The sequence below is a fragment of the Papio anubis genome, chromosome 5 (genome assembly GCF_008728515.1).
Source record: "Papio anubis isolate 15944 chromosome 5, Panubis1.0, whole genome shotgun sequence".
Lineage (NCBI taxonomy): Eukaryota > Metazoa > Chordata > Mammalia > Primates > Cercopithecidae > Papio > Papio anubis.
The window spans coordinates 154,571,651-154,715,829 of NC_044980.1; the positions used below are offsets into that span (position 1 = coordinate 154,571,651).

Below are 144,179 nucleotides of genomic sequence, written 5' to 3' on the forward strand. Positions count from 1 at the left end.
GAATGCAGTGAATGATGACTATTTTGGCTATCAAACCAAATTCATGTCAAGGCTCACCACATAATTATCAAAGAAATAACAATAAGAAAGGGCTTGGCATTATTGCTGACCATCTGTTTGAAATTCATTGTACTAGTTATAACCTTCTGTTGGAGTTTACTGATATCTATCCAGCTCTTATGACCAGCAATAATAAACATCTAACTTGACTATATTATACTCACAATTCAGCAAAATAGTTTAACTTCAAACGTTGATTTAATTTAATTTAACTAAATTCTACTAACACTTACTGAGTATTTTCCCTAGACTAAATACTGTACTTGATGATGGGGATGTAGATGTAAATATGGCCATTTTCCTTGCAAAAATAATGGTTATGTTGGGGAAGGAAAACAATCGAAGATAATAAAATAAGTATTATGATAAAGTAGAAGATGCTAACCAGTATGTAAAAGAAGTGCCTCGCCACTTTTCATAAGGCTAACAAACTGGATTTGTAGAAACTAATGATGTTCAAGTTAAAACTTGAAGTATAAGAGGAATTGAAGCCATCCTGTACCTGGACTATGAATGAGTGGACTTTGGATCTAATGCCAATTTTGTGAGTCGTTAGCCATTAAACCACAAACTAAACATTTGAAACCTCTAAGATCCCTCTAGCTACTGGGACAGATACTGAGTTTGCAGAGATGAAGATGACAATATAATCTTGGAAAGCTCAAAAGTTCATAGAGATTCAGAATGAATCTAAAATTAGAATACTTCCTGTATTACATATAATTACTGAAAAATGTGCAAGTATAGGAGACTTACCCAGGGAGTAGTATGAGGGAAGACTTCAAATGAAAGTGTTAGTCCAGCTAGCTTTTGTTTTGCTTTAGCAATATAAACTTTATTTTTTCAATACAAGCTCCTTCAATTCAAGACACCTCTGTAAGCAGTGATACCAGCCATTCAGTCCATCCCTAAATAACTGAGGCTCCTGGGAATATAACCATGTAAATGCAGTATTTTTTACATTAGTTGAAGACAATGAGTGTCCTTTAATAATTGTTAAGACCAGAAAACAAAAAATGTCAGAAAGAGACAAATCAGTACTGTAATGATTTCCGATCAAAACTCTTGCAAAATTGCCCTAGTTTGATGAGAGACCTGAGCAGCATTGTTGGGGTGGAGAAGGACTCTCTGGTGAAGCTTTCTTGGCATTTTTCTGCAAAAGTTTTGGCTAACTTTTTCAAAATACTCCCATATAAGCAGATGTTATCATTCCTTGGCCTTCCAGAAAATCAACAAACACATTGCTTTGAGTGTTGCAAAAAACTGTTGTCATGACCTTTGCCCTTGACCAGTCCACTTTTGCTTTGATTGGACCACTTTGATATCTTGGTAGCATTGTTTTCAGGATTGTACTGGTAGAGTCCATTCCATCTTCTGTTACAATTTCTAGAAGAAATGCTTCAGGATCTTGGTCACATTTATTTAAATTCCGCTGAAAGGTTTGCTCTTGTCTGCAACTGATCTGCGCATAATAGTTTTGGTACCTATTAAGTGGAAACTTTGCTCAACTTTAATTTTCGGTAAAATTGTGTAAGTTGAACCAGTAGAAATGTCTATGGTGTTGGCTCTTTGTTCTGCTGTTGATTGTTAGTTGTCTTCAGAGTATGAACAAGATTAAAAATTTTATATTTGCAAATTGATGGAGATGGTCTGCTGCTATGACCTTCATCTTCAACATTATCTTGGCCCTTCTTAAAAATAGTGATCCATTTGTGAAGTGTCTGTTCATATCTTTTGACCACTTTTTGATGGGCTTGTGTGTTTTTTTCTTGTAAATTTGTTTAAGTTCTTTGTAGATTCTGGATATTAGCCCTTTGTCAGATGGGTAGATTGCAAAAATTTTCTCCCATTCTGTATGTTGCCTATTCACACTGATGGTAGTTTCTTTTGCTGTGCAGAAGCTATTTATTTTAATTAGATCCCATTGGTCTATTTTGGCTTTTGTTGCCATTGCTTTTGGTGTTTTAGTCATGAAGTCTTTGCCCATGCCTATGTCCTGAATGGTATTGCCTAGGTTTTCTTTAGTTTTTATGGTTTTAGGTCTTATGTTAAGTCTTTAATCCATCTTGAGTTAATGTTTGCATAAGGTATAAGGAAGGGATCCAGTTTCAGTTTTCTACAGATGGCTAGCCAGTTTTCCCAGCACCATTTATTAAATAGGGAATCCTTCCCACATTGCTTGTCTTTGTCAGGTTTGTCAAAGGTCAGATGGTTGTAGATGTGTGATGTTATTTCTGAGGCCTCTGTTCTGTTCCATTGGTCTATATATCTGTTTTGGCACCAGTACCACGCTATTTTGGTTACTGTAGCCTTATTCTATAGTCTGAAGTCAGGTAGTGTGATGCCTCCAGCTTTGTTCTTTTTGCTTAGGACTATCTTAGCTATGCAGGCTCTTTTTTGGTTCCATATGAACTTTAAAGTTTTTTTTTTTCCAATTCTGTGAAGAAAGTCATTGGTAGCTTGATGGGGATAGCATTGAATCTACAAATTACCTTGGGCAGTATGGCCATTTTCACAATACTGATTCTTCCTATCCATGAGCATGGAATATTCTTCCATTTGTTTAAGTCCTCTTTTATTTTGTTGAGCAGAGGTTTGTAGTTCTCCTTGAAGAGGTCCTTCACATCCCTTGTATGTTGGATTCCTAGGTATTTTATTCTCTTTGTAGCAATTGTGAATGGGAGTTCACTCATGTTTGGGCCCTCTGTCTGTTATTGGTGTATAGGAATGCTTGTGATTTTTGCACACTGATTTTGTATCTTGATACTTTGCTGAAGTTGCTTATCAGCTTAAGGAGATTTTGGGCTGAGACGATGGGATTTTCTAAATATACAATCATGTCATCTGCGAACAGAGACAATTTGACTTCTTCTTTTCCTGACTTAATACCCTTTATTTCCTTCTCTTGCCTGATTTCCCTGGCCAGAACTTCCAACACTATGTTGAATAGGAGTAGTGAGAGAGGGCATCCTTGACTTCTGCTGGTTTGCAAAGGGAATGCTTCCAGTTTTTGCCCATTCAGTATGACATTGGATGTGGGTTTGTCGTAAGTAGCTCTTATTATTTTGAGATACATTCCATCAATACTTAGTTTATTGAGAGTTTTTAGAACGAAGGGCTGTTGAATTTTGTCTAAGGCCTTTTCTGCATCTATTGAGACAATCATGTGGCTTTTGTCCTTGGTTCTGTTTATGTGATGGATTACATTTACTGATTTGTGTATATTGAACCAACCTTGTATCCCAGGGATGAACCCGACTTGATCGTGGTGGATAAGTTTTTTGATGTGCTGCTGGATTCGATTTGCCAGTATTTTACTGAGGATTTTTGCATCTATGTTCATCAGGGATATTGGTCTAAAATTTTCTTTTTCTGTTGTGTCTCTGCCAGGCTTTGGTATCAAGATTATGCTGGCCTCATAAAATGAGTTAGGGAGAAGTCCCTCTTTTTCTATTAATTGCAATAGTTTCAGAAGGAATGGTACCAGCTCCTCTTTGTACCTCTGTTCGAATTAGGCTGTGAATCCATCTGATCCTGGACTTTTTTTCGTTGGTAGGCTATTAATTATTGCCTCAATTTCAGAGCCTGTTATTGGCCTATTCAGAGATTCGACTTTTTCCTGGTTTAGTCTTGGGGGTGTTTATGTGTCCAGGAATGTATCCATTTCTTCTAGATTTGATTCTTCTCTCTTTTCTCTTTATTAGTCTTGCTAGCGGTCTATCAATTTCGTTGATCTTTTCAAAAAAACCAGCTCCTGGATTCATTGATATTTTTTTTTGAAGTGTTTGTGTGTGTGTGTGTGTGTGTGTGTGTGTCTATCTCCTTCAGTTCTGCTTTGGTCTTAGTTATTTCTTGTCTTCTGTTAGCTTTTGAATTTGTTTGCTCTTGCTTCTCTAATTATTTTAATTGTGATGTTAGGGTGTCGATTTTAGATCTTTCCTGCTTTCTCTTGTAGGCATTTAGTGCTATAAATTTCCTTCTACACACTGCTTTGAATGTGTCCCAGAGATTCTGGTACGTTGTGTCTTTGTTTGCATTGGTTTCAAAGAACATCTTTATATCTACATTTATGCAGACAACAGACACATGAAAAGATGCTTATCAGAGAAATGCAAATCAAAACCACGATGAGATACCATCTCTTGCTCGATAGAATGGCGATCATTAAAAAGTCAGGAAACAACAGATGCTGAAGAGGATGTGGGGAAATAGGAATGCTTTTACACTGTTGGTGGGAGTGTAAATTAGTTCAACCATTGTGGAAGACAGTGTGGCGATTCCTTAAGGATCTAGGACCAGAAATACCATTTTCCCCAGTGATCCCATTACTGGGTATATACCCAAAGGATTTTAAATCATGTATCTATAAAGACACATGCACATGAATGTTTACTGTGGCACTATTCACAATAGCAAAGACTTGGAACCAACCCAAATGTTCCATCAGTGTTAGACTGGATTACGAAAATGTGGCACATATACACCATGGCATACTATGCAGCCATAAAATAGGATGAGTTCATGTCCTGTGCAGGAACATGGATGAAGCTGGAAACCATCATTCTCAGCAAACTATCACCAGGACAGAAAACCAAACACTGCATGTTCTCACTCATAGGTGGGAACTGAACAGTGAGAACACTTGGGCACAGGGCGGGGAACATCATACACTGGGGCCTGTCGGGGTGTGGGGGGCTGGAGGAGGGATAACATTAGGAGAAATACCTAATGTAAATAATGAATTGATGGGTGCAGCAAACCACCAAGGCACATGTATACCTATGTAACAAACCTGCACGTTGTGCACATGTACCCTAGAACTTAAAGTATAATAATAATTAAAAAAATAGTTATCCATTTGTAGAGTGCTACTGATTTCTTTGGGATATTGTCCCCATAAAATTTCTGTAACATATCAGTGATTTCGCCATTCTTCCACACAAGCTTCTCCATAAATCTGATGTTTGATGTTTGTTCTTGCTTCAATTTTAGCACAATTGATGCTATCCTTAGTGCCTCAAACTAGATCCAGAAACAGAATTTTCAACATAGATTTCAGATCCAGATTTTAAAAACTGGAACAGCTTGCTTAATTTTCCCACAAAATCAGTCTTATTCTCAGTAATACATTGGGATATTTATCACTGAGATGTCCCGTTTCCTTCAGCAAAAGGTTTTTAATTTTTAAATTTTTTTTTAAATTTAAATTTTATTTGACTTTCCATTAAAGTACTCTACTACCAAGTTCCAACAGATGACTCAACTGGTTCTTTATAAACAAAAGACAACCCAACAAGAACATAGACTTACATTTTTCAAAGGAAGTAAGAATGTATCTTCTTTCCTTGAAGAAGGATGGGGGCTGACAAAGATTCTTTGCTTGACTAAATTGTCATCAGGTTCATGAGCCTTCCTCTAGGCCCATCAGTGCACTTTCTTGTAAGAACTAGGTTTAACAAAGAACACTGCGAAATCAGTTTATTAACAAAGAACTCTGCTAAGTAAATTTAAAGAACTCCAATCCTTGACATATCTTATCAGGTTTCTAAACCTCCACCATCTCCCACGTCTGATCACCCTGGCCTGTATTCAGCAGTAATCCAGTCCGGTTGGCTTAGCAAGACCTCCCCTTTCTCCCAATACTTCCTTTTAGCAATTTCCATCCTCTGACCCCATCCAGCTTCTTGGCTGCAAACCCTCATTGATCCATGCTATGTTTAGAGTTGAGCCCAGCCTCTCACTCCCACTGCAAGACTCCAAGACAGTGGTCCCTACAACTGTCGTGATAGTGTTGAATAAAGTCTGCCTTACCATGCTTCAAGCTAGGATTTGAAGGATGATTAGACACTTATCAGACACTTTGGTGATGGAGATGGCAGCTGGTGATAAAAAATAGATCCTTTATTAAAAGACAATGTTAACCAACCTAGGTGTACAGCAAAAAGTGAGTTGATAAAGAAAATGTGACATAAATACAACATCAGAATAGTATTTTATTTTTTCTTAAAAGGAAATTTTTTCCTTTATGAAAACATAAATGATCCCAGAGAACATTGTGTTACATGAAGTAAGCCAGGCACAGAAAGACGAATACCTCATGATCTCACTTGTATGTGAAACCTACAAAAGTTGAACTCATCAAAGTAGAGGGTAAATGATGGTTACCAGGAGCTGGGGGGTGGGTGTGGTTGGGGAGATGTTGGCCAAGTGAATATAAAATTTCCGTTAGTTACAAAAAATAAATTCAAGAGATTTATTGTACAATGTGGTGACAACAGTTAATTAATACTGTATTGTATTCTTGAAAAAATGCTAAGAGAGGAGTTTTAAATATTCTTACCACAAAAAATGATATGTGAGGTAACACCTATGTTAATTAGCTCAATTTAGCCATTGTATACATATCCATAATATATACGTATTACAAAAAACAACATACTGTACGTAAGTATATACAATTTTATTTCTATTAAACATAATTTTTAAAAAGGATATAACTTAAAATATTAAATACAAAACAAATAAAAACAATGAAACAAGAAAACATCAAAGGAATTAAAAGTAGTACACTAGAAAAATTCTACTTAACCCACAAGAAATAATAAAATAAGACTAGAAGACTACAAAAGAATTAGACACACAGAAAGCTAATAGACTGTCACCTTGCAGCATATACAAAAATAAGTCAAATTAAATCATAGATCTAAATGTAAGCACCCAAACTATAAACTTTTCAGAAGAAAACATGAGGGGAAATCTTCATGATTTGAGGTGAGCCAACAGTTTCTGGACACACTAAAATCAAAATCTATAAAAGAATGGTCATGGTTAAATTATACTTCATCAAAATTAAAAACACTGGTGCTTCTAAGGACCACGTTGGAAAATTAAAAAAAAACAATCTGATAGAAAATATTTGTAAAAATTATGTCTGATAGTGAACATTTATTCAGACTGTATAAATAACTTATAGAACTATATAATAAGATAATCAACAACCAATTCTAAAAATGGGTTAAATATTTAAGTAAGTATAAGCAAATGACTAATGAGCCTATGAAATGTTAATTACCATTAATCATTAGTAAAATGCAAATTAAAGCCACTGTGATAACTTTATATCCATAGAATGGCTATAATCAAATGATAGACTATAAAAAGTGTTGAAGACCATGTGGAGAAATTGAAACATGTATACATTGCTGGTGAGAATGTACAGCCACCTTGGAAAATGGTTTGGCAGTTTCTTATGAAGTTAGACATGAACTTACCATATATTGCAATAGTTCTACTACTCAAAAAAATTTAAAATATGCATTCTTACAGAATTTCATGCAAATATTCATAGAGACATTATTCATAAGAACCTAAAACTGAAAATATCACTAATGCCCATACATTAATTAATGGATAAACAAAATGTTATTCAACAAAATTAGAAGGAACAAAAGGTTGATACAAGCTACATGGATAAACTTCAAAAAACATAAGTGAAAGAAGCCAGACACAAAGACCACATATTATATAATTGTATTTACATTAAATGTCCTGAAATGTAGAGACAGCAGATTGTCATGTCTGATACTGGGGGTGGCAGTGGGAACTGGTTGGAATTGAACATGAGGGATCTTTTTGGCACAATGGAAATGTGTTAAAATTGCACTGTGGTCATGGCTTCACAACTTTATTAATTTACTGAAAATTTTTGAGTTGTACATTTTAAGTAGATGGCTTTTATACTGAGTAAGTTTTAATGCATTAAAGCTACAAAAATAATGATAGTTAATGTGAAGAACTGTTTTGAGGCATCACTGATACCAAATGTATGTAAAAGAATCAGGCATACTTCCTATCCCATAGTATTATCTTGCAAAATTAGATTAACTATTAAGATAAGGCCCCCAAATTTAGATTGCAACAAATAATTAAAATTGAGTCTGAGAAAAAAAATCACCAATGGGCCAAACACAACACATAATAAAATAGGGTAGGAATTTCTTATCTGTAAATCAGAGGTAGGGGTAAGGGTCAGTACGGATCCAAATATCTAAATAATCTAGTCAAAATATATGAGGCAGGTGACTTATTTAAAATATTTGTAGAAAGATTCAACCCACCTCTTTACACACTGTGTGCATACTTCCACACTTGAACAAAGATGTTCCCTGTAGGGAATAAGATAATACAGCACCTGAGTGTCCTGGAAAGCCACAGACCAGTGGTTCTCAAGCTTTAGCATGCATTAGAGTTGCCCAGAATGGCTTGTTGAAAGACAGATTGCTAAACCGTACCTATAGACTTTTTGTTTCAATAGGCCTGGGGTGGGGTAGTTCCCATAAATTTGCAAATTTTATTTCATTTTATTTTAATTATTTTTTTAAGACAGAGTCTCGCTCTATTGCCCAGGCTGGAGTGCAGTGGCATGATCTCGGTCACTCCAATCTCCACCTCCCAGGTTCAAGCGATTCTCCTGCCTCAGCCTCCTGAGTAGCTGGGACTACAGGCACATGCCACCTCATAAGTCCCCAGCTAATGCTGATGCTATTGGGTCCACGAAATACCACTGAGAAATTTACACGTAATATCAACATTACCCACCGTCCATGTTTATGGATTAATTGGTTTTATTTTAGAATTTAAATTAACAATCCATGTGCTTGAGCAAAGAGGAAAAACAAGTTTTAAATAATAAAGTATGGCCTTATTAGAGAAAGCATATACATTTTATTAGTAATGACAAGGAATTTAAAGTTTTATTAAAATAAATCTATGAGATTTTTGTTTCATTCAGTATATAATTGGCAATTATAATAAATTCCACCCACAAATGGAAAAGTGAATACAAACACAATAAAGAAATACAATTCAATAAGCCGGTTAAAACAGAGACTTTTTTACACAGAATAATATTCAAATATTTTTGAAAATTACTTTGTCCTTTAAAGAGGAAACTCAATTTCAGACACTATAAGTGAGACTATATTTTCCTCTCTACATTATTGCATAGCTATTTGTAGGTCAGCCAGAAACATTTGCTCCCACTGTTTGTAGCTGTATCTACTTTGTCTATTAGCTCTAGTGATTTGAGAGCAGGGAAATGTCCGTGAATAGTATGATTATTATAAATGTTTATAATCTTGAATGATGAAGAATATAATTTATGCTTAGAATAATCTCATTTTAGCAGATGGCAAATGTGCAAACAATAAATACTGCCTAGATGTTTATAATATTCAAAGTTGAAAAACCATATTGTTGAATATAAATTTGAATTTCTGGCATCACAATTATCTCCAGGTAAGGAGTATAATAAGAGTCTCTTCATAGTATTCTTGAGTACGTCTCTTTAACAAAGCTATTCAAATACAAAAAGATAAACACTTAAAATTGCTTTTTATGAATAATGGTGATTTTCTGTTCTCCAGTAGCCATATCTCTTCAGACTACCAGTGGGAGTTGGTAAATTGACATACGGAAACTGAATCCACATATTGGGAGGTCAGTTGTCCTCATCAATTCCCTTTATGGCCCCTGCAAAAATAGAAATAATAAAACATAATATACCAGAACTGTTTTCCAATTCAAACTGTTAAAGAAAGCTAAATATGGCATGAGAAGGACTCCGTTCTTCCATATTTGAGTCCTTGAGGATGAACTGTAACCTAGCTTAATAGACAAGATTGAAAACCTAATTTAGGAATAGGTATCCGTAACAATACCTGAGTTTTGGGCAATCCCAACGGCCATGGTTCAACCATTCATAGACTGTTAGGTGTTCAAACTGTGTTCAAATAAGGCAAATGTCAACCTGTAACCAATCCACCTGTTTCTGTACCTCACTGCTGATTTCTGTACTTCATTTCCCTTTGTCTATAAATCTTCCACCATGTGACTGTGCTGGAGTCTCTGTGAATCTGCTGTGATTCTGGGGGCTGCCCGATTCACAGATCATTCATTTCTCAATTAAACTCCTTTAAATTTAGTTCGGATGAAGTTTTTCTTTTATGAAATCTTAGGTAATAATCATTAAAGAATCAAGAATGTACTTTGATTCAAAAGCTATTTTCTTGAAGAAGGCACTATATGAAGGTAAGATTGGGGGGTGAGGAACATGGGGAGATGTTGGTCAAAGGGAACAATCTTTAAGTGTAAGATGAACACGTTCAGCGGATCTAATGAACAGCATAGGTAATTAATTTGATATGCGTCATTACACAAAGTATATCAAATCATCACATTGCATACCTTAAATCTATACAATCTCTATTTTTTCAATTAAATACTTCAAAATTAATTTAAATAAAGTTTTGATATGTGGTCCAAAAAAGGGGTCTTTATTTCCTTAACAAATTTTAGCTAATGACCAGAAAGAAGTTAAATATTGATGTACAATTATATCTCTGAACTCCATGTATCCTAAATATAAGTTGCTATCAGAAAATAAACTATTGTATGACAGGGATAACAATCACTATTAAAAGCTCACAATAATGTGTTGCTTTCTTAGTGTCAGGAATTACGCTACATATTATATATATATATTATTTAATTCTTATATTCCTATAAAGTAGGGATGACAATCTGCATTTTATGGATGAGAAAACTGAGGCTTAAAAATGTTATAAAACTTGCCCATTGTTATGTAGATATAAAGTGTCAAACCAGGCTTAGAAACAGAATTGAAACTAGGTCATTTTTTATGAGCTTAAATGGATTGAAAAGGTTATCTAGATTAATTCTTTTATTTTATAAATAAAATAAGAAGCCACAATAGATAAGCCCCCAGCTAAAGACAGATTCAGGATTATAATATACTAATACACATTTCTCAAATTCTAACAAGAAATAAAAGTGTGAATTGGCTCCTTTACATTAAACTTTTCACTGTGCTGTCTTAATTATTACACTTTATAGACAGAGAGAGGAACGGGGTGGGGTCAGGGGGAAGAGAGAGAGAGATTTAACCCAAGATGTAACTTTCAGGCTATAGGTACTGTAATAAATTAATTCATTGAATAGATACATGTCATGAATTGCTTATGTGTCAGGAAATGTTTTAGACACTAGGAATACAAATATGATTATAATTTGGGCTCTGTCTCTCAGAATACCTCTCCCCTTAAGAAAACACAGGTAGCATAATAGGCCAAAGAAGGTTCTTTGGGACACATATGAGCAGAACTATAGTGGGTTGAATGGTAGCCCCTCAAAATATATGTCCATGTTCTAATCTCGTAACCTGCAATGTGACCTTATTTGGAAAAAGGATGTTTGCAGATGTAATGAAGTTGAGGATTTTGAGATGAGATCATCCTGAATTATCTGGCCCTAAATTAAATGGCAAACCCTTAAAAGTCATTATCAGAAGGAAGAGAAAGATAACACAGACCGGAGACATCATACACAGAGGAGAAGGCCCTGAAGAGTGGAGTGATACAGCCATAGGAGATTCCTGATGCCACTAGAAGATGGAAGAAACAAGCAAGGCCCTCCCCATGGAGACTTCAGAGGGAGGCTTAACTGAGGGAGGCTTAACTTTTGACCAACACCTTACCTTTTGACCATTGGCCCCCAGAAAATTGAGAAAATAAATTTCTGTTGTTTTAAGCCAGGAAGTTGTGATAATTTGATACGACAGCCCTAAAAACAAATATAGGAACATATATGGATTTTCCTAGCCCTAGAAGAAAAGGTGTTCTAAGCAACAATTTTTGAAATAGATCTGTCATTAAGCTTCCTCTAATGTGGCAGTGACCTAAATAGCAACGGATATTTATGCTAAATGTCTGTATCAAGGAAGTTTCCTACAATAAGCAATTAAGATTTAAAACTTTGGGTCTGGCGTTGTGGCTCATGCCTGTAATCCCAGCATTTTGGGAGGCGGAGGTGGGTGGATCACTTGAGGTCAGGAGTTCAAGACCAGCCTTGCCAACATAGTGAAATCCCGCCTCTACTAAAATTCAAAAATTATCCAGGTGTGGTGGCAGGCATCTGTAATCACAGCTACTTGGGAGGGAGGCATAACAATCGCTTGAACCTGGGTGGAGAATGTTGCAGTGAGCCAAGATCATGCCACTGCACTCCAGCCTGGGCAACAGAGTGAGACTCCGTCTCAAAATAAATAAATAAATAAATAAATAAATAAATAAATAAATAAATATAAAACAACTTTGAATTTAAGAAATTTACTAATTATCTTATTTATTAAATAAGAGACTCTGAGTCTTGAAATACTAAAGTCTGTGACTATAAAACATGGTATATTTCTAAGATTTTCCCACTGTACTATATAATGGTTTAGCAATCTATTTAATGGTATTCAACAGCTCTTCCACATTTGGAACAAAATAATTAATTCTCACAAGTTTGAAAACATAAGGAAGTATTATTTATTAGAAGTTTAAACATTTAACAAGGGTGCAGCAGAAATAAAAGCACTATTTTCTTTATAAAACTGCATCTCACTGGGATAAAATATAATCTTTGGACCAAACTAGCACCATCATCATCCTACTCAACTTCATCATCCAAAAAGCCTACATTTACTAAAATACTAGGTCATGAATGGTGTTATATAAAAATACCAAAATACAAAAGTACTGTTTACTTGAAAGGAAAAAAGATGAAGGTTTAAAATGAACCCAAATGGATCATTTGTAAACATTTAAATACTAGGAATCAGAATCACTTATTTTCTGAATGAAAATTCGGGTTATGGAACTTGAAAAGTATACCCAGGCAAGTAACTTCACATCATAGATGAGGTCACTACATCACAGAGAAGTGAATTACCCAATTTGCACAGTCTATGGCAAAGGTGATGTCCGAAGTGTGATCTCAATTCTCTAGCCAATGCTATTTCCAAGATTCCTGCTTCACATGTTTATATCTAAAGAATGCATTACTATCAATGTTACCAAGACAAGTGAAGGATTTTTTGTAGGCGCTGGATTAGTGAGAAGAAGCAGCTTGAGATGGTCATTCTATTGTATGAACATCAATAAATTTCATATAATTATACTTCCCACACAAAGAGTAACCCAACTTAGATTTAATGATCACAAATTTTTTTTGTTGGCTTAAAAAATATGTTGTCTGAATAAGTAATATATTCTAACAGGTGGCATTAAGATATTACTAGATTCCTACCTCTACCCATTGAAAGCTTTTAGAAGGGTTTCGACTCAAAAGCCCTAGTCCTCCAATGCGCACCAGGCTATTATGAGATTATTTATTTAAACTGAACAGCTTTTCAAGTCGTACAGAGGCTTATAATTCTTTTATGCACTCTGGCAAAAGTAAAAGTTGCTATTCTAACAATAACCTTAACATTTAACCAAACTATACTTAAACTACACTTGTTATATTATAAATATTACACTCATCCATAGACACGATTAGGCTATTTTCCTCATGTAAGGTCAATTTACTAGAGCAGGTGGTAGGATGGACAGACTAAATTAAAAGAAATAAATTGCTCTTCCTTATTCTACTTATGTGTGGTGTTGAAAACAGTCAAACTCACAGAAGCAGAGGATAGAATGATGGTTGCCCAAGACTTGGTGTGAGGGTTGATGGAAATGAAGAATTGCTCCTCAATGGGTATAAAGTCTCTGTTTTGCAAGATGCATTCGTTCTAGAGACCTGCTGTACAACATAGTACCTATAGATAACAACACAATATTGCACACTGTAATATGTCTTAAAAGGATAGATCTCATGTAAAGTGTTCTTACAAAAACAATGCATGGAAATATTTTGGAGCTGATGAATATATTTAGTATCTTGGTTGTGGTGATGGTATCACTGGTATATGCATATGACTTAATTCATCAAGATATGTATGTTAAATGTGTACAATTTTATTTATTTATTTGTTTGTTTATTTATTTTGAGATGGAGTTTGGCTCTTGTCCCACAGGCTGGAGTGCACTGATGTGATCTTGGCTCACTGCCACCTCCGCCTCCCAGGTTCAAGGGATTATCCTGCCCCCATCTCCCAAGTAGCTGGGATTACAGGCACATGCCACAATGTCTGGCTAATTTTTGTATTTTTAGTAGAGACAAGGTTTTGCCACGTTGGCCAGGCTGGTCTCGAACTCCTGACCTCAAGTGATCTGCCTTCCTTGACCTCTGAAAGTGCTAGGATTATAGGCCTGAGCCACCATGCCCGGCCAAATGTGTACAATTTTTGTATATCAGTTATACTTTAACAAAGCTAGAACAGAATAAATGCCTTTTTTTTTTCTTTTGGGTAAAGGGATGGTTTCCGGTAATAATTTGAAATAGACTGTGCAAACAGTTAAGTCTCATGTAACTAATACCTACTTTATTTTCTTCTCCCGTTATCTTTGCCAGTGAGTCGTTAGTCATGAGCTTGTGACATAATTTAGAAGATGAGGTGAAGGTGAAGTTTCCTATTGGGCTATGGAAAAGATTTCTTATTTCCTTGAAGAGGCACAGAGGAAAAAGCAGGTTTTTTTCTCCTTGGATATGGTTGTGTAAGACTGTGTTTCCTAGAATTGCAGCAGCTATCTTGGGTCCCTGATAAGAAACTCACCTCAGGAGAAAACTGACAATGCAGATGTAGAAAGGGGTGATGGAAAGAACCTTAAGACCTTAATAACATAGATGATCTGCTGAATTAACCAACTGCATAGCTCTTCTACTCCTGGGTTTCTTGTTGGGTAAGATAACATATGCCCTTATTATTTAAGCCATTTTGATGTAAAAGATTTTTGGTAAAGCCAAAAGCTTTCTAAAAGATATCCAGAAGCAGATTACTGGGGCAATCAAGCAAAAAGGCAACCTTACCTAACAGATGAATGCTTTTAACACCCTTTTCTACTGCCTAACCTATTCCAGGTGTCTCTCATTCTCTAGACTCAGCGTCTCCCTCATGATTTTACATTAAGTTAGAGTTACTCATTGAAGATTATTTGCTTTTGTTTGATCAGGGCAGGATGTGTTTACAGCTGAAAATACAGAGATAATAAGTATTAAGTGTAAATGACTCCTGAAAAAAAAATCATAAAGAAGCAGGTTTTTCCACTCCAATCAGACAATACAGAGAATGCCACCTAGTATTGCTATTTGCATAGCAATATTCAGGCGACAGTTTATTGTCTAAATAGTTCAGACTCTCACGATTCAAGAACTCTGGTTTTTTTTTTTTGTATTGGCAAACTGTTTTCTCCAATTATTATACACCTCAAACATTTTAAAATGATGTTTATATATATAGGTGAATATTTATTTTGACATACTGTAGAATTTATATTTGAAATTTACATTCATTTTTGCAATGAGCAAGTGACCTAGATTTCTTTTTTAACTTGTACGAATTCAGTGACCCAATCTTCACTCACATTTACCTTTGCCTGCAGGGTCTTGTTTCACTCGTTTGATTGTAAGTTGAGAAACTGAGATAAGAAATTTTTATGGTTTCATAACATGATTAAAAATTGTTTCGAGAACACTGTTTTTCATGTGAATTATGTAGAAGATGATGTTCCCTTTTGCAGAGATGGGTGGCATGAACGTCTCAGTATAGCCATAAATGTAAGTTTAGGCATAAAATATTAAACATTCACATCCAGCATTCCAGAATCAAGATACTTTATTACCTCAAAATTTTAGGTAGTTAATATGGTAGATAGTGTTGAAGAACTACTTGTTAACTTTCTTCAATATGGCCCAGTTGAATTAATAAAGTGACATTTTATTTGAAAGGTAAGCCGAATTTAGATACGATTATTCTTGCTTCTTTCGTATTATAATTTTATGTATTCCAATGGGAAATCGAGCTTTGTTTGAATGAGTAAAAATGAACTGAGGATTAAGCTATCTGTCTGGATAAGTGTTCAAATGCTTGGCAATAATGTAATGTGCTACACAGACCTCTTGTGTCCTTGTGATCTTTATAGGGGATCCATATGGTCAAGTCTATTTTTTTCTAAGGATACTAAGACCTTTTGTTTTGTTTCACTCAATTGACATTTGCATGGATGGGACAATAGCATTGTGGGTAAAACGTCTTGAACGTTAAAATAAACCAAGACACTCAAACCCAAAATTACAGTAATCATTATGTTATTTACCACCCAGCCATCACGGGAAAACAAAAACAAAAACAAAAACAAGTCAGTTGTACTTAACAGTATAGGCGATAAAGAGGTAAAACTATTGATTTTATTGAATCTCAACCATTTAGTCCACAACTCCTTGGTGTTCTGTATGATGAAATGGAAAGTATTGATAAAACACTTTTGCTGAAAGCTGAATGACTGTGTTATTTTAAGGAGAAGTTCTTAAATAATTGTATGAATTCTTATCTGGAGGCTTGTTTCACGGAATACCATCTTTACTTAAAAAACCACTGGCACTATCAAATTTGGGTATTGGCCAGACATTTTCTCAAAATGAATGAAGTCATCTGATCACTTTGAAAAAACAATGAATAGTATTTTTTGCCAGTAATAGGATTTGAGTAAAGATTTATATAACTCAGTGACTGAAACAACATTTTCTAAATGACTAGTGAATAATTTTTTAAATGTGTTTGGGTAAAATATCCATTCATGTCTCAGATGGACTATTGGATTTTATTGTAACACAGTAAGAAAATTTTATAAATAGAATTTCAGCTTCTATATCAACACTATCCTTTAAGAAACAATCATTTGTCAAATTTTTATGTAATATCAGATAATATTCATGATTATCTTAAAATAATATTTAACTATTTCTCTACTTTCAGGTACATATTTATTTGAGACCAGCTTTTATTCATATACTCAAACCAAAACAATGTATTGCAGCAGAATGAACAAGAATTAAATATAAGAATCTAGCTTTCTTCTATTAAGCTGGACATTAAGGAAATTTGCAAAAATATAAATCAATATCGCTCTTCTTACTTTTTTTTGTAAAAATAATTTTCATTAAAATATTATTTATTTTTGTATTTAATCACTTTATGTTTAAATAAAATGCATGTTTACCTTTTAAGTGTGTGTGTGTGTGTGTGTGAGTGACAGAGTCTCACTCTGTTGCCTAGGCTGGATGGAGTGCAGTGTTGTGATATCTTGGCTTACTGCAACCTCTGCTGCCTGAGTTCAAGTGATTCTCCTGCCTCAGTCTCCCAAGTAGCTGGGATTACACACGCGTGCCACCACGCCTGACTACTTTTTGTATTTTTAGTAGAGATGGGGTTTCACCATGTTGGCCAAGCTGATCTTGAACTCCTGACCTCAGGTGATCACCCAGCTCAGCCTCCCAAAATTATCTTTCAATTTTTAAAACAGCAAATACTGATAGGTACAAAAAATATACAAAAGTCTTTGAGGTCCTCAATAATTTATTATACTGCAAAAGGGCCTTGAAAATAAAATATTTGAGAACTAGTGGTATAAGGTAACAAATACCAGTTACTTAGATTATATGTTGTATTAGAGACATGCCCAGTACAAAAATAGACTATGGGGACTCCAGAGGGGGAAAGATGGAAAAAGGGGTAAGAGTTTAAAAATTACCCATTGGGTACAATATCTAGTATTTGAGTGATGGATACACTAGAAGCCCAACTCCCACAATTATGCATGTAATGCCCATGTAACAAACAAGCACATGTACATCGCTGAATGTAAAATAAAGTTCTAAAAAGACTGAAAAACAAAAAAAGATGAAAAACAAAAATGCTGAATACTGTCTCCAAAGTCTAAGAATGAGAAACTCTGTTTTCTTCCTTAGAATTTGCTACATGTTCCTATAGGTTTTATATAGGTTTTAAAGACATTGACCGGAAATTTTCTGGAGGTCTTTCATTCATATCTTTGGCAGCAGGGTGAAAATAACTCCAGCAGCTATTACTTATTTACCTAATGCACTGCCAGACACTCTGGTAAGTACTTCACATGCATGACCTCACTAACTCTTACAACTTTATGAGTTTAGAATTATTTAGGTTTGTTAGGAATATTTTGAAAAAAGAAAAAGGCAGAATTATTTTATCAGTTTTCATGTATCTTATATGAGAGAGAGAGACAAAGAGAACATTTTTCTCTAACTGTCAGACACTGTCTTAAGCACTGGAAATGTCAAAGTGAACAAGACAATACAGGTTCCTGATCTCATAGATGTTACATTCCGGTGGTTTAGACAAATGATAGAAATGTAATTAAATCATTAAGATAAGTACAACGAATAATATAAACCTATGTATAAATAGCACCTATGATGGTCAAGGATGATTTCGGTGGGAAATCAACATAAGTTCTGAGATATGAAAGCCAGCAACTGATAATATACATGAGCCGGAGAGAAAAGTGAGAGCAAAGGACCTGTGGCTGGGATACATTTGTTAAAATTCTAGAAGGGAAATGAAGTACACATAGCTGAAGTGTTGCGACTGAGATAGAGAACTGCAGGAGATGCTGGATATATACGCAGGGGCTATATGCTGGAGGGTGTTTTAGACCACAGCTGAAAGATTGGATTTAACGCTAAGTTTTATTAGAAGCCCTTATGCTAGTGAATAGGATGCTCTGCTGCTGTTTAAACATGAATTAAAAATTCATGTTCTTTCAACTCTGCCAATAACTGTAACAGCATAACTGTTTCAAAAGAGAGACAGAAAAAAAAAAAAAAAAAAAACCTAGAGTTGATTTTAAAATACGTAAGAATTGCTTTGTAGGAACAAAAATATTTGTACATCCTAGGTGGTTTTTAGAAGAAGGAAAGTAAAACCTATTTCTCTAAAGGGTAAGAGAAGTTAGAAAACCCAACAATGATCCTAGTGAGTCAATCAAGTGAAATTTCATTTTCGGGAACCAAAACAGTATACCTTCTCTTTGGGTATGTATTCACATGTGAGTTTTATTCATTTCCTATTGATTGACTAATGCCTGGGGGGAAATGGAAAAAATGTAGAAAATTGCAAGTAAAAATTTGGAATTTGCTGTGAACTTGTAATGGATATATAAAGAAAAACTGCAACCCAAATATTAGAAAGGGCCAATTGAATGAGAAATAGATAAAGCTGATGCTGGGCTTGGAAAATTAGACAACCATATATTTTTTTTAAGTTTAAACAAATAGTATTCTCCCACTCCCCAAGATAGGCTGAAAACTATAAATTGCAATACCTAAAACAGAGATTGCATAAAAATGGAATGAACTTTGTAAGGGGAATGTCAGAGAGTTGGCATACCAATTTTTTTTTACCAAGGAGCTTTAGCTGAACCCCCAAAAAAGGGAAAATTTTGTTTATAACAGATGAAGAAGATAGTTAAACCTCAGTAAATAGGTTTTGGCATTATAAGAGAGAAAACCCAGATTCACAGTTGATGAATACATAAACACTCTACTATACACACTTTAAAGAGACAATGAATAAAAAATATTCTTCCATCACAGAGAGTAATTATCACTCCAAAATATATTTTATAAATGTATTGACCCTTGAATTGAGGGAAAATGTATAAACACTCATATCTTTTAATGTTATGCTTGCTTTAATCTATCTCTATACTAAAGTAATAACTGAGGCATATTAAAAATAATTACTATTTTAAAATTTTAGAGATACATACTGTAGAAAATAAATGGAAAAGAGTTAGAGTCACTTGAACAATTTGACCATAAAGGCACAGGCTCTAATAAGAACCATTGGCAAGCTTCAGCCTTCTGGTGTGTTTTTGTTAAAAACAAAATAGAATCACTATTTCTAACTCAGGAGAAATTGTGTACACTCTGGTTTGTGGGCTTCCTTGGAATCAAAAGAAAAGCTGGCAACATTAGACCAACATTCTGCAGTAAAATAGGGTCTACTTCCCCTTCCAGATTGGGCATGAATGTCTCTGCTCTTTACGGTTCTTTCCCAACACCCCTGATGAGCCCCAACACCCTTGTTGGGCCCCAACACCCAGCACCCAGGTCTGGCTTCATTCATTGATACAATCTTTCTGAACCTTGCCGGCATTTGGAGCCCCTGAGTCTATAACGTTGGACAGATCTCAGTAGAAACTAAACACTTAGGATTTCTTATGCAGTGCCTTCTTCATATATCTGAGTATTTGACTCTTTATCTTTCTTATACTTGAGGAAATAACTACACATGTATATATGTATGTATGTTTGTATGTATGTATGTGTGTGTGTATTTGTCTCTCTCTCTCAGTACTTACAGCAGGAGAGAGAGAGAAAGAGAAACATAACTCACACATACTTATGTAGTTATCTCCTCAAATATTTAAATGTTCCCTTCTACACTCAGAACCTGGTGAAGACAGAGTAAAAAGCATAACAAAAAACAGCAACCACGTCCTTTGGTGCAGAAAAATTACAAGCCCATAGGTGATCTTGATTTTAAATGAAACTTCTCAATAACTTCTTATGGTACGGATGACATAATTTTTTAAAATAAGGGACAATTTCTCTATCTTGGAATCCCTCAGCCTTTTGGTACCTGTTTGCTTTTGCTGTTGCCAAAGGTTATTGGGACACAGCAGAAATGACAGATTGTCTGTAGACCGTAAGGCTGCTAGCAGCCCAAGGCAGTCCAGGCAACACCAGGGAGCAAACTTCTACAGACTGCCAGGCCCTGTGCTCTTTAATCAGGACTGCTAAATGATCCAGGTGGCATGAAGTTTGGGCACCTTAGAATAATGCAGAAAAAAATAAGCGAATATTCCCTTCCCAACTGTTCCATTTTGCTCTTCTTCACTCAATATAAAATATTTTGGGGCAAAGGAGACCTGTTTTTAAGGAGGAGTCAATTATCCTCTGTTCATCTATAAGAATACAAAGTAATTACAAACCTAAGAAAAAGCAAAACAAAACAACAACAACAACACAAGAAGAATCTGTTTATTAGACACAGAAAAGGGCAGAAATAGCCACAAGGCTAAAGATTTCTAAAGGCACTTCAAATAGAACATATGATTTTAACCTCTTATTGTACTTCAGATGATTGTTCCCTGCATGAACTAGGTCAAGTCTCTGGACTAATACTTGGCTCCCTCCGAATGCCTGCCTTAGGGGTACACTTCAGTCACCCCAATGTCTTTTGCAAACTCTAGAATTCCCATTTTAGGTTTATTTTTAATTCTTAGTACCTCCATTAAATTGAAGGTTTATCTTTCCTTATCCCCCTTACTCTCTTCACTGGCAACCAGGCTTTCATTTGCCTTGCCTGGTACCCACAGTCTTAGGTCCTATCTGCCCCTTACCACACCTGTCACTGGCTCTCAAGACTCTCTCTGGTCAAGTGGTTCACCAGAGAGATACGTATCAAACATAAAATGAACATCACATTAGAGGCAATGTTAATATGGCGTTGAGTCACTTTCAAACCAAGCTCTGATCAACAAGGACTATACTCTTAGTAGCAACAAAATTTTACTAAAACCATAAGAAAGGGAGTGAATAGAAGGGACAGAATGCACTGGTCAGTTCAGAGGCGAATGCACCCTCATGAGCTTGAAAATCAAGAAAAAATGCTCCTCCATCTACCCCAAATGGACAGGTAAAGCTTGAATAAGCAGTCCAGAAGTAGTGAGTATCCTGGGATGGAGAACAAAAAGACAAAGGTGCCAATTTAGAATCTACTGGGGCACATTGTGAGAACAATGAGGAAATGGTCTATTGAAGCCATTTTTTTCCAATAGGAGAGCAGTTGTGGAAACTAAGACCATGTTCTAAAATCACATGTCTTAATATATGCATTATTCCCATTCACAAAAAGATCTACTAAAGTGCAGTGCTTAGGAGTATGAATTGTACTTTAAAGAGACAAATTTGAAACATCCACTGACATTAGCTATTTGTGTGAACAAGGTTAAATCCTATGTCATGTCTATGCTTTATTTTCCTACTTTTTAGAATAGGAATTTATTATTTAGTTTCTAGACAGATTGGGTAAATTGAATGAGGTAATTCATGGAAAAATTAAATTAAATATCTTGCATATAGAATTATTCAATAATTATATCATTAATTACGCAATCATTTGATGTTTCTGAATCATCCATTTGGTTATATTTGCTGTGTTTGACACGAGTACTAGAAGTATGAGTAATATTGAGTTCCTGGACTCATCATCTCATCATCTGTGAAGAAAGAGAGAAGTTAATCAATAGTTTTAATACCACATCATATGTAATGTATTGAAGGTAAATACAAAAGGCCTCACCCTGATGCAGTGGAGTGAGTAACACCTGAGGCCAAAGGGTTTGCAGTGCTGAGGAGCAATACCTGATTCAGGACTAGGAGGTTAGATGGGTTTTCCACAACACGGAAGTAGGAACTGACAAAACAGAAAGGATCTTCCAAGAAGAAGGAATCATAAGTACCAAGGTCTCCCAAATAGTTCAAATTGACTTAGCCAAATGGTTCACCTGGAGCACACCTGGCCAGGACAGGAGATAAGGTTGGAGAGTTTCCCAAGGACCTGACATTCGTTCAAGACCGGTTTAAGTAGTGACGGTGGAGGTTGTTACTTTCTGCGTGAAAATCACAAGAAAAAAAGAAGGAAGGCAAGTGACTTCATAGAGTCTGTTATGATGATTAAAAGCATTGGCTTTGGAGAAAGGGAGACTTTGCATTTTAAACACGGTTGTTACCTTCATAGTTTCAGGTAAGTTAACTGGTGCAAATCTCATCTTCCTTATTTGTGAAATGGGGACATTTTCCTCATGGAATTACAATGGTGATTGAATAAGGTAATGTTAACAAAGCAATTAGCTCAGTGCCTGGCCTATAACACAGATTCTATATTTGCTAGCCCCACTTACCACTGATTATTTTATTAATGGAAAAGGCTTTGTTAGAGAAGTCACAATGAAAGGGGTGGCCCTTTATAACATGTGGCCCTACTCCTGTAAACATAGCTGGTTTTACCAAAGCTTCAAAACTAACACAAAATTCTTTTAAGTAATTTGAAAGTTGAGTGGCTTAAACGTTATGCTTGAACTAAGATATCACAAAGGAAATATGAGATAACACTTATTAGTTTCTCACTATGTGTCAGGTATGTAGTTACTATGTTATCCAATTATCAACCATACTTTACAAAGTTAAAAAGAGAAGAATTAAGTAAATTAGGCAAGTCATCATAAATAATCAGTAATTTATTAATTCAGTGTTTGATTTAAAAGGAAAATCTGAATTGCATTATGTAAGCTGAAAGCTCTTATCTAGAAAATCAGAAAAAAATGTAAATTTTAGTGTTGATTGATTAGTGGTAATATTGGACAAGCTCTTTTACCCTCTCCAGCCCTTGACTTCCACATCTGTAAAGTGAATAGATATGTTTGAGGCATGCTAAAAATTTTATGTTTCTATAATTTTATATTAGCTTTCTATAGATGTATCAGTCAAGCTGGCCTTTTCTACAACTTCTTGGGAAATTTCTGAAACAATTTAATTCAAAAAGCTACTAGGAGTTAATGCATTATCCCATCATAGAATGAAAAATTCCTACCGTTCTTATTCGTACTCCTGACTTCTTTTCCCAGGCAGGCATTACAAATCAATCACCACACTCATTCATGCCAAGACTGGATGAGGCCTGATTATCCCAGTGAAGTCAGAAATGACAGATGAAGTGAAACTTATTTGTCAAGACATCTGCATAGTGATGAAAATCTAGCAAGAAAAAAAAAAAAACTCTAGATTTCACAAGAACCATTTTGAATACAAAGTTTGCTATGCTGAGGTCAAAATACTCTCGTTATTTTTTTTACAACTCCTTGAATTCTGCCTGCCATCAATGAAATCAAGCACCATGTAATTCCTACAGCCTTTCCAGTTATCTAGCCTAACATTAATACCTCTCATTTTGTTTAGTAACCAGAGGACGGGCTTCCTGCACCTTGATTATATTCAATTTGGAGCATGATTATATAACGTATAGAGTTAAATGAGTTTTTCTTACATTTATTCATTCGTTATTCAATAAATATTAGCTAATTTGTTTTTATAGATGAGGCAGTGATCTAGGCACTATAAATAAAATATGACGATGACAGACACAGATTCTACAGTTGAAGTTCCTTTTTCACAATAGATAGGCAAAAACTGTAAAATGATATTAGCAGGTTATAGGAACACAGAGTAGGAGTGTATGAGGCATAAAGGAAGTCTTCCTGAAAAACATGAAGTTGAGTTCTAGAGGATGTTTAGTAATTAGAGAAATACAGATAAAAGCAATATGGTTCCATGATAAGGGGACATGAGGAACAAATGTCTAGAGCCAAATGAAAGGATGATAAATTAGTGAAGGAGGGAGAATTCAGTAAGTCTCAGGTACAAGGTGAAAAATGGTAAGAGATAAAGTTGAAGAGCAATAGAGGGATCTATTAATAAATGTTGTTGGAAACAATCAAATTCAACTATGGATAACTTTTTAGAAATAAAATAATTTAAACTGACTGATGTGGTTTGACTATGGGCTGGGCCCAGGCCCCCCTTGCTATGTGCAGTCTAATGACTTGGTGCTCTGCATCGCAGCTACTCTAGCAGGGGCTTAAAGGGGCCAAGATACAACTCAGGCCATGGCTCCAGAGGGTGCAAGCCCCAATCCTTGTTAGCTTCTTCATGGTGTTGAGCCTGCAGGTGCACAGAAGTCAAGAATTGAAGTCTAGGAACCTTCACCTGGATTTCAGAGGAGATACGGAAATGCTTGGATGTCCAGGTAGAAGTTTGCTGCAGGGGGGCACTCCTCATGGCAAACCTCTGCTATGGCAGTGAGGAAGGGAAATGTCAAGTTGCAGTCCCCACACAGAGTCCCTACTGGGGCACCTCCTAGTGGAGCTGTGAGAGAGGGCCACCATCCTCCAGACCCTAGAATGGTTGATCCACTGACAGCTTGCACCATGAACCTGGAAAAGCCGCAGACACTCAATACCAGCCTGTGAAAGGAGCCAGAAGGGAGGCTGTATCCTGCAAAGCCACATGGGTGGAGCTGCCCAAGACTATGGGATCATACTTTTTGCATCAGCGTGACTTGGATGTGAGACATGGAGTCAAATGAGATCATTCTGGAGCTCGAAGAGTTGACTGCCCTGCTGGATTTCGGACTTGTGTGGGGCCTGTACCCCTTTGTTTTGACCAATCTCTCCCATTTGGAATGGGTATATTTACCCAATGTCTGTACACTAATTGTATCTAGGAAGTAACTAACTTCCTTCTGATTTTACAGGCTTATAGGCGGATGGGACTTGCCTTGTGTCAGATGAGACTTTGGACTGTGGACTCTTGAGTTAATGATGAAATGAGTTAAGACTTTGGGGGACTGTTGGGAAGACATAATTGGTTTTTAAATGTGAGAGCATGAGATTTGAGAAGGTCCAGAGGTGGATTGATATGGTTTGGCAGTGTCTCCATCCATATCTCATCTTGAATTGTAGCTCCCATAATTCTCATGTGTTGTGGGAGGAACCCAGTGTGAGGTAATTGAGTCATGGGGCAGGTCTTTCCCATGCTGTTCTCGTGATTGTGAATAGCTTTCATGTGATCTGATGGTTTTATAAAGGGGAGTTCCCCTGCACATGTCCTCTTGCCTGCCACCATGTAAGACTTTTTTGCCTCCCTTTCAACCTCCGCCATGATTGTGAGGCCTCCCCAGCCACATGGAACTGTGAGTCAATTAAGCTTCCTTTCTTTATAAATTACCCAGTCTTGGGTATGTCTTTCTTAGCAGCATCGGAACGGACTAATACACTGGCTAAACCACATAATTCAAATAGAAGCTGTGTAGTCAGATCACAAGAAATGTAGAAACAAAGCAGTTCCCAGAGATCTCAGTAGCAGAGATTCATTACATCTTCATTAGGGCACAGTCATGGCATTGCACTGACTCGGTTCTGACCAACTTTAGTCCTTTCTGGCACTCTATTATGTATTCAATTCTTGGAAAAGATTGATTGATCTTGTTTGGTTCATGTCCTCATTCTCTAGAGCAACAGTGTTGCTGACAGTCCTAACAGAACATTATGAAACGGGAGAGGTAATTTCTTCTGAAACAAATATGCATAGGTGCACTATGTAGGCAAAAGGAGCTGCAAAGGACAAAGAGCAACAGACTCCAGACATGCATACCACATCATCATGAGAAATGTGGATGCTAAACTGAAGACAACAGAGTGACACTGGGCAATTCATACAGGAGAATGACATGAGCAGGTCTGCACTAAAGATAAACACAATGAGGTATGGATTATAGGTGGATCATCCTGAAGGCCTAAAGTTATAAAAGAGAGAGATTGTGGATGGAGATCTGAACAAGATAGTAGTAGGAGGAACAGAGAGAAGAAAACTGGTTCAAGAGATATTAACCTGTAGAAGGAAAAGGGCAAGGAGAAGCCATATGTATTAGAGCAGCTAGCATATTTTCAGGAACAAAGCAATAACTCAGCAAATATCTATTGATATGACATAAACACAGAACACTATGTCTTAGAAGGTGCTTAGTAAATTTTGGCACTTTTAGACATTCTATGCATTACAACACCTGAATTTTTTCAAATTGCTCTTATTTTCTTTACATAATTCATAAACATTTCTTTGCTCCCTCAATCTTCATAGTTGTATTGCCTAATTATAAGTAAGGATGTTTGCATTTTTAGGGAAAATGTAATTGTTTCATTTGAAGAAGAATCTTTAGGTGAGAATTAAATTGAACATTTAGAATAAATAGTTTCAAACATGCACATGTTGCTTAAAATGCAAGAAGATAGAAAACCTTGGTAGGTGGACGTGTAAGAGTAACTCTAATAAAATCTTCCAAATTTTACATTTGTTGATGATGATAGCCTTTACAATGCTCAGATTTCAGCTTTTTCCTCTTCTACAACTGTGACAAATGCAGAAGCATTTTTCACCCATTTTGAGAAAACAAAACAATTTTCTTAGCACACGGAATTTCACAGTAATTAATTGGAAGATATGGAAGTTAAGAAGATTTGATATAATCTGATTTGTGTGAATTAAATCATTTTAGTTGTTAAGCTTGTGTAATGGCAGCCCAAATTTTAGATAATTCCTTGTTTCTGGAACAAAGTAAGATGAGCATGGAAAAAAAAAAAAAAAAAAGATCACCAAAATGTGTGAAACAAAACCAAAAGAAAAACATTGTAGAAAAAAAGATTGCTTTAGCGTACCAACCTGAGTAGGGTTTTGGGAGTTACAGATGAAAATCTATAGTCATCGCCCTGTGCGCCACTGTTACAAAAGAAGAAAATGAGAAAGTAGAGTCAGGGCTCAGGAGAGTTGGAATTGAAATACAAATTAAATGTAATCATGGAGTGTATTACCACCTATGCACCTGCACAGCTCAAAAACCCATTTCAGCATAAACACAGCAACGGGCTGTTCCATCTGTAACAAGCTGGCCTCAAAAGGGAAAATAAAATGATCTATTTTCACAATTGAAGCGTACTCTTGAGTAAAGAAATGTGATTTTAAGGGCATAGTTGGCACAGCGTTGCAATTCAAATGAACTGTTCGTTTGAAAGAATATCATTGATCAATCTCCTTTTATTTTCCTTCCTCTCCTATCCCCTTGTCTTTTTGAACACTGGAAATATAAGATCAAAAATTTGAATTTGAAGGAAGAAAACATTAAAACAGAAATGATTCACAATTGATTGAAAATAAGTTTTCCAGTGATGATTTTAAGAACTGTGTATGTAATCATGTCCTATGCTCCAAAGTACAATTGCAATTATTTAGGAAAAAAAAAAATCACCATTTTCCAGTTACAACACCTAAATGGATTTTAATATGAACTCACATGCCTTGTGTATACATGGAGTTAATAACTGGTGAGCATCAAGCACTAGAGAATGATTATTTCTTCCACCCTCCCAGGGAAGTTTGAGGATCCTGAAACTTATATATTACATTATGTAACATATATATTACATATAATACACACACATATGTGTATATATGTGCATATATGTAGTCACATACATTCTAGATATATACAATAAAAAAGAAATTGTGGTGCAAAGGAATATTATTCAGACTTAAAAGATAAGAGGATACTTCCATTTGTGACAATATAGATGAACCTGGAGGACATTATGCAAAGTGAAATAAACCAAACACAGAAAGAAAAACACTGCATGACTTTATTTATATGTGGAATCTAAAAAATGATGAATACATAGAAATGGAGAGAGTAGAGAAGTAGTTATCAGTGTGAGGAGGAGAAAATGGGAAGAGGTAGGTCAACAGGTACAAATTGCAATTATGTAGGATGAACCTATCTGAAGACGCAATGTGCAACAAGAGAACTAAATTTCATATTATACTATATTCAAAAATACGTAAGTCAATAATAAAAAATCAATTTATGTATATATAATACAGTAAATAATTGTGTGTACCTTATACAACTACTTCAGAAATATTCTAGCTAAAAAAATCAAAATAGCCCTATGCTTAAAAAAAGTGAAAAAAATATTTTCACATATAACTGTGATGGTTAATACTGAGTGTCAAGTTGATCGAGTTGAGGGATGCAAAGTGTTAATCCTGGGTGTGTCTGTGTGGGTGTTGCCAAAAGAGATTAACATTTGGGTCAGTGGGCTGGAGAAGGCAGATCTGCCCTTAATCTGATATGCACAACCTAATCAGCTTCCAGGAAACATAAAGCAGGCAGAAAAACCTGAAAAAGGAGAGAGACAGGCCTAGCTTCCCAGATTACATCTTTCTCCCATGCAGGATGCTTCCTGCCCTCGAACATTGGACTCCAAGTTCTTCAGTTTTGGGACTCAGACTGGCTCTCCTTGTTCCTCAGTTTGCAGACAGCCTATTGTGGGACCTTGTAATCATGTAAATTAATACTTAATAAACTCCCATGTATATGTATATGATATGTATGTGATGTTCCTATATTTATATAAATGTTGGATTCATTGTTAAAAGACCAGATGGGTGTACAGGCTCCTGGACTACTATATATATATATTATATATATATATCATATATATATCATATCATATATATATCATATATATATGATCTATGTATATATCTTATTAGTTCTGTCCCTTTAAGAGAACCCTGACTAATAGAGTAACCATTTTCCACTAGTATTCCAATAGTATTTAGGCAGGCAGATACAGTATTCCACTAGTATTCCACTAGTATTTAGGCAGGTAAATACAGTAACCATTTTCTACTAGTACTCCACTAGTATTTAGGCAAGTAGATTAGGATATGTACTAATTAGTAGCAACACTTAAACAAGTGCAGTATTGCATTACTGAGAGAAAGCACCCTCATTGAAGGCATTGCTCTTTCTTTTTTTAAATTAAAATAAAGGAAAAAGAAATATGATTACTCGTATTCATGGGCTTTTTAGCAAGTTTGTTATATTTCTCACATTCTTGATATGTCTGTGATATAAAATATTTCCATTCCAACTGTACCTATATAGGTCACTCATTCATTCATTTGAACATGATTTTCAAGAGAAAGTATTCATTTAAATACTTCTTTGTCAGAAATATATCATTCTCATTGTCTTGAGAAACTGACCTTTTACAGGTCACCTAAAAATATGAAATTCTGTTTTACATGTGTAACTGAGTATTCAGGAAAAGCTTGGAAGTGAGTTCACTGGAGAGGTAAGTGACCACAAACCTTCATTTGTCTTGCGAGTATCTCCCTAGTGAACTGTAACTTGGCTTCTAATACAGCATAGTCACCGATGGCCATTACATTCAGCTTTTGACTTCTACGACCGGAGTGTGATTGCTAGTAATTATTCAGACTCGTGATCAGTGCAAGTAGTTTAGTTTATTTTTCCCCAGTACCAGCATGCCTACTGGTTGGTTTCACCTCATTCACTCTGATCCCTGGAAGTGCTTCCCACATTGGTGGGTTCAAGCACATTGCTGCAAGCTACCTAAATTCTTAAAGCCTGCCAATGGCCTGCAGTTAAAGCGTTACCACACACTAAAATGGTAAAAATAAATAATCATTCTTACATGTGGGATTTAAAGCTTCTGCAGGTGCTATATAATGCATCTCCTGTTTTAATGGCCTTGGAAATAAGGCATGGAATTGTCTGGATTTAAGATAGAAAAATCCAGTGAGGTGCTGCTGCCATCATCATACTGACTGACAGCCTGCTGTATTGACCACTCAGTAAAATGGGCTGAACTGACAGCAATGTGCTGGCCACAGAAGATGCTGTTCCTACAGCTGGATTCCTTGTTAAAAGACCAGATGATCATACAGGCTCCTGGACTACCCAGATTTGTATTGTTTAAGGAATGACCATATGTGTTGACTAACTATGGGAACAGATCCAAATATTTAGCAACAAGCTGATCGTATTGTCACACATGTACCTGCCCAAAGAGGGTTCCACATATAGAGGAAAAATCCTTTCTGCCAACAAAACCTGTGCATTCAGTTACATTTCCCTGGGATTGTGAAAGTCTGGAGACTCTTATGCATCCTAATAGTCCTCCTCCTCCTCCTCCTCCTTTCTTCTTCTTCTTCTTCTTCTTCTTCTTCTTCTTCTTCTTCTTCTTCTTCTTCTTCTTCTTCTTCTTCTTCTTCTTCTTCCTCTTCTTCTTCTTCTTCTTTGCTTCTTCTTCTTCTTCTTCTTCTATTTCTTCTTCTTCTCCTCCTCCTCCTCCTCCTCCCTCCTCTCCTCCTCCTCCTCCTCTTCTTCTTCCTTTTTTTTTTTTTTGAGATGAAGTTTCACTCTTGTTGCCCAGGCTGGAGTGCAATGGCATGATCTCGGCTCAGTGCAACCTCTGCCTCCCGGGTTCAAGCGATTCTCCTGCCTCAGCCTCCAGAGTAGTTGGGATTACAGGAATACACCACCATGCCCAGCTAATTTTGCATTTGTATTAGAGATGTGCTTTCTCCATGTTGGTCAGGCTGATCTCAAACTCCTGACCTCAAGTGATACATCTGCCTCTGCCTCCCGAAGTGCTGGGATTATAGGTGTGAGCCACCGTGCCCACCCTAGTCCTCTGCTTCTACGTGTCAAATTTAAACCATCACTGCCTGTGTTTCTGGTATTTGTCCCAGCAGCATACTTTACAAGTTTCTTCTGTGAGAAAGAGAAAGGATAATATATTCAGAAAGAGCCGTATAGAGGGCTTCAAAGTACCAGTAGTGAGCACACACAGGAATTTATTTCACTTTTATCCTTTGAACTGAACAATAGCACAATATGTAATTTTTGATATATGTAATTTCCATAATATTTCATATTATTTAATATACAACAATTCTACTCCTGCTGTTCCCAAACAGTGCACTGAAACACACTAGGATGTCACAGAAAATTTACATGGGTGCTGTGGGATATTATACAATTTTTAGGTAGACACAGATATTATACAATTTTGCACAACTGTGAGTGTGCAAACTATCAGCCTGATGAAGAAGATAGTGTCAATATTAAATTGCTACATCCCTTCAATGATGTCATTTCTTTGCAAAGCTTGGTTTTCAGTAGTTATTGTGATACAAGTTGGTAGTATGCAAAGTCTATGTGTAACAGAAAATGAGAGTAGGAACGTCCAATCTGATTACAAAATTTGGGAACTTGTTCAGTGCCCAAGTTCACCTGGTGTTAGTACACAAATATTTAAGTGATTTGGGAGAATCTACATAATAAATGAAATATACATATATATCTTATTCATGTATATGGATATGTGAATATATGACATACCTTGTTTTTTTTCACTTTGCTTTATTGTGCTCTGCAGATGCTGTGTTTTGTACAAATTGGAGGTTTGTGGCAAGCCTATATCAAGTAAGTCTTTCGGGGCCATTTATCCAACAACATGAACTCACATCATATCTCTGTGTCATGTTAGGGTAATTCTCAGAATATTTTAGACTTTTTCTTTATTATTATATCTGTTGTAATGATCTATGATCTTTGATGTTACTATTTTAATTGTTTTGAAACCACCACTAACCACACTCACATGAAACAACAAACTTAATTGATAAGTGTTGTGTGTGTGCTGATTGCTCCACTAATTGGCCTCTCTCTTTTTCTCCTTGGGCCTCCCTATTCCCTGAGACACAAATATACTGAAATTAAGCCAATTTGTAATTCTATAATGGCCTCTAAGTGTTCGAGTGAAAGACAGTTGAACATTTTTCACTTTATATAAGAATTAGTAATGATTACACTTAGTGAAGAAGACATGTCAAAAGCTAAGATAGGCCAAAAGCTGGGCCTCATGCACCAGTTAGGTTGTGAATGAAAAGGAAAAATCTTGAAGAAATGAAAAGTGCTACACCAGTGGAAGCATAAATAATAAGAAAGCGAAACATCTTTGCTGCTGATATGGAGAAAGTTTCAATGGTCTAGATAGATCAAACCAGCCACCACATTCCCTTAAGCCAAAGCCTAATCCAGAGCAAGACCCTAACTCTCTTGAATTCTATGAAGGCTGAGAGGAGGGAGGAAGTTGCAGAAGAAAAATGTAATGCTAGCAGAGGTTTGTTCATGAGGTTTAATGAAAGAAGCCACCCCCATAACATAAAAGTGCAAGGTGAAGCAACAAGTGTTGATGGAAAAGCTGCAACAAGTTATCTAAAGATCTAGGTAAATTAATTGATGTAGGTGGTTACAATACACAATGGAGTTTCAATAGACACAAGAGCCTTCTGTTGGAAGAAGATGCAATGAGGACTTCGGAAGCTAGAGAGACTTTAATTCCTGGCTTCAACCCTTCAAAGGACAGAGTGACTCAATCTTATTAGGGGCTAGTGCACCTGGTAACTTTAAGTTAAAACCAATGCTTATTTACTATTCTGAAAGTCGTACAGCCCTTAAGAATTATGCTGAATCTACTCTGCCTGTGTTGTATAAATGCAGTGACAAAGCTTGCATGAAAGTATATCTATTTACAGCACAGTATGCTGAGTATGTTCAGTCCACTGTTGAGACTTACTGTTCAGAAAAGCAAAAAAGCCCTTTTAAAAATTACTGCTCATTGACAATGCAGCTGGTCACCCAAGAACTCTGATGGAGATGGACAAGGAGATTAATGTTTACATGCCTGCTAATATGCCATCCATTCTACAGTCCATGGATCAAGCAGTGATCTTGACTTTCAAGTTTTATTATTCAAGAAATGCATTTCACAAGGCTACAGCTGCCATAGATAGTAAATTGTCTGATGGATCTGGGAAAAGTAAAATGAAAACCTTCTGGAAAGGATTCACCATTCTAGAGACCATTAAGAACATTTGTGATTCATAGGAGGAAGTCCAAATAGTAATGTTAACAGGAGGTTGTAAGAAGTAGATTTCAACCCTAATGTGTGACTTAGAGGGGTCCAAGACTTCAGTGGAGAAACTCATTACATATGTGGTGAAAACAGCAAGAAAACTAAAAGGAGAAGTGGACCATGAAGATATAACTGAATTGCTGCAATCTCATGATAACACTGGAAGGAACAAGGAGTTGCTTCTTATGGATTAAAATAGAAAGTGATTTCTTGAGATGGAATCTACTCCTGCTGAAGATGCTGTGAACATTGTTGAAATAGCAAAAAAAAAAAAAAAATAGAATTACATAAACTTAGTTGATAAAGCAGCAGCAGGGGTTTGAGAGAATAGACTCCCATTTTAAAGATGTTCAACTGTGGGTAAAATGCTATCAAGCAGTATCACCTGCTAATGATATTTTGTGGTTGTGGAAGTGTCAATTAACGTAGCAAATTTTACTGCTGTCTTATTTAAATAATTTGCCACAGCTAACCCAGACTACAACCACCACCACCCTGATCAGTTTCCAAAAACATTGAGGCATTACCTTCCAGCAACAAAAATATTATGACTCATTGAAGGCTCAGATGATTGTTAACATTGTTTAGCAATAAAATATTTTTAATTAAGGTATGTACATTGTAGTTTTAGACATAATGCTATAACACACTTAATAGACTACAGTATAGCATAAACATAATTTTATATGCACTGGGATACCAAAAAATTATTACTCACTTTATTGGAGTATTCACTTCATTGCAGTGGTCTGGAAGCATACCCCAATATCTCAAAGGTATACGTTTATTTTACTCATGTATATATGTACACACACACACACACATACACACACACACACTTTTTACTTAACAGTGCTCTGAAAAAAATTACTGAGACTCTAAAGATGCCTTCAATCCCTGGTATACTCTACTATAGGTGCCATTTTATATTATGAAAATACAGAGATCTTAATTACTTCTGGGGATAAAAAAAAGAAACAACCCATGTAAGCAAATATACCAAAAAAAAAAAAAAAAAAAAAACCCACCACAGTGGCTCACAGCTGTAATCTCAGCACTTTGGGAGGTCAAGGTGGAAGGATTGCTTGAGCCCAGGAGTTTGAGACCAGTCTGTGCAACATAGTAAGAGCCCATCTCTACAAACAATGAAAAAATTAGGCAGGCATGGTGGTGTGCATCTGTGGTCTCAGCTACCTGGGAGGCTGAGGTGGGCGGATTTCATGAGCCCAGGAGGTTAAAGCTGCAGTGAGCTGTGATTGCCCCAATGCACTCCAGCCTGGGTGACCCTGTCTCAAAACTAAAATAAATTAAAATAAAAATAAGAAAATAACTGAAAAAACATGTTCTGCAGTGAATTAAAATAGAATCCTCTAATGAATGACCAAGTCACTAGTTTAGATAGGATTCTACTATCACATATAATTGAAAATGCTGGTGTATATAAAAAAAAAAAACTTCAAATTTTTATCTGGAATAATTAATTAATAGATGTTATTTTTAGAGTACTTTTAGGCATATTGAAAATTGAGGTCCAGAGTTCCTATATACCTTCTCCCCCTTCCTCAGAGTTTCCCATATAATTAACATCTTGTGTGATTGTATGTAGTATATTTGTAACAATTGTTGAGAGACCAAATATTGATACACTGTTATTATCTAAAGCTGACATTTTACATTAAGATTCACTTTTTGTTTTGTACAGTCTGTGGGTTTTGAAAAATGAATTATGTCAATATCTACCATTAGAATATTATTTTCTCCAAATTTGTGGCTTGTCTTTTCTATCTCTTAACAGTATCTTTCACAAAGTAAATAATAATAATAATTTTAAAGAGGTCAAAAGTATCATTTTTTTCTTTCATGTATGGTGCTTCTAGTTTTGCATCTAAAATTCATCAGCAATCCAAGGTCATCTAGAATTTCTCCTATATTATATTTCAGAAGTTTTTGTGTCTAATATCTCACATTTAGGTCTTAGATTCATTTTGAGTTAATTTTTGAGAAAGGAGTAAAGCCAATGTCTAAATGTTTCTTTTGAAGGGAGTACATTTTTTTTTTTTTTTTTTTGAGCGGAGGCATGTGATGTTTAGTTGTTTATTTAAAAGAAATTTATTAAAAATAACATCTTTTTGCCATTGAATATCCTTCTTCTTTGTCAAAGATCAGTTAACTATTATTTGTATGGATCTATTTTTAGGCTCCCTATTCCATGATGCATGATTTATTTTTCTATTCTTTATCTAATATCACACTAGAATAATTATTGTAAGTTAATAATGATTCTTGAAGTTTGGTAGTGTCGGGCTGACTTTCTTATTCTGCTTCAGTATTGTATCACCTCTTCTGGTACTTTAGCCTTTCTATGAAAATTTCAGAATCAATTGGTCTATATTCATACATTAACTTGCTGTGATTTGGTCAGGACTGCATTGAATTTATGGATGAGGTTGGAAAGATCTGGCATTGAGATTTCCTTTATCAATGAACATAAAATGCCTCTCCATTTATTTAGTTCTTTGATTTTTGTCATTGGTGTTTTGTAGATTTTCTTAAAGAAATATTGAATTTGCTCGGATAAATCAGTTTGAATTTTTTTCCTCAGTCCTTTAATTTTGGACTTTATTGGTATTATTATTACTATTACTATTACAGAGGCAAGTCAAGCTTGGTCACCCAGACTGGAATACAGTGGCATGATTATAGCTCACTGCAATCTGGAAATCTTGGGCTCAAGTGATTCTCTCATCTCAGCCTCCCAGTTAGCTAGGACTACAGGCATGTGCCACCATGCCAGGCTAATTTTTTAAATGTTTTTCTAGAGATGAAGTCTTCCTATGTTTCCAGGCTGGTCTCAAAATCCTGGACTCAGGCAATCCTCTTACCTTGGCCTCCCAAAGCACTGGGTGGAGCTCATTTAATAGTGTGTTTTAATTTCGAGTGCAAATTGCTCATTGCTAGCATATAGGAAAGTAGCTGACATTCTATTCACAATAGCAAAGACTTGGAATCAACCCAAATGTCCATCAGTGACAGATTGGATTAAGAAAATGTGGCACATATACACCATGGAATACTATACAGCCATAAAAAAGGATGAGTTTGTGTCCTTTGTAGGGACATGGATGCAGCTGGAATCCATCATTCTTAGCAAACTATCACAAGAACAGAAAACCAAACACCGCATGTTCTCACTCATAGGTGGGAACTGAACAATGAGATCACTTGGACTCAGGAAGGGGAACATCACACACCGGGGCCTATCATGGGGAGGGGGGAGGGGAGAGGGATTGCATTGGGAGTTATACCTGATGTAAATGACGAGTTGATGGGTGCAGCACACCAACAAGGCACAAGTATACATATGTAACAAACCTGCACGTTATGCACATGTACCCTACAACTTACAGTATAATAATAATAAATAAATTAAAAAAAAAAAAAGAAAGAAAGTAGCTGACATTTTGTTTGTTTGCTGTTTTCTTTAATAATTTAAACTTTTATTTTAGATTCAGGATACACATGTGCAGATTTGTTACATGGGTATATTTGCATGATGCTGAGGTTTGGGGTATGATTGATTGGATCACAAGGTACTAAGCATAGCACCCAATAGTTTGTTTTTAACCCTTGAATCACCCTTTCCCTACCTCTCCTGTCTAGTAATCTCCAGTGTCTATTGTTGTCGTCTTTATGTCCATGAGTGCCCAATGTTTAGCTCCCACTTATAAGTAAGACTATGTGGTATGTGGTTTTTTGTTCCTACATTAATTTGCTTAGAATAATAGTCTCCAGCTGCAACCAACCACGCTGCTGCAAAAGACATGATTTCATCCTTTTTTAGGGTGGTGTAGTATTCCGTGCCATATATGAAATACATTTTCTTTATTTAATATATCAATAGGCACCTACGTTGATTCCATGTCTTTGCTATCATGAATAATGTTGTGATAAACATGCAAGTTGATATGTCTTTTCTGTATAGAGCAATGTATATTCTTTTGTATATATACTCAGTAATGGGATTGCAGGTCAAATTGTTGTTCTGTTTTAAGTTCTTTGAGAAACCTCCAAACTGCTTTCTACTGTGGCTGAACTGATTTATGTTCCCACCAACAGTGCATAAATGTTCCTTTTTCTCTGCCGCCTCATGAGCATCTTTTAGGAAAAAAACTATTTAATAATAGCCATTCTAACTGGTTTGAGATGGTATCTCATTGTCGTTTTGATTTGCATTTCTCTGATGATCAGTCATGTGGAGATTTTTTTCATGTTTTTTGGCCACTTGTATATCTTCTTTTGAGAAATATCTGTTCATGTCTTTTGCTCTTTTTTTTGAAACTTTAGAATTCCTTTATTGAAAGATACTTGCTGATCAATATTTGCAAATCATATATCTGATAAGAAAACTGTATCTGGAATATATAAGAACACTTATAACTCAATAATAAAAAAAAACCAGAACAATTTAAAAATGTACAAAGAACTTGAATAGACATTTTCCCAAGGAAGATACACAAATGGCTAACAAGAATATGAAATGATGCCCAACATCATTAGTCATCGGGAAAAGAAAATCAAAACCACAGTGAGATACCACCTCATTGCCATCAGGATGTCAGACAATAACAAGTGTTATCAAGGGTGTGGAGCAATTGAAACCCCCATATATTTTTGGTGAGAATATAAAATGGTGCAGCCCCTGTGGAAAGCAGACTGGCAGTTCCTTAAATAGTTAAACACCTAGTTACAAGATAACCCAGTAATTCTACTTCTGGGAATATACCCAAAGGAATTCAAAGGAGGGACTCAAACAAATATTTGTACACCGCTGTTCAGAGCAGCATTACATACAAGAACCAAAAGTTGGAAACAACCCAAATGTCCATCAACTGATAAATGGATAAAATAATATGGCACATTCACACAATGGAATATTATCCGGCCACAAAAAGGAATAAAGTACTGATTCATGTTACTTCAAAGAAAAAAAAAGAGTTTTAGTTTCAGGGGTACTGTGCAGGTTTGTTATATAGGTAAATTTCATGACACATGGGTTTAGTGTACAGATTATTTCATTGCCAGGTAATAAGCATGGTACCTCATAGGTAGTTTTTCAGTCTTCACCCTCCTTGCACACTCTGCCTTCTTCAAGTAGGCCCTGGTGTCTATTGTTCTCTTTTTTGCATCCATGTGTACTCAGTGTTTTGCTCTCACTTATAAGTGAGAACATAAGGTATTCGGTTTTCTGCTCCTGCATTAGTTCACTTAGTCTAATGGCCTCCAGCTCCATCCACGTTGCTGCAAAGCACACGACCTCATTCGTTTTTTATAGCGGCATAGTATTCCATGGTGTATACGTACCAAATTTTCTTTATCCAATCCACTGTTGATGGGCATTTATGTTGACTCCATGTCTTTGCCATTGTGAATAGTGCTGCGATTAACATAACTTATGTATGTGTCTTTCTGGTATTTTTTGCCCTTTATTAAAATGAAGTTATTTGTTTTTTGCTTGTTCAATTGTTATGTATCTTATAGATTCTGGATATTAGTCCTTTGTCAGATGCATAGTTTGCAAATATTTTCTCCCATTCCATAGGATATTCTGTTGACTCTGTTGACAGTTTCTTTTGCTGTGTAAGCTCTTTTGATTATTATGTCCCACTTGTCTTTTTATGTTTTCTTCTGAGGACTTAGTCATAAAATATTTCCCAAAGACGATCTCCAGAATGGTGTTTCCTAGGTTTTCTTCTAGGATTCTTATAGCATGAAGTCTTACATTTATATCTTTAATTCCATCTTGAGTTAATGTTTATTCATAGTGAATGGTAGTGGTCTAGTTTCATTCTTCTGCATATCGCTAGTCAGCCATTCCAGCACAATTTGTTGACTAGGGAGTCTTTTCCTCATTGTTTATATTTGTGGATGTTGTAAAAGATCAAGTGGCTATAAGTATGTGACTTTATTTCTAGGTTCTCTATTCTCTTCCATTGATTAATGCTATGTTTCCCTACTAGTACCATGCTGTTTTCATTACTATAGTATTATAATATAGTTTGAAGTCAGATCATGTGATGCCTCTAGCTTGTTCTTTTTCCTTAGAATTGCTTGGGCTATTCTGGCTCTTTTGTTGGTTCCATATGAGTTTTAGAATGGTTTCTTTCAGTTCTGAGAAAAATGACATTGGCAGATGATAAGAATAGCCTTGAATATGTAAATTGCTCTGGGCAGTATGGCCATTTTAATGATAATGATTCTTCCAATTTATAAGCATGGAATGTTTATTCACTCATTTGTGTAATCTCTGATATCTTTGAGTAGGGTTTTGTAGTTCTCCTTGTAAGGCTCTTTCACCTCCTTTGTTAGATGCATTCCTAAGTGTTTTATTTTTTTGTAGCTACTCTACATAGGATTGCGTTCTTGATTTGGCTCTCAGCTTTAATGTTATCATTGTATAGAAATAGTACTTATTTTTGTATGTTGACTTTTGTGTTCTGAAACTTTACTGAAGTCATTTATCAGTTCCAGGAACCTTTGGCAGAATCTTTAGGGTTTTCTAGGTGTAGAGTCATATTGTCAGTGAAGAAAGTTAGACTTATTTTTCTATTTGGATACATTTTATTTCTTTCTTTTGCCTGATTGCTCTGGATAGGACTTCCAATTTTCATATATTAATCTTTATTCTTCAACCATGCTATAGTCACTTACTAAATCCAAGAGTTTTCTTCTGTTAATTCTTTGGGATATTCTACATAGACAATCATCATGTCATTTGTGAACAAAGACAGTTTTATTTCTACTTTCCCAATCTATCTTTCTTTCCCTTTTAAACATTTTATTTTACTTTTTTTTGTTGATGTTGTCTTAGTGTTGGCTACAATTTCCAGTATGATGTGAATAGGGGTGGTCAGAGGTCACTTCCTTGTCCTGTTCCTGATCTTAAGGGAAAATATTCAGTTTCTCACCTTTAGGTATGATGCCAGCGGCAGGTTTTATGTAGGTGTTCTTTATGAAGTTGAGTAACTTTCTCTCTATTCCTAGATTGGTGACAATTTTTATTGTGAATAGGTGCTGTATTTTGTCGAGTGTTTTTTCTGCATCTATTGATATGATAATATAATTTTTCTTCTTTAAGGCATTGATGTTATGGATTATATTACTTGATTTTTGAATGTTGAACCAGCCTTGCATACATGAAATAAATCCCACTTAGTTGTGGAGTATAATTCTTTTTATACACTTTTTTTGATTGATTAATGTTTTATTGAGAATTGTTGCATCTATGCTCATGAGGGATATTGGTCTGCAGTTTTGTTTCTTGAATGTTTTTACCTGGTTTTGCTATTGTATTATGGTAAGTTGGCTTCATCAGGTGAGTTAGGAAGAGTTAGTTATAAGTTTCCTCTGCTTCTATTTTTTTGACATGATTGCAGAAATATGACTTGTGTCTTGTTTGTGGAATTCATCAATAAAAACAACATGGCCTAGTAGTTTCTATTCTGAAATGATAAGAGTTAATGATTCATTTTTTAATAATATAGTTATTTATTATTTAGACTATTTAGATGGTCTTTTTCTCCTTGTATGCATTTAATCAATTTTATCAATCTTTTCAAAAAAAGGTTTTCAAAGAAGGAAAAATCTCTTTTGCTTTTCTGTTATCAATTTCATTGATTTCTACTACTTTAAAAAGTGTATCTTCCCACTTGATCCATGTTTATGTCATTCTTTCTTTCTCTGTGGTAGAAGCTTAAGCATTGATTTTAGGTTTTTTAAAATTTTCTATAATACGCATTCAATGCCACAAATGTTTCCCTAAGTACTGTTCTCATTGTATCCATACATTTTCAAATATTGCTTTTTAAAATTTTCATTCAGTACAATTTTTTAAAATGTCTCTTATGACTTTGTTGTGATGCATTTGATATTAGAATTTGTGGTTTAATCTCTACATATTTTGGAAATTCCTAACTATCTTTTTGTTATTGATTTCTAGATTAATTTAATTGCACTTCCAGAACATACTTTGTATGATTTTTATTCTTTTAAATTTGTAGGTAAGTTTTATGCCAAGTATATGATCTGTCTTGGTGAACTTTTGAGCTTGAGCATAATATATGTTTTGTCTGTTGCTGCAAGTATTTTATACACATCAATTAGATATCATTGTTTGATCATACTATTTATTTAAAGTATGTATTTATTCATTTATGACCTGTTGAATCTTTCAATTACTGATAGGTAGTGAAATCTCCAACTATAAAAATGAGTTTATTTACTTCTCTTTGGAATTATAACAGTTTTTCCTTCATGTATTTTGATGCCTCATCTTAGATGAATGCAAATTAATGATTAGTATGTCAACTTGGAAAATCAATCCTCCTCTCTATCCTGATAATTATCTTTGTAGTATTTTGTAAATCTTTGTAATTCTTTCTAATTCTCTCTGTAAATTTCAGATACAGAGGCCACTCAATGTATCTGAAATTAATAAGCTAATCCAGCTTTCTCTACTTTTGTGTTAATATGATATACCCTTCACCATAAATGTTCTTTTAATTTGTATCTTTATATTAAAAATAGATTTCTTACAGAAAACATAAAGTTGGGTCCTCTTTTTTTTAATCCATTCTGTCAGTCTGTCTTATAATTAATGTATTTAGAACATTCACTTGTAATGTGATTATTGATATATACATAATTGAATAATATCTACTATATTTGTAACTCTTCAATTGATTGCACTTGATATTTGCTTACTTTCTAAATCTTGTCCTCCTTTCTGCCTTCTTTGGATTTAATTGAGCTTTATATATCATTTATATCATTTTATTTTTGTCTATCATTTATATCGTTTCTATTTTGTGTTTATTTTTATTTTAAATTAATATCATATATATGTGTGTATATGTGTGTGTGTGTGTGTGTGTGTGTGTGTGTGTGTATAATCTCACTATGTTTCTGGGCTTGTCTTGAACTCTCAGCCTCAAGTGATTCTTGCACCTTAGCTTCTCAAGTAGCTGGGACTACAGGCCACCATACCCAGCTAATTTTTTATTACAAAAAAATTATTTATAGATAGGGTCTTACTATATTGTCCAGCCTACTTGTCTCTTAACAGGTAATTGTGTTTCCTTTTTATTTTCCTTTATTGACTCTCCTAGGTTTGAAGTATGCATTTAAGACTATTTTAAGCTCACTTTCAAATAGCATTATATCACTTAACAGATAATACAAGTAACATACACTATCCTCAATTCTACCCTTTTCCTTATAACATTACTACCGTTTATTTTATGTACTCATAAGCTGTAATTACCCCACATATACTGCTATTACTATTTTGAACAGTTATGTATTCAATTTGTTGAGTAAGAGAAAGTAAGTGTTCTATTTTACTTTTTTTATGCCTTATCTAATGACTTTTGTTTTTATGTAAATCCGAGTTTATGACACATTATTTTCCTTCTCTCTGAAGAATTTCTCTTACCTTTTTTTTGCAAAGCAGGTCTATTGGTAACAAATTCTCAGTTTTTATTTGTCTGAGAAAATTCTTACTTTTCTTTCACTTCTAAAGAATGATTGTTGGATATGGAATTGTAGGCTGGTTGTTTGTTTCCTTTTACACTACAAGTATTTCATTCCACCCTTTTCCTTGCTTGAATGTTTTATGAAAAATTCTGATGTAATTCTTCTTCTTATGTTCTATAGGTAAAATTTGTTATTTCCTTTAAAATCTTTCAAAATTTTCTCTTTAATTCTCTGCATTTTGAGTATGATGTACTCAAGTGTGGATTTTTTGGTATTTATCCTGCTTGGTGTTTTCTGAGTTTGCTGTATCTGTGGCATAGAGTCTATCATAAATTTAGAGAAATTTTCATTCATATTGCTTTATTACTTCTTTCTGTTTTTCTCCTTTTTTGGTAGTCCCATTATGCATGTGATATCTTTTGTAAGTGTTCCATAGTTCCTGGATATTATGTTGTTGTTATTTTTTACTCTTGTTATTTTCCTTTTTATATTTCAGTTTGCAATGTTTCTATTGACATATCTGCAAGCTTACTGATTCTTTCCTTGTCCATGTACAATGTACTGGTAATCTGATCAAAAACATTCTTCATTTTTGGTACATTATTTCTATGTTTTCAATTTGCTTTGATTCTTTATTAGTGTTTTTATTCCACTTATTAGATTGTCCATATTGTCTACTTTTTCCATGACAGACCTAAGCATATTAATCCTAGTTATTTTATTTATTTACTTTTTTGAGACAGAGTCTCGCTCTGTCTGCCAGGCTGGAGTGCAGTGGCATGATCTTGGCTCACTGCTACCTCCTTCTCCTGAGTTCAAGCAATTCTCGTGCCTCAGCCTCCTGAGTAGCTGGGATTACAGGCACACATCACCACTCCCGGCCAGTTTTTTTTGTATTTTTAGTATAGAAGAGGTTTCACCATGTTGGCCAAGCTGGTCGCAAACTCCTGACCTCAAATGATCTGCCCACCTTGGCCTCCTAAAGTGCTGAGATTACAGGCTTCAGGCCCCATGGCCAGTCAATCATAGCTATTTTAAATTTCTATCTGATTACTCCAATATTTTTGCCATATGCAGGTCTAATTTTATATTTACTTTGTTTATTCAGATAGTGGTTTCTTTCTTGCCTTTTAGCATGTCTTTTTTGAATGCTGGACATGACATTTTGGGTAAGAGGAAATTGAAGTCCATAGGTCTTTACTGTGAGATTTTAAAATTTATGCATTTGAATGGAATTTAGGCCTAGTTCAATGTGTGCATCAGCTGTAGGTGTCAAGGGCTTCCATTTCTTCTAGTGTCCTTGTTTTGTCTCTGCTATTGACTTTGGGCTTCCCTAGAAACTCCTTCTTAAATGGAACGTGTGTCTGGAAGCTCTCTAAGTTGTAATTTCCTGTTACTCAGTATATGAAGCGATGTTGATGTGGTGATAAGATACCAGGAAAGGAAAACATTCTATAATCTACACCATTTATTTATTACTGGTGAGACACAGTTCTTGTGCTGTGACTTTCATAATAGTTTCTTAGTTTTTTTTTTCCTCTCCTTGTGTAAAACAGTAGAGATAAAAGTTTACTAATGGATCTTTTCCAGGTTAAATATGGCCTTCTAAATGTAGTTATTTGAGAGTTGGCCTTTATTTAAAATAAATAAAAAAATAAAAAGAACGATGCTCTGGATGTATTTCAAAATGATGACTTTCCTTCTTTGCATATGTTACAATGGTTACCTTTTCCCATCTTCTTACAAAAGATGTGATCAGATTTTTCTCAGATACTCACAGTGAGAACCTGATGGGGGTCCTGATAGTAAAACTCGTGAACGTGTGAGAACGACCTAGGGCTGTATCCTCCATAGTGTTAAACTCTCAAGTTAGTTCATAGTGAGCCTCCAGCAACTCATCAGTTAGGGTATAGATATTCATGGTTGTATTGTTTCTGTCATTGGGCTTCTGCTCCTGGCAAGCTGTGATTCTCTATTTCTGCTTCTTTTTCAATTTTTCAGGTCATCAGTTTGCACTGACACTCCAATTCTCTGATGAATCTAAGAATAGTTGTTCCTTTTCAGTGTGTTTAGATTTTTTTCTTGTGGTAACATGGGAGTGATGACTTCCAAGCCCTGCAAAAATCAAGAATCTAGAAATTTTGACAGACAATAATTACTCTTTTAAAGGGAAATCTAAATAAAGCAAGTGGTTTTGATGGCTTAAATTAAATGCCATAATTTCCATCATAATAAAGAGTTTCTTTTAATAAAAGGGGAAATATTCTGACTTAGCTAACAGCCTTATTGACTTTCATCATCATTTCTCAAGCTCCAATTAAGGGTATAAAGTTCAATTACATAAATATGAAAAATAACAGTTAAAGAATATTAATGAATTGGTTTCTATGTGCCTGCTTTTGTAATAAGAACTTTGCATTCAGCACCTTACTAAGACCACACAACAGTTCCAAAAGATGTTAACAGCATCCTTAATTTTCAGGTAAGAAGAAAAGCCATACAGAGTTTACATTATTTAATTAAGGTCTCACAAGTCAGAGATAATACAGATAGAGTTTGAATTAGATGAATCTTACTTCAACGCTAGCTGTCTGATAATGCCTTTTAAGTTTTATTTCCTCAATGTAAGAGAAATCTATTGTTTAACTATTGATTTTATATATATATATATATATAGAGAGAGAGAGAGAGTAAACTATTGATTTTATATATAAACTCTCTCTCTATAAAATTATATATACAACTATAAATGAAACACACATATATATATAAACTTATAAATGAAACTAAAAAATATCCTGGGTGAAAGAAGCCAGGCAGAATAGACTACATACTTTATGGATTCGTTTGTATGAGATTCTAGTTAGTAGCACCAGAAAGCAGATCAATATTTGCCTGGCTTGTGAATGCAAGGATTGATAGAAAAGGGGCTTTATTGAGGTTATACAAGACAGTAATCTCCCACAATTCATTGAAACTATATACTCACAGTTTGGGAATTTTGTTATTTGTAAATTATATCATGATATAGCTAAATAAAATGTGATAATAAAAAATCTAAAGAAACATTACATAGATATTAGGCATATGAAAAGATACTCCACTTTACTAGGTGTGTTAGTCATTTTTGCATTGCTATAAAGAAATACCAGGGGGTGGGTAATTCATAAGAAATGAGGTTTGTTTTGTCTTTTGGTTCTTCAGACTATACAAGAAGCATGGCACCAGCATCTGTTTGTGATAAGGCCTCAGGAAACTTTTAGTCATGGAGAAATGGAATAGTAGCCAACTAGTCATATGGTGAGAGAGAGAGCTCAGAGAGAGGAAGGAGGTCCCAGTCCTTTTAACAATCAGATCTCCTGTGAACTCATTACTGCAGGGAGGGCACCAAGCCATTCATGAGGGATCCACCCCCATGACCTGAACACGTCCCACTGGGTTCCACCTCCAATGTTCGAGAGATTTCAACATGAGATTTGGAGAGAACAAATATCTGAAGTATATTATTAGTATTTAGAAAAATACAATAGTGTGCCATAACCAAATTGGCAAAAATTAAAATGTCTGAAAATAGCAATTTTGCATATGAAAGTGGAGATCATGAACTCACATACTTGGCTCATGGGGAAGTTAATTGGTTCAATAGCTGTGGGCAATAGCTGATAGGATTTGGACAAGCCACATGCACGTGGTCACATGCAGTCAACCTGCTGGGTTCAAACCCTGCTCATTTACTTCATATAAGTATATGTGAGTATACTTCATATATACTCATTATACTTCATATAAGCTCTTGCCTTAATTTCTTTATTTGCAAACTGAGGATAATCATTAAAGCTATTTCATAACAATCTTAAGGGCACTAGGTTAGCTAATATATGTAGTATCTGTAAAGTGCTTAATACAATGCCTGGTTTAATCAGGGAAGGTTACACAGGAGATTCCACTTTTTATAAAACATTTTAGTTTTGCTTTCTTTCTCTGAACAATATCTGAATTAAATAGGATCATGTTAAATTTTGTCAAGAACGTGTTGCATCGCAAGTGTTCATGTTATTTGAATGAAATGAAATGAAAGTGTTCATTTTATTTGAATGATTTAGTATATAAACTGTGCGGTTTTTGTATACTAGCCCTAATTTGTTTAGTTGTTTTTTCTTCTGACCCTGGAACTACTTGTATTTATTGCCCCACCTCTACAAGAATAAAACAATTTCAGCATAGGTTTAAAGCATATTTCACAAGAACAGACTTAGTTTACATACATGTGTATATCTTATTTTTATTTTATCCACTGTGAATATTAAAACCAAATTTACATTACTTAAACATTAATATAAAATGTTTAGTTCTTTGATAGTATTTAGCATCAACTTATTTTACAAGAATTTTGCCCTAATTATTTTTTGTAGACTTTTTTGTTTTGCTTAATTACCCAGTGTTTTAGCCAGGTTTAAGGATGAATAGCCTAGACTCAAGAATCTAGAGATAAGTTGCTTCTTTTTTAAGAGTTTAAATATTGATTATGCTCATTATTTATATTCTCATCAAATTTCCATATATTTTCCTTCTTATTCTTGTGTCCCAGATTCCATTATTTGTTATAATGTTTTGAAAAAGCATTTTGTCATCATATCATAAATCATTTCTGAAACATTTTCCAAAAATCAATGGACAAAATCATGTAATTTCAACATTTTTCTTAAAGGTAAATTGAGTTGTCAGACTAAATGATCTGGGAATTCAAAATTAAAAGTAGTTTTGAGAGAGAAAGAAAGAGAATATGTTGGAACTAATAAAGTATTAGTTTACCAAAAAAAGAGAGATTTTTCTAGCGTAAAGTCTTTAATGAAGTTGAGCTTTAGAGCATTTAAATCTGTCACTGAAATGAGAATGAAGGCAGCAAGAAATAAGAACAAATAGTTGTTTAATAGATTTAAAATGAAAATATATCTATTGACATTTCCTACACTGTAAACTCAGGTGGAATGTTGTTAAGCTACCTGGAAGTTATTTTCTTCAAAGTATGTTTTCACCCACATATATAGTATATTTTTTTCTAGATGGTAGTATTATTCGTGAGGTTTATAATTTTTGACCTTTAGATTTAACAATAGCATGCAGTACTCTTGGAAAATTTTATTGTTAAAATGTAACTAATATCTTAAAAGAACATGAAGCTTAGAATAAAATTAGATTCCATTTTTACGGTATACTCAACAGCTAGAATCCTTCTAGTTCCTAAAACTTGCCAGTTGTTGGAGGGAATAAAATAGTAAGAGTTCTTTTATAGTCTATAAAGAATATATCATGAATAACTTTCATGTGAAATATACAGATTTAATGTATTTTGCTGAATAGTTACAATGTATATTCAATCACAATTGTACGACACAGTGGTTAAGAATATGGGTTTTATAATTTGCATTTCTGGGTACCAACTATCCTAGCGGAGTAATCTAAAACAAATTACTATGCCTTTCTGTGCATCAATTTCTTCATCTTCAAATAGGAGATTTTTAAAGTTTTTACTTACCCTCATGGGTTTGGTATAAGAACTAATAAATTAACCAATGTAACAAGCATAGTAAACTAATATGAAGTTAGTAATTGCTAAGTAAATATTAATTTATATTATTTATAGTTTTCATTGATAAGCATGTAATTTGCACTCAAAAGTTTTATTTAAGCACATTTACTAAAATGTTAAAAGGGGAGGGAAACTAAAAAATGTAACACTGAAAACGTGGAAAAAGTTTATTTTCACCACCTCGCTACATTCATCTTACAATTACAACACAATTATGGTCCAACATTTCACAGCTACACAAATAGTCGGTGAATAGGCCAGGATGGAATCTGAGATTCTTATCCCAGGGTCAGCATTCTTTCCACAAAACTTCTCTTATTTGTCTTTAGATTCCTTTTTTAACATGTCATAGATCACAACGCCCTTCTAAGAATGTATTTTAGAGTAGTAAATAACCAGTAATTCATACGAGCACTGATTCTACAAATATAAAATGCTTCAATTGATTGGTATCATATATTATTAATTAATGTTCATTTATAGAAGAATTTCTAGTTAGCTAACCACTTGGTGATGACACCTTGGGACTGCCCAGAAAATATGGCAGATTCAACACTGGGTTAGCCACACTACTACCTCTCCACACCCTCATTAAAATGTCAATCCACAAATAATATTGGCACATATTCATAAAGACAAATGAGTGGGAGAGAAGACAACTATTGACTACCCATGCCAACAGTATTTTGGAAGATAGAGAACAGATAATAACTAACATAACGTAGCAGATAAAGCCGAATTTGTATGCTATGACTTTTTACAAGAAGCAATCAAGTATGCACAAGGAACAAAAGTTCCATGAATTGGAGATACATACACTTATGACAGTAGGACTTGAGGAATAAGCATGAAAATTAGAAATTCATGAAAATCTATTTAATAAAATGTATCCTCATACATGTGCAGTTGGAAGTCAGCTCGCCAAACAAATGGAAGATAGCAATTTTATTCTCTGGATAAACTGAATTTGGTAAGCTACAGGCTAGGGCACAAAGGAGAAGATGTGGCGACATTCTAACAACAGTCTTTTGGGGATATGAGAAGTCCTAATAAAAACTAAGTGCCTTTCCTATCTGATTTTAGAACCATCTGAGATATAGACAGATGGAAATTAAAATACAAGCTTTAAGATGAGCACAGATGAGCATAGACTACTTATATTCAAGGTGATCCTTGAACAGCATAATGGTGGGGGTTCTGACCTTCCACAAAGTTGTAAATACATGTATAACTTTTGACTCCCTGAAAACTTAACTATTAATAACCTATCGATGTCTGAAGGCCTTAATAATAACATACAGTTGATTAAAACATATTTCATATGTTTTATATATTATTTATGTTAGATTATGCTAGAAAAAGGAAATATTATTAAGGAAATTGTAAGGAAAAGAAAATACATTAACAGTACGGTACTGGACCATATTGATCGATACCATAAGTTTACTTCATCTGTTTACAAGATGAATCCTGTCTGAAATGGTGGGCAATCACAACTGCAGTTCTCAATCCAAGATACATATGAAGCAATTCAACTTTTTTCTTGTAATGTCATGACTTTTCTCTGCATCTTGGGAGCACTTCCAGTATCACTAGTGGCACTTCACATGGGTGCCATGGTGTTGTTTAAGGCTTATGGTATCGCCCAAAATACGATGAAAAATATGCACCGCAACTGATCACTTTATGCTTCTGTATGCAATTTACTGGAGAGGTGAAATGCTCACACAGAGATGATTAGCAGTCTACGTCATTTTAAGTGGACACTCGCAACACTTACGTTCACTGCAATAACAACAGAAGGTAGCTATGAAATTATTACAATACTACAGTATAGACTACAGTGAATGTTATGCAGTTATGATTTAACACTGCATCCTTATGTTTTCATTTCTCTTGGCTGTGAATGGTGCCATGTATGGTCTGTATTTGTGTAAGTTTTGATAAATTTTAACTGTTTATAAGAAATATTTATATATTTTATGGTAGTAAATGATAAACCAGATAGTATCAATATAAATTTTATGCATTTGTAAAACAACTAATTTTTCCTTAATTCTTTCAATGTTTCTAGGGCACTGGGTTCATATAAAAGTTTTTTTTATAGAGATTTTTTCAAATCTCTAAAAATTTTTAATATATTTATTGATAAAATATCCATGTACGAGTGGACCTGCTAAGTTCAAACTTAAGGGTCAACTTTAATTGGTAAGATGTGCCTTTAGATTTCAAACATAAATAGGCTCTCTAATTCTCCTAAGAATCACATTGACTTATCCACTCCGTGAGTCAGAAGCGTGAAACTTTAGGCTTCCTCTGTAGACGTCTCCACTGGAAAAGCACGGCATAGAGAACCTCAGGTTGCATGTGTTAGAGCTGGCTCCTCAAAGGATGGAAGGAAGGAGTGGTGCTGAGCATACTCAGTTCCCTTTGATATACTTATTCATTAGGTAGCAGTGGGGGAGAAGCCATAAAATGCTCCTTTCCAGGGAAATCCACCCACAACAAGGCAGATAACGTAGAGGGAAAAGTACTGAACCATAAGACACACTCAGCCTCTTTCTGCCGTTCATTTCCCACCAGGCTGGCGTCCAGCATGGAGTAGCACCCTAAACTCCTACTTCCAGGCCACTTCAGATAATGGGTTGGAAACTTTCTTTAGAGAAATTCAACGACTCCAGTGAAGAATCGAGAGACACTATTTTTATAGCATTATTTAATCATGGATATTTATTTCTCTCTTTTTTTGGACAGGGGGAGTTGGTTTTGGTGTTATTTGTTTGTTTATTCCTTGACCTTGAGAACTGACTGAAAGCCTCAGGCTGAAACCCTTTCCTTTTGAACATGCATTATCTTTTCTTCAACTGGTGGAAGTCTTTCTCCTGGCATAGCGGTTGGTTGACCTGCTAACTTTTCCCCATCCCTAAACCCTGCTTAGTTCAGGCCATCGTCATTCCTCGCTTGCGACTTTATGATAGCTTCCTTACCTGGGCTTTCTGCCACTAGAATGATCATTTCTGAAGACTTCGTGTACTGTAGCTATTGATTCATTCAAGACCTGAATCTGTATCTGCAACTGTGAGATACTGACTACCATTTTAAAATCACCCAGAAGGCCGTTCTATTTATCACTTGTCTCTGCTTGTTTTCTTGCTTTCTTGTTTCATTTATTTTCCTTATTTCAAAAGTAATACATTTTAGTTACAGAAAAATGTAGAAAGTAGGTTGCCAAAAAGAAGAAAATAAAATTGCCTATATTAGCACCCCTCAGGTGGAGGTGAATCACTTTGAATAGTTTGACATGCATTTTTCCAGCAATGTTCTGAATTTGCTTTTCTGCTGCCTACACTGGTTTGGTCAAAAGGGCCTACGTATCATGAAGACATAGTGCTGTCATCACTCATTTGCTTTTTGCTTTGCAAATAACATGGAAGTTTCAAGTATAGAATTCTTCATGGTCAGAAATATGCAGGAAAACTAGATTAGTGTATTCATCTACCCTTCTTCAGTCACAATTCAGTGCTGTAATCTGTGAGGTAATTTGCTTAAAAATGCTGTAAATTATCTAGGAAGTAAGTTACAAGTCATAAATATTTTATAAAATTCATAGGACACATCGTTAATTAAGAACATTAAAACAAAATAGAGAGTAGCTCTCACTGAAGGAAGTAAAATTTGACATAAATGAGAAAACTAATCTCAATACCATTTAATCATTACCCTAATTGACACAGTAAATTGACTATGGCAGTAATCAACAGAGTATCTAAAACTAGAAAAATTTGTAAAATTGTTATTAACTAAAATTGAAAAAAAATTTATTCTTATGGAAAAACCATATCTGAAAAACTATTTTCTACGGTCTATGAGACTATTGTCTTCAATTTTACTTTTGGAATTGATGACACAATTGAGTGGAAAGAAACAAAACCACAAAGTACAAAATCGAAAGAAAGCAAAAGCGAAAATAAATAAATAAATGTGGTCAATTAAGCACATCTTTATTGTTAAATGTATCAGAAAATAACTCTTCCTGCCAACAATAATGCTTAAACTGTCCTAATTATAATACTGATCAAAGGACTACATTTGCTTAATTGGATTTGTATCACAAAATACCTTTTGAGAAAAATTCATCCATATTGGCATATTTCAGTTAAAATCTTCACCAATAAAGTGGAAGTTAAAATATTCTGGGTCAAAAAAGCAGAAACTAAATGGTAGGGTCAAAATTTCATATAGAAACGGTTTCCCCCTCACATTGATTTGAAAGTAACATGTTGTAATCCATTGGTAATCCATATGTTACAAATGCATGTAATCCATTTGGTCTCCAATTTTCTTTATTTAGCAGTTTAAATAGTTAAATATTGTTACATGTAGTTACAAAGCGGACATATTGTACCTCTAATCATACTTATTCTAGACTGAAAGTTTTTAGGTAAAATTTTGTCATATTTTACAGCTTAAAAAATAAGAATCCCTTATAGCTTAAGGAAGAAACCATAACTAATGGAATCGAAACTCTGTGTTCCCTTTTCTGAGCACATTCTCATAACTTGTTATAAACCAAACATACAACATACTTCTGATACATTTCTTCCATTTGTGGCCATTGAAGACTCCAGACAGACCTCAACTGAAGCCAGGTTCTGCCATTTTTTAGTGGCAGGATATTTTTTAAGTTATTTGATTCTTATAGCTCATGGTTTCCTCAATGTAAAATTTAGGGAGTAATATTACCCTATCTTTTGCGGTTCTGTGTGGGCTAAGGAGATAGTTCTTAAAATTATTCAGCACCAGTTTAGTATTTAATACATGCTACATGTATAAGAAATTTTGAGTTATTATTATTATCATTATTTTTAATACAATTAGGATTACTGCTTAAGTCCATACAAGGCCTTTCTCTTGGAGTAGGTTTCAGCTAGGAACTTAACAACCAAACAACTGAAGCACTGGGAGTAAATATAAAACAATTCTAAAGTCACACTTTATAAAAGGAACATAAAATTGCCATGCAAATGCTAAATTATCTGTACAATGATAAAATACAATATGGACATATTTTGTAAAATTTTCCAAAGGCTTTGGTAATTAACTCAATTTAAAGCAGTTAAGGAAAAAAAAGTCTTCTAGAAGACAATGATTATCAAATGAAGTGAAATATAAACTCCACTCTCAGCACTGTTTTTATACCAGTGCAAGACAATTGATGAGAAATGATTTCTTTATCTGTGTTAGTATGACCAATGTGCAAAAATAGATGACATCTTACAGAGATATGTGTGCAGAACCCCTGTTCTATTTGAAGTGATATCTTTACTCCTCTGTGTGTGTTTTGCTTGTTTTTACATATTTTCCAAGATAATTAAGTCTAATTACACTTAACCATGGCCATGTTTACTCAGATTCACATCAAACAATAAACTTAATACAAAAAAGTATCATTGTATTTTTTGAGCTTGAATTAGAAATATTGAAAAATTACATTTTCAAGGTTTCCAAATGCAGAATATGTAAACCATTCAGGAGTTATTATTATATAATCTAAAATAAACTATGCTTAAAATCAAGTGAAAAGCACTCTTAGAATACAAATAGTGTCAAAAATATATCAAGAATACTATTGTTTTCTGAAGTAATTGGACTTGGGAATATATAATGTTAAATGTATTTTATCTGCTATTTATGTAAAAGTATATGTATTTTTTATTTAAGAGTTTGACACAATAGAAAACGGTGTTTACTTTTCAATTGCTTTGTTTTTAAGATTGTTCATTTATAAAAAGCAGCAGAGTATCATTTAGAAATTATGATGAAATTTCAGGGTTATCTTCAGATGCAACCTCTAAAATGGAGTAGTTCCTGAAGATGTCAATGATATGCACAGATCTTGTCAAAAACATCTTTAACATCAAGGTACAGCTATAATCAACATTACCAATCAATGCTTATTTCTTACTTGATGGAAGGTCAAAAAAGATGTGGGAAAATAACAGTCGCAAAATACTTTTTCCTAGCTACTGTCTTTGCAAATAGCTAGTAGTCATAGTACATTTAAGCCTAAATATCTTTAGAACTGATGACGTTTTTATTCTTAACTTGATTTTCACAGAATCTCAACACGTATTTTGTTTGACACAAATGTCAATACAGCATTCTCTACCTCTTCATTTTGCAGGTTCATTGATTCTGAAAGTCTCAGTCTAAAAATCACTTAATGATTCAAAATTTTAAAGTATTAAATATGAAAGTATTATAATTGCTTTTGTATTTACTATTGTAGCACTATTCCAAAGAGGCTTTCTGTCCCTAAGTTTTCTCCCTGCCTCCAGATACATTTCAAAGAGTATTTCCTTATGATATTTCTCAGGTGAACATATGCATTTGCTCAGAGGATTTTCTCTCTGTCTCTATAGATATCACCTTTGGCATATCTAAAGACACTTTCTCATTTCTTTTAATAAAATTAGACTTACTGTCAGAACATAGTCTCTCTTATGAAAATATGAAGATTGTGAGCACATCAAAAGTCACAATGAAATCAAACTCACTGGCCATTTTTGTATTTAAAAAAATTTGAGAAATAAATATTAGCCAACCAGTATTTTCTAGGCATCTTGTAGGTGAAAGTAATGTGTGTAGACCCTGTGGAGAATAAAATGTTGTACAAGTATGAGGGGAATTCAAAAAGTTTGTAGAAAATATGTATTATGAAAAACACTATGCATAGTTCTCAAAATGTTTTTGCACCAAAATAAACTTGTAGTTACTTGTTATAAGATGTCTGAACAGGATCTACTTTAAGGCACTAAGAAGGATAAGACATCAGTTTAAAAAGAGTCTTCATCAGAGCAACGTGAATTCTGCTAAAATTGAACCAAAAAAAAAAACTCCATCAAATTTATAGTGAAGCTTTGGTGGCAGAATGGTGAAATCATTAATGCTTTACAAAAATTTATGAGGAGAATGACCCAAAGAAATCAACTGCTTCCAAAGGAGTAACTCTTTTTAAGATGGGATAAGATTATGTTGAAAATAAAGTCCACTGGTGCAGGTTATCCACATCAATTTTTGAAGAAAAAATTAATCTTTCTTGTGCTCTAATTGAAGAGGATTTAGGATTAACAACAGAACCAATAGCCAGCACCGGAGACATCTCGATTGATTCAGATTCTGAATTCTGAATTACACAATTCTGACTGAAAATTAAAGTTGAGCAAAATTTCTATCATACAGTTGCCAAAACTGTTGCACCCAGAACATCTGTAGACAAGAGCAGAGTGCTCAGTGGAAATTTTAAGTAAATGGGATAAAGATTCTGAAGCATTTCTTTGAAGAATTGTAATGGGATATGAAACATGACTTTACTAGTATCATACTGAAGACAAAACACAACAAAAACAATGACTACCAAGAGGTGCAAACAGTCCCAGTCAAAGCAAAAGCAGACCAGTTAAGACAAAGGTCATGACATGTTTTAGGCATGTTCAAGACACCTTCCTTGTTGACTTTCTGGGGGGCAAAAAAGATAAACAATAACATCTGCTTGTTATGAGAGTATTTTAATAAATTTAGCCAAAAATTTAGCAGAAAAATACCCAGAAAAACTTTACCAGAAGATTCTTCTCTACTACAAAAATTCTTCTGCTCATTCTCTTCATCAGTGAAGGGAAATTTTACAAAAGTTTTGATAGCGAATTATTAGGCATATACCTTGCAGTTCTAACTTGGATACTTCTGACTTCTTTTTGTTTCCTAATCTTCTTCAGTTAATATTTTTTAAAAGTCTGCATTGACAAAGAGCTCTCAGTTCTTTAGGGATGGACTTAATGGCTATTGACCTTGACAAAACTTATGTTGAGAAATAAAGTTTATATTTATATTTTATCTTTTAATTACATTTTCCATGAACCTTTTGAAGTCCACTAATATATTCCGTGTATTGATTCAGTTTCAATTAGAGGTGATTTGTGTATTTGTCTTTGGTGGGATGTACTGGCGTTAATAATGAGATATGGGCATAAGGAAGGTTAAGCTGCAACAATCTAATGTAGAATAGGAGGAAGTGCCAAAAATGTGTTTTCTCAGCTATATATGTGCCCTAGAAATTCAAAGAAAAAACTGAGTAAAGAGATTTGTTAAAATCTGAAGTAGACATTGCAAGAAGAGCTGTAAAATAAACTATAAGATTTAGCAAAGCTAATGAAGATTGACTTGAGCCAATAAAAAGTGGAGGACTTATTTTTCACGTATTGAGTTCAGGTGCTCAGACAGAATGACTTCATTCCCAGGCTCCGCATGGAAGTGAGATAATTGCCTACACGATTGTATCTACACTTACTGGCTAAATACTTTAGAAAAGAGAATGTCTACTTCTTGAATAGACCTTGCAAATATAGACAAGAATTACCTCTGATTGGGCCAGGTGTTTGTCTTGAGACCAATAACTATGGGTAAAGAATGTTATGCCCTGGTTGCACTGGACAGAATCATAAAGTAGATTTAACACATTGATGTGGGATCAGAGCTACCTGAAAACCACCCCAACTGAAGAGAGAATGACTGCTGATGGCAAACAAACAAACAAAAAATAGTAAATATTTAATATGCACAGGCTGATATATTATGGTGTAACACAACATTTATTTTCAGAAATTTACAGGAAATTCTTGCATAATTAAATAGCCAGCATTTTGCACGTTGTTCCAGAGGTTATTATAAGATTTTCGATCACCAGTGTATTTTTCTAGGACTAATGATACTGCCATTTACTGCATGCTATTTATCATGCATTGTGCTTGGTGCCTTTTGTATGTCATATCTCATCTGTCGTACACCTATTCCACTGAAAGCATGCTGTTGTGCCTTATTGCCTTGTAAATAATTCCAATTCTATTTCTAAGGCTCTATTTAAGTTTCTAACATTGCTCACAGTGTTTTGTTTTTTTCTGTGAAAATAACTGTTTTTTACTTTTACAACTTTTTATTTTAATTAGACTTCTGAAGAAGAATGGCAATTGTTTTATTAAATAATTTTCCCTCTAATATTCCAAATTTTAATGCTTATTTTCCAGGATGTATAGCAGACAGGATAATGACAAAATGCATGGAATCTGGAGTAAAATAGACCTAAATCTAAGTCCCTGTTATGCAACAAAATAAGTGCCAAAAAATTAAAACAAAGTAGACAGAAACGCTTTAGAAATAAACACAAGGTGAAAATTATTTTTCACATTACTTTTAGCTATTATTTCTATCCTTTTTTTTCCATTTTATAACAAGATTTCCCTGTCAACGTTAGTAAACTATCTGCCCTACTATCAATGAATTCGATTTTATATCCCTTGGCCTTCACTTCATCTGTAAAATGGGTTAGTGATGCTATGTAGTAGGAATATGTTAATTACTTTATGTTTGTTATCTCATTTGTTCCTCCCTGTCAATTTTTACAAAAGAGAAAGTAGAGATTCTGAGGGTTAAATGATTTGGCAAAAGTTACACCAGAGGTCAGAGTCTCGTACTAAATTCAAGTTATAAATTGTCTAACTCTCAATCATTTTTGTATGTACATATAATAAGTTTTTAATTCAATATTTCTAAAATATGTTTAGAGGAGATTTCAAAAATATATTCGGTGATGTTAGTCCTGGATATTGACACAAAATGAGAAAGAAGCAAACAAACAAGCAGACAAAATTAACGAATGAATAAATAAATAAGTAAATAAGTGATGATGAAATGAACTAGACAATATATCTTTCCCTTTTCTAATCTTCAACAGGGCATAATGGCAGTGCTACCAATTGCTCAGAGGCCAGAGATTCTCACCTGACTACATAAAAACCCCGGAAGTATCTTTTATTGTCATTCTCTAGGGTAGCTAGACTCAGATACAACACTCTTTTCTCCTGCCATATTTTTCTCTAAATGCAAAAGGGTCTTAAAAATCTAAAAATGAATTATTTCAGTTAATTATTTTGTAGCTACATTTAGAGCCACAACATCAGAACAGTAGTTACTTTGCTTTGCAAAATACTGAAAAAACCACTACTGCTGTTAAATTTCCCTTTTGATGGAATGTATTCAGCTTCAAATGCTAAAGACCCTACTGTAATTTTCATTTCTTTATTCTCTCTTCACAATTTTGATATTATATAACATAATTGAAACAAAGTATAAACTATTTTTATAGTCCTTGATATTATCTGTATTATTCATTTTTCAAATAAAATTTGTTTTGTACAGTAAAATGAAGAGACAATTACTCAGTAAGATTTTTTGGTAAAATCATATGTCTTGAATTTGCATCCTTAATATCTATTAGCAAGGGTAAGAGAAGCATGCATTTTTCAAAGTTGTTGATAAGAGATTAATTTATATATCTCTTTGGAAAGCAATTTGAAATAGTTTTCACAATATAATATTGCTTTAAGTTATTACTATGGACAGAGAACATATTGATTGAGGAATCCCACTTCTAGAATTTTTTTAAAAAATAATATATACACAAGCATATTATTTGCGCCATAGTTTGTAATCACAAAATATTGGAAAAATCTGAATGTCCACCAATATGGAATTGAGTAAATAAATTATGATACATAATTACAATGACAGACTATGTAGCCATTAAAAGAATAAAATATCTCTACATGATTGTGAGGTGAAACGATCTAAACATATATTATTAAGTAATAGTAACCAAGTTGTACATCCGCAGTACAGCAAAATACCATTGAAATTAATAAAAGTGTATACATACCCATTTGTAGAGACATTGGATATTATTATACGGTAAAAGAATTTATCTAAGAAGAGGAGTTGGTGGCAGAGTGCAGGAAACTTTTTTTCACTTTATGTACTTTTGTAACTTTTAATTTTTTATCTTTACACAGAGTAAATATGCTATTCTTTTTAGAAAAAGAATATCTGGCTAAAAAACATTTGTATGTAAGCCCTTTGGGGAACTATACTGTCTGAACAGCAAAAGTTATTTCTGAAAATCATATTTAGAAGAACTTCCTAAGATGAACGTCTCAAAAAACTTCTACCAAAACAACAGAAAAGGTAAATAATATGCAAACAGAAAGAAAAAACATTTCTATAATCTTGCTAAAGAAACTAGCGCTTGAGATGAAGGTGGGAAATTAGCGACGCTAGTTATAGTGCAGTATTGGAGCTGTCTTATTGATAATTTTGAATATTCATATTGAAAAGTTACCATATGCAATACATTCATTGTACATGAGCCAGACAAGGACGCGGCCAAAAAGCTTCAATATGCTGACATGACCCAATTTATTCAAGGTCATTCAGCCAGTCTGTGTTAAAATCAGAAAAGAACTACGGCTCATAATGTAGCCCTCATTTTACTAGACTACATTGTCTGAGAGAAGTGAGTAGCATTCATCATGGTGACATATTACCCTTAGGCTAGACCATTGTAGTTTGGCATTCATAATAAAAGAGAAGTAGTAAAAGAAAATAAAAAAAGAAAATTCCACTTATTCAAGTTAAGAGGATACCTCTTTTCCAGTAACTCCAAATTCACCAGTATACCTGTTTCTTCCCATGAGCCTGATACAATAAGTGGGAACAAGATGTAAGAGCAGTATTTGGGGTAAGGAAAGCATCTAGAATGGCAAATGAATTTCAGACTCCAACTCTGCCCCATTTCACTCTCCAGACTAAATTTCTGATTGACATTAACAAAATGCAAACATGCATTATAAAGACATTTTCTCACCTCCCTATTGTTTGCTTTATTTACTTATCATGAACAAAACGCATTTTAAAGGCAGAAATATTTAAAGGCAGAAGGTATTCAAGTATGAATTCTTGTACTCTGAATATGGTCCATACCTTCCCTTATGACATTGCTTATATGCAAAAATCAAATGCAAGATTATTACTGTAGACATATAATTTACAGCTCGCAATGTTTAAGTAAGTTGGAACAGTAATTGTATTTTTCAACAGTCCCTTGGGAGAAAATAAAATATTGTTTTCTTCTGACCTCTAACTGCAGAAAAAAAATGACTTCATTACTACTTTCCTTTGTTTGTGATAAACTGTCTCTACAGTCTGTACTTTGACATTACATAATCTGAAACATTTTTACAAAGAAATACAAACACATTTCCTTCATAGATATCTTTCTAGCAGCTCTAAGTTTGGGCAATATACACACACACAGGTACACAAACATGTGCACACACACACACACACGCACACACTCCCTCGAATGAAATGGTCAAATCAAATAAATATTTGAAATATAGACAGAAATCTGAATCTTCTCTCCTTTCAGATAAAGTAACTCATTTATATGTGCATTGTGCTCGTCAAACCTTCTTGGAATGTGGTATATACTACTAAAAAGCAAAGCATTATTCTCCTTTGTGCTGACTCTATCCTTTCATTCATTAATTCAAAAGGAGATCACAACAACTTTTTAGGCATTTTCTACAATTAGCTCATGTTGAACTAAAATTCCTATATCTTTCCTATCTTTACTTAAATATACAATTAACTTATAGTTCCTGTTATTTCCTTTTGGCAAACCAGCATAAGACTTTGTATTATTACCTGATATTTTATCTTCTTAAAATGGAAAATTATCTCAACCACTCAAAAACTTCTTTTGCATTTGGTATTGTATTCCATCATCATTGTTTATTTACAATATTTGTCACCTTGAAATTAGATAGACAAGCTATCAGTGTTCTCATCTGAGTCATTAATAAAATTTCTGATGTGCCAGAACCAAAAAAAAGCCATCGCATTCCAAAGTTAACAATTTCCAACACTTGTGGACTATGATTGCATCCATCTCTACTAGGAAATATTTCTATGCCTGGTTCAATAACATTTCTGGGCACTCGGTCAAATGCCTTCCTGACGTCAGAAGCACTATGGCTTCTAATCTATGAAAACTGTTTGGGGATAGGTACAATAAATAAATAGATTATTGTAACTAATAATCAATGTGTTATTATAATTAACATTTAGATTACAATAAACAGCTTAACACCCATTATTTTTGTCATAATAACATTTTCACTAATCTAAGCAAAATTATGAGAAAATAATAATACCACATATCCTGTTCCAGGCCTCTTTACCATCTTACTTTTTTGCATCATCTACTTAATGTTCAAATTTCTATGCCTTGTTTACTTTACGCCAGAATTTTGGATCTCATAAACTAATTAAATATAAAAATAATAGAGATTCCAATAATAATAAGTTGCCAGCTTTGTATTTTTTAAGTAAAGAGAATAAAAATAAATCAACTCAATTATTATTGCTTTCAATTAATGAACGAAATTTTCTTATTAAAAATAGAAAAACAATCTCAGAACAAGAAAACATACACAAATTTACCTTTATGAAAATTAATCACATTTATTTATTTATTTTTTATTGACTCAAGAAAATATTTCCATAAACCATTTTTTTGGAAATTACTGATCTAGACTTTGTTGTCAGTCAACTGAAAAAGAAACATTGCATTTGCTGAAAACACATCCTGAAAAACTGCTATGTCAGGAATTGTGATAGGTGCTAGAGGGATGGAGAATTTGATAAGATATGCTTAGCTGAGGAGAAATAACAGACAGACAAACTGAAAATAAATTGCAATACAGAGGAATGTTAAGTCTATGTCAGTGTCAGCATAGGGTGCTATAAGCAGAGAGTAATGACTACCATTTTGATTAAAGGATTGAGAGAAGGGTTCCCAGATAAAGTGAGAGCCAAGCTAAAAGCTAAGTTATGATGACGATAATGACTATGATTATGATGACAGTAGTAATCAGGAAGGGGGGAAAAGATGCAGAGAAGAAAAGATTGTTCAGTTGTTGGTAACAAGTAGCGAGACCAAGCACTGATAAATACACTAGAATTTTACAGTAACTTAGTTTATTATAAAGCACAGAATCCCGGAATCGGATTGATGAGATGTGAGAACAGAGATATGACTGAATTTGCTGAAGATAACAATGGGTACTTTCTATTTAGTTTCTACATGGCACTACAGCCATTCTTCATTTAAATTAATTTCATTCTTAAACTTTTATTATAGTTAAGAACTTATAAAACAGCAGTCTATCTTGTGAGACAGAGACAGAAACTCATTTAATCTTCAGAATATCTTTAAAGTATGTGTGTTATTATGGCAAAACCAAGGCCCAAAGATAGAAAGATGCTACTAACTCATTCAAATGATACAGCTGGTAAATGGTAGAACCTGGGTTGAAACCCAGTCACGTTCTAGAATCCCAGCTCTCAAACATCACATTAGGCCATAAGAAATACATAGTATCTCCATTCTAAGATTTAGGAACTCAATTAAAAGCCCAACCTTACGAAGTACAGAAAGTTCTAAAATTTAGGAACTCAGTTAAATGCCCAAGATTAATAGGTCCAGTTAAAAGCCCATGCTAACTAGGTCCATTAAGTATAATGGACCTCAACTTCTGTGTTCCACAACTGTGAGAAAGTAGCTCTGAACATTCTGAAGCCAGACTGGCAGTGTTCACATCCCAACTCTTCTGCTTATTAACTGTGCCAGCCTGTAAAATTTCTCAGCCCTGCTGTGAATCAGTTTCTTCATCTACAAAAAAAAAATAGTAAAACACTTGCTGTGTAGGGTTGTTTTATGCATAAATAAGTTACTTTTTAAAATATTTTAGAGGAATGCCTAGAATGATTGATAATGCCCAGTAAGGGTATCTATTACAATATTGTTTTACGCTCTGCTTCCTGAAGAATGGCAGGCTCTGCAATCATTCATCGTGATTATGTGCACTTTCACAGATGTATGATCAAAGAAACCATTTTTTAAATATAAAACCACTCCTGAATACATTAAATGAGCAAACTGATCATTTGACTGGCTATAGATCAATTTAAATATTAAGTTTCAAAATTAAATTATTAATGTATGTGTTTTGTTGTTTTTTTCTGTCTGTGTTTCATTGTTTAGATTTAAGATATTCGGATATTAGTTTTAGCTAAAGGGGAATTTTAAGAGATGCCCTGTGTCTGCTGCTTATAGCTTTCAGAGATGTGGCTTACTTTTCAAGAAGAAACTGGAGTCTCCAATTATAACAATATGTCCTGTCAGATGAATGAATCATTTGCCAGTTTCAGCAATAAGATGTTCTCAGCTGATTTTGTTGTCACTTTTTCTTTTTTCCCTTATTTTAAGACTCCTTAATGAATTCAATGCAACAAAAAAGTCAGCTGAAATTTGATGAGAAAAAATAAAGTAACTTACTTACCATGCAAATAAAATCTTAAACTTCACTAAATTTTATATCAACATTATCAGGTATAATTTAGTTTCTAAGCCACCCTATAACCTCATAAACCTGTCTTTCACACGTTATATCAATATCCACAGATTTATGGATTTATTGCCTCTCTATTTTTTTTCCTACAGTTTAATTTAGAAGGCAGGTAAAGCCTGGGGTATAGTAAGTATCACAGAAGCTAGATAAATTATGTTACGTATTGCTTAAAACCCTAAGAACTATCAAGCCTAGTACATTTCAAATGTAACTAAATTTTATGAAAAATTGTCAATGTTGGCTTACCAAGTGCCTGACGGTGGATGTGAATGCCATACACAAAGGGAAGATGTATTCTCAGTTTGCTGGGAAGAAATAAAAATAATTCAAGAAGTACAATAACAGTTAACATGTTTTTGATAATGAGGGAAGGATATAATGATAGCCTTTCTTACAGATCAGGAGTTCAAGACCAGCCTGTCCAATATGGTGAAATCCCATCTCTACGAAAAAATACAAACATTAGCCGGGCATGGTGGCACGTATCTGTAGATCCAGCTAGTTGGGAGGCTGAGGCAGGAGAATCACTGGAATCCAGGAAGCAGAGGGTGCAGTAAACCGAGATCGTGCCACTGCACTCCCGCTGGGGAGACAGATTGAGACTTCGACTTAAAAAAAAAAAGGAAAGAAAGAAATAGAGCACATCTAACTTGAGTCTGCTCATCTATGTATCCACCCACCCAAAACAAAAAGTCTTTATGTAACATTGATTATGTGTCAGGTGTATCTTGAACACTAGCAATACACAGAATTAAAAAAAAAAAAAAAAGCACCTGCCCTGAAGTAACAATTTTATTTCCACTATTTTATAAATCTAAAATTCAAATGATTGCTTTACCTAACATTTAATTATACTTAATTCAACTAGCAATAGTCAAAGTATTTATTGGTTGATATCAGTTAATCTTTAAATAATATTTATTATTCTTTAAAAAAGATTATATAAAGTTAAATCCATTGACTTTTTAATAAAATTATCCCTCTTTCAAGTTAACGAATAGACGCTTAAAAACTTACTATCAGTAGTTAGACATTCCTTATGTCCAAAATCAGGAGTTATTACCAGTTAATGACATAATTCTTGGCTAATGGGGAAATGAATTGCGTGTCTCCTCTTTTGTATGGTTAGTTGTTTTTCCCTTTAGAAGAAAACTTTATTCTCAATTAGAAGCTATCAGATAAGTCCTTTCTAAGGTGAAGTATGGCTAAATGCATGCATTAGCATTACAAACTGCTCAATAGAATTTTCTAGATAAAGTCCTTGTTCCTAAATTACAAGTTTCTTTTGGTTTCTACACTAAAGCCAACATTTTCTCCTTACGCATATACAAGAAAACAGCAGTTAATATGATATGCTGGGTAAAATACTCCTGTTGTCATCATCTATAAGTGTTACCTTTTTAAAATATCCTTTTGCACTCATCTGACAGGAGTAGCCATTTAAGAATATTTTAGAGAATTGTAATTAACCCTTCTTTTCATTTCCGTAAAGAAATTTATTTTAGAAAGTATTTCAAGATAGTTCTTCTTTTCAAAAGGAGAAGCTCAAAAGCATCTGAATGAATCAGAGGGCTAAATAATCATTATCTACAAAAATGAAGATTTAGATATGCCATTTCATTCACTGTAAATTATGTCTCTGTGATTTGTCTGGAAAAGAAATCGTTCATCAATTTAAAATTATGTTTGCCCCTCACAGAGACAGGTAGAGACACATGTGCTACATTAGAGATGAAGTAGGACAGGAAATCCAAAAATTGTATTGTAACCCCATATTGAATTTAATAGGACAGTCGTGCATGGCGTAAATGAGATTTGAATGCTTTTTGAATACAGGCACTTTTTTTTTTCTTTTATGACATTGTAAACGAATAGTTTATGCATCAATTGCTATGGGATGATTTAGACAGTTGAGAAAAATGTCCATGATTATCTTAACATGGCATTCAATTGTGTCAGCTCTCCCAACAAAAAGCATTTGTATTTCTACATCCAGAGAAATAACAGGGCAATTTTCCTCATCATCAGAACTGGAACTGTTTTCTCTAATGTTACAAAAGAAATGTTTATCTTGCTCTGAACCACTGCACTAACTGCAAATAGGCAGAGTAAGTTTCTACTATTTACTACTCAGAGGAGGAGAATATGCTGGCAAACGTGTCCCTCCTTCATCATTTACCTCCATTAGGAGGAGCTCTAACAATATTTGGCCTAGCTGGGTTTAACTTGGCAAGCATTAGAAGCTACTCATTTTCACAGTGCTGCAAAACGTACTGATTTTTAAAACCCAGAACACACACATTTTCTGTCATTTCTCTCTCCATGTAACAGCAAAGTGTTTATCTCAGAGTCTACACACTTTTTTGGTTCCATTGAAACATGCTAAGAGGGTTCCTTCAAGCACATTCAGCTCAACAAAGTACTAAATCTACTTTTCAAGAGCAGTTAGAGATGGTGTTGGAAAATCACAGCTTAAAAAGCAGCAGGAGAAATCTAAGAAGCAAGCTAAGCAGGGGACAACTTACAATAATTGTATGCAAATATATTTTCAAATTTAGTTCTGATTTTCATATAATGCAATAATTAATACCATGTTTTAAATTCATCATGTACTGAAATTGTTCTAAGAATTTGCCATAATTTACTTATTTCTAAGTAATTTATGATGTACCTAAAACTCAGAAAGTTAATTAACTTTCCCAGGTCACAAAGCTAGTAAAGGGAGAAATCTGTCTTCTATCGAATAGTAATATTTGCTATTCAAAAATGTTTACAAAGACATTTTTCCCAGACGTCTCATACCATGTCATTCTTTCCTACTCTAATAATAAAATAAGAAAACAAAAGGAGAAATTGGGAAAAGTACCTAGTTTCTACTGCTTTCATTTTTGGTACTAAGAGGTATCTAATTCTATTGTATCCAGTGATATTGTCTTATTTGTTGATATCTCAGGTTAGCCATGAGCAGATTTTTAGATTCCTTAAGTGAAGTTTCAAAATTTCTGATTGCTGATTTCCAGGTTCATCGAATAATGGCAACTACTTCATTTAAAGTCTGTTTTCTAATAATCATACAGTTTCATAAGGAGGGCATCCAAACAAAAATCACAAATCCATGCATACAGGATAATTACAGGACAGGACACACAGTGCTACTGCTCTTGATTTATGTGTAAAGTTAAATGCCCAAGCCAGGCCCAACCCATTCTGGAGCCCACACTAAATAGGAGCCCAGTGACAGTGGAATGCAGGTGAAAGCAACCCTCCTAAGAAAAAAGTCTCACATGAGTGAAGACATAATAATTGGTCCAAAACCTGGGGGATCAGAACACTGGCTGCAGAGAAATTGACAGAAAGAGATTTGAAATTGTTCAGAACAAGAAGTGACAGTCTTGAAAGAGGACTGCTTCTGAAGGAGCACTAGGCATACCTTGGAAACTAGGAGGCACAGGGAATTAGTAGAAATTAAAGTTCCCTAGGGCTGGGCACAATGGCTAACACTTGTAATCACAGGGTTTGGGAGGCTGAGGTGGGTGGACTGCTTGAGTCCAGGAGTTCCAGATAAGCATGGGCAACACGGCACAACCCCATCTCTATTAAAACGAAAAAATGAAATTAAAGTTTCATTTTTGTTCACAAAAGAGAAAAAAAAATCAGAAAATCAAACAACATACCTAATATCCTCTAGTAAAATAAACACTGTCTATTAAAGATACTACACTTCAGTGTATAGCTGATTAAGGTGGTTCTGAAATTGGGAACTTAGTGAATGACCCTTTGCTTTCTTTAGAACACTACAACAATTTGCCATTGATAGTGTTTTCACTCTGGACTATCATGTGTGTTCTATCAGCCTGAAACACTTTCTGTAATTGCTTCCAGATGGAAAACTTTACTTATCTTTTTATATTAGCCCGAGTATCATTTCCTTTCTTCTTCTGTTGCCAAATTTTACGTGACTTTCTATGTGATCCTGTTGTAGTTTATATTTTCCCATCCTCGTTCTTGCCACCCTGCATTGCAACTGTCTTTTTACTCCTCTCTCTTTCCCCATTAGGCTATAAGCCCCTTGAGTGCAGGAGCCACATCTTTCTTATTTACTGATTTTGGCCCTAGTGCCTGGTAGGCACAAATATTGTTTGAAAAAACTAATGGTTCCTAAGTTAGTAAAGTGTAAGAATTCATCAATGAATATCAGGTACAAAGAATCCCATGTTTCAAATTCCCAGAGACGGTTTGATCAAAGTATGTGATAAATGGAAGCACACATGGAAGAGTTACTGAACTAGAAAAACGGTGCATTAAAAAATTTGTTCCATATCATTGGAAATTTACTTGGAGCTAAAAACAACACAGTAGATAAGTTAGTATTAATTAAACTACTTTCTGGTACAATAGATTTTAACTGTAATTGGGTTTTGTTTTCGTCATCTGATAATAACCTAATTTGTCTTCTCTCACTTTTTTTTTTTTCACCAAAATTTCATGAGACTTTTTAACTACAACACAATAACTTAAAATGTATCTTGTGGTGTTAACTTCAAATTTAACAAGTCTGTGTTACTGAAGATCTTTAAGTACAGTAGTCCTCTTATTTATGGAAGATACAGTCCAAGGCCCCCAGTGGGTGCCTGAAAGGACAGGTAATGTCATAGCTTTTTGTTTTTTGTTTGTCTGATACATATGTACCTATGATAAAGTTTAGTTTATATATTAGGCAAAGCAAGAGATTAACAACAATAACAATAAAATAGAACAATGATAACAACATAATGTGATAAAAGTTACGTGAATGTGGCCTTTTTCTCTCTCTCTCAAAAGATCTTCTTAACCATACTCACTTGTTTTCGGACCACAGGTGACTGTAGGAACCTGAAACTGTGGAAGGTGAAACCATGGATAAGGGGGGATTACTGTATCATTGACTTAAAATTTCAATAGACATGAACCTCTAGGTTTCATTACAAAATCAAACATGTGGGAGAAAAAATGTAGGCTTTTTGAATTTGTTAAATTGAAGTATATTTGCAAAGAGAACGGTATTCAAATCCCAACACTTCCACTCGTACATGTAAATATAACACAACCACTATGATTTTGGAAAAAGCAACTCTAGTCGCTGTTTTTTAGGAACACTAAGTATTGTTAGAAGAAATTAATGATGTCTTAAATTAGTAAAGTGTAAAGATTGATCAATGAATGTCAACTACAAAGAATCCCATGTTTCACATTCTCAGGGAATGTTTGATTGAAATATATGAAAAATTTAAGCAACTCTAGGTTGCTTTTGGTAGAAAGTCTTTGCTAAAAGACACCATAGTATTTCTTAGTTATGAAAATCACATTAGTCATAACACCATGACCCTGTACCCCCAAATATTTTCAACTTGTATTTTAAATGTTTCAGCATTTTTCATCTAGTATATGTACTCAAATTATTTTTAAGCATTTTATTTAAATAACTATAGATTCATAAATAATTGAAATAAAGCACAGAAAATTCTTATGTACCTTTCACCCAGTTTCACCCAATGGATACATCTTATATCATATAAAAATAAGGAAGTTCACATTGGTACAATTTGTATATACAGTACTTTATTATTTTATCATTTGTAATTTGTGTAGCCATCACTACAATCAAGACACAAAGCTATTTCATCACTGCAAAGATGTCCCTGGTACTACCATTTTGTACACACTCAAGCCCTCCCCCTACCCCATCCCTGAACTATGGAAATTGCTAATCAGCTTCCCTCTATATAATTTTGTTATTCTGAGAATGTTATGTAATGAAATTGTAGAGTATTTGACCTTTTGAGAGTGGCCTTTCTCTTTTTTTCATCAGCATGACACCCTTGAGATCTATCAACTTGTTTGAATCAAGTTTGTTCTTTTTTGTTGCTCAATAGTTTTCAAGGTACGGATTCATCAAAGTTTGTTTAAACATTCGCCCATTGAGAGGCATTTTGGTTATTTTCAGATTTTTACTATTACAAATAAAGCTGCTATGATAGGCTTCTACAGAATTTTGAGTGTATGTAATTTTTTTTTTTTTTTAATCTTCTTTGTATCTTCTAGGGCATTTATCCTGGTTTTTATTTTTCTAGGATAAATGCCCAAGAGTGCCATTGCTGGGTTTTATAGTAAGTATGTTTATTTTTTATAAGAAATTCCCAAATTATTTTTTAGAGTGACTGTACCATTTTATATTCCCACAGCAATGTATGTTGTATCTATTTTCTTTGTAACTTATCCAACATTTGGCATTTTCATTATGCTTTATTTTTTGATGTTCTGTATCTTTCAGTAATACCACTTTGTATTCTTAATTTGCATTATCCTAATGGCTAGTGATGTTGAACAACTTATGTGCATTTTTGACATCTGTATATCCTCTTCAGTGAAATGCCTTTTCATGTCTTTTGTTCATTTTGTAATTGGATTTTTTTAAATTATTGAGTCTTAAGAGTATTTTATATACTTTTGTTCCTAGTCCTTTGCCAGGCATCTGGTTTGCAAATATCTTATCTCAATCTGTAATTTGTCTTTTTATCCTGTGATTAGAATTTGTTTTTTGCACAGCAAAATGTTTTAATTTTGATAAATTCCAACATATTGATTTCTTTTTTTTAGAAATCATGTTTTCAGTGTCATGATTATACCCTATATCCCTAAGTTAAGCCTAATTAAGCCCTTTGGCTCACTGAAACCCCCGCCTCCTGGGTTCAAGCAATTCTCCTTCCTCAGGCCCCTGAGTAGCTGGGATCACAGGTGTGCACCATAAGGCCTACTTAATTTTTGTAATTTTAGTAGAGATGGAGTTTCGCCATATTGGTCAGGCTGGTCTCAAACTTCTGACCTCAGGTGATCCACCCACCTCAGCCCCCAAAGAGCTGGGATTACAGGCGTGAGACACCGTGCCCGGCCCTCATTTTTTTTTTTTTTCTTGCCTATTGATATACAATTAGCCAGGCATCATTTGTTGAAAACATATTGTATCATTGAATTGTTTTTGCAATTTTGTAAAACATTCAGTTGGTTGTATGTGTGTGAAACTACTTCTGGGTTCTCTATTTTGTTGTTTTGTTCAATGTGTTCATCTCTGGCAATATTATATAGTCTTGATTACTCCAGCTCTATAATAAGTCTGGAAATGGAATAGACTGATTCATTTGATTTTCTTTTATCTTAGAAATGTTTCAGTGATGTCATTTTTTATTTCAAATAAATTTTAGAAGAATCTTGTCTCTATCTACACAAATTTCCCTGAGATGTTGAAAGGAACTGTGATAAATCTATATATCAATGTAAGGAGCATTTGCTTCTTAGCTATGTTGAATCTTTGAAACAATGAGCGTGGAATATCTTTTATTTATATCTTCTGTGGTTCTTTTGATCAGCATTTTGTAGTCTTCAACATGTAATTCTCTATATGTCTGTTAGATATACACCTAATTATTTCATTTTTGTGTAACTTTAAATGGTATTATAGTTATAATCTATATGTCCTCATTTTTGTTGTTAGCACATGATTTTTCTATAGTAATCGTGTATCCTGCCACTTTGCTGAACTGAGATTTTAATTGTAAGAGGGTTTTCTGTTGTTGTTTTTAGATTTTTTGGGTTACTGTATGCAGACAATTGGGAATTAGGGACTGTTTTCTTTAATTTTTATGATCTGAATACGTGGACTAGAACTTCTAGTACTATGTTAAATAGCAGTGGTGAAATTGGGCATCCCTAAATGTTCCCAATCTGAGGGCAGAAGCATTCAGTCTTTCACCATTAAGTATAAGGTAATATACTTTATCATGCTAAGTACTGCTACCACCGTGGTAAATGGAACAGACATGGGCCAAGTGGTAAGCCAGCTAATATCTGCTAATAAGAACTCATTACTACCTTTTCAAACATTTTGTGAGGCAGCTGACATCATGCTAGTGGCTTCGTTTTAGCCAAGATGACAGTATTAATAGCATGTAAATTGGCAAGCACCATGATATGGTTTGGATCTGTGTCCTTGCCCAAATCTCATGTCCATTTGTAATTCCCAATGTTGGATATGCAGTCTGGTGAGAGGTGATTGATCTTGGGGATGAGCCTTCATGAATACTTTAACACTATCCCCTTGATCTCCTTGGTGCTGTTCTAGTGAGTGAGTTATCGGGAGATCTGGTTGTTTAAAAGTGTGTGGCACCTCCCCCATCTCTCTCTTGCTCCAGCTCCTGCCAGTTAAGATATGCTGTCTTCTATATCATGGCTTTCCGTCATGATTCTAAGTTTCCTAAGGCCTCCCCAGAAGCCACGCATATGTCAGCATCATGCTTCCTGTATAGCTTACAGAACCCTGAACCAATTAAATCTCTTTTATTTATAAATTACCCAGTCTCTGGTATGTTTTTATAGAAATGCAAGACGGGACTGATACACACCACAAATCAAAAACATTTTTTTGAACCCCATTGTAAAACATTTACCAGTACTTACAAACATTTACCAACATGTTACTACGTGGATACTTGTTTTAATAAAAGTGTGGATGAATGTAGAAGGCAGACATAAACATGTAAATTTATAATTGTAAAATAAGAAAATTGTAGAGAGGAAAGGAGAAGAGTAGTGTGATAGGGAAAAACAATAAAGGTTTCTTAGAAGAGACACTTGATTTGAGATCTGAAAGCTGAGAAAGAAAATCATGTATGGGTTTGGATATGATTCTGAGTTAGAGGAGTACGTCAGTTTGAATGTGAGTCTGTTTCAGGTGGAAGAAACAGCAGTAAGTTAAGGGACGGGGGGATCTTGGAAACTTTGAGGAAAAGAAAGGAGGCTGTTATTCCAAGACAATAGTCAATGAGGATTAAAATGGCACAGAATGATGTTGGAAGGGAAAATCAAGTCAGATCTTACACTACATGCAGTGGAAAGCTCACTGAAATTCTTTAACTTGGGATGACATGATATAATTTACATTTCAGAAGATCCTTTCTTGCTACTGTGTGGATTATCTGTGAGCAAGACTGAAAGCAAGGGCATCATTTAGGGGAATATTGCCAGAGGTTCTCTTGGTGAGACTTATGGTATTTTGACCTACACATATTAAGATTAGAGGTTTAGAGGATTGGATGTTAAACATAGAGAGAATTTGGAGATAGTTTGGATGGGTGTGTGTGATAGGAGGAAGTATATACTTTTTAATTTTTGTATATTATAAGTAGTGTAACTATTTGTATATTTTTTCTAACTATAGATGAGTAGATGGTACATGTGGGGTGAACAAGAACATCAGCTCTGAACTCAGGGTGTCTGGTTTGAAATCCTCCCTGTGGTACTTATTGTTCATTGGAAATTCAGAGGTAATTTAATCTCGATGTGATTCACTTTTTCTTCTCGGGAAGATAAGAGTGCTAATACTATAAGACTACCTATCATGTGGCTTATTGGGAGTATTAAATGAAAATTCAGCTAATGTTTTTAACAGAGACTTGTATTTAGTATTTAATGAAATGAAGTATATAAGAGAAAAACATTTATTAAACATATGAGAAGTAAACACCAATACTATCAGTGAAATCAGGAAGGGGCTTGTAAAAAGGTGGTACTTTAAATTACCTTGGACTACCAGAAGACGATGGCCAGGCTAATGAAGCAGGTGGGACAGAAGTGAAATCCACTGATTTAATTGAAGGAAAAAAAAACTAATCATCTGGAAAATAATTACGTATTAACCTCAGTTAAAAATATCTTTAGCCCATAAGGCGCTCTTGTAAGTTTCCAATAATATAGATTAAAGTAAAAAAAAAGGTATTTAATATCAATGGATTTATTTACTATCAATGCATTGATTTAATATCAATGCATTTTGTGAAAATTTTTATGTTGATGAATGGTGATGATGTGCTCTTATTACAGATCACAGTCTGAAAAGTCACCCTATGTGTATGGTTTACTCTCCACAGTACTCTTAGCAGTGCAATTGGAAAGTTTCCATCAAAGTTTCCTAAAAGGGCCGTGCGCCGTGGCTCATGCCTATAATCCCAACACTTTGAAAGGCAGGCAGATTGCCTGAGCTCAGGAGTTCGAGACCAGCCTGGCCAACATGATGAAACCCCATCTCTACTAAAAATACAAAAATTACCAAAGTGTGGCAGTGCACGCCGGTAGTCTCAGCTACTTGGGAGGCTGAGGAAGGAGAATCACTTGAACCTGGGAGGCAGAGGAGTAACAGTGAGCCCAAGATCGCCCCACTGCACTCCAGCCTGGGCAACAGAGCAAGACGCCATCTCAAAATAATAATAATAATAAAGTTTCCTAAAAGGTAAACATATTTTGGCTGGAACTGAGTAGTCATGACACCTTTCTGATGAGATGTGTGACAGTGAAACAGCAACTTCCCTCATTTGGGCTGCATCCTACTCATGTTACACCCTGGTTCTTTAAAAACAAAACAAAACAAAAAAACTGTGCAATGCTTTTTTTTTTTTTTCTTCCACATCTTTCTTCCTGTATTTTTTTTATTATGTACCTGAGGAGGTTGCTGTATTTACTTAATAATAAAAGACATGAAAGGAACATACACACATAGTTCCACATTGATAGCACTTCAATACTAGGGCTTAGTAATATCTGGAGCAACAATAAATAAATAACAATTATCAATGGTCTTTGTGATTTCTTTCATAACCATAGATTATTCAGAAACAGGATGTTTAAATATATGGAGACTTTTAAAGATATCTAATTGCTATTGATTTCTAATTTAATATTATTTTGGCAAGAGAATATATTCTATTTTAATCCTTTGAAATATATTAAGACATTTTTATTGCCCACTATATAGCCTACATTCATAAATATTACCCCATGCTTTTAAATAGAACACCCATCAAGCAGCTGTTGGATGTCATGTTCTAAAACGTGGATCAGAAAAAGTCAATAATGGTGGTTTTCAAATCTTTAGTTCTTTTGGATTTTTGTATGTTTATTTTATCAAATACTAAGAAATTGCATTAAAATCTCTAGCTATGATTCCCTATTTTCTTATTCTTTCCTTTAGTTTTTTCAGTTTTCAAATAATATATTTTCATCTGTTCTAGTATGTATATATATTCAACCTTATGTCTTTTAGATGAACCGATTCTTTTTATCATTATGAAATGACATTTTAATTTCCAATAATGTTCTTTATTATAAAATGTATCTTGAAAACATTATGTTATTAATATTACTTTATAATCAAGACCACTCATATATTACACTATTTTTTAAATGTTGCTATTTGTGTAAGATTAGTGGCCCCAGAAATTAATATATTGGGAGAGGATACAAAAGAAACTTATGTTGTGAGAGGATACAAAAAAAATGAGTTGCTTCTTCACATTCACCTTGATTCACTAATTTATTTAATTCATTTAATCAAGGAGACATAGTCTGTGCCAGTCTCTGTTCTTGGTGCTGAAAATACAGCCATAAAAACAAAACAGATATCCCTGCACCCCGGGGCTTATATTCATCAGTAAGAGAAGCTTACCTTTTATCCATGTATACACTAGAATTATGTAAAATTCCAGCTAGAATTTAAAAGAAATGTATTCTGTTGATAATGAAATGGTCATAAATCTACTTATGTTAATTCAGTTTTCTCAATAATTGGGTTTTTAGAACTGATAGCTTAAAATAAAACATTTTTTACTTTCCATTTTATGAGAATGAGCAGCTTTGGAAGCCCAAACTGTTAAATATCTAGGTAAATACCCACTACTATAAAATAGTTAGAAGAAAATTCTTACAATAAAGAATAGTTATCATGAAATTAAATAGTTATTTGGACATGGCAGAAAAAGAACAAATTGGAAGTTAAGCATATAGTAAGTATCCAGATTGAGGCTGAGATAAAAATATAAAAATGGAAAATAAAAGAAATAAATTAAATGTGTTTTGTAAAGTGGTAAAAATATATCATGTACTTTTTAGACTTTGAAATAATTATGGATTCCATATGCTTTTTTTTTTTTTTTTTTTTTTTTTTTGAGACGGAGTCTTGCTCTGTGCCCCAGGCTGGAGTGCAGTGGCGCGATCTCGGCTCACTGCAAGTTCCGTCTCCCGGGTTCACGCCATTCTCCTGCCTCAGCCTCCCAAGTAGCTGGGACTACAGGCGCCCACCACCTCGCCCGGCTAATTTTCTTGTATTTTTAGTAGAGACGGGGTTTCACCGTGTTAGCCAGGATGGTCTCGATCTCCTGACCTCGTGATCCGCCCGTCTCGGCCTCCCAAAGTGCTGGGATTACAGGCTTGAGCCACCGCGCCCGGCTCCATATGCTTTTAAAACATTTTATTTTAAGTTTGGGAGTACAAGTGCAGGTTTGTTACATAGGTAAACTTGTGGTATCAGAGTTTGTTGTACAGATTATTTCATCACCCAGGTATTAAGCCTAGTACCCATTATTATTTTTCCTGATCCTCTCCCTCTTCCCACCCTTTACCCTCAGAAAATTCCCAGTGTGTGTTTTTGCCCCTGTATATCCTCATGTTCTCATCATTTAGCTCCCACTTCTAAGTGAGAATATGTGGCATTTGGTTTTCTGTTCTTGCATTAGTTGCTAAGGATTATGGTCTCCAGCTCCTTACATGTCCATGTAAAGGACATAACCTTGTTCTTTTTCACGGCTGCATAAGATTCCACGATTTATGTTGGAATCCCATAAAGTGAGAAAAGACAGCATTAGTCCAGACAATTTGAAGAGCTACTGGCTAAATATTTTCTAAAACTGGTGAGATATAACCCACATAATTTATCTCTAAATACCTTAAGTGAAAAAAACAAAACAATATAAGAAAGAATAACAAAAAAGGGCCTGGGTCATATTATGTTAAAATTATTGAGATCTAAAAGGAAAGATACGTTTTAAGTAGATAGAGGGAAAGGAAAGGACATATAACCTACAAAGGGACTACCATGGTGGCACTCTGAAAGGATGGAAGGCAGAGGAGAGAGAGTGGTGCAACAACATTCGCAATGTATGCAAACTGGAAAATTGCTTAACTATTATATTATTAAAAATAGAATTTAAGACAAGTTAATATTAAAAGCATAAGGATTTTTTTCATACTAAAATGGGACTGAATTCAACAGAGAAATATAAAAATGTAAAATGTTTATGCACCTGACAATGTAGTTTCAAAGCACTTGACAATGTAGTTTCAAAATATATGAAGTAAAATTCATTAGAACTAAAATGAAAGATAGATCAATACACAGTCACAATTGGAGATGTCAACTCATTTCTCTCAGCAACTAAGAGACAAGCAAATAAAAATCAAGGAGGCATTAAAAAGCAGCAAGAATAGATTATCTAAACAACATGATTTAAAAACTTGATCTATATGACAAATACAGAGGGCAGTACCTGCCCAATACAGAATAAATACAATTTTAGTGTCTGTAAAATACTTGATAAAATATACCATATGCTAGACAATAAAGAATTCTCAAATTCTTAAAATAATTATGATCAGTAATTGTGCCGAGTATATTCTCTATCCATAGAGAAATGTAGGTAAAAATATGCAACAGAAAGATAACTAAAAAGTTCCATTAAATGATTGGGAAATATGCAATACCAAATTATGTAAGCCAAGCATTAAAGAAGTCACATGGGAAACTAGAAAATATTTTAATCTAAATCATAATGTGAATACTATATATTAAAACCCTTGGAAGAGAATCAAAGCAATATTTAATGAAAATGTATAGCCTTATATCTGTCAAATTAGAAAAAAAGTTTAAAAGTCTGAAGATCAATTATTTAAATATCTATTTCAAGAAACCATAAAGAAATTTATAAGCAGTGTACATGTGAATAAAAGCAAAAATATTAATGGAATAACACAAATACATTATAGAAAATCAAACAGTCTTAATTACTTTGAAGATATTAAACATTTGCATATTTAGAAATACTCATCAAGAAAAAAGAGAGAAAACACAAATGCCAATATTAGGAATGAAAAGAGTCGTATCACTATAAATCTTACACATAATAGAAAAATAATAAAAGCATATGATGAACAACTTAAAACCCCAAAACTTGATTATTAACTAAAATGCCTACCTTTCTTGAAAAAGAAAATTTACCAAACTTGGAAGAAACAAAATTCTGTCAGTTCGATAGTGTTAACAAAAGATCAAAAGCATTTTTAGAAAGGGACCTCCAAGCACAAATGGTTTCACTGGTGAGTTGTTCCAAATGTTTTAGAGAAAAATGAAATCATCTTAAAAAATCTTTTTCACACAATGGAAACAGTAAGTTTATATGTTATCTTATTTTGTGAGGCCAGGACATTATAAAAAAAGATAATTACATGTTAATCTCTCTTATAAATACAGACCTAAGAGTGCAAAACTAAATATTTGCTAACTGAATCCAGAAATATAGAAAAAATAATATCTCACAACTCAGAAAACTGGAAATATAGGAAACAAAAATTATCTAATAAAGAATATTTATAAAATGCTTATTGTAAACATTATATACATTGACACATTGTTGAGAATATTTATACTGAGTTCAGTACTCGGTCTCTACTGAATTCAACATGATGAAGTCCTAGCCAAAACAACAATGTAAGGAAAAATACCTATGTAGAGGATGTGAAAAGTAGAAATAAAATTGTCTTTTTTTCACATATCATATTGGGGCTGGAGAAAGTTCTATAGGAGTCTAATGAAAAACTTTTAGAACTAAGTAAATATCAAATAGTTACCTGGATAACAGTATATATTTATATTAGCAAATATTAAAATGCTTTAGTTGTAGTAATATCAAAACAGTAAATGTGTAGAAATAAATTTAATCTAAAATATTAAATTTTATTCTTACAATGTAAAGAAATCAAAATAAGTGGAGAGATATACCACATTCATATATGAGTCAACAAAATCATAATCATTAGGCAAATAGATTTTCTTTTTGGAAATTGATAAAAATTGACTATTAATAGGCAGATATAAAAGATTTATATGATATCATTAATGCAAATTTTTAATCCAGTGATATTAACATTTAATTTAAAAATTCAGAATTGTGCTGCCTTTTAGGGGCAGTGGATGAGGTGTATTGATTTTGATAGGGGACAAGGAAAGCTTTCATCATGCTAGAAATAATCTTTGTCTTCATCTGGATGGAATTTTCTAGATGTACTTGTTCATAAAAATCTGCTAACCTTTTACAATTAAGGCAAATTATTTTTACTCAATTATATTAAATATCAATTTCTTAAAAAAGAAAATATATCTATCTAACTTAAATAAAATTGATATAATCTTAAAATGGAGGAACAAAATCTGAGAAAATGACTGGAAAAATCCATGGTATTTACATCTTTTAAAGTTTCTTCAATAATAAATGAGCAACATATTATTTCAATGGTGATGAAAATGACAGATACACTTAACTATTTCAGTGACTTCCATGTGTCATTTTAACACTTTATGATGGATGAATGCATCTCTTTAAAATCTTTAAAATATCAGTAAAATATTCAATTTTATTGATGTAGATATTTAAAAGCCTCTAATTTGAATGGCCCAAAATCCTAAATATTATTTATAATATCATTTATTATTTGTATAATAAGATATGTATACATATAACACCTATCTATAATGTATAACTATACAAATTTAAGTCTTTTAATTCTGCTCTAATCGGTCATTTTAATGAAACTGCTTGAATATTTGATAGTCAATGGAATCATGGTTTCACTTGTTGAAACTACTCACAATACTTTTTTTCCATTAGGTTCATTATATATTACTTTTTAATTTTAAGTATTAATTTATCTCATTTTAAGATACATAATTTTTCTCTAATTTTGTTTTGCTTTGTTTTCATTGATAAAAAATTATTTCTTACCATCAAGTTTGACTTTTTAAGGTTTAGGGCACCCTTTATTTTTCTAGGCCACCCAACTGTTACATATTAGAATAGAAATGAACTAAACCCCTGTAAATATATGAATTGTTAGCTGTTGATAAATGAAATGCCCGTTGCATTAACAAAAAGCCATTGACAGAAGAAATTAAATTAAGGTCAGAATAAGCATTCAAAGCATGGTGAGTATAAGCTTTTAGTTAGCTAAATATATAATTTTTACTGAAGACATTGGTCTTTCTGTCTTCTTGACAAAGTTTTAATAACATTTCTTTACTTTTGTTTCCGTAAAATTAAAAGTACATAGGAGATAATAAAAGCGTCCCTGGACTAAGAATGACATCTGTATCCTAAGTACGCAATACTATTAACTAACATTCAAATCTGGCTCAAAGTTATCTTAAATTTGCTGTTTTCAATCCTTCTTTTGAAAAAGATTTTGTAAGCCTTAATTATGCCACAGTGACCTTAAGGTCAACTGATGTGAAGTGATGGAATAGGCAAGACAAGTGTAGGGTCAGATTAGGATTGCAAAATTGCTCCAAACTTGAAGTAGTACCCAGAAGCTCTAGGAAAGCATTATAATTTACTTTATTATTATTATTTTTTAATTATACTTTAAGTTCTAGGATACATGTGCAGAACATGTAGGTTTGTTACATAGGTATACATGTGCCATGGCGGTTTGCTGCACCCTTCAACCCGTCATCTACATTAGATATTTTTCCTAATGCTATCCCTACCCTACCCCCCTCCCTCTGCCAGGCCTCAGTGTGTGATGTTCCCCTCCCTGTGGCCATGTGTTATCATTGTTCAACTCCCACTTATGAGTGAGAACATACAGTGTTTGGTTTTCTATTCTTGTGTTAGTTTGCTGAGAATGATGGTTTCCAGCTTCATCCATGTCCCTGCAAAGGACATTAACTCATTCTTTTATATGACTGCATAGTATTCCATAGTGTATATGTGCCACATTTTCTTTATCCAGTCTATCATTCATGGGCATTTGGGTTGATTCCAAGCCTTTGTTATTGTGAATAGTGCCGCAATAAACATACATGTGCATGTGTCTTTATAGTAGAATGATTTATAATCCTTTGGGTGTATACCTAGCAATGGGATTGCTGGGTCTAATGGTATTTCTGGTTCTAGATCCTTGAGAAATCACCACACTGTCTTCCACAACGGTTGAACTAATTTACACTCCCACCAACAGTGTAAAAGCATTCCCATTTCTCCGCATCCCCTCCAGCATCTGTTGTTTCCTGATTTTTTAATGATCGCTATTCTAACTGGCATGAGATGGTATCTCATTGTGGTTTTGATGTGCATTTCTCTAATGACCAGTGAGGATGAACTTTTTTTCATATGTTTGTTGGCTGCATAAAGGTCTTCTTTTGAGACAAGTCACACACTGTTATTTCTTAATTTATGAAGATTCGATAAGCTACTTCATCATATAAAAGGTGATTTTCATCCAAAATATCCTTTTATTTTCTACATTTCAGAAAATAAAGGAACAGAATATAATAAGGGATCAGAAGGAACCAGAATATACAAATGGCAGAAAATGAATTCCTGGGTTCGATGGATCTGCACACCTCAGCCTTCCAGAGTGCTGAGACTGCAGGCATGAAACACTGTGCCTGGCCCATATATATTTCAATGAGTGTATATGTGCATGTATGTGTGTGTATATATATATTACATACAGAAGGAGAGAGAATCACACTCAACATAGACAGCACTACCATCACCCCCAGAGTTTTCCTCCTGCTCATTCTCAGTCTTCTTCCATATGTCAGTCTCCTGGAAGTCATTGATCTGCATTTGTTACTATAGCCTTGACTTCTCTATTCTTTCAAATAAATGGAGTCATATAGTATGTAGTCATTTGCCTCTGGCTTCTTTCACTTAATAGGATGCTTTTGAAATTCATCTCTATATATTCCATATAAACATGGGATTTAACTATTAAATAATTCTGTAAAACTATTAAATAATTCTGTAAAACAAGTGCTTTTCATCTATTTCTTTATTTTTGTTCAAATAAATGAGGATTTCAGATATCTATTTTAAACAGAGGAAATGTGCACCTAAAAACATATACATGTACAGAATATATGTGTGTGTGTGTATATATATATTCAGAAAATTTTTATTATATACCTACATTCTTTCTGTAATTTCTCACCTCGGTTTTGGTTTTAGAGTGAATATTCTAATGGCTGATCCTTTCATAGTCATCTTAAAAAGATGCTAAATGTATATAAATTCTACAAGTGTCACTATGACATTTTTGTTCCTGGCAAACACCAGATAGGCAGAATCAACCCTGTCAGATATTATTTTTAAAACAGTGTTTCCCATTTATGAGCAAAGCAGTGCAGTATCGTGGTTAAGAACACAGGCTCTGGGCCGGGCACGGTGGCTCATGCCTGTAATCCCAGCACTTTGGGAGGCCGAAGTGGGTGGATCACGAGGTCAGGAGATTGAGACCGTCCTGGCTAACACGGTGAAACCCCATTTCTACTAAAAAATACCAAAACAAACAAACAAACAAAAAAAAAAAACAAAAAAAAGAAAAACCACACACAATTAGCTGGGCATGGTGGCGGGCACCTGTAGTCCCAGCTACTCGGGAGGTTGAGGCAGGAAAATGGCGTGAACCTGGGAAGCAGAGCTTGCAGTTAGCCAAGATCGCACCACTGCACTCCATCCTGGGTGACAAAGTGAGACTCTGTTTCCAAAAAATAAAAATAAAATAAAATACACAAAAGAACACAGGCTCTGGAACATGTCTGAGTTCAAAGCTCCTTCCTGCCACTTATGAACTGAATGTGTGGTACAGTTAATCACCCAGTGTCTAAACGTATAAACTGGGGAAATAATAGCGACCACTTGAGGATAATGATTATAATACTTAATGTATGTTGCATACTTAAAACAGTGCATTTTGCACACAAATTGCTCCATACTAGCAGTTTTGATTAGCTAGTAAAGTAGACTTGGTTTTGAAATTTGTATACACGTTTATGTGTTAATTGCAGTCTATATTGTGATATTAGGAAAATTAACTATTAAATAATTCTATAAAGCAAGTGCTTTGCATCTATTACTTTATCTCTCTTTGTTTCAAAAACATTAGGTTTCAAATATCGATCTTAAATAAAAGAAATGTACACCTAAAAATTTCGTAATTTAAATCCTGCAGGATTCATATGATCCACTGATCGGAATCACTGATTTTTCTTGTTTATCTCTGGGCAATTTCTACACCTGCACTAATACATATTCTCAGCATAGATCTCTGACAGCCTCCTTCTCTTTTTTTGGTCCTGCTTTGAATTAGGTTTTCTTATATTTACAACGGAGATAATGAATCTGGGGTCTAGTAATCTTGTGAAGATGTTCACAAGGCCTTTTGAAAGAGCATGGCTCTCTTTGTAATCCGTATTCCTATAGAGAAATAATATTGTTCTATCATGTTCGTAAACACCTACTCAATTAGAAATACAGATGACATGTAAGTCATAATCCTTTCATCCAAGGCTTACACTCACAGGACTCATTTTCTTTTGGCATTTGCTTCATACTCCATAAAGTTTTAAAATCAACGTTTAAAAACCTCCTTTAATCAGATTTTTCTATGGCCGTTATCTTTACATAAATGTTGGCTGCTTTGCATTGTGCTAGAGTCTAGCTTTGTCATTCAAACTTTAGACTATGAAATTGGTTTAATTACATAGATAAAGAATCCATAATCTCCCTAAACTTTGTTAAGAAATTCTCTGCTTTGGTATTAAAAAGGGAAAGTCAATTTATGGTAACAAGCTAAACAGAGTACAGAACCATTTCTTCTGTAATTTTTCACTTTCTCCTTTTATTTGGGCCTCTGGAAATTCCTTTCATTATGGATAATTCTTAGAGAAGAACTTTATAAATACACATTACACTGTAATTAATAACAAAAACTTAATGCCAGTTTTTGGTTTTGTATCATCTGAGATAAAAGTAGAAGCATAAATCTCCTGTCTTCTTGATTGCTAAAGATATTTCAAACTATGGTTAAAAATAACTTCACACAATCAATTTTGACCTTTTAATATTCATAGGGGTTTTATGGCATCTTTTTATTTCTCTGTTTCAGGAACCAACTGTTCTTTAAAAAATGGAAAATAAGATTTAACTCTTAAAATATTTCAGAATAAACTTCGCTGGATTTAAAATTTTATTTATTTTTACTTTTAATTTTTTTTTCCTTCCAGATATTTCAAAATATTTTTAATTTCGGTGTAATCATTAGATATATTCATTCCTTAAGGTCAAAAAGCTGCTACACACTGCCTAATAGTTGAAAATGAACTAGAATTCCCATAACAAGAATGTATACTTAGTGGTTAATAAATGAAACAAAACATTTGTTTTATGTTTAAAAAGTCAATCATAGAGCCATAATTTAAATATCACATAAGAAATAGCATTCAATGCATTTGGTGAACATGAGTCATCTCTTAGATCAATAAATACATCAGTTTTTCTGGGACTGTTGATACTTCTTTTTCCTTTATAAAAAAATCAATGCAGTTTTATTTTGTCCTTTCTAGATGAGCATTCTATCACCCTCATGGATATTTCTAATTTATTTACAAAATAAAGAACTCTCATGTTAGATAATTTCATAAACTATAAGAGACTTAGAGCTAATGAGGACCTCTGAAGAAATTAAGATCAGTTACTCCGAATAATTTAACCAAGACACTGTTTTATAAAACACTCTCTTTCTAATTCTTACAAAAACAGAATCCAAAACCAGAGAGATTTAATTTTCAGACTTTTAAAGAACCAAATCTACATAAATAAAAGCTAAATTTTAGTATTTCTCTGTTACCAGATTAGGCATAAAATATTAGATATATTTTTGCCAAACTTGGAAGAACAATTGGAATGGGCTGACTTAAATGCATATCTTATTTGATAAAGTATGAAATCTTTGGTGGTTGAATTTATGTTTATTGTAAACTTATTCATGGACTTGTTTCAAAACACAGTCTTTGGAATATAGGGTTTGACCTGGGTTTGAGTCCCAATATCACTACTCAAAATTACTGAGAAAATCCTTTAATTACAATCAGCCTCACATTTTCTTATCTGCAAAAGGAGGAGAATAATACATTAGTTAGGGTAGTTATTTCATTAAAGGGTAGTTATTTGACTATCTCATAGGTAGTTATGAGATGATACACAAAAAGTACCCAGCACAGTACCTGGTGTATAGAAAGTGTTCATTAACTTTTGTTAGCTGTTATTGAATATTATGAATATTAGTGATTACCACAAAGATAAACAAATTGGACTTCTGAATACTACTGGTACAGATAGCAGGTATTTGTGTGTGTTGGGGGTGGAGGACAGTTTTCTCCTCTTGTGTCACTAGTTCATTCATCAAATACAATTCAACAAAGTGCAACCATCCACAATTATTCCCTGTTAATATATAAATACTTATTAGCAAATGTCATCTATATAATATCTACTGTATAATATATAAAGAGCCAGTGGGTAACATTTCAGGACTATAAGGCATGGATGGTCTATGTTCTTAAATAATTTGTATTTTGGCTGAATGAAAGAAGACTAATTCCTACAGGTCATTCATACACAACATAATGGACTGTCAACTCAAAGGCTAAATACCATAGCAAAAGTGCTGATGTTGTAATGTATTGGCAGGAAGTCCTCCAACTGCAAAGGACATCAACTCAAACTAGATGAAGCAGAAACATGAAAGTATTAGCTTGTATAAATTAAAGATTCTGGGGAAATTTTAGACTCGGCTGGTTCCTGGGAGTCAAACAATTTCATCAGTTATCAGTTTCTTTCTATTTCTCCATTCCATTTTCTTCTTTGCTAACTTCATTTTCATGGAGGTCCTCATTGTAAACTGGCAAAATTGTTGCCCTCTCTTGACTCACAAGCTCAAAGTATAGCAAGTAAAAGTCGAAATATATCTCATTGACCTCAAGTCTCATGCCAGTCCTGAAACAATCACTGTGGACAAGGAGATAATGGTACATCATCAGGTTTCTTCCATGCCCTTCTAGAACTGAAGAACTGAACATAAGCATTTTTCATGGTGGAGGAGTCATTTTCGAAAACAAAATTTGTGTACTAATATCAGTACATATATATGTATTTTAAAACAAACAAACTTGAAAATAATTTGCAGACATCATGATACTTCTCTAAATGCTTCAGTGTGCATTGCCTAAGAATCAAAATCATTTTCTACTCAACATTCTGTTACCAAGTCTAACATATTAATAATAATTCCATATTATCTAATACAGAACTCATACTGAAGTTTTCTCAAGTATTCAGAAAATGGGCTGATTTGTGTTGAAGTTTACTGAGGTTGAGTTGGTGAAGACTGAGATGTCTTCAAAGATTTGTGCCATTTTGTGTATTCTCTGAATCAAAGGCATTGAAAGTTCCTAGAATAACCTAGACTATTTATTACGTATGAATTCTTCCTTCCTCCAATAGTTCAGATGAATACTAAAATTACATGAAAATTCCTACATCTTATTTTGGGGAAACAAAACATATTCAGAAATAGATAAAATGTGGGTTATTCAAGTGACCCAGTTTAATAAACGATAATGTTGAAATGACTAAATTTGGATGCTGCAGATAGATGGATAGATAAATGCATAGATAGATAGATAGATAGATAGATAGATGGATAGATAGATAGATATCAGCATAGATAAGGATTAATCTGCAATCTATACTTTACTACCTTACAATTCACAGAAACAAATTTAAACGTATTCATCAAGCAAAGTGGGGAGTGCGAGAGAAGGATTGATACTGGAATGTGCAGGGTAAGCACTAAATTCAGAAACAGTTTAATCCGTGTTCAAACAATATTGTGGGGTTTATCCCTCTTTTCTTTATACTCATCCATCATTCAGCTGGCTTTCTCTGACTTGTGTTAGATGCACTTTCTTTGAGGCTTTCTCTATGAGGTGGCCCCTGGCAGTCCAAAGTTCCATCCTCACTACCTCAAGTATAAACAGGAATCAGAGTCAAATGATTTTTTAACCATCTCAACGAAAATCCCATGAGTATGTTATCTGCATCATTAGTTCCGGTTTGTATACCCACATGACCATGTCTGAAGTAAGCACACTGTGTGTATGAGGGACGGAAATGAGAGAGGGTTACAATGCCTTAAATTGTTCAAGTCTGATACTCCTAATTTTAGAGGTGAATTCAACACCACCACAAATAAACCAAGTGAATTCTTATGAAGGAAAGGTTTCTTCTCCAATGAAAAAATCACTATTGTATCAAAAGAAGGTTATATAGATGCCTGGAATCTTCCAAAACAGAGGCCCATTATACTGACGGAGGCAGCTTTAACTCCAGATTACCAGTTCTTATTGTAGAAATCCTAGCACTATTCCAATAATTTCAATCAAATCTTCTTCAGCAATAGCTACTTAGTAATTAAACTCTAAATTGCTTTCCAGTGAGCTTTCAATACTTTAAACTACTTAGGTCAATATTATAATCTTCATATTGCAGATGAGGAAACTGGAGCATATCTGGGGTTTGTGAATGGCTGTAGGGCAAATAGAATGAGAGGAAAGTATACAAGGCCACGGCTACCTAATGTAATTACCTTACCAATTTATTGAACTCATTCAGCATTCTCTTAAGTCATAAGTCATAAAGTCCGTGTCCTATAAGAGCAACAAAGAAAATATAAATTCATGGAGTGAGCAGGGAAGTGATGAACAAAGTCATGAGTCTGCGTATCTTCTCCAAAGGGGACAACTTCCACTCAGTGCCAAATAGTTGTTATCATGCAAAAATTCAGGCCGTATATGCCTGATCTTCTCATTTTTAAAAAAGAGGCTGACTGATGGTTGTGTGAAATTTCCTCAAATTTAAAACTCAAAATCTAATTTATTAAAAAACAAAATGCAACTCTGTGGGCCACAAAAAAATCATTTCTCATACCATCCATATATGGCCTGCTATTTCAAATAGCTCAAGACTTTGGCTCCCACTCAATGTCAACACTGCAGAATTAAGTATGTTTACTCCACCTTTCTCAACCTACTGTTCTGAGAATGAATAAATTCACAGGAGCATTGTGCTGTTTGTTGGCTAAATGAGCTGCATACATTAATATTGTTCTTGATCATTTTTCTTTGTCCTCCACTTTCTATGCTGCATTGTTATTATATCTCCAAAAATTGTGGAATAAAGTGGATGAAAAGGCAGATAATATAGAAAAAAATAGGAAGATGATCAGAAAGATTCTATCTAGTTAATATGGAGATAAAAGAGGGCAATAATTTGAAGAAAAAAAAAAGTTTCAGAGATAGAATCAAAAGTATTTAAGTCCTTTGGATAGTTAAGATAAAGGAATAGTAGGGTGTATTTGTCCATTTTCATGCTGCTGATAAAGACATAGCTGAGACTGGGTGATTTACAAAAAAAAAAAAAAAAAAAAAGAGGTTTAATTGGACTTATGGTTCCACATGGCTGAGGAGGCCTCACAATCATGGTGAAAGGCAAGGAGGAGCAAGTTCCATCTTACGTAGATGGCAGCAGGAAAAAAGAGCTTGTGCAGGAAAATCCTCCCTTGTAATAACCATCAGATGTCATAAGACTTACTCACTATTATGAGAACAACATGAGAAAGACTTGCCCATATGATTCAATTACCTCCCACCAGGTCTCTGTCACAAAATGTGGGAATTCAAGATGAGATTAGAGTAGGGACACAGCCAAACTATGTCATTCTGCCCCAGCCCCTCTGAAATCTCATGGCCTCACATTTAAAAATCAGTCATGCCTTCCCAACAGTCCCCCAAAGTCTTGACTCATTTCAGCATTAACTCTAAAGTCCGCAAGTCCAAAGTCTCATCTGAGACAAGGCAAGTCCCTTCTGCCTATGAGCCTGTAAAATCAAAAGCAAGTTAGTTACTTCCTAGGTACAACGGAGGTATAGGCATTGGATAAATACAGCCATTCCAAACTGGAGACATTGGTGAAAACAAAGGGGCTACAGGCCCTGTGCAAGTCTGAAATCCAGTGTGACAGTCAAATCTTAAAGATCCAAAATGATCTCCTTTGACTCCACGTCTCATATCCACATCACAGTGATGCAAAAGGTGGGTTCCCATGGTCATGGGCAGCTCCTTGTGGCTTTGCAGGGTATGGCCCCCCTCCTGGCTGCTTTCATGGTTGGCATTGAGGTCTGTGGCTTTTCCAGGAGCAGAGTGCAAGGTGTCAGTGGATCTACCATTCTGGTGTCTGGAGGACTGTGGCCCTCTTCTCACAGCTGCACTAGGCAGTGCCCCGGTAGGGACTCTGTGTTGGGGCTCCCACCCCACATTTCCCTCCCACACTGCCCTCACAGAGGTTCTCCACAGGGCCCTGCCCCTGTAGCAAACTTCTACCTGGGCATCCATGCATTTCCATATTGCCCAGTCTCAGGTATGTCTTTATCACGTAAAATCTAGATGTAGGTTACCAAACCCCATTTCTTGACTTCTGTGCACTCACAGGCTCAACAAACACATGGAAGCTGCCAAAGTTTAGAGCTTCCACCCTCTGAAGCAACAGCCCAAGCTGTACCTTGGCCCCTTTTACTCATGGCTGGAATGACTGGGATGCAGGACACCAAGTCCTAGAATGCACACAGCATGGGGACCCTGGGCTGGGTTGGGAAACCATTTTCTCCTAGGCCTCCAGGCTTGTGATGGGAGGCCTGCTGTGAAGACCTCTGACATGCCCCGGGAACATTTTCCCCATTGTTTTGGATATTAACATTCTACTCCTCATTACTTATGCAAATTTCTGCAGTCAGTTTGACTTTCTCCTCAGAAAATGGAATTTTCTTTTCTATCACATTGTCAGGCTGCAAATTTTCTGAACGTTTATGTTCTGATTCCCTTACAAAACTGAATGCCTTTAACAGCACCTAAGTCACCTCTTGAATGCTTTGCTGCTTAGAAAGTTCTTCCACTAGATATCCTAAATCATCTCACTCAAGTTCAAAGTTCCAGAAATCTCTAGGACAGGGGGAAAATGTCACCAGTCTCTGCTAAAATATTACAAGAGTCACCTTTGCTCCAGTTCCCAACAACGTCCTCATTTCCATCTGTGACCACCTCAGCCTGGACTTTATTTCCAAATCACTATCAGCATTTTGGGCAAAGCCATTCAATAAGTATCTAGGAAGTTCCAAACTTTCCCATACCATCTTGTCTTTCTGAGTCCTCCAAACTGTTCCAACCCCTGCCTGTTACCCAGTTCCAAAGTCGCTTCCACATTTTTGAGTATCTTTTCAGCAGCACCCCACTCTACTGATACCAATTTACTGTATTAGTCCATTTTCATGCTGCTGATAAAGACATACCCAAGACTGGGCAATTTATAAAACAAAGAGGTTTAATTGGTCTTATGGTCCCACATAGCTGGGGAAGCCTCATAATCATGGTGGAAGGCAAGAAGGAGCAAGTCACAGTTTACGTGGATAGTGGCAGGCAAAGAGAGCTTGTGCAGGAAAACTCCCGCTTATAATAACCATCAGATTTGTGAGACTTACCCACTCTCATGAGGAGAGCATGGGAAAGATCTGCCCTAACGATTCAATTATCTCTTACTAGGTCCCTGTCACAACACAGGGAATTAAAAATGAGATTTGGGTAGGGACACAGCCAAACCATATCACAGGGATTTCTCTGATTTTTACTTCATAAAAATATTAAGGTCAGGAAGGCTTGTTCAAATCCCTGATTGATGATAGAGATGTACCTAAAACAACCCAGATATTGTTGTGATTTCCAGCTATCAGTTGTCTATCTCTTTCAAATCCCCAGAGATCCTCAGGTTCTCTCTCTTTCAGTCTCTCTCTCTCTCTCTCTCTCTCTCTCTCTGAATATGTGTGTGTGTGTATTACACAGGGAGGTGACAAACTGATAGAGACATGCTGCTTATATTTGTGCTTGATCATATGAAAATATTAAAATGTGGAAAGAAAAATTGATGTTGAGCATAAAACATAAGTAAAACAAAAGCAAAAAGAATAGATATCACTCTTTCAGTAATAAAACTCATTGTTCTTCATAATATTCCCAAAGTACTTTAAGGAAAGATCTGAATGCCTGTCTATCAGTCTATCTTCTTATCTCTCTACATCCCTCCCTTTCTTTGATCACCTAAAAGACAAGAACATGCCTATAATATTTTCTCAAATAATTTATCTTTCATTTCTTTCATTTGAGTAGGAAGGTTTTGTCTACCGCTTGGTTTCAATTTCCCTACATTTTCTCCCACACATCACTTTTGTCACAGTCATATTAGCCTTGCTCATTTTGGTCCTTGAACCTGTCAAATTATTTTTCACTTGCTCTTTTCACTGCCTGAAATGTTCTTTCCCCAAATTTTCACAGGCCTGACTATTTCTCCCTTTTCAGACACCAGCTCAACTGCCTATTACTATTCAGTCTGAAGTAAGTCCAGTCAAAGATTCTGTCCCTAACATTATCTTAAAATAATCATCTTATAGATTTGTTTATTGCTTTTGTTGTTTGTTTCCTCCACAGATGGAAAGCTCTATTTGAAAAGCTATTATCTGTCAATGGCACCATAGCATCCCCAAATCTAGAAGAATGACTGACATATTGGTGATGCAAAGGTCTTGGAGGAGCCACATCTTTACATCTTCCTCATAAGTGTTTGAGAAACAAAGAGAGGGAAATAAAAGAGAAAAAAAAAGGAGTGGCAGATGAAGGTCAAATTATTATCTGCATTACTGGCTGTAGGATAGCATGAGAAACAAATAGGTCAAGTAACTAACACGAGAATTAGACTGACTCTCTCTCCCTGTCTTAGTCAATACCAGCTGGGTCAGGCTTGATGCAGAAAAATATGCTGCCAGAGGATAAAATGAGAATTCGTGACTTACAATGAAAAAAGAAGGAGCTACACTGAGACTGACCAGTGTATTATTCTGGTATCAGATAAGATCACTCTGCTGTTCTGGAAGGTCAGTATGTCAAGAGGCAGAGAGAAGCCAATAGGTACATTACCTGACCTCCTTTCACCTGGAAAGAAGTGTCTCAAGAGAGAAAGCAGTGATAGCTCCTAAACATTAATAAATAAATATTATTTAAACAACTTTTTTGTGAACTCATTATAAATGACAAAGTGGAGATGCTGTGGCTTTAATAGCAATTTTCTCCCATATTTAAAGCAGGTGTCCTGTTTTCTAGTCCAGTATTTTCATACAACACTGCAATAAAGTATTTCTGAATTTGAAACATATGGGTGGTCAGCAAAGGCCACAGGAACTAATAATGAGGCATGAATGAAAGAAAAAAGATATGTCCTGAAATTGCAACAGAGGACATGAGACCAGTGTTTACACTCCAAGCACCCATCAGCTTAGGATCTAAGAGTCGGTTTCCTCTGCTCATTGGCTGCTCATTTTCAGTGAGTCTCCATTACTAAAAGAAGACAAATAAACCATCGGCGGAAACTAATCTATCCACATTCAATTAAACTGTGAAGCACTTACTTTTTTCCCCCAAGAGAGTGCAATTAGTCCCCTTTGAAAATTTATTCCTGCTCCAGGAGAATAGCAGAACCACTGAAAATGGATGTTGAAAGCAAAAATGTTTTGAAGAAAGTCTCCTCACCCTTTCTTATCCATCTTGCATTTCAGTTTTCCCTTTTTAGGCCCAAGTTTCCCTTGTTTGGTCCCCGATGCCTCCCTAAGATAATTCCCTGTACATCACTGTTTTTCTAGTAGTAACGTTCTTCTTACTGTTCACAGAGGCACGTAGGCTAAGATCTAAGAATGAATAGCGTCAGAAGGGTACACTAGAAGTCACCCTGGCTTTGGAGGACAAAGTTCTGATTTCTAGCTCTTCTTTTTGTAACTGGGAAACCTTGTTTCACTCTCTGGGCTTCAAGGTCCTTATTTTTAATCTGAAGTACTAGATTTCAGATAGCAATAGAACACTTGAAACTTTTTATTTCATCAAACTCTGAAATAAAAAGCAATAAACATTTGCAACTTCTCTGGTTAGAGTAGAAAGAGGTGGGCGGGGGGAAAGGGCAAACACCAAAGAAACTCCTTCTCAGGCCCTTAGATGTACAGGGAACAAGCCACTGAACTAAACAATCTCTGATATTCTTTGCATTTCTAGTAACTCTGATTCTTTTCAGTGAAGCATGGTCTATAGCCATCAGATAGATCTAAGTTTGAATTCAAGTATCTGTGTGACCCTTGGAAATTTATTTAACCTCTCTATCCAGATGTTTCCTATTTTGCAAACAGGAAAGTTAAAAATATAATACTATGTTTTTCAAACAAATGTTGATACAAAACTTTTTCTGAGACTTTCTTATCTCAACAATATCTTAGCATTTTTTTCTGTATAAATCTTCTTCATCTTTGTAACTGCTCAAATTATTCCAGAGCATTAACAAAACATAATTAACCTTTGCCTTTCCACTGAACTTTAGAATTTTATCATATTTTTTTCTATTGTAAATAATCTTGCAATGAATATCTATATGTATATCTTCTTCCAGATGTAAAAGATATCTGGGTTATGAAGCTAAAGAGGAATCAGATATTCAATGTTTTTCATTATAGTAGATAACACCTAATTACTGTCCAAAGTTAATTTGCCAATTTATAACCCAGAAATCTTAAATTAGAATACCCATTTTTTGCTACAATGCCGCCAATATTTGAATTCAGCATACTTTTAAATTTGGGAAATCTTAGAAATTTGTGGAAATTTTGTCATATTACTATGTTTCTAAACTAGTGCAGAACCTAATATATCTACTAGGTGCTTAATAAATACTTATTAACTCTGCCATATATGTCAGTTTGCCAAAAAATAGACATGATAATAATAAAGTATTATATAATCACATTTATTGTTTTAGCTAAATTAGAGGTTAATGATAATAATAGGAAAGTTTAGATTCCAGGTTGACTATAAGTTTCATATTGCAATGAGTACTGACTTTGAATTTCTACAAATCTGAATTTGCATCTCAGTTTTCCCCTCCCCACCACCATTAACTATGTTAGTAATGGAATTTTACTTTGCCACACTAGGCATTAGTTTCTGATTTGTAGAGTGAAGGTTGCATAGCCTGTTTTTCAGGATGTTCTATGATTCACATATCATGAGCATAAGATACCTAACTTGGCCCTTAATAGTTACTAGGAATTACTAGTTGACCCTATACACTATCTTAGTTTGGTGATCCAAGCTAGAAGTTTTATACATGTCTTTCTTTAATTCTTCCCAAATCTCCATGTGTTAGACAGCAATATAATTTTCTATTTGAGAATTGGGACTCAAATTCAGTTTTTTCAGACTTCTAGAATATACAACTTTAAAAGAGTTACATCTCTAATAGTGAAACAATCATACTTGATCCATTGACCCCTGTAGCATTGAAGAAGACCAGATCTATGGCAGCTGTTTAGTGACCTTTTGGAAAACTTTCAAATTCTGATTGCAGGATGAATTTGAGTTCTGGAGTTTTAACAAGAACAGGCAAAACGCCAGCATTTGTGGTTGGGCATGATGGCTTATGCCTGTAATCCCAACATTTTGGGAGACTGAGGCAGGCAGATCACCTGAGGTCAGGAGTTCAAGATTAACATGGGCAACATGGCGAAACCCAGTCTCTACTAAAAATACAAATATCAGCTGGGGGTGGTGGTACATGCCTGTAATCCCAGCTCGTGGGGTTGAGGCACGAGAATGGCTTGAACACCAGAAGTGCAGGTCGAAGTGAGCCAAGATTGGGCCCCTGCACTCCAGTCTGGGCAACATGATGAGATTCTGTTTCAAGAAACAAAAACAAAATTTTAGCATTTGCTTATCCATTGTCGGCGGGGCGGGGGCGGGGGGGGACCACAACACCTAGAATGACTTCTGAGTTAAGAGATGGGTAAAACAATTTGAGTGTAATTTACTCCATTATTTTTAATTCCACATAAGACACTGATCATTTGGCATTTGGCAAGAGAAGAAAAATTTATTCACATAACTCTTGGGAAATGTTAGGAATCTGAAGAACATTACAAACAACGAAGCCAGTATTCTGCATGGATGAAATAATATACCTGCTAACTCAGTTTCTCACCCTGGATCCTACCAGCAACTGACACCAGTTGTCTTACTACCAACATTGCTGCAGTGATTTTCAAGTGGTCTTCATCATGGAACTAGTCCTTTCACAAACAAGTACTGAAGCAAGAACAAAGTTGAAGCTGAGAGCAAAAACAAAACCAAAAACAAAACCACCCAAGCAAACAAACATGTCTCCAGTGCATACCCATCCCTAGTGGGGATCCTGACCCTCATCTATATGAACCTCAAATCTCCTTAAATATTATGTATAGCTTATCTCTCTCCTCCCTACTTTACTACTTATCATTTGATTTTATTCATACCCTCAAATGAGGAAAACAAATCTTATAATTAATTATTTATTCAGCTTACCAGCTTACACACATCCCATCATTTCCAACTTTTGCAAAGTTACTTTGTTTCATCCTTTCCTTCCATTTCACTTTACCCACCATTCTCTAGGGTGTCATTATCTCATGACTGGATAGTCAACATTAGTGTATCATCAAACTTTATTTTAGTCTTCTCTTTTTGTAGAATATTCTAATCATCCAGATGAAATTCCCGGGACATGTCATAATGTATATGTTGTTACAAAGATCCTAAAACACCCTGCTGACTGCAATAAACAATCCTATTTACTTTCAAGTTCCTTTATTTTAGGACATAATTGGCCATCTTTGTCCTCATATAAATCCTCAAAATGAGTGTAGCTTTCCTGTCTTCACTCTACACCCTTTTTTATTTTATTCTCATTTTTTATAAGTCCAGAGCATCCCCTCATATAAAATATAAAAAGAAACAACCCTCAAGCTTTGTATTGAGGAGAGCGTGGGAAGAAAATACATAGGGAAGTTACAAAGTTCTTAACTTCAGATTAGTGCTGCAATAAACATGGGAGCGCAGATACCTCTTCAATATATTGATTGCCTTTTTTGGGGGTGTATACGTAGCAGTGGGATTGCTGACTCATATGATAGCTTTATTTATCGTTTATTGAGGAGCTTCTAAACTGTTTTCCATAGTGGTTGTACTAATTTAGATTCCCACTAACAGTGAATGAGGATTCCCTTTTCTAAACATCCTTGCCAACATTTGCTATTGCTCATGTTTTGGACAAAAGTTGTTTTAACTGGAGTGAGATGATACCTTATTGTGGTTTTGATTTTCATTTATCTGATGATCAGTGATGTCGAGCACCTTTTCCTATACCTGTTTGCCATTTGTATGTTTTCTTTTGAGAAATGTCTATTCAGGTATTTTACCTGTCTTTAACTCATAAGCTAATTTTTTTCCTCTAGAGTTGTTTGAGCTCTTTATATACTCTGGCTATCAATCCCTTGTCAGACGGATAGTTTGCAGATATTTTCTCCCATTCTGTGGGTTGTCTCTTCACTTTGTTGATTGCTTCTTTTGCTGACCAGAGCTTTTTAATTTGATGTGATTCTATCTGTCCATTTTTGCTTTGGTCCCCTGTGCTTGTGGGGTATTACTCAAGAAATCTTTTCCCAGAGCAATGTCCTGGGAAATTTTCCAAATGTTTCCTTTTTGTAGTTTCAGTCTAAGGTCTTAGATTTAAGTCTTTAATCCATTTCAAGTTTATTTTGTATATGGCAAGACATAGGCATCTAGTTTCATTCTTCTGCATGTGGATATCATTTTCCCAGCACCATTTATTGAAGAGACTGTCCTTTCTCCAATATCTGCATAGACATTTCTCAAAATAAGACATACAAATGGCAAAGAGGTATATGAGAAAGTGTTTAACTTCATTGATATAATAATCTGAGAAATGCAAATCAGAATTACAGTATGGTGTCATCTCACTACAGTTAAAATGGCTTTTATCCAAAAGACCGACAATAATACATGCTAGTGAGGATATGGAGAAAAGAGAACCCTTGTACACTGTTGATGAAAATGTAAGTTAGTAAAACTACTATGTAGAACAGTTTTGAGGTTCCTCGCAAAACTAAAAAGAGCTACCATACGATCCAGCAATCCCACTGCTGGGTATATACCCAAAAGAAAAGAAATCAGTTTATTGAAGACATATCTGCACTCCCATATTCATTGCAGCTCTGTTCACAATAGCCAAGATTTGGAAGCAATCTAAGTGTCCATCAACAAATGAATGGATAAAGAAAATGTGACACATATACACAATGGTGCACTATTCATCCATAAAATATATGAGATACTGTTATTTACAAAAACATGGATGGAACTTCTGACAATTATGTTAACTTAAGCCAGGCACAAAAAGACAAACTTCACGTGTTCTTACTGATTTGTGAGAACTAAAAATTAAAACAATTGAACTCACAGAGAGAGAGAGAAGCTGATGGTTACCAGAGGCTGCAAAAGGTAGTTGGAGGTTTGGAGAGAAAGTGGGGATGGTTGATGGGTACAAAGAGTAGTTATATAGAATTAATACGATCTAATATTTGCAAGCACAACAGTCAATAATAATAATTTAGTTGTGAATTTCAAAATAATGAAAAGAGTATAAATGGATGGTTTGTACCACAAAATATAAATGCTTGAGGTGATGAATGCCACATTTACCCTGATATGATTGTTACACATTGCATAACTGTATCAAAATATCTCATTTACTCCATAAATACGTACAACTCCTATGAACCCATAAAAACTGAAAATAGAAATTTTTACAAAAAGAAAGAAAAAAATGCTTATCTTGGGGAAAATGGGAGTATAGGTATCATTTTATCTCATTTTTCTACTTTACTGTTTACAGTTTTTAGTGGGAAAGCATTTCTTTTATAACACAGAAAAGCAAAGACAGCCATTTTCTTACTTTGCTATCTACTCTCTTCCATCTTAGTGTTAGAATCTTTAAAAATACTTGAACATGTTGCTGCACAGAATAAATAACCATGTTTTCCCATCTTCTTTACAGTTAGATGTGGCCTTGTGACTTAGTTATGGCCAATAAGATGTAAAGGGAAACATTATATACAATTTTGAGAAAGTTGGATCATTTGGAGCTAAAATTGACTGGAAAAAAATGGGACCTTTTTCTTCTATCTTCCATCTTTCCTTGTCATGCAATGATATTTTAGAATTCCCACAACTGTCTTGGATCATGAAGTGAACTTGAAAATAGAAGCACTAGAGAGAGTGATGGAGCAGAACGATAGGAGCCTGGGGCCCTGAATCACAGCGTGGAGCCTTCTTACCTGCTTTGGCTTATCTACCTCTAGACTTCTCTTCTCTTTTTCCAGAGATGGAAAAAAAGTTGACTTTGTTTAGGTGATCATTGCTGTAGTTATTACTTGTTGTATACACAGAGAAACCTAAACCTAACTAATGCAGGGAGGTAAAAAATAAATAATCATAATGTTGTTAATAATTTAAAGTAATACAATTTATGAACACATAAATCAGCACACAAATGATTTACATAAGTTATTTGTAAGAATAAAGAGTTAATTATGCAGTCCTGGGATTCCTAGGTTCCAATAGCAATCCACCTTTCACATCTGTATGAATTTACTGCATCTATTGAATCTCAGTATCTTATTCAATATAATAGGGTGTGCAGTTCCCACATTGATCTCTATCTCCTGGTCTTCATTCTCTTGTGTATTCCTCCCCTTGAGAATAGATTGAAATTATTGTTTCTATTCTGTTCTAATTTATATCTACATTTGTATATGCAGAGAAGCCAAAACCTAAGAAATGAGCTTTAGCTTGATTTAGGAATATACAACAAGCAACAACTACAGTAACAATCACCTAAACAAGCTCAACTTCTGATATTGGGTTACAAAAGACCATTGTTTCCATCTTGCACTTGCTTACTCTTTGTCTCTCGCTGTTTCTCTCTTTCCGTCCCTCCCTCATTCTCCTTCGCTTTGTTGCCATGAAGAAGCCAGCTGCTATATCCTGAGCAGCCCTGTGGAGAAGCCCGTACTTCATGGCTGAGATCCGAAGCTGTCAGTTCAGCAGCCAGTAAAAAAACCGAAGCCTAATAATCACGTGCGTGACCTTAGTGGATCCTTTGGACTCACTTAAGTCTTGATATGTCTGCAGCTCTCACCCACAGCTTATGTGAAACCTCATTAGAGACTCTGAGTCACAGAAATCCAGGCAAATCACTTCCAAATTTCTGACCACAGAAAGCGTGAGAAAATAAATCTTGGTTGTTTTCAGCCATTAAGCTTTGGAGTAATTTGTTACTCAGCAGAAATTGTATTACATAGAGGTGTATCTCCTCATAGGTATTTATTTTAATAAAACAGCTTGAACCCAGGTATTCAAAGCTGCAGTGAGCCAAGATTGTATCATTGCACTCCAGGCTGGATGATAGAGTGAGATTCTCCCTCTTAAAAATACATATGTAAAAAGAAAAGAAACAAAAATGCTTTTATTAAAAATAATTTACAGAAAATTATTTCTGGGAATTTGATCTCCTATTTGCAGAGCATACTCCTCTTTCCACTTTAATTTCTAGATAAAGATGAAGAAAATGTCTTATTTATCTTTTTTATAAGCCTTATGTTAGTGTATCATGGTCTGAATATAGAGTAGGCATAACAAAAGTTGCTTCACTATGGGCCATGCTTTAGGTCAGAGTTTTTAACCTCAGCACTACTGGCATTTTAGGCCAGAAAATTTGCTGATTATTTTGTTGTAGGAGAGTTGCATGGTGCATTGTAGGATATTTAGCAGCAATGCTGGCATCTACACACTAGATATCAACACCTTCCCCCCTCCAAGGTCTGACAATCAAAATTGTCTCCAGAAGTTGTCAAATGTTTCCAAGAGGAGCAGACAAAATTGTACCTGTTTAATGTTTTAATGTTCTGGACTATGGGCAAAAAGGGATTCTATTTGGAAGCAAAAATTTGAACAGGGTTGAGTGATGTTCTTGGCACATGGCACATCCTTTCTGCTGAACCTGTTAATGTCAGCCAGAGATGGACTATAACCTCCACATAGTTAGCACTCACTGATACGTCTGTGATTGTGCCATAGCTCCCACTCACTCTTTGAGGCAATCAATCATTGCTGATCATGGTCCTAGACAGTCCATATGTGTGTGTGTGTGCGCGCGCGCGTGTGTGTGTGTGTGTGTGTGTGTTTTCCCAGGGTCTCACAAAACTTTCTAATCGTTTGGGACCTGTTTCTAGGTTATAGTAGCAGAGTCAGATGTATCCATTTTTATTTTCTTTCACATGTATTCTTTCTAATATAAGCTTCTCCTTTTGGGGCTTAGCCATTTGAATTCTGAGTTAACAAGCTTGTAAAAGCCAAAACCTTATGCTTTCATGCTTAAATTCTCTCCAAAAAGTTTAAAGAAGTTTGTTTTTATTTCTACTTCTGTTCTGTGCATATAATTGATCACTCTGATCTATTTTAACATGAATAACAATGCAAAATAAGTGGTAGTAGTTGATAGGGAAATAAATGCCCTGTAGTTAGTATATCAAAATATTCCCTCACTGCAAATTTAAATAGATTAGTTCAAAAGTATTGGAAAAAAATATAATATTTCAGTGTTACATGTCTATGAAACCTGGGTCGCATTATTATGAAGCCATGACTCATAAGATTTAGTCTCTAAGGATGGTTGCTATTTTGCAGCATGATTTACAATGGGAAATTAATGAAGAGGAGATTGTATTCTTTTATATGTTACAGAGGCCACTACAGATGGTCCAAATCATTAACTGCCTACCAAATTTTCTAATATATCCTTTTAATTTTCAAGCATGGAGAGAGATACCTATCCTGTCCTCAATTTAGTTTAATAACTTCTTGTCCTTTTCCCCTCATTCTTTCTTATAGAATTTTTAAGAACAAAAGGGCTTACCTCCAAAAAAGGGCAACATTTTCCTATATGTTGTGAAGAAAAAGAAACAGCTTCAGCGAGATTGCCATCCTCTTTCAGTCCAGGTTGAAGGGAAAGGCTCAGCACATAAAAGCACTAGCAATCTGTGCTGAGTGCTGAGAGAACACCAGAAAGGAAGTTCTCCATCTGTGTAAGGGGAGGAGGGAAATGGGTGGGCCAGGAAAGCATAGATGGAGGACGTGGGGTCTTGAAAATGAAAAATGTGCCAGAAGGAGAAAAAGGAACTGCAAAAGTGTGATCTCACACTTCTCTCTTCTCAATCTCTCTCTCTCTCCCTCACTCTCTCTCTCTCTCTCTGAGAGAGGATCTTACTCTGTCACCCAGGCTAGAGTCCAGTGGCATGATCGTAGTTCACTGCAGCCTTGAACTTCTGGGCTCAAGTGATCCTCCTACCTCTCCCTTCTGAGTAGCTGGGACTACAGCTCCACACTAGCACAGCGGGGTAATATTTATTTATATTTTTCCTGTAGAGATGGAGCCTCACTATGTTACCCTAGCTGGACTCTAACTCTTGGCCTCAAGCGATCCTGCTGCCTTGGCCTCCCAAAATACAGACTATAGGTATGAGCCACTACACTCGAGTTTTTGCTTCTCTTCACTCTTCTAACCCTTACTTATCTCCCATGCAACTATTATTTATTACAACTTGTGTTTGAGTGTGGTGTCTGAGTGTACATGGTCTCTTTCCTTATATTACACATTTCTTGAGGGTAAAATTATGTGTTATATTTACTTATTATTCCTAAGAGAGCAATTTAGTAGATTGTAGATACTTGACAAAGGCTATATTTGCCTGTTGCTGAACTTAATTCCTTTATGCAAAATGTGAATCACATGTGGCTACATAGAGGCCTTCAAAATCTTCAGCCCATAGAAGGAAAGCACAGTAACTATAACTCACAAGACACTTCTGAACTCATGTGGAGCTTGGAATAGAAGTCTGGAGGAGGGAAATTCCACAAAAGATCACAGATGTATTATTTGCAGATTAGTCAACATATGGCATGTTTAACTGCAGCTCTGAAAAAAACAAGACTAAAACTGATGGTTCATTTTTAAAGTAACAAGGTATTGAGGCTTCTGAACATCATTTGAAAATGCCAGTGTTGGCCTGGTGCAGTGGCTCACACCTGTAATTCCAGCACTTTGGGAGGCCAAGGTGGGTGGATCTCTTGAGGCCAGGAGTTCGAGACCAGCCTGGCAAACATGGTGAAACCTTGTCTCCACTAAAAATACAAAAATTAGCTGGGCGTGGTGGTGGGTGCCTGTAATCCCAGCTACTTGGGAGGCTGAGGCAGGAGAATCTCTTGAACCTGGGAGGCGGGGGCTGCAGTGAGCCGAGATGATACCACTGCACTCCCTCCTGGGCCACGAGAGTGAAAAAAAAAAACAGAAAAGAGGAAAGGAAAGAAGAAAGAAAGAAGGAAAGAAAGAAAGAGAGAGAGAGAGAGAGAAAGAAAGAGAGAGAGAGAAAGAAAGAAAGAAAGAAAGAAAGAAAGAAAGAAAGAAAGAAAGAAAGAGAAAGAAAGAAAGAAAGAAAGAAAGAAAGAAAGAAAGAAAGAAAGAAAGAAAGAAAGAAAGAAAGAAGAAAGAAAATGCCAGTGTTTTTGTTGACTCAAACGAAATTACCGAAAGCATATTTCACATTTTAAAAATTGAATTGGAAATTCCAAAGTAGTTGAAAGTTTGGAGGGGAAAAATGATTTTTCTAAGGGGGTCGACTGTTTGTTTCATCATAAAGTCACAATCTACTACCCCTCTTTCTCCCACAGGAAAAGAAAAAAACACACAAGATATGAAATAAAACCATTTTAGTATTATCCGAAATTTATAATCTTCCTCTTCATTCATCTTGAACAGTAAAAAGAAGCTTGGAAATTTAAAAAATAAAAGATTAACACTAAATCCCAGGAAAACATTCAGAATTCACTGTTACTATTAAGATCATTTAACAATGAGGAGGCCTCCTTGCTCTAAATTAGATCATACATTGATCATTCATTTTAATCACAGAGAGACAGAAATTTTAGGACTCCGTATGACAGAGTGAACAAAAGTTTCACGTGACTCCTATGCCTTATCAATAGCAACGCCCACTTTATTTCCACTGATTACTGTTTTAGGTTTTAAATCTCTATTTGAAGGTGGACAGCTTCAATTTTCTGGAAGATTAAGAGCCTCACAGGCGCACTACATTTGTGCATGGGAAGAACAGATTGCCAAAGCCTCTTATCTGAGACTCTGGCAGGCTCTACTGCACTGCAATCCCATTGTTTGAACTATGACTCCATAATGAAATCCAATTACAATTTCTTTTTTACAGTATGTTAAATCCCCATGGATGTTCTCCCTAATATATTTATGGAGATATATGTATTAAAAGCACAAGACAGGCATACTTCTAACCAAAGAAAGAATATCACTCATCTTTCCTCAAGACAGACATGCATCTAGTTATTCATAAAGTACAAACCAATACTTTGGTTTAAGGACTGTTTTCATCTTTTATTTGTGTACTAATTTTCTCAAAGAAAAAATATATATCTTGCCGTTATGCACTGAATGTTGTGTCTCTTATAGAAATCATAGGTTGAAGACTTAACCCCCAGTGTGGCAATATTTGTAGATGGGGCCTCTAAGAATTAACTTAGGTTAAATAAGGTAATAAAGGTGGGACCTCGATCTGATAGAATTAGTGTCCCTGCAAAAAGAGACATCAGGCCAGGCGTAGTGGCTCCCGCCTGTAATGCCAGCACTTTGGAAGGTTGAGGCAGGTGGATCACGAGGTCAGGAGTTCGAGACCAGCCTGACCAATATCGTGAAACTCTGTCTCTATTAAAAATAGAAAAAAATTAGCTGGGCTTGGTGGCATGCAACCATAATCCCAGCTGCTCAGAAGGCTGAGGCAGAAGAATCTCTTGAACCTGAGAGGTGGAGGTTGCAGTGAGCTGAAATCACACCACTGCGCTCCAGCCTGGGTGACAGAACAAGACTTCTTCTAAAAAAAAAAAAAAAAAAGACACCAAAGAGCTCTCTTACCTCTCTTACCATATGAGGCGAGATTGGCCATCTGCCAGCCAGGAAGAGAGCTCTCAACAAAAATCAGTGTCCGGATCTTGATCTGGGACTTCCAGCTTCCATAACTGAAAAGAAAATTCTGTTGCCTAAGCCACCCAGCCTGTGGTATTTGGTTATGGCAGCCTGAACAGACTAATACACTTGCTAATACCAAGTAACCTTAGGCTAATTAGAAAAGGCACAGTTAGGCTGATAAAAATTAGAAACTACCTCTTCTGAATGTTAATTTTGTATTTATTTTTTCTAGTATATAATTAAGTGATATTACAGTATGATTCTCAGTTTGTGTTATTCTTTGAAAGTAATTTTGGAAGAGAAAATGTAAGTCAGAGTATTGAAAAACCACAAATTTGAGTTTTTATCTGTAAAATTCTAAGAATTCACATAAATCCTAACATAATTTCCTGTTAGCTATAAGTTATCTGAAATTGTTAGGTAAGTGACTTAAGATTGATTTTATTTCTAATTTTTGTTATAACCTACATTATTTTTTTTTTTTTACATTTTTAAAAATTAGTATTTATTTGTTTTACTTGTTCTCATTACATCCCCATCTTTAGTTCATTGTATCTGCCCTCTAGTGCCTTTAAAAACATTGTATAATATTTGGCTATACCTTCCTGATACAGCAAGAGCTCTGGCCTATAGCAATTACATTCTCCCCGGAAGCAACAATTTGAAGAAAATTTTGTAAGTAGATTGTATTGGGACTTTTCTAATTTACAACTTTATTAAAAAATAGTCACAAAATATGCTGAATTTTGTCAAATTGTTGTTCTGAATCTGTTACAGCAGGGAATTTTTCTATTTTAATCTCTTAATTTGGTGGATTACATGAATTAATTTTTGTAGTGTTAAACAACAGCCTTTGCCTTCTGTGATGCCTGTAACTTCCTTGTTATCCATTTTAAAGTAGTTTTAGTTTGCTACTATTTTGTTAAGATACAGCTACATTCATAAAGGAACTTGGAATGAATATATGTATGAAGCTAGAATATGCTTGATACAAAAATTCAAAATAGGGCAGCATGAAAAAGAAAGAAATATATATACATACATAGTATATATATATAGTTATCTATCTGTAGTCTTACGCATACGTATATATGTGTGTGTATATATATTTTTCTTTTTCATGCTGTTCAATTTTGAGGTTTGAATCACAAATATGCTAGCTTTATAAAATAAGCTAAGGTTTTTACTTCTTTTTGTATTATCTAGAAGCGTTTTTGTTTAACTGGAAATTTTTAAAAAATTTTTTAAACATTTGATAGAAGCTACCAGTAAAGCCACTTGAGCCAGGAGTTTTTCTTTGTTTTTTTGTTTTTTTGTTTTTTTGTTTTTTTTTGTAGGAAGATATTTCACTACTTACTCAATTTTATTAATGGTTATGTGATAATTTAGGTTTACCTATTTCTTCTTTTTTTACTTTTTTGTTTTATTTTTGTAGGTACTTATGTTTATAAGGTACATGAGATGTTTTATTCAGGCATGCGATGTGTAATAACCACATAATGGAAATTGGAACATCCATCCCAGTGAGCAAAATTCTTTGTGTTAAAACAATCTAATTATGCTCTTCAAGTATTTAAAAATGTGCAATTAAATTATTATTGACTATATTCACCCCGCTGTGCTATCAAATAGTAGATCTCATTCATGTTTTCTATTATATTTCTTCTGAATAAGGTTTGCTAACGAATACTCTAAAATATTTGTCTATATTCTTTAAATTCCAAATTTATGTGCATAAATTATGTCCTGTTATTTTATATTTTTAAAACCTGCAATTTCTGTAGTGTGTCTTGTTTTAATTCTTGTCATTAACTATTTGAGCTTTTATTTTTCTCAAGCGTTTTTCTCTTTTTCACTATATGAAATTTATTTTTGATTATTTTTCATTTATTATTTTTTTCATTTCTATTAGCCAGAGTCCACTCATAAAAGCATAAACATTAGACATATTAGACACATGTGTTTGTTTAATGTTAGTCCACCTCCCTGGCCTTCCCAGGATTTCTATACCTTGCTTATTATCTATTATTTTAAGTTGTTGACTTTGTGTGTGTGTATATGTGTGTGTGAGATTATTGGATTTGATGTTATGCAATTGTGTGAGTTGATTAAACAGTTTCTGTAAGGATGCTATCTTTGTGTCTTGCACTAGAGCTTTAAATTGCAGAGTAGGAAATCAGGAAGGAAAGATTGATGTATGACCAGGAACAATGAGGATAAGCTGAAACCCGTAAGTAGAAGGTGGAGCCAATGAGGATGCACTAAGATGTTTCAATCTTTCTGCCTTTCACCTCCTTTAACTTTAACAGATGTGGATGTCCTGCAAGACAAACCAACACCCTGCATCATGGAGTTAAAAATGCATTTTTCACAGTAGTTGGAATAGCTGAAGGAAAATGGTGAAGGGGGAATGAACAGAAGAGGCAGCTGCAGGCTGACTGTAGCCCACGCCAAGGAGGTGAGCCAGCAAATATGAAACTTGTGTAAGCTGCAAGTGTACTTGGTAGCCCAATCTTGGATGTAAACATCCATCACTTTTATCATATGCTATTGCAGAAGAGCATTCTTAAATCCAGCCCATCCTGAGAAAAAGGAGATTGTGTAACAAGAGGCAGCAAACACTGAGGCCCCCTTGGGGTTTCTTACCAATTGTTTTTCTTTTCAAAAGTGCATTGACAAAAAACAAAACAATCTCATATCTCAAGATAAGCAAATGTCATCAAACTGTCAGGAATTATAAGCCTTTTGTATATTTTCATAACTTTAAAATTTTAAAAACATGTTATGTAATGTTTTACTTGTTTCTTTTCTAATACTACTGTACATTTTCCAGGTAAACACAGATATTTACATAAAACTAACAATAATAAAAAATATATAATATTAATAGGAAGAAAGAAAACTAAAATTTGATTTGGCATGAGATAATATTCTTTTAAATTCCTTGTAGTTTATATATCTTGTCTTAAAACAAATGGGCTCATTTCAGCTCAGGTCAGTACTTCATACTCTATCTAGAGAGTTCTCTATGAAAATTTGCAAGATATTCCAGGTGATGTAACTCTAAAGATATTCGAAAGACAGGTATCAAGCAGGCTGTAAATTTCTTTTTTTTTTTTTTTTTTTTTTTTTTTTGAGACGGAGTCTCGCTGTGCTCCCAGGCTGGAGTGCAGTGGCGTGATCTCAGCTCACTGCAAGCTCCGCCTCCCGGGTTCACGCCATTCTCCTGCCTCAGCCTCCTGAGTAGCTGAGACTACAGGCGCCCGCCACCACGCCCGGCTAGTTTTTTGTATTTTTAGTAGAGACGGGGTTTCACCATGTTAGCCAGGATGGTCTCGATCTCCTGACCTCGTGATCCGCCCGCCTCGGCCTCCCAAAGTGCTGGGATTACAGGCTTGAGCCACCGCGCCCGGCCAAATTTCTTTATTTATCTTTTCTCCTCTATATACTAATAAGGAGATCCTGAACAGCAGTCCAAGCTGTCCTGCTTTAAAAGGCAAAAGTATAACAGCAAGTTATTTTTATGAGTAGCTTGGAAACCAAGTTGAAAAAATAGATGTGGCCAAATACTATCTAAATTATCTCTGTATAAAAATAAGCATTTTTATTACTTTTCTATGGAACGTAAATAATCTTAAAACTCATATATCACTCTTTATCACCTTGCTAAAGTGTCAATTAAACATTTTTGGGAATTTCATGTTGCCACCCATATAAAGAAAGTCCATTTAGTATTTAACTAAGATGTGGATAACTTTCACTCAAATTTACCATTATAGTTAATCAGAAAGTTGTAAAATATATTCTGTAGCCTATTGTCTTTTTTAAATTTTATTTTAATTTCAATAGTTTTGGGGGTACAGATGTTTTTGGTTATAGGCATAAATTCTTTAGTGGTGATTTCTGAGATTTTGGAGCATCTGTCACTTGAGCAGTATACACTGTACCTAATATGTAGTCTTTTATCCCTCACTCAGCCACCTTTACCTTCTGAGTTGGCAAAGTTTATTATTACTATTATTATTATGAGACAGAGTCTTGCTCTGTCACTCAGGCTGGAGTGCAGTGGTGTGATCTCGGCCCACTGCAACTTCCACCTCCCAGGTTGAAGTGATTCCCGTGCCTCAACCTCCTGAGTAGCTGAGATTACAGGTGTGTGCCACTAATATTTTGTATTTTTAGTAGAGACAGGATTTCACTGTTTTGGCCAGGCTGGTCTCGAAATCCTGGGCTCAACTGGTCTACCCTCTTTGGCCTCCATTACATCATTCTTATGCCTTTGTATCCTCATAGCGTGGCTCCCACTTATGAGTGAGAACATAAAATATTTGCATTTTCCATTTCTGAGTTACTTCACTTAGAATAATGGCCTCCAACTCCATCCAAGTTGCTACAAAAGACACTCTTTTATTCCTTTTCATGGCTGAGTAGAATTCCATGGTGTATATATACCACATTTTCTTTATCTACTTGTTGGTTGAAGGGCATTTAGGTTAGTTCCATAGTTTTGCAATTGCACATTGTGTTGCTATACGCGTGCATGTGTATGTGTCTTTTTCATAAGTGATTTATTTTTCTTTGAGTAGATAACCAGTAGTGAGATTGCCAGATCAAATGGCAGTTCTATGAATCTCCATACTGTTTTCCATAGTGACTGTACTAGTTTACATTCCCAACAGCAGTATAAAAGTGTTCCCCTTTCACCACATCTGTGCCAACATCTATCATTGCTTTTTAATCATGGCCATTCTTGCAGGAGTAAGGTGGTATCTCACTATGGTTTTGATTTGCATTTCCCTGATAATTAGTGATGCTGAGCATTTTTCATATGTTTGTTGGCTGTTTCTGTATCTTCTTTTGAGAAATGTTTATTCACGTCTTTAGCCCACTTTTTGACGGGATTTTTGTTTTGTCTTGCTGAATTGTTTGAGTTCCTTGTAGATTCTGGATATTATTCCTTTGCTGGATGCATAGTTTGCCAAGATTTTCTCCCACTTTGTGAGTTGTCTGTTTACTCTTCTGATGATTTATTTTGCTGTGTAGAAGCTCTTTATTTTAATTTGGTCCCATATATTAACTTTTGTTTTTCTTGCATTTGCTTTTTAGGTCTTAGTCATGAATTATTTCCCTAAGCCAACGTCTAGAAGAGTTTTTCCAAAGTTATCTTCTAGAATTTTTATGATTTCAGGTCTTAGATTTAAGTCTTTGATCCATCTTGAGTTGATTTTTGCATAAGGTGAGAAATGAAGATCCAGTTTCATTTTTCTACACGGGGCTTCCCAAGGATCCCAGCAACATTTATTGAATAGTATATCCTTTCCCCGTTTTATCTTTTTGTATGCTTTGTCAAAGATCAGTTGGCTATAAGTATTTGGCTTTATTTCTGGATTCTCTATTCTACTCCAATTGTCTACGTGCCTATTTTTATTCCAGCACTATGCTGTTTGGGTAACTTACAGTCTTGTAGGATAATTTGAAGTTGGGTAATTTGATGCCTCCAGATTTGTTGTTTCTACTTAGTATTGCTTTGGCTATGCAAGTTCCTTTTTGCTTCCGTATGAATTTTAGGATTTTTTTTTAATAGTTTTGTGAAGAATATCAATGGTATTGTGATGGGAATTTCATTTAATCTGAGGATTGCTCTAGGCAGTTCAGTCATTCTCACGATATTGATTCTACCCATCCATGAGCATGGGATGTGTTTCCATTTGTCTGCGTTGTCTATAATATCTTACAGTAGTGTTTTGTCATTTTCCTTGTAGAGATTTTTTACCTCCTTGGTAAATTATATTCCTAAGTACTTTTTTCTTTTCATAGCTGTTATAAAAGGGATTGAGTTCTTGATCTGATTATCAGCTTGGTCGTTGTTGGTGTATAGCACTGTTACTGATTTGTACACACTGATTTTGTATCCTGGGAGTTTTCTGAATTCGTTTATCAGAATTGGATGAGTCTTTAGGGTTTTCTAGTTATATGATCACATGATCTGTGAACAGTGACAATTTGACTTCCTCTTTTCCAATTTGGATGCACTTTATTTCTTTATCTTGTCTGATTACTCTGGCCAGGACTTCCAGCACTATGTTGAATCAAAGTGGTAAAAGTGACCATTTCTTGTCTCATACCAGCTCTCAGGGGGAATGCTTTCAACTTTTCTCCATTCAGTAGGATGTTGGCTGTATGTTTGTCATATATGACTCTTATTTTTTATTTTATTACTATTTTTATTTTGAGATGGATTCTCATTCTGTCACCCAGACTGGAGTACCGTGGTACGATCTTGGCTCACTGCAACCTCCACCTCCTGGGATCAAGCAATTCTTTGCCTCAACTTCCTGAGTAGCTGAGATTACAAGAACCCTCTACCATGACTGGCTAATTTTTGTATTTTTAGTAGAGATGGTGTTTCACCATCCTGGTCAGGCTGGTCTTGAACTCCTGACCTAGTGATCCAACCACCTTGGCCTACCAAAGTGGTGGGATTACAAATGTGAGCCACCGCGCCTGGCCATGACTTTTATTACATTGAGGTATGTCCCTTCTGTGCCTGTTTAGTTGAGAGTTTTCATCATAAAAGGATGCTGGATTTTATCAAATACTTTTTCTGCATCTATTGAGATGATCATATGATTTCTGTTTTTAATTCTGTTTATGTATCTATTTGTGTTCTTTCAGACTTCTTGATGTAGACATTTAATGCTATGAACTTTCCTCTTAGCACCACTTTTCCTGTATCCCAGAGATTTTAATAAGTTGTGTCACTGTCATCATTCATTTCAAAAAAAAAATCCTTTTATTTTTATTTTTATTTATTTTTTTATTATACTTTATGTTCTAGGGTACATGTGTACAACGTGCAGGTTTGTTACATATGTATACATGTGCCATGTTGGTGTGCTGCACCCATTAACTCGTCATTTACATTAGGTATATCTCCTAATGCTCTCCCTCCCCCCTCCCCCCACCCTACAACAGGCCCAACTGTGTGATGTTCCCCTTCCTGTGTCCAAGTGTTCTCATTGTTCAATTCCCACCTATGAGTGAGAGCATGCAGTGTTTGGTTCTGTTCTTGCGATAGTTTGCTGAGAATGATGGTTTCCAGCTGCATCCATGTCCCTGCAAAGGACATGAACTCATCCATTTTATGGCTGCATAGTATTCCATGGCATATATGTGCCACATTTTCTTAATCCAGTCTATCACTGATGGACATTTGGGTTGTTTCCAAGTCTTTGCTATTGTGAATAGTGCTGCAATAAACATATGTGTGCATGTGTCTTTATAGCAGCATGATTTATAATCCTTTGGGTATATACCCAGTAATGGGATGGCTGGATCAAATGGTATTTCTAGTTCTCGATCCTCAGGAATCACCACACTGTCTTCCACGATGGTTGAACTAGTTTACAGTCCTACCAACAATGTAAAAGTGTTCCTATTTCTCCACATCCTCTCCAGCACCTGTTGTTTCCTGACTTTTTAATGATCTCCATTCTAACTGGTGTGAGATGGTATCTCATTATGGTTTTGATTTGCATTTCTCTGATGGCTAGTGAAAAATTCTCATCTTGATTTCATGGTTAACCCCAAAATCATTCAAGAGCAGATTATTTAATTTTCATGTATTTGTGTAGTTTTGAGGGTTTCTTCTGGTGTTGATTTCCAGTTTTATCCCACTGTGGTCTGAGAAGATACTTGATCTTATTTCAATTTTCTTTAATTTATTGAGACTTGTTTTGTGGCCTATAACATAGTATACCTTGGAGAATGTTCTATGTGTTCATGAGAAGAACGTACATATTGCAGTTGTTGGAAAGAATGTTCTGTTAAATATCTGTTAAGTTCATTTGTTCTAGGGTATAGTTTAAGTCCATTGTTTATTTGTTGACCTTCTGTCTTGATGATCTGTTTAGTGCTGTCAGTGGGGTATTAAAGTTTCTGAATATTAGAATGTAACTGTCTACCTCATTACTTAGCTCTAGTAGTACTTTTATAATAGTGTTTATATGTTTATAATTATTTGTATACGTTTTGTAAGTTTGGGAGCTCCAGTGTTAGGTGCATAGAAATTTAGGATTGTAATATATTCCTGTTGAACTAATGCTAGTTCCAGAAAGCATTAGAGCATTTGGTGTAAAGTCAATAGACATGTGAAAGAAATTGCTTAACACTTGAACTTTTGATTTTGTAGCCACTTAATTGTTCTCAAAAAGACATGATGAAAACTTCTACATTGACATATGTATACATGCTTACCAGATGGCTCCTTGTGCTCAGAATATTCTCAAGAAGGAGGAAAATTTACTTAAGCTGTGTATTAGTCTGTTCTCACACTACTAATACAGACATACCCAAAAATTGGGTAATTTATAATGAAAAGAGGTTTAATGGACTTGCAGTTCCAGGTAGCTGAGGAGGCCTCACAATCTTAGTGGAAGGCAGAGGAGAAGCAAAGGCATGTCTTACATGGCAGAAGGCAAGACAGAATGTGTGCAGGGGAACTCCCCTTTAAAAAACCACCAGATCTCATGAGACTTATTCACTATCATGAGAACAACACAGAAAGACCTGCCCCATGATTCAGTTACCTCCTACCAGGTGCCTCTCATGACACATGGGAATTATGGGAGCTACAGTTCAAGATAAGATTTGGGTGGGAACACAGCCAAACCATATCAGGCTATCACTGTGTCATCTCCAAAGGAAAGAGTCTAATTTTGGTAGTTATCGATTAATATGGGTCTAAACTAACAAGGTGACTATACCTTGACATCAATACCTCAAAATTCAATGGGTTTGAGGATTTCTATCTTCAGGAAAGAAAGGATATGTATTAAAATTTTTTTAGGTCTTTTATTTTGTCCAAAGCTAAACAGCAGTTGTATGTCTTAATAAGGTAAGCGTAAGTCTGAATTTTTTGCTGTCCTTTCTTGTTTACTAAAGCTGTCCTTTCTTGTTTCCTTCTGAAAACTGATCAAGTGTTTGCTAAGGAAAACATCACTTCATTGTTTTTGTTTGTTTTTAACAGCATCTTTTGGATTGTATGTGTATTTCAAATTTTAAAGAGTAATACTTGCCCTTTGCAGAAAGCTTAAGAAACACAGAACAAACACAGAATTTAATTTTCATAAATCATTCATAAGCCACCATTCACATTTTGATGGTTTCACTTTCAGATGTATGTGTGTATATGCAAGTTATCTATCTATCTATCTCTCTATCTATCTATCTATCTATCTATCTATCTATCTATCTATCATCTATCTATCCTATTCATATTGTGAATTCTGTTTTGCAGTCTGTTTTTTATATCTCTTAATTAAACATGATAAATCATTTATTGAGTGGTAAATATTCTCATACATTTTGATTTTTAACAGCTGCATAATTTTTAGTTACAGGGAAATTACTTAAACAATCTCATACTTTTACATAGTTAAGTTACATGTTATTATAAAATTTTCTGCAGTGATTATCATATATATAAATATTAGCTTACATCTCTGTTTATTAATTTCCACGTAATAGCTAAAAGTAAAATTGCTATGAAACAGACATGTTATATTGATATTGTGATCAAGTCTTCATACCACTTATTTTTACCAAAGTATGGGAATAAAACAAAGTATAACTTAGCAAAACATACATTAATAATGAATACACTGGCCAGGAACAGTGACTTATGCCTATAATTCTAGCATTTTGGGGGCCAAGGCTGGCAGATCACCTGAGGTCAGGAGTTCAAGACTGGCCTGGCCAACATGGTGAAACCCTGTGTCTAATATAAATAAAAAATTAGCCAAGTGTGGCACATGTCTGCAATCCCAGCTACTGGGGGAGCTGAGACAGGAAAATTACTTCAGTTGGGGAGATAGAGGTTACAATGAGCTGAGATTGCACCACTGTACTCCAGCTTGGGACACAGAGTGAGACTTCATCTCAAAAAAAAAAAAAAAAAAAAAAACACGAATACACCAATATTCATAAAATAGAAATATAAAAATCCTTTGAATAAAGATGGATGTCAGGGCAGGAAAAATTATCCCTTTTCTGCATGTGTGATAAGCCAAATCAAACGGAAAATTGCCTCAGACATCAAGTTTTCTACTCAATTTGTTTCTTTGTTCAGAGAAAAAAAATAAAAGCAATGATTCATTTAACAAATTACTATCCAAATCAAAAGTTTGATAATTGTGTTCTCTTTTTAGCAAATTATAATTGTAGTTAATCTGCATGGAACTTTTTCATTTGTCAAATATACAGGTCTAAGCTAAATAAAATTTTCAGTAATTTTTAGGAAGGCGATCCTCTGTTGTTACTATTTAACAGATATAAGAAAACCTGAAGCTTAGAAAAGCACTCATCCAAAATCAAGCAGAACTTTTATTTGAATTCTGACATTCTGATACTAGACCCCAAAAAGAAGTTTACCAAATTCAAAAACAGGTCAAAAAGATAATACACCATGATAAAGTGGGATTAACCGCAGGTATGTAAGGATGGTTCAACATAAGCAAATCAATAAATTTGACACATAACATCAAAAAAAAAAAAAAAAAGAAGAAGAAGAAGAAGAACAAAACCCACGTGATCATCTCAGTAAATGGAGAAAATTATTATTCAACATCCCTTCATGATGAAAAGTTTCAGCCAATTAGGAAATAAAAGAACATGCTTCATTATAATAAAAGTCATATGAGACAAATGTATGGCTAACATCATACTAAATTGGAACAAGACAAGCATGCTCACTTTCTGCACTCTTATTCAATACAGTACTGAAAGTTCTGCCCAGAGCAATAAGGCAAGAGAAAGAAAAAAAAAGGGCATCCAAATTGGAAAAGCGATAGTAACTTTTCTCTTCACAGGGACATGATCTCATACATAGAGAAACCTAAAGACTCCATCAACAAACTCTCAGAACTGATAAAACCGTTTCAGTAAATGACATGGTTTGGCTGTGTCCCCACTTAAATCTCATCTTGAATTGTAGTTCTCACAATCCCCACATGTTGTGGGATTGACCCAGTGGAAAGTAATTTAATTATGGGGCAGTTACCCTCATGCTGTTCTAATGATAGTGAGTGAATTCTCAGATGAGCTGATGGTTTTATAACAGGCTTTCTCCCTTTTGATCAACATTTCTCCTTGCTGTCACCATGTTAAGAAGGATGTGTTTGCTTCCCCTTCTGCCATGATTGTAAGTTTCCTGAGGCTTCCCCAGTCATGCTGAATAGTGAGTCAATTAAACATCTTTCCTTTATCAATTACTCAGTCTTGGGTATGTCTTTATTAGCAGCTTGAGAATGGACAAATACAGTACATTTGCATGATGCTAATTCAACATTAAAAAAATTAGTAGCATTTCAATGTGCAGAGCGAAAACCAAGATAATACACCATGATCAAGTGGGATTAACCACAGGGATGTAAGGAATTGTACAAATTGAGTAGAAAACTCGATGTCTGAAGTAATTTTCCATTTGATTTGGCTTATCACATATGCAGAAAAGGGCAATCTTTCCTACCCTGACATCCATCTTTATTCAAGGGACTCTTTATTCAAAGGATTCAAAGGAAAAATAAATCAATAAAGCAATGCCTTTTATAGTAGCTACAGAAAAATAGAATAAAATATTCAACCAAGGAGGTGAAAGATCTTTAAAAGGAAAAGTATCAAATACTGATGAAGGAAATTGAAGAAGACACACAAAGATAATGAAAAAACATCCCATGTTCATGGATTGGAAGAATTAATATCATGAAAATGACTATTCTACCCAAAGTAATCTACACATTTATTGAAATACTTATTAAAATATCAATGACATTATTCCCAGAATTAGAAAAAATAATCCTAAAATTTGTATGGAACCACATAAGACTCCAAATAATCAAAGCAATACTGAGCAAAAAGAACAAAGCTGGAGGCATCACACTCCTGACAACAAAATTTATTACAAGGCAATAGTAACCAGAACAGAGAGGTATCACTCTAAAAGTAGACACATAGACAAGTGGAACAGAATAAAAAGCCCAGAAATAAATCCACACATTTACAGCCTATTATTTTTGACAGGGCTGCCAAGAATCTATACTAAGGAAAGAGCAGCTTCTTTCATAAATGGTGCTGAGAAAACTGAATGACCATATGCTGAAGAATAAAATGGAATCTATCTCTCACCATATACAAAAGTCAATTCAACATGAATTAAAGACTCAAATGTCAAACTTAAAACTATAAAACTACAAGAAGGTAACCAAAAAACCTCTTCAACACATAGGTCTAGGCAAAGATTATATGCCTAAGATTTCAGAAGTACAGGTAACAAAAGCAAAAACAAACAAATAGGATTATATTAAGCAAGGAGACTTCTATGTAGCAAAGGAAGCAATCAACAGAGTAAAGAGACAACCCACAGAATAAGATAAAATGTTTGCAGGCTACACATTCAACAAGAGACTAATATCCAAAATGTGCAAGAAATTCCAACAACTTAACAGCAAAAAATGAATGATCTGTTTTAAAAGTGGGCAAAGAATTTGCATAGAATTTCTCAAAGAATGATGGTTTCCAGCTGCATCCATGTCCCTACAAAGGACATGAACTCATCCTTTTTTATGGCTGCATAGTATTCCATGGTGTATATGTGCCACATTTTCTTAATCCAGTGTGTCACTGATCGACATTTGGGTTGATTCCAAGTCTTTGCTATTGTGAATAGTGCTGCAATAAACATACGTGTGGAAACCATCATTCTCAGCAAACTATCACAAGAACAGAAAACCAAACACCGCATGTTCTCACTCATAGGTGGGAATTGAACAATGAGATCACTTGGACACAGGAAGGGGAACATCACACACTGGGGCCTATTGTGGGGAGTGGGGAGGGGAGAGGGATAGCATTAGGAGATATACCTAATGTAAATGACGAGTTAATGGGTGCAGCACACCAACATGGCACATGTATACATATGTAACAAACCTGCATGTTGTGCACATGTACCCTAGAACTTAAAGTATAATTATAAAAAAAAAGAAATAAATATCCTAAAAAAAAAGAATTTCTTAAAGAAAAGATATGCAAAGGGCAAACAAGTTTATGAAATATTCTTCACCATCAATAATCATCGGGTAAATGCAAATCAAAACCAGGAGATCTTATCTCATCCCAGTTAGACCGACTATTATCAAAAAGACAAAAATAACAAATGCTGGCAAGAATGTAGAGAAAAGGGAACTCTTACATACTGTTGGGGGGAAAGTAAGTTAACACAACCAGTATGGAAAACAGTATGGAGATTTCTTGAAAAACTCAGAACTACCAAATGATGCGGCAATCCCACTGCTGGGTATTTATTCAAAAGAAAGAAAATCAGTATATTGATGCAATATCTGCAACCCCATGTTTATTGCAACACTATTCACAATAGTTAATATATGAAATCAACCTAAAAGTTCATCAATAGATGAATAGATAAAAATGTGGTATACATATACAACTGAATACTATTGAGTCATAATAAAAATAAAATACTGTCACTCATGACAACATGGATAACCCTGAAGGACATTATGTTAAGTGAAAGAAGTCAGCCACAAAAAGAAAAATACTGCGTGTTCTAATTCATATGTGAGAACTAAATAAAAGTTGAGCTTATAGAAGTGGAGATCAGAATTATGGTTACTGTAGGCTGGGAAGCATAAAAATGAGGAGTAGAGAGAGAGGTTAGTTAATAGGAACAAAATTATAGCTAGCTGGAAGGAATAATTTCTAGTGCTCTACAGCACTGCGTGGTGAATATAGTGAGCAATAATGTATATGTTCAAAAGCTAGAAGAGAGGATATTGAATATTCACAACACAAAGAATTGATAAATATTTGAGGTGATGAATATGCTACTTACCCTGATTTCATCATTATACACTGGATGCATCTATCAAAATATCACTGTATCCCATAAATACATAAAATTATTATGTCATCTAAAAATAAATGGAACAAAATTAGAAATTTACTTATGTGACTATATGCTTATCATTTCATCTAATTTTTCTTCTGTGTATCTGTACTGAAGAGCTAATTATGAGAGATAAAAGCAAAGACCTAGGAATAGAGAGAATCATTCTCATCTGACTTATATACATTGATATTTACATATATTAATTCACATTTCAATTTTCATCTTTATCACCTACACAGCTTACCTATATTGCAATTGTTATTATCTGTTTTCCTTATTGTTTTTAAATTAAGAAATAATTTCTAAACTTTTACATATGAAAAGTACGTGTAACTACTATTTTGATTTAGAATTCAAACATCTTTCAAGACCCAAAAATGATCTATTATTCTGCTTTGAAACATTATCCCCTTTTTAAATGTAATCAGTATTCTGGCCACTAATACAACAGCTTAGTTTTCCCTCTATAAAATCCATGTTAATGAAATCATACAGTATATAGTATACATATTTTAGCTTTCTTAGAAATTTTCCAATTGTTTTCCAAAGTGACGGTACAAATTTACTAGTAATGCAATTGATACCACACTGGTAACACTTGATGTTGTCAACCTTTTTAATATTAGTTATTCTGTTGATGTATAGTTGTATGGCATTGTGTTAATGATTTGTATCTCTGGTGATTAATGTTCCTCATTTCCTATTTGTTGTTCAGCTGATGAACTTGATTGGATAACTATTTGTGGTTTTGGCAAATTTTTAAAAATGAGTTGTTTGTTTCTAAGTAGTGGGTTTTGGATTTTTTAATGTTTTTATCTCTTTGGCACAAGTGCCTTGACATTTTACTCTCTTCTTTAGTACAGGTATTATTTTTTAACGTTATGTATAATAAAAATCTTTGTATTTGCAAAGTAGTGAAGATATTCTCTAACATTTTTGTCTAGAAGCTTTATGATTTTAGCTTTTCCATATACATTTTCAATTCACATTGGATTATTTTTGTATATGGTATAAGATAGGCATCAGTTAATTTTTCCCACTTTTTTCATTTACCCCAGCACCATTTATTGAATATCCAGTTATTTTCCCGTTAAATAATAATGTCTTATTTAAGAAAAATCAAGTATGCCTATATGTAGGTACATTTCTGGAATTTCTACTTAATTCTATTGGTCTAATCATATCCCTTAATTACTGTAGGTTTATGTAAAGTCCAGAAATCTAGTGGTGTAACTTTTCCAACTTGGTTCTTCTTTAAACTCGCTTTAGTTAGTACTTCCAGCACAATGTTGAATGTGAGTAATGAGTTAGGCTACCTAGATATATTTTACTGTAGTTACTTGTCACCTTCCCTGCTAGTGACATGAGGGGATCTCTGTGACTTTTCACTGTGAGAACTTGGTGAGAATCCTGATGATAAAACTCACCATAATGTAGGAAGTCTCTTAAGACTGTAGTGGGAGTTTCACACTGTATAGCTTGTTCACACTCAAACTTCAGCCATTTATCAAAATTGCTACTTAGGTGATTACAAATTTATGACTCCATATCTCAGCTCTTCTTCTCTGATTTTAGGTGGTAGTCTGCTCTGTGAACTTAGTTCTGTGATGGCCATAAGAAAATTATTGCTAAATGTTTCTCTTGATTTTTCTTGTTCTCAGGATAGCAGTGACAACTTTCAACTCTATATATTGGTGCTGAAACCGGAAATTCTCTGCCAGATATATTTAATATGACAACTGTTCAAGTCGCAATCAAGTCTACTATTTCCTTTTTTGTATGTTTTCCATATATGTTTTCATTTCTTTCATTTTTGTCACATTCTTCGAGATTAAGTATTTTAATTGTTTCATTTTATTTCTTTATTAGCTCTTTAATCACATTTTATTTTGTTACTCATTTTATTCTTTTAATGGTTACTCTATAGATTAAATCACGTATCCTAGGTTTATTCACACTATTGATTAAATTTGTTTATTTGCTGCTTCCCAGAGAATGTAAGAAACTTACAACATTATAACTTCATTTACCAACTCCTCGTCTTTGTGCTGAATATAATTTTAATATATTATAAATTTCATAGCACACTTATATTTTCCTTTTAATAAATAGCTAATATTTGGTTACATTTATCACTGTGTTTAACTTCCTAGTCTTTTTGTGTTTTTTTTTTCTTAGAGTTTTGTGCTTTCATTTGTGATAATTTTCCCTTTAACTAAGTTAAATAGTTTTGGCCTGCTTGCAAGAAACTGTTGAAAAATATGAGCTTTTTAATGAAAAACACAATTCCTTTCAAAAAACTTTAATTACTGAAGAATATTTTATCTGCATATAATTCTGAGTTGGCAGCATATATTTTCTTTTATCTCATTAAAGATTGTCTTTGAATTTTCTTAGATTTCTTTAAAAGTTTGTCATTAGTCTATTATTACTTCCTTTTTAATTTTTAAAAATTTTTAAAATCTGGCTACATTTAAGATGTCAGCTTTTTGGCTATTATATGCTTAGGTATGGTTTCTTTGTATTTATTTATTCCATATAGGGCTTGCTAAATTTTTTGACTCTGTGGGTTGATGTTTTCATCATATTAGGAAAACTACTGAACAATATTTTTTCAAATGTTACTTATGCTCAATGTTAACCGTTCTCTTTTTTAGGAACTCAAAAATAAATGCATATAATATATTTGACTGTACCTAACATTTCTTAGACACTAATTTTTGTTCTTTTCTTTCTACTCTGGATCTCATCCATTAATTTGCCTTTTACTTTTCAAATTCATTTTTCTTCTATCTCCACTCTTCTCTTAAAACCACCCGAGTTCTTAAGTTCAAACATTGTATTTTGCCATCCTCAAAATGTCCATATGACTTTTTAAATGGATTCCCAGTTGTCTTTAACATCGGATTATTTTTATGCTGATGCCTTTGTCTACAATATCCAGTGTTTTGAACATCTTTGGTTATAATTTTACTGTCTTTTTTTCCTCTTTATTATCTGCTGCTTTTTCTTTCTTTCCTATTTTTTTTTTCATCGCATTGGACATCATGGAAGATATGTGGTAAATATATACTATATAACCTTTATTTAAGGAGCATTCTGAGGTAGACCCTTGAGACAGTGGACCTCGGGGACGTGCGACATACTGAGACACCAGCTGGGGCAGCCAAGGAAGTGCTGGCCACATCCCACCCTAAACCCAGGCTGCACAGCTCACATGGCTCCAAAAGAGATTTGTCAGACAGTGATCTGTCAGGAAACACAATGATAAGAAATCACTTTGTATCAAACTTTGGTTTTAGGCTTTGCTGAGTGAGTATTTTTGCTTTCTTAAAAATATGGCATGATCCTAATCCTAGATTATGCCTTCATTGGAGTTTCAACTGAAACCCAGACTGTCTATCAATGTCTCTTTAGCTGGACACACAACTTAAGCTCTCTCATCCAAGATGGAGGCATATAAATAGAAAAAACAACAACTTAAGCTCTATCTCCCCACTACTGTATAAGCTCTGAAATGTTTGCCCGGATCTCCAGCTTCCCAGTGGTTCTGCCTTCCAGACTTCCTGAAGTTTTCCCCTGTGGATGTGTAGGAGTTGGTAAAGACATTAACAAGGTTTGTTTACAAAGATTTTTGAAGCCTATTTCTTGCTTCCTTCTCTCTAGGACCAGGTTTCCCAAATCCCAACAGTCTGGCCAATTATCAATACTAAATCTATGTTCCCTGCCTGCAGAGACCACCATTCTCTGCTTAACAACTTATTTCCCTACACCACATTTTAGAGCAGGGATTAGCGAATATTATAGTAGGGAATGTAGTTTGCTGATCCCTTGTTTTCATGGGTTCTCAGGACAAAAGCCACAGTAAAAGTGAAGTTCAACTCTTGTATCTCCCTTTTTTCAATAATTTTACATATTATCCAGAAAATACAAAACAAACTCCTTATTGCTTGGAAATATTCTGTCCAGATTTTATAGTTTTTAAAATGTGTGTGTGTGTGTGTTTTACAGTGATTTTATCTGATGTCATCTTGTGCCATCTTTTATAGAACCAGTTGTGTGGTCTTATTATTTTCACATAAAGTTTGTAGTTAAATTATAAGAAAAGATAAATATTACTCTTGCTGTAAATCTACATATTCTCTGATTACATCAAAGGAAGACAGATGTAAGGCATAAAGTTTAGAGAGGGTAGAAGGTAACGATGAAGGCAAAATAAAACAATGGGAAGGTGGGGTGAGCTCTTTTTCATACATTGTATTGATTAACCAGAGAAGTTGTACAGTTCTGTCCCCCTGCCTCAAAGATGAAGATCTAAGCAAGTACCGTGTCCTTTTTCTTAGAGCTCTTTTATTTGTTTTGAGTCATTTCTCTTTTTATTAGCATCAATCTTACATATACTCTGATCAGAACTAAATATAAATATCTCAGAGCAATATGTGAATATTATGAAGCTTGATTGAAGTTTGAAATTCTCTTAACCATTTCCCATTTCCATTAACATATATAATTGATAGAGGCTGTTAGAATCTCCTGATCTTTTTTTTTTGTAAAAGAATGTCTGCATTAAGAATACATTAGAGAGCAAGGCAGAGCAAGATGGAGGAATAGAACGCTCCACCTATCAACCCCCATCCCCCAAAAAACACAAATTTTACAAGTATTTACACACACACACACACACTTTCATAAGAACCAAAAATCAGGTGAGTACTCATAGTATCAAGTTTTAACTTCGTATCATTCAAAGAGGCACTGAGAAGTTAGAAAAAACAGTCTTGAATCTCAACACCATACTTCCCTGATCCCCAGCAGCACTTGTGTGGCTGGAGAGCTTCTCTGGGTGCTGAGAGATGGAAAATACAGCAATTTTGAGGGATTGAACTCAGTGCTGTTCTATTAGAGCTGAAAGAAAAATTGGACCAAACTGAGATGTTGCCTGCCACAGAGGGAGCATTTAAACCAGCCCTAGCCAGAGGGGAATCGCTGATTCTAGAGGTTCAAACTTGAGTGCTGGCAAACCTCGCAAACTAGGGCTACCATGTTCTGTGTTTTCAAGTAAATTTGAAAGGCATTCTAGACCACAAGGACGCAAAACCTAGATGAGTCCTAAGGCTGAAGTCCAGAAACAGTGGACCTGGGTGACATGCGACATACTGAGACACCAGTTGGGGCAACTGAGCAAGTACTGGCATCATCCCTCCCTAAACCCAGGCTGCACAACTTACATGGCTCCAAAACAGACCCCTTCCTTCTACTTGGAGAGGAGAGGAAAGGGGACGAGAGGAAAGGAGAGGAGAAGAAAGGAAAAGAGAGGAGAGGAGAGGGAAATGTGGGGAGGACTTAATCTTGTATCTTGGATACCAGCTCAGCAATAGTAGGATAGGGCAACGGTTCAGAGTCGTGAGGCTCCCATTCCAGACCCTAGCTAGCAGGCAACATTTTTAGACACACTCTGGGCCAGAAGGGAACTCTCTGCCTTGAAGGGAAGAACCCAGTCCTGGAAGGATTCATCACTTGCTAACTGGAGAGCTCTTGGGACCTGAATAACCAGCAGCAATACCTAGGTATTACGTCAAGGTCCTTGAAAGAGCCTCTGAGATTTGCTGGCTTCAGGAGAGACTCAGCACATTCTCAGCTATGGTGGTTATGGTGCAAAACTCCTTATTCTTAAGAAAAGCAGAGGGTAAAGTAAAGGGGCCTTTGTCTTGCACCTTAGGTATCAGGAGACCTACAGTGGGTAAAACACCAAGCAGGCTCTTGGGGTTCTTGATTCCAGGACATCAACATCTCTTCATGATAAACATCCTTCATCATATTCAACATTCCTTCATGAATTCAACATCCCTTCATGATAAAAACCCTCAAAAAACTGCGACAGAAGAAACATACCTCAACATAATAAAAACCATATATGACAGACCTTTCAGGTAATATCATACTGAATGGGAAAAATCTGAAAGCCTTTCCTCTAAGATCTGGAACACGACAAGGATGCCTAGTTTCACCATTGTTATTCAACATAGTACGGAAGTCCTTACTAGAGCATCGGACAAGAGAAATAAATGAAGGGCATGCAAATTGGAAAGAAAGAAGTCAAACTATCTTGTTTGCAGATAATATGATCTTATATTTGGAAAAACCTAAAGACTCCACAAGGAAACTCTTAGAATTGGTTCATTTAGTAAAGTTGCAGGATACAAAATCAACATGCAACAGTCAGCAGCATCACTATATTCCAACAATGAACAATGTGAAAAAGAAGTTTAAAAAGTAATCTCATTTATGATAGCCCCACGTAAAATTAAATACCTGGGAGTTAACCATATAAAACACTGATGAAAGAAATTGAAGAAAACACCAAAAAAAAGGAAATATATTTCATGTTCACGAGTTGTCAGAGTCAATATTGTTAACATGTTCATACTACCCAAAGCAATCTACAGATTTGATGCAATCCCTATCAAAATACCTATCATATTTTTCACAGAAAAAGAAACAAATACTAAAATTTAGATGGAACCACAAAAGACCCAGAATAGCCAAAATTATTCTAAGCAAGAAGAAAAAACATACTGGAAGAATAACATTACCTGACCTCAAGTTATCCTACAGAGCTGTAGTAATCAAAATAGCATGGTACTACGTAAAAAACAAACACATAGACCAATGGAACAGAATAGAGAACTCAGAAACCAATACACACATCCACAGTGAACTCATTTTTGACAAAGTTGCCAAAAAATACACTGGAGAAGAGACAGTCTCTTTAATAAATTGTGCTGGGAAAACTTGATATTCATATGCATAAGAATTAAACTAGACTTTTATGTATCACCATATACAAAAATCAAATCAAAATGGATTAAATATTTAAATCTAAGACCTTAAACTATGAAACTATGAAAAGAAAATATTGAGGAACATCTACAGGACACTTTTCTGGGCAAGAATTCTAGGGCAATACCCCACGAATACAGACAACTGAAGCAAAAATGGGGACAAAAGAGATCACATCAAGTTAAAAAGCTTCTGCACAGCAAGGGATACAATAAACAAAGTGAAGAGAAAACCCACAGAATGGGAGAAACTATTTGCAAACTACCCATCTTACAATGGATTAATAACAGGAATATAACAGGAGCTCTAACAACCCTACAGGAAAAAATCTAATAATCTGATCAAAAAGAGGGCAAAAGATTTGAATAGACATGTCTCAAAAAGAAGACATACAAATGGCAAACAGCCATATAAAAAAGTACTCAATATCATTGATCATCAGGGAAATGCAAACGAAAACTACAATGAGATATATCATCTCATGCAGATAAAATGACGTACATACAAAAGACAGGCCATAACAAATGTTTGCAAGGATATGGAGAAAAGGGAACCCTTTTCTACATTTGGTAGGAATGTAAATTAGTACAACCACTATGAAGAACAGTCAGAAGGTTACTCAATAAACTAAAATCTGAGCTATCATATGAATCAGCAACCCCATTGCTGGGTATCTACCCAAAATAAAGGAAATCAGTATATCAAAGAGATGTCTCCACTCCTGTGTTTGTTGCAGCACTGTTTATAATAGCTAAGATTTGGAAGCAAGCTAAGTGTCCATCAACACATGAATTGATAAAGAAAATGTGGTACATATACACAATGAAGTACACAATGGAATTCAGCCATAAAAAGGGATGAGATTTAGTAATTTGTAACAACATGGATTGAACTGGAGATCATTATGTTAAGTGAAGTTAGCCAGGCACAGAAAGACAAACTTTGCATGTTCTCACTTATTTGTGGGATTTAAAAATCAAAACAATTGAACTCATGGACAAAGACAATAGAAGGATAATGACCAGAGGCTGAGAATGGTAGTGGAAAGTGGCGGGGAGGTAGGTATAGTTAATGGGCACACACACACACAAAAAAAAAACTAGAAAGAATTAATAAGACCTACTATTTGATCACACAACAAGATAACCATAATTAATAATAACTTAATTGTGCTTTTTAAAATAACTTAAAGAGTGTAATTGGATTGCTTGTAACTCAAAGGAAAAATGCTTGAGAAGATGGATACCACATTCTCTGTGATGTGTTTATTTCACTTTGCAAGTCTGTATTAAAACATTTCATGTATCCCATAAATATATATACCTACTATGTACCCACAAAAATTAAAAATAAAAACAGTGAAAGGGAATACATTACAAAAATGCCTTCAGAGAAAGTTGCGTCGTAGAGCTTAAATAATAATGTTACTTAAGAAGAAAAATTACCTAATAAAGTTTTTAACCTGAAGCTCAAATTTCTTGAATATTAATTAAATTCTTTAAGGAAGACATTTTTCAAACCCAAATAAATGAAAATAAGTGATACTTTTTCCTAAGTAGCTAGGAAAAGTTGGGGAAAAAACTCCAGAAAACTTACTTAGAGGCAATACTTAACGTCTCAAGTAATGTAGGTATTCAAACTCTGAGCATGATTCAGCTCAAATCCTTCACTCTACCTGGAGTGATGTTTGCAAATACTAAAAATAACACCAAGTTGTTTGTATTTACCAGCATTGCATTTGTAAAATCACAAACCCATTGCATAGAAATGTCCTTGATTTATATTTACCTCAAGTTAGCTAAATCCGACAGGAAGTAAAGAATTCTAAACTGTTACAAAGATACATTCTTTGCTGTAACTGCTCAAGGTATATATGCATGTAGAAGAAAGATTTGAAATAATTCCAAAATATAGTGTGGTTAAATTGCCCGTAGAAAGTACCTAAAATTTCTCTAAGTATGATGTTAACTCCTTACTTATCATATAGCTAATATTCTCACTCTAAATGTGAACTTTTAAAATATTTTAATATATATTTTTAGAGATATGGTCTCACTATGTTACCCAGGCTTGTCTCAAACTCCTGACCTCAAGCCCTAATGATCCTCCTGCCTCATCCTCCTGAGTAGCTGAGACTACAAGCACAAGCAACCTTGCCCCACTTCTAAATATAAATTTTAACATGTGGAATTAAAAATTAAAGGACGTTGAGGAAAGCTCTATTTGACATTTATTGCAACTGATGACCTATGGACAGATAGACTCACTTTGTACAGCAAGAGCCCCATGAATTATTTCTAAATATCCTAAGAGCTAACTAATACTTACTGAACACTTAAAACCGTGTCAAACACTACACATAAGTTATCTTTTCAGCTTTCCCAATACATTATAAATTATTATGCCCATTATGTACAAATGACTAGGGGCCCAAGATGGTCAGGTAACTCACAATTCTGCAAACTCGTCAGTGTCAAAGCAGTGTCACACTAGGTCTCTCAGTTAAAAGCTGAGAATCTCAATGCCTTTGACATTTTGCCTCTGAGCTAAGATGACAGTTATGAAAAATTAGTTCTTTTGGGTTTTAGTCAATTAAGCTATAAGCTCAGAAAGACTGAGACCACTTCTGTTGATTATTTTATTCACTCATTTGTTATAATTCATTTAACAAACATTTATTTAATGAAGATCCCCTGGGCATTAGAAATTTAAAACAAGACAGAAAATAATCCTGTATCATGAAAATTACATTCTAGTAAGGAAGACAGTAGCATAGTAAGAAAAATAAACAAATAAGATAATTTCTTTTAGTGCTAAGTTCTATGAAAATTCTAACATGTGATAGAAATGGGTTAAGTTTAGCTAGAGTGGTCATGTGAGACCATTTTTTCAGAAGAAACATTGGAGTTTATAAATGCAGAACTCTCCATCAGCATTTTGAAGACAAAATTTCACATCTGTCGTCTTAATTTTGATTAATTCAAATTCAATTTTTTTCTCCATTTCTTTAAAACTACTTCAGATGAAAAGTCACAGAGCCCCTCAGATGGAAATGTCTCCTTCTGTTGCTAACATTCTTATTTTTAATCACACTTACTGCTTGATAGTAAGAATATTTTTGAAAAGAATGAGCTTCTATAATAGTATAACTTTGAGGAAAAGGTGATTATTTTTCCCATCGCCTGTCACTTATCAATTCAAAGGACCTCTTTTGCCACTGTGAGTCTTGTTGAAGATGGCTCTAATAAGTGAGCGAAGAACAATCTGCTTTAGTAAACGAGGCATATCAATTCATGAGATGGCAGTGAGTTTCTTTCTTTTCTAATGTTAGAGAAAGTATTAACGAACTAGGCGAATGAGGGAAATATAGTGATAATATACAATAGTCATTTGGGCACTATCTTTTTTTAGTTTTCCTGAATTGAATAACTGTCACTACTCACACGAACCAAATGCTTCTCTCATGTTTACCTTAAAATATAACAAAAAAGAATTCAGGCTAAATTTTTTTAATCACAAAATTCTTATCACTTTCATAATACACCACAATATTTATTGCTTGTTCACTTTACTAAGGCAATCTCTGTATTAAATTTTTGTTTGTAATATTTCCAGATAGCATCTGAAAGTCTGAAATAAAACGTGTGTATATAGAGGAAATTAGAAACTTATCTTTCACTAGGGAAAACGTATCACAGAGGAGAAAGACTTTAATGATATTCTTCTTTTAGAGGACGAGATAGCCAACAACTATTAAAACTCTGAAATAGCATTGTAAATTGTAATTATACATTGTTTCCCTATGGCCAAACTATGATTAAAAGAATATTTATATTCTTGTTACCAAAAAGGTACAGCACATTTTTTTTCCCTTTGCCTCCTGTTAATTGAAGCTATATAATCTCTAAAGGCGAGAATAGAGCCATCTGCTCTTTCTTCTTCCTTTAATTAGTTTGTGTTGGCTTTGACAAGGTGTTACTGAAGATTTGTTGCAAACAATTTCACTGTACTGGAACCTAGGTCCTGTTGTTTAAACACGTGCAAATCTGAGTGCCCTATGGCTTTTGTATGTGGTTTTTCAAGGGGCTAATTTCCAAAAGAAAGCTCAGAATCTGTACAAGAGGCATAATACAACTGATGTCCTACTCGATGGACTATTGCAGAAGGCAAGATTCTGTCACCAAAACTCTTATTTTGTTAACTTTTTATTGTTATCTTGTCTGAACAATCAATATGTCTTTCTAAATTTTTGTTCCACAAATGTTCAGTCCTCTTTCTCTAGGACTTTCTTTGTAAGCTCCATTAGGGAAGGTTGTTTAAATAATAAATGTTTCCTTTTTTCCTCACTTGCTGTCTCTTTGAAATGTTGTTGAATAGTGATGGTTTTCCTCCTGAGAATGTTCTAATAATTAAGTTTTCATGGAAACATACAACCTACCAAGATTGCATCAGCAGGAAATAGAAAACCTGAGCAGACCAATAACAAGTATAAAGACTGAAGCAATATTAAAGTCTGCTAACAAACAAAAACCCAGGACCAGATGAATTCACTGCTGAATTCTCCTAAAGATATAAAAAGAACTAACATCAAACTTTATCTAACTATTACAAAAAACAGAAGTGGAGGGAATTCTCTGTAACTCATTCTATGAGGCTAGCATGACTCTAATACCAAGACGTGAGAAGGATACAACAAAAAGAAAACTACAGGATGATATCTCTGATGAACACAGAAGTGAAAATCCTCAGCAAATACTAGCAGACCAAATCTAACAACAGGTTAAGAAAAGATAATACACCATGATAAAGTGAGATTTATCTTAGGGTTGCAAGGATGGCTCAATATTTGCAAATCAATAAATGTGATGCATCACATTAACAGAATAAAGGGCAAAACATGTGACCATCAACAGATGCAGAAAAAGCATTTGACAAGAATAAAAATCCCTTTATGGCAAAAACTCTCAAGAAAGTCAGTGTAGAAGAATCACACCTCAAAGTAATAAAGGCCATATTTGACAAACACCATACTGAATAGGGAAAGGTTGAAAACTTTTCATCTAAAAACTGGAACAACACAGGACGCCCAATTCACCACTCCTATTCAACATAGTACAGGGAGTCTAGTAAGAGCAATCAGGCAATAAAAAGAAATAAAGTACAGTCAAATTGGAAAAGCAAAAGTCAAATTGTCCATCTTCTCAGATGGCATAATCTTATATTAGGTTGGTGCAAACATAACTGCGCTTTTTTTCTAATATCTAGGAAAAAACAAATGACTTCACAAAGAAACTTTTAGGACTTATGAACAAATTCAGTAAAGTTGCAGAACATAAAATCAACACACAAACATCAGTAGCATTTCATACATCAATAATGAAATAGCTGAAAAGAAACAAAGAAGGCAAACCTATTTATAATAGTTACAAAAAAAATACCTAGGAATAAATTTAACCAAAGAGATAAAAGATCTCTACAAGGAATACTACAAAACACTCTTATAAGAAATTGAAGAGGATGTAAATAAATGGAAAGACATTCCATGTTCATGGATTGGAAGAATCAATATTGTTAAAATGAACAGATTGTCCAAGTTAATCTATAGATTCAATGCAATCTCTAACAAAATACCAATGTCATTTTCACAGAATTAGAAAAAAGAAAACCTAAAATATTTATGGAACCAAAAAAGAAAAAGCAATCCTAACCAAAGTAAGGAAAGAGAAATGGGAGGAAGGAAGGAAGGAAGGAAGAAAGGAAGGAAGGAAGGAAAGAAGGAAGGAAGGAAGAAAGGAAGGAAGGAAAGAAAGAAGGAAGGAAGGAAGGGAGGGAGGGAGGGAGGGAAGGAGGGAGGCAAACCTTTAACATGCAGTAATTCGCAAGGTATACAAGCTTCAGTTGAATCATGAATTCATTTAAAAACGTATCTTTGGCTAAAACTTGGTAAGTATTTTCTTTTTAATTATAATTTTCAATATATTTGAATGCAGAGGTTTTGACAGTAAATAGAAAGAAATATTCATGGATTATGATTTTTCTGTGTGAACTACACATACTGGCTGACCTTGCATTTTCATTCATGATTTTGTGTCTTTTGATTGTCAAGTAATATTTAGTGATTGATAACTGAATGACTATCAATTATATGTGATAAATGTGTTGATTAATTTAACAAAGGTTGTACATATATTATAGGAAATTAGCTCCCTTGCACTCACAACTATTTATGTTTGAATCATTTGTGAGGAATGTAAATGGACACATGTAAATATTTTCTAAATGATGAAAGATAGGATTATGTACTTAATCATAAATTAAAAATTATAAATATTATGTACTTAAATAATTATTTGAGACTGTAATGAGGTAATCTTACCATGTCTTTTAAAAATTCCTAAGTAGGTAATATCAAATGTCAAGAATGGTGTGGAGTTACTGAAATATATTTCTTGTGGAAAGAGTACATTGGTAAAATGACTTCAAAAAATAAATTAGTATGACCTAATAGTGTTGAATTTGCACACAGCTTATGGCCCAGCAGTTTCATTCTTAAGCATATGAATATATATCCTCAAACCTTCTAGAAGAGATATGTTCCCGTAACATTACGTGCTAATGGCCTATAGGTCTTAGCTTCAGAGGGAGGAATACTGCCACCAGGAGGCCCAACAATGATCCCATTAAACAGGAAGTTAAGATTGCCACCTGGACACTTTGGGCTCCTTCTACCTTTAAGTCAACAGGCTAAGAGGAAGTTACAATGTTGGCTGGAGTGATTGACCCTGACTATTAAGATGAAATCAGTCTACTAGTACACAACTGAGGTAAGGAAGAGTATACATGGAATACAGGAGATCCATTAGGTTGTCTCTTATTATTTCCATGCCCTGTAATTAAGGTCAATGGGAAACTACAACACTTCAATCCAGGCAGGACTACAAATGGTCCAGACCCTTCAGGAATGAAGATTTGGGTCACTCCACCAGGGAAAAAAAAAAAAACAAAACACACAACCCATGACCTGATGAGGTGCTTAGGCAAAGGGAATACAGAATGGGTAGTAGAAGAAGGTAGTCATCAATACAAGCTATGACCATGTGACCAGCTGCAGAAAAGAGGACTGTAATTGTGATGAGTATTTCCTCATTCTTTCATTAAATACATATTTGTGCATGTATACACTTGTACTAACAAAATATCTTCATTTTATTTCCTTTCTCCTTTATCATGTGATGTAAGATTTATTGACTTCATATCCGTATTTAAGTATTGTTAACTTTATGTAGTAGTATTTGGGTTGGGGATTGGTTCATTTCTGGTTGTACAAATGATAGTTGTATGATGTTAGCCGTAATTATGACCTTATTGTTGTCTTTATTTGAAGATTATGTATGATCTCAGGAGATGTGTATGTGTTCAAGTTCACAAGGGGTGGACTTGTGATGGTTAATACTGAGTGTCAACTTGATTGGATTGAAGGATGCAAAGTATTGATCCTAGGTGTGCCTGTGAGGATCTTGTCAAAAGAGATTAACATTTGAGTCGGTGGTCTGGGAAAGGCAGATGCAGCCTTAATCTGGGTGGACATCATCTAATCAGCTGCCAGCCTGGCTAGAATATAAAGCAGGCAGAAAAACATGAAAAGACTAGACTGTCCTAGCCTACATCTTTCTCCCATGCTGAATGCTTCCTGCCCTCAAACATCAGATTCCACATTCCTCAGCTTTGAAACTTGAACTGGCTTTCCTTGCTCCTCATCTTGAAGACAGCCTACTGTGGGACCTTGTGATAGTGTGAGTTAATACTAAATAAACTAATATATATTCTATTTGTTCTGTCCCTCTAGAGAACTCTAATATATTTAAAATTATATATAAAAAATAGCTTGTAATTAAATAGTGCATGACCACCAACATTAGAAGAGGTAAGTAATGTTTGATATATTAATTTCACAGACTATTCTACAGCAGAGAAAACAACTAAGTAATAGCTACATGAAATGACATGGATGAATTACAAGATGTAAATCAAGCGAAAAGAAAAATTGAAGAAGAATATACAGCTTAATTATATTGATGCATATTTCAAAAAAACAGGAAACTTTTAGAGATACAAGTGTATGTATGTGTGTGTGTGTATATATATGTAAATAGAAGCAAAGGAACAATAAATAACTGAATATGATGAGTACCCTGAAGATGGAGAGAAGGAGATGGAAACGGGATTGGGCACACAAAGAATTTTAAGCTAATAATAATAATTTTTTAATTAAACTGAGTGTTGTGCCCACAGAGGATCACCATATCTTTATTCTTAATCCTTTACACATATTTTATCAATTTCCTTTTGTATCTACTCAATATTTAATGAAAAATGATATGTAATTGTGTAATACTTATGTTTTAAATAAGTATAATAATTAAAGTAAAACATATTATTGCTCCTTAAACATTGAATAAATAAAAAATAAAGAAAATAAATTTTAAAAAATTAAACCCCAAACAAAATTTTAGAAGTAATAAAAAAGGAGAATAATTTTGGACTCCTGGCATTAACTACTACAATTACCTATTTATCACCTATAGTGTAGTTGACGTGAAGAAAAATTTGGTTATTTGGTTAACTCTGGATTTCATTTCTGGCATACACTGCATTTGTAAAACTGTTCAGAAGCAGAATTGCTGCCATTTTGATTCTCACATAGCTAGATCCCCAGGCAAATCTAAGACTGTGTTTCATTGGGAGTAGATGCACATCTGTGTGTGTGTGCGTGCGTGCGCGTGTGTGTGTGTGTGCATGCACACACGTGACCTGCATACTATTACCATCTGACGACTTGGAATAACATCGAAATTGGCTCAATACTTTTATCCATTTGAGCTATCATTTTTTCCTTCATAAGCTGTAAAATGTGTTTGATAAATTATAACCATATTATTTGATAATACATCACTACCATTGCATTGTAAATTATCAATCACAAGAAGAGTCAAACCATCAGGTCCCCAAAATAGAGTTGTGGGAAGTAGAAAGCATTAAAGTCAAAAACCCTCATGCTTCTCCTTTCTGTATTACACGTCATATGACCAAGGTCCACCTCACTACTTCTTCAACACTCTTGTGTCTAGCTAGGCTAGAGATTTAACCAAGCTTAGTTCATTAACTAATTGATTTCACCTACCACAAATTCTGCAAACATGTTTTCAGGGGCAAACAAATTTTGGAAATACCTTGTCAACCACGGGTAATAGATTCCTTTACTACTGATTTAGAGGATGTAAAACAATAAACTATATTTTGATTCTTCATTAAATGGGGAGCGTTATACACATTGCTTTTCAAATTCATTTGATGGTTATTTCCCTCCCTTGAAGATCTACCTCATAGGACTAGTGATTTTGTGGAATGGACTTTGGGAAATGCTGCTACAAGTTATTCTATTCTATTCTGTACCTGTGTCTAAAAAGGTATAGTAACTAGAAAATCCAGGATGTATTAATAGAATATTAGCATATATCATGGAGTAGCAGAATGGGCACAGAAGCTGCTATTGTTTTAATGTGTTCCACTGATAATCCTGTGTTGGAAACTGAATCCCTAATGTAATGGTGTTGGAAAGTGTGGCCTAAGAGGAGGTGTTTAAGTCATGAGGGCAGAGACCTCATGAATAGATTAATGTCATTATAAAAGAACTAGTTCAACCCCCTCTTGGGCTTTTGCCCTTCAGCCCTCCATCATGTAATGCATATCATGAAAGTCTTAGCCAGATGCAGATGTCTTGATCTTGAACTTCCCAGACACCTGAAGTATGAACTAACAAATTTGTGTTTATTATGAATTACCCAGTGTCAAGTATTCTGTTATAGCAGCACAAAACAGACTTAAACAGAAATAAGCAGAAGTAAGCTGAAGCAAAAGTTTGAATATATGGATTTAAACTTTGAATATATAAATATATATAGCCTATAAAATATATAAAACTTTGAATACATATAGTACATAAAATATTTAAAAAGTATTTTATAAAATATAATTTCCCCCATGATCTCTAAGGATACTATTAAAGACAGCCTTTGCCTTTAATATTCACTTGTAGCTTTTTTCCCCTGTTCTAAATCCCCCAAAATTAATCTGGCATCTAATGGTTAAAAAAAAAATGGTATTCTAGTTAGATTCAACTTCTCTTTAATTAGGCCAAAGGATTTGCACCTTAATTATAGAAGAATGTCTCACTCAAGTTTCTCTGCAAATATCATGTGACCCACATCCTACTTGGTTGTTTTTAGATTTTTAGTCTCCATAAAAGAACAATACCAAAAGGTGAGAAAAGTCAGGTGAATGTTCTGAATGGAATGTAATAAAAAGAATCTAACACTCCATACGGAAGTAAGTTTTCCTTAAGTGTGAAAATGAGAGAAAAATAACCTATAATGTTGTTATGATTGCCTATAGGATTTTAGAAGTTTCAGTGTTAATTCACACAACCACTTTCCTCCAAAACTTTAAGTTGTACATATACTTATGGGATTATAATTTTTCCCACATAAGGATGATAAATGTCAAAACACAAAATATTTTGATAACCTGTATAAAACCACAAGGTATACTACAACATTCATACAGTGAGAGAGTTGGATTAGATGTATATCAGGAGCTGATCAAGATCTAACACTACTGGATGCTTTAATGTGCTGATATTTCTTCCAGTCGCAACTTGCTTTCAGCAACATCAAGGAGGATGACAACAGCAAACACATCAAGGTTATTTCTCATGAATAGTCTTGATACTAATCACACTCAACACCTTGATTAATTTCTAAATCAACCATTCATCTTTGGGTCAAATATGGTAGTATGGAGTGACTGAGCTGGAGTCCATTGCTTCTGCCCTACTTGCCTTCACAAAGGTAGATGGTATAGCACTGCTGGTCTACAATGGTGATATGTAGAATTCTGCCTGTTACCAGTGCATGAACGAAAATACAACATTATGCAGGTGCTTAACAGACTAAATAAATGCACAATATGTAAAATAAACAAATATTTTTGGTTTGTTTGGTTCAATAATTGGAATGTTTGGTTCAATAATTCCTGGAATATCAATTGGGAAAGATTGATAGCTTTGTGGAGCTGGAAAACTAACACTCAAAATTGCTCCTTGCCACTTATCCACCACCAGACCAAATATGTGCTCTAAAGTCTTCAGTAGATGAAGTTTGGTGGTAATGTCAGGCACCTGTTAACCTCAATTGGCATGGATATTTGATAATGTCTATTGCAATTTCTGCTTGAATGGTCTGTACAGATGAGCACAAGATAATCAGGTGCCAAGATGAGAAAAGTATAAAAAATATAAGGCACTGGTATGTCTCCATTCCTTAGCTTGTTCAGAAACTGCTCTGCGGAGTGAAAACTGGAATTAAGTCTTCGGTTACAAAGTGCATTTCTTAAAAAGATTGGATGGATTTTGCCAAAATAAAAATAGAGGATAATACATTTCAGTATTTTCATATGTTTATGTTTCTTAGACCTTTAAAACAGTTCTAAGCTATTATTCCCGTTGTGTGGTACAGGAAGCCAAATCTGAGACAGGTTAAGTAACCTAGCCGAGATTTACAAACCAAAAATGGCAAATCCAGAATTCTAATTCAAGTATTTCTTACTACAAGACCCACTACCTTTTTAAAAAAGTTTGTGTGGGTACATAGTAGGTATATATATTTATGGGATACATGAAACGTTTTGATATGGACATTCACAGTGAAATAAGCACATCACGAAGAATGAGGTATCCATCCCCTCAAGCATTTATCCTTTGAGTTACAAACAATCCAATTACACTCTTTAAGTTATTTATAAATGCACAATTAAGTTATTATTGATTACAGTTACCATGTTGTGTGATTAAATAGTAGGTCTTATTCATTCTTTCTAGCTACTTCTTGTACCCATTAACTATACCTACCTCTCCTACCTCCTCCTACTACCTACCTGTCCTACCTCCTCCTACTACCCTCCCTAGTAACCATCCTGTTACTCTCTATCTTCATGAGTTGAATTGTTTTGAATTTTCAATCCCACAAATAAATGAAAATATGTGATGTTTGTCTTTCTGTTCCTGGTTTATTTCACTTAACATATGCCCTCCAGTTCCATTCATGTTGTTGCAGATGACTGGATCTTATTCTTTTTTATGGCTGCATAGTACTCTATTGTGTATAAGTACTACATTTTCTTTATTCATTCATCTGCTGATGGATGTTGCTTTCAAATTTTGAGTATTGTGAACATTACTGTAAGCTCAGTGTCTTAAGTGCTAAGGTTATTGCCCCTAAATAAATGAGAAGCCTCACATAATGTAGAGGAGGACTTTTCTGAAACTCTTAAATTATGTTATTCTAATCTGTACTAAGTGAAAAGACAATTGTGTGTCACTTCCATTTTATCTCACATATCTCACCATGCGGAGCAACTTATCAATATATAGATGTAAAATTCAGAATGTTCAATTCTTTTCTACCTGTGAGAACTGGTCAAGTCACATACCCTTTTCAGAACTCAGTTTCTGCCTTAATAAAATAAAAGGGTAGGAACTATGATCTTTAAGGCCCCTTTTATATCTAGCACTGTTCAAAATTGCATCATCATTTTTCCTTTATGCTTAAGAATATGGTTTTAGAACTCTTCTATTACATAATTCTTTGGTAAAATGGGATCAATGGGATCATACTATGAATAAATAAATAAATACATTTGCATTGACATTAAAATAAGTCTTTCCAAGTTATATATTATAGATCTGTCTTATGTATTTTAAACATGTCATAGTGCTTTGTATAATTTTATGGTATTCCACAGTGCCTCAAGTTTATTTATATATACTTCCATGTAGGGGTATTTATATTATTATTTCCAGTATTTTATTTCTGTTTTGTTTTCTTTTTGCTTTTACAAGTAAGGTTGATGTGTGCATGTGTTGTGTGAAATTAGATCATATATGCAATATATATACACATATATATCTCAAATATATGACATAGATATATTCATCTATCTATTTATATGCACTATTTAATTTGGATAGATTCCTAAGATTTCTAGTATTAGTAGCTGGGTCAAAAGAGATGAACACTTTAATTTACTTACATTTATTTGTTGATAATTATCCAAAAATGTTGCAATACTTTACATTACCATCCAGTGTTTGAGGTATTGTATCAGGTTACTTTGGGTTGCAAATAAAAGAAAATGTCCATTTAAGTTTATTTAAACGAGAAAATTCACTTTGTCATGTAACAGAAAGTTCAGAGGATGAAGAGGGCTGTGCTGTGGCCTATTTTTCCACCTGTTATTCTATTCTCATAGAGCTCTCCAAGGTGATTTCAAGATGACAGCTGCAGCTCTTCCTGGTGTCCATGCTAGGTCTGACACCATTCAGAGGCAGAAATGGGCTTCTTGACCTATTTTTTTAAGAGTGTGCAAATCTTCTGCAGATTTTTTTTAGCAGATTTCTCCTCTCTCATTTCCCTGAATTATGTCAAAAATCCATGCTTAAACCAATTACTGGGAAAGGGAATGACTCATGAGGATTTAACCCAGATTCAGATCTATGGCCAGCATATTTTAAAGTGTATGGGTATACTAAGAGGAGAAAAAAACTGAACAAAATTGGTTGTTTTTGGAAACAATTGTGTAGTTGGTTGTAGTTAGGCAAACAACAATGTCTGCAACAGATTTTTGGTCTTGAGGAGAGGATTTATAACTACATAATGGGCATAATGGTATGATGTTTTAATATGCATATCCCTGGTTACTAATGTAGTTAAGCCTTTTTTCATATATTTATTGACCTTCATCAATTTCTCTCAGTTAAAAGTCTTTTTGCATCCCTTTATCATTATGTTAAAAAGAATCACTTGTCAATTAATAAGAGACCTTTGAAGAATAATATTTTAAAACTTTTTGTGTCAAATATTTTACAAAAAATTCATCGTCTGTAGTTAGACTTTGATTTCTTTTACATCTTTTTTTCGTGAAGAAGATTTCTATCTCATCACTTTCCTTTATGAATTTCGGACTTGCGTCTTGCTTAAGAAACCATAAGTTATAAAAACATTTTCCTGTGATTGGGCAAGTAAAACCTAAGCTATTCATTTTTTGATCTTCATTTCTTTTGACATAAAAGTATTACAATAAATTTGAGGGAAGTTGCATTAGGCAATTATTTATCAGGATATATAAAGGGTTAGAAAGCAGGATTTGTTCAGGATTTAATAAGGCCTTCCCTGAGCCCAACCTCAATGAAAACATGTGTCCTACCATGTTACTAGTTTTCATTACAACTTAGTTTATTTACAGTACTTATAATAACTCATTAGTTCATATTTATTTACTAGTGTATGTTTTCCCATTTAATATCTATCTCCCAAACTAGAAAATTAGCCCAAAAAAGAAAAGGACCACCTTGCTTTATTCATTACTCAGTCTTCAGGATACCTAGGGATTGTTGCCTAGTGCATAGTAAATGTTCAATAGTGTGATGAAATGAATTAATTGAAACAAAATTAAGTAAGGAAAAGGACAGTGAGCCCTGCATTTCAAGCAAATGCAAGAATGGAGATAATACTGTGAAGAGGCCTTTTTTTCTAAGACTTAGTTGCCAAATTGTTGCAATTTGACAGTACAGCTTAAACATGGAGAATTTTAAAAATGCTTTTGTCCTTTGACTCAATAATTTGGTAACAATAAATTATCCTATGAAAATTAGTAGAGTGATAATCAATGGTTTGCACATAATAAAAAATTTTAATTTTATTTTCCTTATGTTTGCCAAATATTCCATCTGGATCATGGGTTCCTTTTGTAATCAGTAAAAAGTAAATAGTATAAAATACAAGAGGACACATTTCTCAGAAATAACACTGGCATAGCCAGGTTTTTCTAAAGCAGGGAATTATGTGTAATTGTTTTCCACTCCTGCCCACACACTCAACTAAATCCAGTTCACTCGATCTCCCTAATCCCTACCAGTGAGTGAGATTGTTTCTCACCTTCTGATTGATATTTAATATAGAATTTTTTATCACCCTACTTTCAATAACTGTATTTAATAAAGGAAAGGGAGATAGAGAGAGACAGATGAAGACCTCTGTCTAAATGCAGGCAAATGAAGCAAGTAGAATATTTCACTCACTTAATTCATTTTCTTCAAGATATTCCACATAGTTCTAGGAAATTAAAATATGCATTATATTTATGTCTCCATTTTTCTCACGTTTGTTTGCATAAAATAAAGATAAGAAACAACTAATTAGATTTTAAAAGGTTTGTGAATATTAGACCAAACCCAAAGGAAGGCCCTTATAGAGGTAAGTCTCTAATCAGAACTGTACCAACTTCCTTTTGTTTTCATTTCTGAAATGTATCTTTCTAGTACTTATTTCTATTCTCTGACAACGTAAAGCAGCAATGATATATGCCACTTGTTAATCTTTATATAAAGATAAACATTCTAAGACATTGTGGAGGTAGTTATACAAATATAGACCTTACGTTTTTAATTGAAAAGGACACCAAGTCAAAGAGTAATGAAATATACAATTTTATGAAAACAAATGTAACTCAAAATGTAAAAGATCTTAAGTATACCAGTCTTTCTGTTATATGGATTGGAGAGTTAAAATATAATACCCTATTAAAATGTGTGGTACCTCTTAAGTATCAAACTGTTTAAAAAGCTTTTCCATGTATCTTTTTAAAGAGTGTTTATAGAATTTCTAGCAAAATATCTAAAGTTCTAAATATACTTTGCAGTAAAAAAATACCTTGGTAAGGCGGGGCACGGTGGCTCACGCCTGTACAGCACTTTGGGAGGCTGAGGCAGGTGGATCACGAGGTCAGGAGTTCAAGGCCAGCCTGGTCAAGATGGTGAAACCCTGTCTCTACTAAAAATACAAAAAATTTAGCTGGGCGTGGTGGTGGGCACCTGTAGTCCCATCTACTCGGGAGGCTGAGGCGGAGAATTTCTTGAATCCGGGAGGTGGAGGTTTCAGTGAGCCGAGGTCGTGCCACTGCACTCCAGCCTGGGAGACAGAGTGAGACTCTGTCTCTAAATAAATAAATAAATAATAAAATAATAAAATAAAACAAAAAAAAATTGATGATTTCACTTAATCTTACAACTTTTGTTTATTTAATGCATAGACAGTGTGAATAGATTAAATTAGAAATGCAGGCAGCTTTTTGACTAGTGTTTTTTCTTCAGGATCTTGCCCTAGAAACAACTCAAAGGGCAGAAGAGGGAGAGGGAAAGGAGTAATAGCATGTGTGGCAGAGGATCTGAAAGAATTTCTTCTAACAGTACGGAGTAGTGGTGAGGGACACAGTCTGACATCATGAAGATTTAGTTTCTCGACCAATCTCTACTACTGTCTCGGCAATATAATCTCTCTAAACCTCAGTTTTCTATTCACTATTAAATTAAGTATAACACTATTCCCTACTTCAGTGAGTTGTGATCCTTAAATGAAATAGTGCATGTGAATCAGCTAACCGAGTGATTGGCACAAAGCACTCTCCAATTCCTTCTCTGAGGCAGGTGATATTAAAAGTTTACGCCTGTGACTATTTCGGTACCCTATGACCCAGTCATTTGGTCAAATGCCTTGATTTCACAAGGACATATATATTAGACATACTGTCTTCTGTATTTCACTTTTCAGAAATTTGATTTTTAGAATAGAAAAACAGCGACATAGAGTCATAGAAAGAATCACATTAAAGAGAGATCTAGCAAGCATTATGAGGTTTCCAGAACTGGTCTGTTTTCCTTTCTTTCTAGCTGTAAGTTACTCAAGTCTTTATAGCTATAAGATGTATTAAGAGTCTTCTGCTGAGCATGGTGGCTCACGCTTGTAACCCCAGCACTTGTGCAGGCTGAGGTGGGAGGACTGCTTAAGGCAAGAGTTCAACAATAGACTGGGGAAAATAACAAGATCCCCATCTTTACAAAAATAAAATATAAAAAGTAAAAATTATCAGCCAGGTGTGGTGGCGTGTACCTGTAGCGCCAGTTGTTCAGGAGGCTGAGGTGGGAGGATCACTGGAGCCCAGAAGTTTGAGGCTGTAGTGAGCTATTATCACATTATTGTACACCAGTCTGCACAACAGATAGAGACCCCAACTCTTAAAAAAGTAAAGATCTTCTAATATTTTGTTTTAAGTAAGATAACAAGAGTTTGTAACTCAAAGAGGGTCAATTACTAATTGTATAAAACTGCTGTACATGTTAGTTACTGTAGCTTGTATCTAAAAGAACCTCAACTAGTAGTACAACACTAAGAAAATGTTCCAGTACTCATGTGCATATTCAAATTTCTATTTTTGTCTAGAGTGGCAAACAAAATTAATATTTTAAAGAACATGATATTGAGAAGTGAGACACGAGAAAGAAAGGGGATGAAAGTAAAATTCAGGGAGAACATCTCAGAAGTTGGGGAATTGACTAAATGCATCCCCCAGCTAATTCCCTATTGCACGTTTTTCCTTCAATTTTCTTTCCTTTGTAAAGAATAAATAATAAATAACATACAAGATGGCTATTTGTTAACTTTTATTTCTTTCACCTTAGAGGATTTATAACAAATTGATAGCTACAGGAAAAAAAAAATGATTTTTTTAAATAAAGGTTTAAATGTTCTTTAACTTTATAGCTTAGAAAAATTATTTGAGAATTACTGCACTATTATTAACCTACTACTTCCTCTTTTTAAATGTATTTTAATTTCTTTATTCCTTGTATCTGATTGTAGAAAAAAATACCTTTTGGAAAGATTGCAAATAACAACTACTTGCAATTTTTTTCTTCGCATATTTATGTGACAACACTCAAATATCGATGTTGTGGAGGTTTACTCTAGTGAAAAGCAGAAAACAACCTAGGGGAAGAGGAGTTAAATAAATTATGATATATCCATTCCTTGGGATATTAGTCTGCACTTACCTAGAACAAGATAAATCTATATTTTGTCATGAAGCAATAGTGCCTTTAAGGCAAAAAAATTAAAAAAATACAAAAAAGTATAATGTAATCTAAATTTTACATTAAAAAATTTAAAAAGCTTTCCACCTCCTAATACCATCACATTGGGTGTCAAACTTGTCATATGAATTTTGAGAGGACGCATGCATTTGTTCTATCACATTTTATAAGGCCCTTATAAACCCTCTCCTTCTCACATGCAAAATACCCTCATTTCATCTCAACAGTCCCAAAAGTCTGAACTCATTTTACCACTGGACCTTATAAACTCTCTCCTTCTCACGTGCAAAATACCCTCAGTTCATCTAAACAATCCCAAAACTCTGAACTCATTTTGGCATCAACTCTAAAGTCTAAAGGCTCTTGTAAATAATATCTAAATCACATATAGGTGAGACTCCAAGTATAATTCATGTAATTCTTCCAGAGACAAAGATCCCCTCTATCTTTGAAACTGTGAAACCAGATTAGTTACATTTTTCCAAAACCCCAAGGGCATGCACAGCAATTTGCCTCAAATGGCCTGCCAAAAAAACAGTCTCCCTATCACCATTGACACTTCAAGCATTACTGGATTTGCTAGATCATGAGGTCGAAGCAGTAACACGTCTTTCACAGCAGCCTGAACCTCTTGCAAAGCCTTTTCTTGTTCTGGATTCCACTCATAACTAGCATCTTTTGGATTACTTAGTAAATTGACCAGAATAACACACCCAAATGTAGAATACGTTCAAAAATTCAAAGAGGTCCCTAGGCATTGTTCTTTTGTTTTTGTTTTTGTTTTTTAAATCTCAGCATGCCCTATATCATTGGACCCCTAGAAATTTTACTGAGGTAGAAGACCCCTGAATTTATTCTGATTTTGTACTCTTTACAGGCAGATATCTTATCAATAAGTCCAGAATAGTTGCTACTTCTTGCACTCTAGGTCCAATCAGCATAATGTTATCAATATAAGGCACCAGTGTGATATCTTGTGGAAGGAAAAGGTGACCCACATCTCTGTGAAATAATTGGGACATAGGGATGGAGGGTTAGTAGATTCTGAAGAGTTGTAACTGTGCCAGCCACAGTATGAGATGCTGCATGCAATTTTCAGTCATCTCAGGCTTGAGGCTATAGAAGATGAAGATCTCTAGAGCACTCAGAGAATCTTTCAGGTTAGTTATGTGGCACTCAAGCTGGGAAATTGAATCCCTGGGCTCATCTTTTTCTGTTATCATTTCGTCCTACAACACCAGGAGCAACCCATTTCATAATATTCATTTTTTCCAAAAATATGTGTAAATGTAATAAAGAGTCATTCTGATTCTTGCTTTTTATAAGAAGTGATTGACTAGGAGTATCATTATCTATATTTATTACTTTTATTTAATTACAATTTTTAGGCT

General features: G+C 34.5%; 1 long non-coding RNA gene across 3 annotated transcripts; it reads right to left on the reverse strand.

The window, feature by feature from the left end:
* Nucleotides 1-8,780: 8,780 nt before the first annotated feature.
* Nucleotides 8,781-101,164, reverse strand: LOC103885553. Of its 3 annotated transcripts, XR_648690.4 has the most exons (5): nt 100,811-101,164; nt 27,226-27,282; nt 23,543-23,706; nt 22,458-22,562; nt 8,781-9,591 (listed from the first exon to the last, which is right to left on the reverse strand). It is a non-coding gene; the product is annotated as an uncharacterized LOC103885553 (long non-coding RNA). The 3 variants fall into 3 exon arrangements; XR_648687.4 differs by lacking the exon at nt 8,781-9,591 and having other exon boundaries at nt 18,757-22,562; nt 100,811-101,161; XR_648692.4 differs by lacking the exons at nt 8,781-9,591; nt 100,811-101,164 and adding an exon at nt 30,429-30,525 and having other exon boundaries at nt 18,757-22,562.
* Between the last annotated feature and the right edge of the window lie 43,015 nt (nt 101,165-144,179).